Here is a 129,927-nt window from a genome sequence, read left to right as displayed (position 1 = left end):
AGCAACAGCACTCAAAAACACATTTTAATACGGACATTCACCACAGTGACTCCTACACATTCCTCACTGTGATGGAAGGCGAAATAAAGTTCAAGTCCCTTCCTTTTGTTCTTCCTCGGTCGGGGGCCTCAAGCCCCCCGTTCAAACTCCGTTCAATGGTGAACTCCTCTTGGTCTCCAGGCCTATAATGCTGCACAAATCACTGCACCACATGCATCTATTTATTCCCTTTTCACATGGTTCATGCAGCTGGATATTAACTTGCCGACATGGAAAGTGATGCAGTGAGCATTCAATAGATCTGCTATAAGATCTTTGGTCAAAAGCCCTTAACTTTCTTCAAAATTAAGAGAACTGAAAGAAAGTTTCAGTTATTATAGATTGAAGCATTCTGAAACAAATATGAAACAATCTTACTTGGATGACCTAAAATTAAAGCATATAATTAGTTAGTTACCCAATTGTAGCTAATTACATAATTCAATTACTAGATCTAAACATCTATCCATTTCTTAAGAAAAGATCAACATTTGTAAATAGCCTAAGTGTCCAAATAACATACACAAGAATTCACAATATAACATGATTTTAAAATCTCATTGTCATGGATTTATAGGCCAAATGGAAGGGATTTAGTGTTTAATACCTGCAAATTAATGGCCATTTAAATCATCTTGCGAGTGGATTTTTCTGGAACGCGATCATTTGGAACGTTGCGGTTGCGGTGAATTTAAACCCCATATCGGCATGAAAAATACTGCCGGTTCGTATGGGGAAAAAATCACCGTTTCGTAACGTAAAATGTGAATTAAAGGCATCTTAAGGAGCACTTTTATACATAAAATAAATGGCTTTTCTTTACCTGTCCCGTACGTGAAATCCATCCCTGTTGTCGGCGTTGACGGCTTTAGAAACTAATTTTTAAATTACTCCAGCGCTGAACTTGTAGGGCGATTAAAAAAAAAATTTCACAGAATGCCCGTCAGAACAATTCTTCAGCAAAAGCTTGCACTCCGAGGAAATATAATCCAGGACAGGTAGGTGAAAACAGCATTTTAACCCCGCCCCCCCCAAAATCGTGCACACGGCCAGTTGCAGAACTGCAGCGCCACTGAAGGTAAGTTTTGTAACATACCTACATGGATATGCCATTGATTCAATATTTCCAACTGTACTAACCTAAACATTATGGCTAGCATCAACAATGGTAAAACTAATCAGTTGCAATGAAACTTGCAACCTTCATTTATTTCTTGGATGATAAATTGTGTTTCAGGCTCAATTGAATTTCAATGATATCTCAGCAAAGAAGAGGGGAATCAATACCTTATCCATCTGCTATGTGATATTATTTCAAAGACTCTTCCATTCGGCAACCTGGCAACTCCCATTCCCACAGTTCAGTCTCAAGTTAATCAACACCATGGTCTTCTCAAGGTATCCCACAAGAACTGAAACATTATCTTCCATCCCCCAACCTCACAGTGGCTTTGCAATGGTATCTAGTCATCGTATCAAACATATTTCTGAAGTATCTCACTCTCCATACATTTCTCCAGATATATTTGCAAATTGCTACATCTTCTTCTCAGACTATCCCTCAGAACTGAGGATGATGCTTCCATTCTGGTTGTGTGAGTTATAAGATGGTTAAGGGAGCCAATGTGGGAATGACAAGACTCTTCCACAAATGGGGCAGGAGGGTGGGTAGTTTGTGAGGTGATGCACTCCTTCTGACAGATATTCAGGGCTTTTGTGTCCTCCAGATGCATGGCCTTAGGTTTTTAATACCACGCCATATACTCCCTCTCCACTTTGGTCATGAGCCAGAGACTACTAGGAAGCAGCAGAGATGTTGTACTTTTTTCAGCTTTGGGCATAATGCTGTATACCATTCCTTTTAATTTATATTGTGCAGTTCTTTTATGCACTTGATGTTTTCACATTCATTTTCCATCCATTTGATGTTTTTCAATCAATAACTAGATCCAAGGTGTTTTCCCACGAGGCATGAGCATCAGAAAAATAAGATTTAAAGATCTGTAAGCATCATCTGTTAAATAGCAACTTTCGGTTAATTAGAGATGCTGATCACTCGGAGGTATTGATACCACAAAGTACTTGTCTGTTTTACAGGGGTGACATAATAGAAAATTTGAACATTCTTGTGTTTTTTATTAGAATTAGCAAACATTCCGCAGTGGCTGCTAATTGAACATTTCCATTACTGCATAATTAAAGACATACAGTGCCCTCCATAATGTTTGGGAGAGGAGAGGAGAAGGGTGGGGAGGAGAAAGAGGGGAGAAGAGGGAAGGAGAGGGTAGGAGAGGCGAGGAAAGGGGAGGAGTGGATGAGTGGAGGGGAGGAGAGGAACTGCCCAAGATCCAAAGCATACCACCTCATCTGTGAAACACGGTGGTGGGCGGGGCATGTATGTCTGCTGAAGGTACTGGCTCACATCTTCATTGATGATACAACTGCTGATGGTAGCGGCATAATGAATTCTGTATAGACACATCCTATCTGCTCGTGAATGCATGAAAACGCATTGGACGGCGGGTCATTCTACAACAAGACAATGACCCCAAACATACTGTTAAGGCAACAAAGGAGTTTTTCAAAGCTAAAAAATGGTAATTTCTTGAGTGGCCAAGTCAATCACCCGATCTGAACCCAATTGAGCATGCCTTTTATATGCTGAAGAGAAAACTGAAGGGGACTAGCCCCCAAAACAAGCATAAGCAAAAGATGGCCTGGCAGAGCATCACCAGAGAAGACCCCCAGCAACGGGTGATGCTCATAAATCGCAGACTTCAAGCAGTCATTGCATGCAAAGGGTATGCAACAAAATACTAAACATGACAACCTTCATTTACATAATGTAGAGAAAGCGGGGACTCTGCAGAAGGACTTGGACAGGTTCACATGACCTTTGATATATCCGAGGACACTGTGGGAAGCTGGAGAGGAAATTGCAGGTGCCCTGACAGAGATTTAAGAGTCGTCATTAAATACGGGTGAGGTGCCGGAAGACTGGAGAGTGGCAAATCTTGTGCCTATATTTAAGAAGGGCTGCAGGGAATAGCTTGAGAACTACAGGCCAGTGAGCCTGACATCTGTGGTCGGAACTTTAGTAGAGAGTAAGGCATTTCACAAGGTTCCACATGGTAGGCTGCTCTGAAATGTTAGATTGCATAAGATCTAAGTAGAGATAGATGAATGGACAGGAAATTGGGTTTTTGGAAGGAAACAGAGGGTGGAAGGTTAATTCTCAGAATGGAGGCCTGTGACTTGTGGTGTAACCCAGGATTCGGTGCTGGTCCCATTGCTGTTTGCCACCTGTATCAATGATTTGGACAAGAACCAACAAGGCATAATTAGCATGTCTGCAGATGACACCAAAGTAGGTGGTATTGTAGATAGTGAAGATAGTTGTCAAAATTTGCAGCAGGATCTTGATTGTTATACAGAGAAACGTGAGTTGCTGCATTTTGGGAAGTCTACCAAGGGCAAGACCTACACAGTGAATGGTAAGGCTCTTGGGAGTGTTGTAGAGCAGAGAGATTTAGGAGGGCAGGAACTTTGAAAGTAGCATCGCAGGTAGATGGGCTGGTCAAAAAGGCATTTGACACATTGGCTTTCATCAGTAAGAGCATTGAGCATAGTAGTTAGAAGATCATGTTGCCGTTATATAAAGACACTAGTGATGACACATTTAGAGTATTGTGTTCAGATGGAGTCAAACTGGAAAGGGCTCAGAGAAGATGTATGAGGATGCTGCCAAGACTCAAGGGCCTGAGCTACAGGGAGAGGTTGGGCAGGCTAGGACTTTATTCGTTGGAGTGCATAAGCTAAGGGGTGATCTTTCAGATGTGTACAAAATCATGAGAGGAATAGATTGGGTAAATGCAGTTTTTTGTCCAGAGTAGGGCAACCGAGAGCCAGAGGACATAGGTTTAAGATGATGGGGCAAAGGGATAAGATGAGCAGCTTGATCCATAAACCTAGCACCCTTTGTGTAAAAAAAGTTTTAAATAGGAACCTGAGGGGTAACTTTTTTTACACAAAGGGTGGCAGGTTTACGGATCAAGCTGCAGGAGGAGGTAGTTGAAGCAGGTATTACTGCAACATTTAAGAAACATTTAGACAGGTATATGGATAGGATAGATTTAGATAGATAAGGGCCAAACACAGGCAGGTTGGACTAGTGTAGATGGGGCATGTTGGTCGGCATAGGCTAGTTGGACCAAAAGGCCTATTTCCACGCAGTATGACTATAACCCTATGAACTTGATGCCCATATTTTATTCTATGTTATGACTGCAAGGCATGAAATTTCGTTCAGACTGAAAAGTCTGAATGACAATAAAAGATACTTTACTTTACTTCCAGTTTTCTTCCCTCTACTATAATCGGTCTAAAAAAAGATCTTTATCCAAAACATCGCCTATCCATGTTCTCCTGAGATGCTGCTTGACCCGCTAAGTTACTCCATCACTTGGTGTATTTATAAGTATATTTGACTGACTCAGATTTATTTGCAGTCAGGATATCCAGGCCACTATTTTTAAAGTTCAGGACACTGGGAAAACATCCCAATGATAATGAAGGTAAATCAAACATCGGAATAAGTATAAAACTGATATGGTCGAACAAATATACTCAAATATACTAACAGTAGGATATACTGTTGGAGGCTGTTCTTTTGGTGCACTGGTATTACTACACCTAGAGGCTGAAGTAGTATTGTGCAAATACTTTTTATAATTTATTGTTGTAAAAAGCATATCCTATGCAAGCTTCCCTATCAACGATATATTGTTACTCAGGTCTTGGGCATCACTGGTCTGGTCACCACTGCTGGTTTCTTCGTTCTTAATTTTCCCCTAACTTGCTAAGTAATTTCAGGGGGCAATTAAGTGGTACTGTGGGTCTGGGGTCATTTATGGGTTAAATTATATAAGAATAATTGGACATTAGTTTAAACTGAGAAGTAAGTGGATTTTAACATCAGTGTGTCGTCATGCATTTTGATAATAGGAATAATGCATTTTCTAAATGGGGAGGATTCAGAAATCGGAGGTGCAGAGGGACTTGGGAGTGCTGGTGCAGGATTAACTAAAGGTTTACATGTTGCATCGGTAATAAGGAAGGCAAATGCAATTAGCATTTATTTCAAGAGGACTAGAATATAAAAACAGGGATGTAATGCTGAGGCTTTATAAGGCCACACAATACTCTGAAATCGGAAGGCCTCACAATACTCTGGATCCGAAACATCACCTATTCCTTCGCTCCATAGATGCTGCCTCACCCGCTGAGTTTCTCCAGCATTTTTGTCTACCTTTATATGGCACTTTTGCTGTATGGTAAGCATTTTTGGGCCCTATATCTGAGGAAGGATGTGCTGGTATTGAAGAGGGTCCTGAGGAGATTTATGAGAATGACCCTGCGGATGATAGGGTTAACATATGATGAGCATTTTATGGCTCTGGGCCTGTGCTAGTTTGAGTTTAGAAGGATGAAGGGGAACTTCATTGACATTTACCAGATAGTGAAAGGCCTGGATAGAGTGGATGTGGAGCGAATGTGTCCACTAGAGGGAGAGTCTCGAACCAAAGGGCATAGGCTCAGAATGAAAGAAAGTATCTTGAGAAAGGAGATTGCGGAATTTCTTTCGTCAGAAGGTGGTGAATCTGTGAAATTTATTGCCACAGATTGCTGTTAAGGCCAAGTCATTGGGTAATAGCATGACGTATGAACTTATGAAGTTGTATTCAGTTCAATGGGCCAAACTACTGGATAGTAAGCAAGAAACTGAACCACAAATGCAGGGCAGCTAGGAATTTGCTTTCACACTGAATCCAGAAGATAGCATTCCCTCTCACACTGTCGAGTCTTGGCCTAGATTTTTATGCTGGCTCAGGACTCATGTGCTGCAACTTATACCTCGGTCTGACCAATAGGATTCCTTCCATCTGTGATTTTCCTGCCGCTCTATTATTTTACTGACTTCCAACTGAAATTAGAATCCCATTTGTTGAATACATAAGATATAATAATTGACCAATTTCAAAATTTGAAGTATAGATGGAGGATCTTGGTTAGCATGGGCTAGTTGTGTTGAAGGGCCTGTTTCCATGTCGTTTGACTCAACTTGAATTATGTTTGCACAATTCTGAGTTCAAACATGTTGCTGAGAATTTATAATATCACAAAACGTATATCGTTTGTTGATATTACCACCCTGCACTATAACCACACTTCTAGAACTATCATATTTCTGTTCACACCCATGCAATTTCACCACACCTTGGCTTTATATCAATCAATTATTTGCAATAGATTATTTGCAATCAACCTATGCACATGATGTCTCTTGACTACTTGGGAGGTTCCACATGCTGATTGCCTCACCTATTAGCTCCGGCTTCACATTACCCATCAAATGAATGATCATGAATTCATGCACTACATTGCTACCCATACTGATCACTACATCAACTTCAATGGATAGAGCTACCAACAAAACAGCATTTAATTAAGATAGTCAAGCTGCTGCCTCATAGCACTAAAGATCTGGGTTCGATCCTGACTACGTGTGCTGTCTGTGTGGAGTTTGTCCATTCTTCCAGTGACTGTGCGTGTTTCTCCAGGTGCTCCGGTTTCATCCCGCATTTCAAACACATAGGTTTGTAGGTTAATTGGATTATGTAAATTACTAGTGTGTAGGATGCAAAAGTGGAATAACAGAACTATATGGGCGATCCATGGTCAGCGTGGACTCGGTGGGCCGAATGGCCTGTTTCAACGCTGTATCTCCAAACTAAACTAAACTCATGTCCTTAAAGGTACACTCACATCCGTACAGTTTTTGCAATGGATTTATAAATTGTTGACCTTTCCCACAAGAGGAAAATAGAAATCCACAACCATTATGCATGTACTTTCTAAAATATACCATAGCTAGTCCCATTATTCATCACAACCTTCAAATTAAAATTCAACTTGTGAAGCAACAGATATTGCATTTAACATAATACAGGAATATAAACAGTACAAAGCTATGCTTTTGCAATGATTTCCAAATAGTCAATACGAAGAATGCTTTTCATTTAAAGCAACCTTTCCTCTGATAATTGCTGTTAATTGTTTTGAATTGTGAAACACTATCAGGAATTCAAAGCAGCACATACCTTTGTGCATTATGAAACATCATCAAACACAAACATTTTTACTGGTTTATAGATTTAATTTTGAGGTGAGTGCATTCTCAAAAATATGATTAATGTCTGACAGCGTTCATACTTAGAAACATAGAAACATAGAAATTAGGTGCAGGAATAGGCCATTCGGCCCTTCGAGCCTGCACCGCCATTCAATATGATCATGGCTGATCATCCAACTCAGTATCCCGTACCTGCCTTCTCTCCATACTTATAATGATATTTTCAGTATCAATGTTCAAATGTATCTTATTCTAATTTTTGAGGAAGTCCAGAAATTGTCAATTAATGGAAGCTGCATTTCACCTCTGGAGGCTATTAGGATTCTTCATCATACATGTTAGTTGTCCATACTTGAAAATAGTTAACTTAACTTAATAGTTTTCTCTGCCACATGGCATCCAACCACATACTCAGGCAGGAATCACATCATGCAAAACAAGTGTTGTGTAATTATGCTTGTCTCTGCATGGCCATCTGGTCGTCTATTTTTTACACCATATAATAAATTATTTCAAACTTGCAACAAGCTGCCAATAATAATGAATCTTAACCTGTTCCTACAGTGTTTTTTTATAGGAAATCTGGAAAACAAAGTATATTTTTAAATTCCTTCCACTGTTCTACATGTCTGAACATTTCAAGAACTTTCATGTGCAATGGCTTGTTTTAGGAAGTCGGAGGAGATTCTTAAAGCAATCATACATTTCTAACAGAGTTTGTTTACAGGTAATTCATCTTAAAATATGTGAACATTTTTGGTTTCCACCAAACCCATTGTATAGCAAAACATGTTCTTGCAAGTGAAATTGGCCAGAGCTCCAAAACATAATATTTGATTATTGTGTTCTATTAAATGATTTAAATGGTGTATAATTAATGGAGCAACTGGTAATTTGCATTAGTTACATTACTTGGTATTAATTGGTGCAAGGTTAGAAAAACTGTTAAAATGAGAAAAGCTTTTCACTGTACCTCGTACATGTGACATAAGTTAAACTGAACTGAGGATTAAAAAGATTATCTGTAAATTCTGAAACTCACACCGTAAACACACAGAGGAACTAAAGGAACAGTTAAAGTAAGCAAAAACTCCTCAACCTATACAGCATCTCCATTCCACGGACACAGAGTGCTGGAGTAATTCAGCAGGTCAGAATTTCCCGGTTGCCAAACACTTTACCTCCCCTTCGCATTCCCGCACAGGCCTTTCTATTCTGGGCCTTCTCCATTGTCAGAGTGAGGCCAAAAGTAAATTAGAGGAAAAGCATCTTGTATTTCGCTTGGGCAGCTTACAACCTGGCGGTGTGAATATTGATTTCTCTAACTTCAAGTAACCCTTGCATCCCCTCTCTCTCCATCCCTCCCCCCACCCTGGTCATCCTACTAGTTTTACTGTCATGCAGTTGAGTTCCTGTCAGTGTGCTCTTTGTCACATATCCCAAGGCCAACAATGGCCTATTGTGTGCACCACATTTCCTTGATTACCGTGTGTTTGCATATCTATTATGCAAACATAACGATAATGAACGGGGAGGGAAGCTGGCTTCATTCTGAGCCTTTCTAGTTTTTCTTCTGCCCTTTGAAATTATCCATTACAACCAGACCAGCTTCACTGTGGACACCCCTTGACAGCCATCTATGAACCTTTTTATCTCTAACTGCTGGTGACATCAATCGTCTTGACTGTTCCACTCCATTACCTACTCTAATCTCACCCCCTCCTAATTTCAAGCCCGTTCACTTTGCAAGAATCCCGATTTTGACATCAAACACACCGACAAGGGAATGTGGCGGGCTGACCTCTACCGTGCTGAGATCAGACGCCAGATCTCGGACACTTCCTCATATCCACCCCTCGACCATGACCCCACAGATGAGGCCAAGTCATTAGCTCCGGGACTCTTTGATTTCATCACCTCCTGTGATTATCCCTGTTGTGTTTTCACCATCCCTGTGACCTCCCCCTTTCCGATACAGAATGGCCAGTCCTCAAAAGAGGCCTTAACTTAGTTTTCCACTGCCCACACATCAACGAGTTACGCATTCGCCATGACTTAGAGGTTTTCTTCCGTCGCCTCCACCTCCATGCTTTCTTCTATGGGAAGGAGTCCTCACCGACCAGTGGTGACCCCTTCTCCCATCTCCAACGTTCCACCTCCTCTTGGACTCCCCAGGAAGGCCATATATCCTCTCTAAACCTTATCATCTCTAACTGCTGGTGAGACAGCAACTAGATTGACTGTTCTCTTCCCCTACCTACTCTAATCTCACCCCCTTCGAACCTTCCAGACCAGCCTACCATGCAAAAACTTGTCAAATCCTAGCTTTGCCTTTGTCAGCTTGATCTCCATGTCACCCACTTTGGATATTTTTCTGTGATTTGTCTAGTTGTTGTTATTGAATGCGCAGACATAAGGATTTGGCTACATGACGTAATCCATATTATGCATATGCACTTGTATGGTCAAGCCTTTGGTGGGTTGATCTTATTCTATTGTAACCACAGTTAAAGTTACTCCCACTGCGGTGATGTCAGTTTGCTAAACCAGAATTACCAAAAATGTCTTCTTCACTGTTGAATACAATTTCCTCTATAATTAACATGCTATATCTATATGTGATCAAACATATAATTGTATTGATATCCTCAACTCCTGATTTACTTAAATGTACAACACAGACACATTGAGACATGAGAATGCAGATGCTGGAAATGTCTGCACATTCAATAACAAGTAGACAATTCACAGAGAAATATCCAAAGTGGGTGAAATGGAGATTAAGCTGACAAAGGCAAAGTTAGGCATTTGACAAACTGCTGGATGAACTCAGCAGGTCAGGCGGCATCTGTGAGGGAAATTGACACAGGACGTTTCAGGTTGGGACCCTTCAAGGAACTGTTCCTTCATGTGAAGTGCAAGCACATGTCATTTTTCAAAGTTAAATAAAGTCTCCACCTACATTTTTGTCCTATATATGTATCCAGTTAGATCTTTGATGATGCTGTAGCGGTGCCTGCTGGCGCACGCAGGTATCGAACCTGGCGTTTGGAAGCCGTGGTCACGTGACTCGGGAGGGGCTGCTGTTTTCGTGCGGTTTCGCTTTCGCGCCACAGTTGTGTAGCTGACCATCGTTGTGGTCAGACGTGTTTGTGAGGACCTGTAAACCAAAGAGTTATTTCTGGAATAAATAAGTTCACAAAAACTTGGTTGCCGTTGTTACATCTGCCAAATTGGTGACCCCGACCTGTCTAGCCATCGTTAGACAAAGAAGGTCATGCAGGAGGACTACGTTCCCGCAGAAGAGGCCAGCACGAGGCAGGGCTCACCGGGCTTCAAATTACCTTCATTTTGGCCAGACCAACCTCGGGTGTGGTTCGCCCATGTTGAGGCACTGTTCCATCTGCACCGCATTATTGCAGATGACACGATGTACTTTCATGTGGTAGGAGCTCTGCCACAGGACTGTGCCTCGAGGCTGTAGCCGTACATCAGAGACCCGCTGACGATCGCAAAATACGAAGGTTTGAAGGCCCTGCTGCTGCATACCTTCGGTCTCAGCCGTAGAGACAGGGTGGCGAAGATCCTGCACATGGACAGTGTCGGCGACCAGCGGCCATCCACCATCATGGCAAAGATGCTGGCCCTGGTGGACGGGCACCGCCCATGTCTGCTCTTCGAACAGACGTTCTTAGAGCAGATGCCAGACGAAGTCCGTCTGATGCTTCGCCGGGGCTGATTTCAGCGACTCCCAGCACCTCGCAGAGAGAGCTGATGAGTTGTGGACCCACAGACGACGGGACGTTTGTGCTTTCACCCGCTCCACCGCCACGGCGTGGGTGCAACCGAGACGACATCGGGAGGAAGAGCAGGACCAGCCCAGCGCTGAAGAAGCATCGCCGCTGCCGGAGGTGTATAGCCAACGACGTTGGTGCTACTACCATCTCCGCTACGGCGTGGAAGCCCGAAGATGCCGAAGCCCCTGTTTGTTTCAGGGAAATGCCTTGGCCGATCGCCCATAGAGGCGAACACGATCGGCCCAAACGAACGCCTCTACGTCCGTGATAGCCACTCCGGCCACCGTTTCCTGGTCGACTCTTGTGCCATAGCCAGCATCCTGCCACCGACTGCCCGAGATACCCGTGTCGGTAAGGTAGGACCCATCCTCTCGGCCATCAACTGGAGCGACATTCGCACTTACGGTACGCGGACCTTGGACTTAAATCCTAACCCCCACCTATATAGATGGAACTTCACCGTTGCTGACGTCGCCCAGCCGATATTGGGGGCCAATTTCTTGCGCGCGTTCTCCATGCTAGTCGATGTGCGAGGCGGGCGAATGGTTCCAGTGTCGGACCTGTGCCCTGCCAAGCCGCGCAACCCGTTCACACCCCAACAGCAACTCGACGAGGTAGCTGGGATCCCGCAACCTTTCACAGCCCTTCTCACTGAATTCTCAGGGTTGCTCACGCCCCGGTTTGACGGGGCCATGCCCCGTCATGGCGTGGTCCACCACATTCCCACCAAGGGCCCACCGGTTCACGCCCGCGTGCGCCGCCTCCCGCCCGATAAACTGCACATCGCACGAGACGAGTTCCAGCTTACGGAGGACATGGGGAATGTCCGGCGGTCGGTTAGCCCTTGGGCTTCCCCGCTGCACATGGTGCCCAAAGCGTCCGGGGGTTGTAGACCTTGCAGTGATTACAGGCGTCTCAACGCCGTATCCACGGCAGATCGGTACCCAGTCCCGAACATCCAAGATTTCTCGGCTCATTTGGAGGGAGCCTCCTTCTTCTCGAAGGTCGACCTTGTCCGCGGGTATAATCGGATTCCGGTCCATCCCGACGACGTCCCCAAGACAGCCATCATCACCCTTTTCGGCTTTCGAATGGCTAAGAATGCCTTTTGGCCTGAAGAACGCTGCTTCTGGTTTGCCATTCATATTCATCTATCTCGATGATAACCAAGGCCAGCAGCTCGTAGGCTGAACACATTAGACACCTCCGCCTGCTCTTCGAACGGCTGCGTAGGCACGGGTTGGTGATCAACCCTGCGAAGTGCCAGTTCGGATTGCGCTCCGTCTCCTTTTTAGGTCACAGCATTACCTGCCGTGGCACGCAACCGCTGCCTGAGAAGGCCGACGCAATCCGTCGCTTCCCAAGGTCACTATCCGTTAAGGGCCTGCAAGAATTCATCGGAATGGTCAATTTCTACCACCGATTCGTCCCGTCAGCAGCTGCCATCATGCGGCCGTTGTTCCAGTGTCTAGCAGGCAAGCCTAAGGACCTGGTTTGGTCCAAGGAGGCTGAGATGGCTTTCGAGGGGGCTAAGACTGCGTTAGGGTTAGGGTAAGGGCCGGGAAACGGACTACGCGGCCCCGCGACCTCGGACTACGCGTTCGGTCGAACCGTCTGGTTACCCGTGCGTTTCCGTACCGCGGATTCTGGGGGGGGGAGGGCATGTAGCGGCACCTGCTGGCGCACGCAGGCGTCGAACCCGGCGTTCGGAAGCCACGGTCACTTGACTTGGGAGGGGCTGCTGTTTTTTAGCGGTTTCGCTTTCGCACCACAGTTGTGTAGCTGACCACCGTTGTGGTCAGACGTGTTTGTGTGGACCTGTAAACCAAGGAGTTATTTCTGGAATAAATAAGTTCACAAAAACTTGGTTGCCGTTCTTGCATCCGCCAAAATGCTTTAATACGTTGATGTTTTGGATTCTATACCTCTATACTATTCAACACAAGTGAAGCTTTTCCAAGCTTTGTATCCAGTTGTATACATGCAGCTGTTGATGTGCCAGAGCTTTTCACGACCATATCATCAAGGCTATAATTGTACGATGATGTAGTGTAGTGAATGAGAGCTGCAGTAGTACTACTATACTAATGGCATGAATTAGTACATTCAAATAATGTGGGTATAAATCAACATTCGTACACACGTATGTTGCAAAACTTACCTTCAGCGGCGCTGCAGTTCTGTCGCTGCCCGTGTGCGCGACTTTGGCGCCTTTGAGAGGGGGGCGGGTTTAAAACGCGATTTTCTCTAGGCTATTGAAATCGATGTAGTTCAGCCTGCTTAGTTGCTGACGAAAAATCGCTGCGACATTCGTTCGCTGCAGCTATTTTTAAACTAAATTGGGTTATTTAATTGTTATAGTAGATTAAAAATCATCCTCTAAAGCCGTGAACGCTGACAACGGGACGGATCTTATGTAGGGGACAAGGCAAGGTAGGTTGTTTATTTTTACATTAAAAAGTGCTTCTTAAGATCCCTTTATTCAAAATTTTAAGTTGCGAGTACGTGACTTGGTGGCCCATTCAAACCCGCAGTATCTTTCATGTCGACATGGGCTTCAAATCCACCGCAATGGCAACGTTCCAAACCATCGCGTTCCAGAAAAACCCACTCGCAAGCTGATTTAAATGGCCATTAATTTACAGCAATTGAACACTAAACTCCTTCCAGTTGGCCTATAAATTAATATCAATGAGATTTAAAAATCATGTTCTATTGTGAATTTTTGTGTGAATGTTCTTTGGACACTTAGGCTATTTAAAAATGTTAATCTTTTCTTAAGAAATGGATAGATGCTTAGATCTTATGGGTGATCTTGAATGGGTGGGCAGCGCGACCGACGTCGCAGCGGCCTCTGCAGTCCATCTGTCTTTTTTTATTTTATTGTCCTGTTGAGGGTATAGTTTGTGGTGGGTTTTTGACTGTGTATGTGTGGGGGAAACTTTTAGATCTCTTCCCTGTACGGGGACCCGACCTTTTCCCTGTCGGGTCTCCGTTGCTGTTGGGGCCTAGTGCCGTGGAGCGGCCTCCAACCAGAACAACAGCTCAAGTCACGGAGCCGGCAGAGCAGCGGACCTACCATCGTGGAGCTGGCCGGCTTCAGAGCGTGGAGAGCTGCGGTGGCGCGCTGCTGCGACCCGACTCCGGTGGATGGTGACACCAGGAGCTCGCGGGTCCCCGGTGGGAGACCGCTTTGCGGGGCACCGGCAACGGCGACTTCTCTCGCCCGAATTGCGAGGTTGAAGGTGACCTGGAGCGGGGCCTTACATCGTCCGGCGCGGCGTAGACAGCCGCGGGACTTGCTAGCGCCCGCCGGGGGCTCCAGCATCAAGACCCGGAGCAGGGCCTTACATCGCCCGGTGCGGCTTTAAGTGGCCGTGGGACTTGCTAGCGCCCGCCGGGGGCTTTGACTTAGACTTTGGGAGAGGAATGGAGAGCAGAGGAGAGACAAGACCTTGCCTTCCATCACAGTGAGGAGGAGATTCACTGTGATGGATGTTTGTGTAAATTGTGTTGGTGTCTTGGTTCTTTTCTTGTATGATTGCAGAAACCAAATTTCATTTGAACTTCAAGAAAGAACTGCAGATGCTGGAAGATCGAAGGTACACAAAATTGCTGGAGAAACTCAGCGGGTGCAGCAGCATCTATGGAGCGAAGGAAATAGGCGACGTTTCGGGCCGAAACCCTTCTTCAGACTGATGGGGGGGGAAGAAGGAAGGAAAAGGGGAGGAGGAGGAGCCCGAGGGCGGGCGGATGGGAGGGTGGGAGGAGACAGCTAGAGGGTTAAGGAAGGGGAGGAGACAGCAAGGGCTAGCAAAATTGGGAGAATTCAATGTTAATGCCATCCGGACGCAAGGTCCCCAGACGGAATATGAGGTGCTGTTCCTCCAATTTCCGCTGTTGCTCACTCTGGCAATGGAGGAGACCCAGGACAGAGAGGTCGGATTGGGAATGGGAGGGGGAGTTGAAGTGCTGAGCCACCGGGAGTTCAGGTAGGTTATTGCGGACTGAGCGGAGGTGTTCGGCGAAACGATCGCCCAACCTACGCTTAGTCCGCAATAACCTACCTGACCTCCCGGTGGCTCAGCACTTCAACTCCCCCTCCCATTCCCAATCCGACCTCTCTGTCCTGGGTCTCCTCCATTGCCAGAGTGAGCAACAGTGGAAATTGGAGGAACAGCACCTCATATTCCGTCTGGGGACCTTGCGTCCGGATGGCATTAACATTGAATTCTCCCAATTTTGCTAGCCCTTGCTGTCTCCTCCCCTTCCTTAACCCTCTAGGTGTCTCCTCCCACCCTCCCATCCGCCCGCCCTCGGGCTCCTCCTCCTCCTCCCCTTTTCCTTCCTTCTTTCCCCCCATCAGTCTGAAGAAGGGTTTCGGCCCGAAACGTCGCCTATTTCCTTCGCTCCATAGATGCTGCTGCACCCGCTGAGTTTCTCCAGCAATTTTGTGTACTTTCATTTGAACTTCATGTGAGGTTCAAATGACAAATAAGCGGTATTGTATTGTATTGTATTATTGTAGATCTAGTAATTGAATTTTGGAATTAGCTACAATTGGGTAACTAACTAATTATATGCTTTAATTTCAGGTCATCCAAGTAAGATTGTTTAATATTTGTTTCAGAATGCTTCAATCTATAATAACTGAAAATTTCTTTCAGTTCTCCTAATTTTTAATAAATGTTATGGCCATTTGACTGCTTGATCACAATGTTTGTGTGAAGTCAATGGAAAATCAATAGGGAACAAGATGCCAATTTCCTAGTATGAAAATGGCCATAACTTTTTTAATACTGAAGAAATGAAAGTGAATTAGGTGTCAAATTAAACTTATTTTTATGCTTTATCTGATGGGATAAATTGCAGACTTTTGAATTTTTAAATCTCAAAATTTTGTAACGTTGTTAATACACGAAGGGTCTGAAGAAGGGTTCCGACCCGAATCGTCACCTATTCCTTTTCTCCAGAGATGCTGCCTGACCCACTCCAGCATTTTATGTCTAATTGCAGTATAAACCAACATCTGGAGTTCCTTCCTATTTTATAGATCTCTATTTGAAAATGTTATGGTCATTTGCTGAAGATAACACAAAAGAGTAAATGTATGTTTGTATCTCCGTACATAAAAATATACGAACCTGCAGAGCGTTTTTTTTCTGGCGGAACGTTTGTGTCGCCGACGGGAGTTTCCCCACCGGATGGTGAAAGAGGTGGCACCAGTCGCCAGCGTGTAGGAACTTTCCCCATCGCGGCTCCGGGGCCGGATCCTCGCATCTGCCGGCGGCCCGGGACTCGGCCTCGTACCCCAGCCCCAGCCCCCTGCCCGCCCGCCCGCCCGCTTCGGAACTCCTGGCCCCAGGCCTCGGCCCTCCCGCCCGGGCACTCAACACGATTTGGATCCCCATTCGGACCTGCCCCGGGGGGTCGGAGCCCTCTCATCCGCCGCCAGAGACGTGGGCCTGGGGAGGGGGGAGAGAGGAGGAGCCGGGTCCGGGAATGGCGGTGAGCTGCCCGGCCCCGTAATCGAAGAGACAAACCGGGACCCTGCCCGCGGTTTCGGGAGAGGGGTTGTGAGAGATCCCGCGGTCTGTCTCCGGGCGCTGTGGGGTCTGGAAGAACTTCTTGTCCTATTGTGGGAAGGAGAGGCGGCGAGTTCCGCTGGGTCTGCAAGCATCCACTCCCTGCAGGAGTTGGGGTTGTAGGTATCTCCTCACTGGGTCTCAGGATATCTGAAGCATTGAAGTCATTGATCGCTGCAGGATTTTTGGTTGCCTCTCCAAATTGGCAATGCTCTGAAGAACTCCGCTGCTGGATCTCTATTGACAAGGATCTGTGAGAAAGTCATTTCCAGCGACAGTACATGTTTCAAAGTAACGTCTTACCTTTAACAAGGCTACTGTGGACTCCGAATGTATGTCATCTTTGACAGGACTGTTGAAAACAGTCGGTTTGTCTACATATCCGCCACATCGTTTGTCAAGAGACTATGTACAATGCTGGAGACGGATTAATTGAGAGCTAAGCAGTGAAAGAAGATGATGTACTCGTCCAGACGAAAACCCGTTCTCTATTTCACCAAGGAAGATAACAGGTAAACTGAGATAAAGGCATCATGTTAAAAAGGAGAAAATGTGAATTTCATTGTGTATCTTTCAATAGTGTGTGTTTTAAAAAGAACTATGTATAATTACTGCAATAATGCTGTACCTTTCTGCACCTTAGTTGAAAAATAATTCAGCACTACAATTTATTGTGGAGACCACTAAGATGATTTAACTAACAATGAATTTCTTATACTGGGTCAATTCCTGACCTTCCAATCTACCTCGTTGAGGCCCTTACACTTTTTTATCTACACTTCCTCTGCAGTGTAACATATTCTGCACATGGTTTATTTTTTCGGTTTACACTCCCTGATGTACTCCAGTATAGTATGATTTACCTGGATAGCAAATATTTTTTGCAGTGTAATGCAGAGACCCTGCCTTTATATCACAATATTACACAATGAAATAAGGAGGAACATCTGCATTAATAGAAATCCTTCGGCAAATAAGAAAGAAGCCAAGAGACATTTTATGCATTATAATTGGATTTCTGACTAAAACTATACGCTGAACAGCTGCCTTCCATATTTCACATGCATATCTGGTGCAGACTGTACTTCATTAGGAATCGACAACGTGCTGCTATTGCTTTTAAAATTGGATATACGCTCTCCTCTTTGCTGAAAGAACATGAAGTCAACCATTTTTTTCATGTGCGGCCTGCAGTGGTGGCACAGTGATTAAATTCTGGTTCCAGCACATAGATGCAATCACAAAGAAGGCATGCCAGTGCTACTACTTTCTTAGAAGTTTAAAGTGATTTGCTATATCTCCCATAAACATTCACAGATGTACTGCTGAAAGTATCCTGACTGGTTGCCTCATGGGTAGACAAAAGTACTGGAGAAACTCAGCGGGTGCGGCAGCATCTATGGAGTGAAGGAAATAGGCAACGTTTCGGGCCGAAACCCTTCTTCAGACTGATGCTGGTGTCGGCCCGAAACATTGCCTATTTCCTTCGCTCCATAGATGCTGCTGCACCCGCCGAGTTTCTCCAGCACTTTTGTCTACATTCGATTTTCCAGCATCTGCAGTTCCTTCTTGAACACTGGTTGCCTCGTGGCCTGGTATGACAATTCCAATACACTGGAATGCATGATGCTGTAGAGAGTGTGTAGGAAGGAACTGCAGATGCTGGTTTACACCAAAGATAAATGCTGGAATAACTCAGTGGGACAGGCAGCATCTCTTTAGAGAAGGAATGGGTGATGTTTTCAGTCATAATTCTTCAGTCTGAAGAAGGGTCTTGACCCGAAACGTCACCTATTCCTTTTCTCCAGATAGGATATGGATAGGTGACATTTCAGGTTGGGACCATTCTTCAGACTGATTGTGTGGGAGGGAGAAAGCTGGAAGAGAGGAGGGGCAGGATTAGGCCATTCAGCCCCCATCAAGTGTACTCCGCCATTCAATCATGGCTGATCTATCTCCCTCTTAACCCCATTCTCCTGCCCTCCCCATAACCTCTCACACCCATACTAATCAAGAATTTATCTATTTCTGCCTTAAATATATCCAATGACTTGACCTCCACAGCCTTCTGTCGCAAAGAATTCCACAGGTTCACCACCCTCTGACTAAAGCAATTCCTCCTCATCTCCTTCCTAAAAGAACGTCCTTTAATTCTGAGGCTATGACTTCTAGTGCTAGACTCTCCCACTAGTGGAAACATTCCACATCTACTCTATCCAAACCTTTCACTACTCTGTACATTTTAATGAGGTCCCCCCTCATTCTTCTAAACGTTTTGGGAAGCACAGTGGCGCAACGGTAGAGTTGCTTCCTTACAGCATCACAGACAGTCCAGGTGTGTTTAAAAATGTAATACTCTTTTCAAACTCCTCTTAAGCTGGTCCTGAACATGATCTGTGTTAGAGTGTAATCAGGGTAATTTGAGATAGCGATTTGATTCAATTGATCTATACCCCAATTATTTTGTTTTGTCTGGCAGGGTTCCTGCTCTGGTTGGTCACTCCCCAGAGCAGTCAGATTTGTAAGTGTTTTATGTTTCTTTTCTGCTGTATGCCTATGTGTTTGTGTTTGTATTTGTTTATTTTTATAATATGGATATTATTTGCAGTGTGCATGACTATTGAAATATGCTAAATGTGCAAGCCAGTTTATTAGTTATTTCCCACATGCTGGTTTATGAATGTACTGAAGAGTAACACATCTAAACTGTTGAACATCCACTGTATTCACCTTAAATGCATAATCTATGAATTCTCAAATGCTTATTGTAATGATCATATTTGTAAGCAGCGCAATGTAATAATGTTTGGTGTGTGTGCCAATGCTATTGAGACCAATATTTACAGCAGTAGCTAGTATGCATGCCTTTATTTCATTCTAAGACATTCTTTGGACATTTGCGACTTCTTGTCACAAAATCATCAAAGCCAGTTCACTTAATTTAAAAAAAAAATCACAAAATATTTACTGAAAATTTATTTTTAATGACCATCGATTTCAAGATTTGAACTGCCTAATAATAATTTTAGGGGAAGAAAGGTTATTTGACAGGAAGATCTAAATTTAGAAACAGTTCTATGGGTTTTTTAATATCCTGAAGAAAAGACTGCTTGGAATGGTTTTTGTATTTAGGATGGCAGGTGACCAAAGGCGCAGTGTTTTTGTTTTTGTTGCTCTGGAAATTATTAATTTTGAAGGTAAATATTCTCTGAATGACAGGGATTTGTTTGATGCTTGATTGTTCTAACTAAGGTCTGGTATTGTTAGACAGGTAAGCTCTTCAGAAAATAAGATATCTGTGCTTTGGTCTTTTTCAGGTCAGGCCTGCTACTAAGGATGTTGCCTCGAAGCTGTTCCATCTTTAAACTGTTTTGTACATTTATAGTCTTCGGATTCTTCTCTCTAATGTGGCTGCAATATAATTGCAGAGTAACCAGCAGCCAAAGCAGCAATGATGATGGTTCAGTGCATAAGTCCTGTCGGGAGGAGACTGATGATCCTACCTGGGGCCCTCACAAAATAGCAATCATTGTTCCTTTCAGGGAACGTTTTGAAGAACTTTTGAATTTTGTCCCACACATGCATGCATTTTTAAAGAAGAAGAAAATAAGACACAAGATCCTTGTAATCAACCAAGTTGATCACTACAGGTACTGGGCTTTAAAAGGTATAATACATACACAATCTTGCTGTAGGTTTTCTTATCACGTAGTAAGAATCAAACTTGTATAGTACCTAATAATACCATATATAATATTTAAGGAAAGTCAAAACAAACTGCTTGTTTTTAATCAGAGCTACCTAATATGACTGGGAATATTTCAATATTATGTTTCAAACTGCTTTTATGTTATTTTCTGATATCAGTAATATTATGGTGATTTCTTTTTCGATATCTTGAATTGAGTGTTTCTGTGCTTCCCTTGCCCATTATTTAAAAAAAAAAGCTAAATTTAATCTTTACGCAGGTCTACTGAAACCCAGAACTTTTGTTTAAGCCTATACAGTTACAAACTGTTTTACATGAAGTAGCAGGGCGGGGTGAGTGATATGAATTAAAAATACGTGGCCAACAGGAAAACAAAGTAGCAGGAGGAAAAGAAAGGTATCTGGAGTTATGATATTATGATTATTATGATATCATTATGATAATCATTATGATTATCATGATGTTAGTGCTGGTATTTAATTTGTGGAATGCCTACGAGTTGGCTTCTTGGAGCAGCTTGTGGTCTAGCCCGCTAAGGTGAAGGAACCGCTCAGCAACAGTAATCATAATATGATAGAATTCAACCTGCAGCTTGAGAGGGAGAGGCTGAAATCGTATTACTGTCGTTAACTAGAGGCATGAAAGAGGAGCTGAATGAAGTTGATTGGAAGTGGACCTTAGCAAGAATGACGATGGAGCCGCAATGGCTGGAGTTTCTGGGAATAATTTGGTAGACGCAGAATCTTTTCATTATAAAGAGGAAAACTCATATCAAGGGGAGAACGGGGCCTTTGTGGCCGAAGTCAAAGATAGCATAAAAGCAAAAGGAAATGCATATAACATGGCAAAGATCAGTGAGAATCTGGAGGATTGGGAAGTATTTAAAAAAACAAAAGGCAGCAAAAAAAACTATAAGGGGAGAAAAGATGAAACTGGCCAATAATATAAAATAGGATATTAATTTTTTTTCCAGATATCTAGGGAATAAAAGGGAGGCAAGAGTGGACATTGGATCCCTAGAAAATTTCATTGGCGAAGTAGTAATGTGGAACAAAGAAATGATGGATTAACAGAATAGTTTTTTTTGCGTTCGTCTTCACAGTGGAAGACAGTAGTCAGAAATTCAAAAGAGTAAGGGGGCAGAAGAGACTGCAGTCTCTATTACAGTGGAGAAGATGTTTGGCAACGTGACTGGTGTAAAGGTGGATTAGTCACTTGGATTTGATGGATTACACCCAAGCGTTCTGAAAGAGGCAGCTGTAGAGATTGTGGAGACATTAGTCGTGATCTTTCAAGAATCATTTGAATCGGGAATGGTTCCAGAGGACTGGAAAATTATAAATGTGACCCCACTGTTTAAGAAGGGGGTGAGGTAAAAAAAAAATTTATGGGCCAGTTAATTCGTTTTTTGTGGTGGGCAAAATTTTACAGTCCATTATTAAGGATGAGGTTTTGGGTGCCTTAATGCACATGATCAAATAGGCCAAAAGCAGAATAAGTTCACATTATAGCAGAAGTAGACCATTTGGCCCGTCAAAATCAGCTATGATTAAATGACGGAGTAGACTCGATGGGCTGACAGGCCTATTTCTGCTCTTACGATGTCTTATGGTCTAACTTTTCCAAACAAATGTAAAACTTTTCCAAACAAATGTGATAACTCCGGGGAGGAATGCATGGTTTATACGTGTATGTTGACCTGATATTAGCCCTTATTTGTGTAATTTTCAACCCACATAATTTGGCTGATTTTAGAATAACTGCATTTAATTCATCCCATATCCTCAAAGAAAATGTCCACAGTCATTTTCATGCTCCATTTAATTGTACCTACTGTGGCTTAAAATAAGGATCGCCATAGAATTCAACGTCAGGGAAGCCTGGGAATGTAGAGGGACATGCCAAGATCAGCACCAGGTGGCTAGTCAAAAAAGAAATCGGAGCTTCAAGAGGATTCCGTTCTCCAGTGCTTTGGGAAAAGACTATGTAATTGCAACAGACAATGACAACGTAAACGAGGGTGCTTCAGAGGAACATTATTTGATAAAATGTAACAACGCCCTCATAAGAAGAAATTGTGTCAGGAGAGGTATTCACCACAGTATTAGATAAGGAAAGAGATAAAATTAGGTTTTAGGGAAGGAACTACAGAATTTGTAACGCCAACGGTTAAAATTATGTCTGCTGTTGGTGGGGTGGTTTTAGTTCGACATGCTCAGAAAGACAATTGGAGGAACACATACCTCAAGAATACTGAAGTCGTGCACAAGACCGAAGAGAGATTGGGGTCAAATTAAGTTTATTGCCTTATGCATAGGTACGGTGTGGAAAAGGTATAATAATCTTGCTTGCAGCAGCATCATGGGCACATGGACTCAGACAACAACACATTGAAAATAAATTATAAAGTTATGCAGCACAAAAACAGGCTCTGACCAAGATGCCCCATCTAAGGGGCGGCACAGTGACACTGCGGTAGAGTTGCTGCCTTACAGCACCATGGTTTGATCCTGACTACATGTGCTGTCTGCAAGGAGTTTGAATGTTCTCCCTGTGATTGTGTGGGTTTTCTCCGCTGGCTTAGGTTTCCTCCCATATTCCAAAGATGTGCAGGTTTGTAGGTTAATTGGCTTCTGTAAATAGTCCCTAGTGAATAGGATAGATCTGGTATACGGGTGATGGCTGGTCAGCACCAACTTGGTAAGCTGAAGGGCCTGTTTGCATGCTGTATCTCTAAATTAAACTATCGAAGCTAGTCCCATTTGCTCAAGACCTTTCCTATCCATGTACCTATCCAAATAATGTTGAAATGTTGTTATTGTACCTGCCTCCACCCTCCTCCCAACTGATCATTCCCTATTCCCACTACCCTTTGAGTGAAAGAGTTTCCCCTCGGATTCCTAGTAAATCTTTCAGCTATGGGTGGCGGATGTCTTTGAGGAATTAAAAAACGAGGCTGAGAACGTTGAAGTGCCTGCACATGCCATCAATGAGAAAGTTTAAATAGTATAATTGATTTCAGATTTATTTAATTACACGTGATGTATAAATAGTAGATGAATGCACTACAAAATCTGAGGTCCCTAAACGCATTCCACTTTAGTGCTGAAAACCGCATGCCACAATGAGCCACAGAACTAATCAAGTTATTGTAGTGCAGTGGGCATCTTTGAGATAATTTGGGAAATTACCCATTTGTACAAATGTATCAATGCACAAAGCACTGGGCAGATTAAACTGACCTCCAATTATCGGCAAGGAAGAAATGATCAATATTTGCCGCAGCATTCACCAGGGCATGGACAAGAAGGGAGAGGTCCATGGGGACTCTCAAACCCATCATCCCAAAGATTATATCTCCCTGCGGGGTAAGATTACAAACTTCGTATTTTGGCTGTACTCTGCATCCTTTTAACTATGCTCCATGGCTAATTGTTTAATTAATTATCCCTCAAAATACATCCCAGCCTGAGAACTGAGATATAACATTGAGGCTTTATGAGGTGCTAGTCAGACTGCATTTGGAGTATTGTGAGCAATTGTGTGCCCCATATCTGAGGAAGGATATGCTGGTGCTGGAGGAGGTCCAGAGGAGGTTTACGAGAATAATCCCAGGAATGATGAGCATTTGATAGCTCTGGGCCTCTACTCACTGGAGTTTATAAGGATGAGGGGGTACCTCATTGAAATTTGCCAAATAATGAAAAGCCTGGATAGAGTGGATGTGGAGAAGATATTTCCACTAGTGGGAGATTCTAGCCACAGAATTAAAGGACGTTCATTTAGGAAGGAAATGAGAGGTAATTTCTTTAGTCAGAGGGTGATGAATCTGTGGAATTAATTGCCACAGCAGTCTGTGGAGGCCGTCAATTTATATTTTTAACGCAGACATAGATAGATTATTGATTAGTCCAGGTGTCGGGGGTTATGGGGAGAAGGCAGGAGAATGGGGTAAAGAGCGAAAGATAGATCAGCCATGATTAAATGGCAGAGTAGACGATAGGCCAAATGGTCTAATTCTGCACCTATCACTTATGAACTACTTATGAATCTAATTTACTAACCATTGCATTGAACAGAGTGGTTTCTGGCATTTTAGGAAATGCACTCCATTTGTTTTGTTTTTATAATAATGAAAACTAAGAATTGGAACAAACCAAAGGATCCTATTTTTCATATTGGAATCCTGTATGTGTCTTCATGTTCAAAATTTTGTGCCCAGATTTAATCGTGCCTCTTTGATAAACGTTGGTTTCTTGGAGAGTGGGAATGATACAGACTACCTTGCAATGCATGATGTGGACTTGCTACCGCAGAATGAAGAGCTGGACTATGGGTATCCAGGAAAAGGACCTTTTCACGTGGCATCTCCAGAACTTCATCCTCTTTATCATTACAAGAGTTACGTGGGAGGGATCCTTCTCCTCACCAAGCAGCACTTTGAACTGGTAAGTAACAATACTACATGAAGGGGATGAGATAAAGTAGTTAAATTAGTAATGCCATCATGGTGTTTAATGTTTATTGCCACTTTAACTGTGGTGCATAGAAATTAAGGCTGAATATAGAATATAGACATAGAACAGTGCAGCACTAGAACAGGCCTTTTAACCCACAATATCTCTGCTGGAACATCTCTTATCCACCTCTCCGTAGCTAATACACAATAATCGAGGCAACATTCTGGTAATTGCACCCTTCGCATGCTTCCTGTACCCTTCACATGCTTCCTGTAATGGGGCGATCAGAATGGCATGCAAAATTCCAAATGTGGCCTAACCAAGGTCCCATACAACAGCATCATTCATCCTAACTCTTATGCCCAATCTCCCTAGCATAAAGGTAAGCAGACCATATACCTTCTTTACCACATTCTACATGTGTTGTCACTTTCAGGGAGCTATGGACTTGGACCCCAAGATCCCCCTGTGCATCAATGCTCTTGAGGATCATGCCATTAATTGTCTATTTTCTCCTTGCATTTGAACTCTCAAAGTGAAACACATCGCACAGCCTCTGTGGGATGGGTCCTTCCCCCACAACGGCATTCAAAGGAACATACCTGTTGTGGAGGGGAAAGGCCCCAGGAGATTACTGCAATTTCTGCCTACCCCCTTTCCTGGCAGTCACCCATCTTCTTGCCTGCTCCTTAGGTGTGACCACCTTGGTGGAACTCCTATTCATGACACTCTCACTCCCCCAGATAATCCCGAGGTCATCCAGCTGCAGCTCCAGTTCCTTAATTCAGTCCTTAAGGAGCTGCAGAAGAAGCTACGGCCCGGGACTCTTGCACTGAGGCTGCTCCATGGCCGGAGCTGCAGCGAGCGACTCGCCAGCCCGGCAAACACTCGCCAGCCCCGGCTTCCCGTCAGCATCTTCCGCTGCTTCTGCTTCCATCCCTCCCTCCGCCCGGCTCTCCAACACCCACGACCAGGTTGCTCAGACCACAGCAGCGCCTCGTCCAAAGCCGGTGATATCGAAACATGTCTAGCCAAAAAAGTAGGGAGGGGCTGCAACCCCCCCCACCCCGTTCCGCGACCCATGTACCTCTCTCCTGCCGCTCGCCGGCCTCGCTCATGTCAGCTGCTTCCTGCAAATCCTTAAATTCCGACTGCCGCCGGAAGCAGGACATGGCCTTTCTTGCTGCGCTGGGTGATACTCATTCACTGCCTGGTCCATGTCTTTCAATGTAAATTTGCATGGGGACATGGTTTGGAGGTGTGTGACGGTTCGGTCAAGTGAGAATAACAGAGAATAAGAATGCTGCTGTCTTGTCAAGACGCGCACACAAGCAGTTGATATTAGTTTTGACAGAGTCTGAGAAATTCTGTGAAAACAGCATGAGAATTGGGCCAAATGCGTGAGTCTCACGCTCAATGCATGAGAGTTGGCAGCTCTGTAGCATGTCATCAAACATAAAATTGGGCAAAGTGACAAAATAGTACAATTGACACACAAATGTGGCGATTCTAGTTGGATCCAGTGCTGTTTGTGTGGAATGTATATGTTCTCCATTTAACCATACGGCTTTTCCCTAGATGCTCTGGCTTCCTCCTGTAGCACAGAAACAGGCTGTTCAGCCCACAATGTCCGTACTGAACATGATGCCAAGATAAACTAATCTCATCTGCCTGCATATGATCTATATCCCTCCATTCCATGCATATCCATGTGCCTATCTAAAAGCCTCTTAAATGCCACTGTCGTATCTGCCTCCAAAGTGTTCCTACCACTTTGTCGATTTAAAAAAACTTGCCCACGCATCTCCTTTCAACATCTTTCAGCATTAAGGTGAGCCCCTCTCACCTTAAGCTATACACTATTGTCTTTTGACATTTCCATTCTATGAAAAGAGATTCTGACTGTACCTCATCTATACCTCTCAAAATGTTATATACTTCTATCAGTTCTCGTCTTAACCACCGGCTAGTTAATTGGCTATGGTAAATTATTATTGGAGGAGGTGTCTGGCAGGCAAATCAGGGAGAGTTCTTGGGCATGTGAGATAGTATAAGTTGCAGGAATATTAGCGAGGGAATAGACATTAATAAGGCATCATAGACATAGCTGAAACACAGTTTATGTTAAAAAAAAGTGAACATTTAATTTAAAATAATTCCAAATTACTTTGATAACTGGTTCTGTACAGTTTCTAATTTAAATAAAAAAAAACAAAGTAAAGAATGGAGTGGTATTTTATTGGGGATGTGCTCTAGTTTGTCGTTTATGCTAAATGTTCTGTTTCTTCAAACACAACATATTTCCATTTTGTTTTCTAGTGCAATGGAATGTCAAATCGGTTTTGGGGATGGGGCCGGGAGGATGACGAATTTTATCGTAGAATAACAGCAGCAGGACTGCAGGTAATAATTTTGCATAACTGCACATGAATTTTTACGGGATACATAACGTGCTCAGGATGAGCATCACGCAACTGGAATTCTGTTGTGAAATGGATTGATCAGTTTTCTGTAACTTCTCAGCTGTGACTCTGACATACCTGAGTAGCTTAGTGATCTCATTCAGTAAGTTAGGGTGTAGCTGAATTAGCACTTGAGAATTGCTGACATGAACTATTTCATAAAATAGTCCCATTGTGCTTGGGTAACTGATGTGGCAGCAAATAATAAGGAACATTGTATTTGTACTTTGTGTTCCTTCAAAATCAGCTTTTCTCCTTTTATTATGATATTGACACTTTCAGAGAGGAACATAAAAGCAGGAGTAAGATTAATCCATAATATCTTTTGTGCCTATTCTGCCATTCAATAGAACAGTCCCAGAACTTTCTCCCTTAGCTCCACTTCCCCCTTATTCTCTTTGTAATCACATATTTATGGAATGCACGACATCTGAGCATCCACTGGACTTTGATCTAAAGAATTCAAAGATTCAACGTCCTGAATGAAAAATGTCTCCTCACTCCGAAATGGCTGACTCTTTATCCTGAAGCTACGATCACCCATAGTCGTAGCTGCTCAGAATCTATCCTGTGAATTCATTTTATAACTTTATGCATTTGTTTGAGACCCCCTTCCCCTTATAATCTCTGGTAAAGATAGGTCTACTCTGCTCAGTGTCTTGCCATTGGAAGACATTTCAACAAACATAATCTATCACAATACAGTTCAACGAAGTAGCATCTTACAAATTCTTCAATTAATATCCCTGAAAATGAGATTATACAAGATGATGTGAATACCTTAATTTTAAATTATTCATATTATTTCTGAGTTAAGCGCTCTTTGATAGCATAGTGCCGCAGCTGGTAGAGCTGCTGCCTCAAAATGCCTGAGATCCGGGTTCTATTCTGACCTCGGGTGCTGCCTGTGTGGAGTTTTCAGGTTCTTCCTGGGACTGCACGGGTTTCCTTCAGGTGCTCCGGTTTCCTCCCACATCCCAAAGACGCGACAGTTAGTAGGCCTCTGTAAAATTGTCCCTAATATGGAGGAAGTGAGCTAACATGGAACTAGTATGAACGGGTGATTGTTGGTCGGCGAGGGTTCGGTGGGCCCAAGGGCCTCTTTCCCTGCTGTATCTCTAACCTAAGAACACTAAAACGTTGTTAAATGTGTCCATTCGTGCCTAAAAATAGTTAATTTTAAAAGCCGCCTTGTAGTGCTGAAAATGGGAACAAGTAATGGAAATTACCAGAGTGATAAATCTGAACCAGCTTTATGAGCAGGGCCAGCTTCCAAACCAGTGTTTAAACGAGCACAAAATATGTGCTGAATGCGACTTGTGCGATAAATTCTTCAAAGATTTGCATAGTTTTGGTTCATTTCTGGTAAACTGCTGAATAAATCAGCACAACCTATCTGAAGCACCAGGCTGTCCTGCTTAAAGTGATAACTAAACTGGTTTCAAATTTTCATTTTGACATTTAAGTAAGTATCATTAGATCACTGTTTAGCACTTTCTTCAGTCTGGATATTTTATTCATACTTGTTTGTTTCTGACATTTGCTAATAAGATTGGAATTTTGATCCTTTTTGGTATCAATATTTTAGTTAAAATTTTCATGTAAGAATTAAATGCAGAAAGTGAAATTTCAAGATAGAATCTTTTACAACTTTCTTGAAGTTGGATTCTGGGGTCAGATGACAGTTTATATTCAGCAGCCTCACCCCATTGCATTGTAACAGTGGAGGAAATTCACAAAATAATCACCTCGTCAGAAAGCATCTGTAGAGAGGGAAACAAAGGTAATGTTTCAGGGCATAGATAGACTGTTTCGTAAAGTACCATCTTGCAGCCCACAAGTGATACTCCACAGCTTGTAGTTAGCTATTATTTTAAGCAGTGAGTTACTCTAACATTTTGTGTCTTTTTCTGTAAACCAGCATCTGCAATGCCTTGTGTCTCCATCTCTATTGTTGATTTAACCTTCCCTTGCCCCCATTCCTACCAAAATCTTCCTTTCTGGTCTCTCCATCCTTTCTCCCTTTCTGTTGTAAAAACCTTGTTTTACTTCAAACATTCCAGCCCCACCCCCCTCCCACAGTTCTGATGAAAAGTCATCAGCCTGTAACATTAATTCTGTTTCTCTCTGAACCCTTGCTGCCTAATTTGGTGAATAGTTTTGATTTTATTTTCAGTATTTGTGGTATTTTGTATAATGTGTGTTTAGCACCATGTTTGTCCTGTACAAATTGTACTGCTTACACACTATCAATACTTTTGCCATAAATATTGAGACATGTATTTGCCAAGAACTTAGCAGAGCTGCATGAGGGAGGGAATGTTTAATGTTTTTTTTTAAATTTTACCATAGTTTTCTGTAATTGCAAAAAGAGTGCAATCATTAATTGTTACATTTTGAAGGATTTCTTGCCCATAGCTTACATAGTTATCAAAATCCTTACAGGATTCAACCTATACAACTCATTCTAATTGTACTTGGATTGTTTTTTCTGGAATATTGGAGGTCGAGGGGAGACCTGATAAAAGTATATAAAATTACGAGAGGGATAGATAGGGTAGAAAGTCAGGAATTTTCTCCCGGTGTGGAAATGTCAATGACTAGAGGGACATCAAGGTGAGAAGGGCAAAGTTTAAAGGAGATTTTTTAACATAGCGTGGTGGGTGCCTGGAACGCACTGCAAGGAGAGGTAATTGAGGCAGGTATGATAATGGCATTTAAGATAGACACATCGCTATACAGAGAATGAAGGGATATGGACCACATGCAGGCAAAGAAGATTAGTTTAATTTGGCATCATGGTGGCCATGGATATCGTGGGCCGAAGGGTCTGTTCCTGTGCTGTTCTATACTCTATGTTAGACAAACACATCAGGAAGGCTAGCTCTGTTCTGGGGCAGAGTTGGATTCATGGGAGGTGGTCTTGGCGGGGAGGATGCTCCTCAAACTGCGGAGTATCCTGGACAACACAGCTCACCCCCTCCATGATACGATGGTCAACCTGAGGAGTACCTTCAGCAACAGACTGGTTCCACCAAGATGATGGACAGAATCCACAGGAAAACCTATTCCCTGTGGCTATCAAACTTTACAACTCCCCCCCCCCCCCCCCCCCCCTTCTGTTGTGGGGTAGACTGAGGCTGATTCCCCCCTCCTCCCCAATTTTCACAAGCCTTTCCACTCGTAATTTTAATTTCATGTTTCGTGTATTTTGTGTTTTATGACTGTTGGCAGATCAATTTCCCTCCTGGGATAAATAAAGTTATATTGTATCGTACACAAATTGCAAAGCATATTCTTCTACCGTTGAATGGAATTTGATCTTGTTCTATGTTTCCTTAAACTAAACTGGAGGAATTATTGTAGTATATAGAACTTCTGATTTGTCAACTTACCATGTTATCCCAACTCTCCCTTGAAAGATTAATGCGATGGTTCAGATCTGTTTGAGGAGCATATCTTATGTCCTATCCTGAACATTGAAATGGATGGCAAGAACTTGCTGCACTTTGGAAAGGGAAGCAGTTACCATTTCAGGTTGAAGACACCCCCTCACCAGAATTCAAAGGGGCTTTGACTTGAAATGTTAACTGTCATCTCCCATGACCTGACCTGTTGTGTGTTTCCAACATTTTATGTTTTTATTGCAGATTTTCAGCATGTAAATATTTTTGTTCATCTTTAAAAATGGAAAATATATTTTATTTTGAATTTGTAGCTTTACCGTCCTACTGGAATTCAAACCGGTTATAATACCTTCAAACATTTCCATGATCCAGCGTGGAGGCGCCGAGACCAGAAAAGAGTGTCAGGACAGAAGCAGGTAAAGAAATATATTTCCATTGTTGCAAGAGGTGCAAAAAGGAAGTAGTTGAGTTCCAATCAGTGCTATAAAGCCGAAGCAGTCGCAACACATCATATTATGTGACCAACCTGAACCTTTAACTCTTTTTTCTCCACAGATCCTGCCTCACCTGCTGAGCATTTCCTGCATTTTCTGTTTCTTTTTAATTTAGAAATATGGTGCTGTTATCAGTACTGGAGAAAAAAAAAACACTAAGTGCTGGAGTAATTCAGAGGGTCAGGCAGCATCTCCGGAGGACATGAATAGGTGACGTTTTTGATCAGGCCTGAGAAGGAAAAAACCAGTTCTCATCAGTAGTCTTGATTTGAATGGGAAAGCATTTGTCAGTAAATATAGAAAAATGCTGGAAGTAGTCAGTGAAGGTTGAAATAGATGATGTTTTGCAACAAATAAAGGTAGTTGTTTCAAATGAATCGTCATGCCTGAAATGTTAGCCAGGTCTCCCAACATTGGGTGAGATTTAGGAGTGAGAAATTGCGAGAGACCAAGCCTGAGGGAGCGTAGACACCGAGGGGGGAGGGGGGTGGGCGGGAGGTTAGTGGGTGGGGGGTGTCCTCCCTCCCATTGGTATGGAGCTTTTGCATTTTTCAGCTTGAAATTGTGCAATCTGGTGTATACTGTAGCGAGTCTTTTAACTTACTCTTGAATGCAATATTTATGCTTTAAATTGGATTAGCTATGAATAAGGTTAGGCTAAATTACATCCTTAATTACATTCCACCGTAGAGCCAGATAAACAGTAGATTAAAAAACATAAGGTTTTGTCAACTAATTACAAATCAGGCTAATTACAAATCAATAATATTAGCCAACTCCGAAATACGAAGCACTGAGCATTGGGATCCAGACATCACGGACAACTGGCCTCAGTTCCCCGCTCACATCTGGCAGTGCTCTCTGTCTGAACCAGGGGCCACGGAGCGTTTTTGAAAGTGGGGAGGCTGAGCGATCACTGATCACTGGCCTTGGGGGTACCAGGCGAGGCAGTGGGAGGGGGGTGTTCCAACCTTGGGAACATTTTTCCTGCAGTTACAGTAAGTGAAAATCTAGCAGGCAAGCAGGATGCTTTCTCCAAACACCCACATTTGAAGGCCGCTATCTTCCACTGTTTCTACCCAGTGCTTGGTACTTACTTCCAGCAGCCACTGATTGTCCTCCAGGATGCACCGAGCTGCAGCCTGATCCATGCCGATCACCTGGGCGAATTCAGCACGGAGACTCTCACGGCAGCGTTGCAACGCTTCGGACGCCTCCGACGGCCCGGGACTCTTGCACTGAGGCTGCTCCATGGCCAGAGCTGCAACAAGCGACTCATCAGCCCCGCAAACACTCACCAGCCCCGGCTCCCCGTCCGCATCTGCGCCCTGAGGCTGCTTCTGCTTCCATCCCTCCCTCAGCCCCGGCTCTCCAACACCCGAGGCCCATGCAGTTGATATGAGTTTTGAATTTTTCGTTGATCACAGAATTTTTCACGACAAAGCGTGAGAAATTTGTGATCAGCGTGAGAATTTGGCGAAATGTGTGATTCTCACGCTCAATGCGTGAGAGTTGGCAGCCCTGTGTTAGCTCTGATTCTCCACAGAAATGTTTCCAGCATTTAATTCATTTTTCACAAATTTTATTCTTTACTTTGTTTTTCCTTCTATGTGGGTAGGTGGCTAAGTAGGTAATTGCATTCATCACTGCTGTTTGACCACACTGGGCATTTACGGCATACAGTATTATCAACTTCAATTACAGGAAGTATGTAGCCATCATTAGGAAGTAGAACTATAGTATGAAAAGGAAAATGGCATGATCATTAATAGCTGAAGGTCTGGGATATCTGACTTGACAGTTAATTCCAAGGGAACTGTACAAAGTTAATATCAAAGAGTGGGATAGCTTTGTTTCAGTGTGTGTCAATCCAGGTGTATTAGTTTTTTCAGTGAGAATGTAATTTATTTGCTGAAATTTAAACAAAGAACATCATAAAGCTATGGATTGCTCATAGTTCATGCTTTTGTTGCATTTTTACTTCTCTCTCAGTTCCTTCTGGTTGATAGATCAGGGAACCAGCTTGTGGCTATCCCTCACCGAAAGCTAATAATGACAGAGATGTGTTAGAGATAACTACTGTGTTTTCTGTTTTCTCTGACTGTGAGGAGACTAACATACAGTTCAAATCAATAAGCTGCCATTTGAGAAAATGTTGCTGCTTGTTTCCAATTTGATCCCAAGGATCCCAACAAGAAAAAAATGCCGATTATTAACATTTCCTGATGAATTCCTATCTTTAAAAGAAACCACAAAAGTTGACTTCTTGAATGAATGATGCTAAACGGTGCAGACTAAAAGGTAATTTGCCATTGTTGTCCCTATGGCAAACCACAACTGTAAAGGGCAAGTAAATTGGACTAAGAGGAGGAAACAAAATCTTATGACCACTGACCATTACCAAACACTTGAGCTTGAGTCAGAATGTTGTTATGATGTCCTCCACAGATGAATACCAGAGATATGCTCAGTCTGGTCTAATAAATAATCACCTGACCAGAGTGCTGCTGAAACCAATTTGGATCGTATTTAGCAATCCTTCAAAGGAATGAATACTTTTGGTTGAGGGATTATGTAGTCATTGAGCAATTGAAAGCACGTCCAGGCGGTTCTGCTATTGTTTGAAGCAGCAGAAGACAGTAATGATTATGTGGGTTGGATTTATTATGACTTCAGTAAAATAATGGGAACTAGTTAGACTCGTTGATCCAAAGGCTCAGACACATCCTGCTTATAGAATCTCCTGGTTCACTGTTCCAGCAAGCAGGGTTCAATCCTAACCTCTTGGTATTTTTCTGAATGGACCTTATACATTCTCCCTATGACTATGGGTTTTCTCTGAGTGCCTCAGTTTTCTTCCACATCTCAAAGGTGTCTGAGTTAGTTGGTCAATTGAGTGGTGGAATCTGGGGAGAGTTGTTGGGAATATGGGTGATTAGTTTAGTGAAAATTAATGGAGAATAGGATTATTTTTCTCCAAAGACTTGATGGGCTAAAATTATTGATTCGTGTCTATTTCCACCCACCTCCCACCCCTCTTAACAGGAACAGTTTAAGGTTGACAAAGAAGGTGGATTAAAGAACTTGAAGTACAATGTTGGGTCCAGAACAGAGCTGACAATCGCAGAGGTGCACTGCACCATCATCAACATCTTACTGGATTGTGACCTGAATGAAACACCGTGGTGTAATATAAACTGATTGGAAGTAACCCAGAAATAATTGCATCTCTTCGAGCTGTTACAGAACTGCCAACAAAATGGATAAACCTATCACTCTGTGCTTTGGCTTCTATTTCTACTGGTGATGAGGCTGTGAATACACAATGTCGTACCGTCCTGGAGTAGAGACTGAGCAGCGATGGAATCCTTTTCTGTTGGGTGATGGACTGATCATTGTAACAATTTTTTGCAGTATTAACAAGTTGGTTGCAAGAAACCTTTAGATTCAGTCGTTAGTGATGTAAAGGCTGTTAAGGGAAGCTGCTCATAAACCTGCAAAATCTTCAGTTTTTATTTTATTTTTATTGTTAAGGTCGCAGCCTGTAACCTATTTCAGGTGGTCTCCTGGTGGACTATAGTATGTAATTCACTGAGGAAGCAGGCACCTTCTACCATTATTATAAAACAATATCATCTATTACCTTTCTGTAAAAAGAACCTTTTAGCACAGTGCGTCCACTTCATAAAAGATGCCAACTTTGATATTGCAATGGATTCTCCTTTCGGTTCATGGAATGATGGAACAAAAGTTTACAAAGAAACGAGTATTTAAACCCATAGTGCCCTCCATAATGTTTGGGACAAAGACCCATCATTTATTCATTTGCCTCTGTACTCCACAATTTGAGATTTGTAATAAAGAAAATCACATGTGGTTAAAGTGCACATTGTCAGATTTTATTAAAGGGTTTTTTAATACATTTTGGTTTCATGTATAAATTACAGCTGCGTTTATACATAGTCTCCCCCCCCCCAAAGCATACCACATCATCTGTGAAACAAGGTGGTGGGGTGTTATGGCCTGGGCATATATGGCTGCTGAAGGTACTGGCTCACTTATCTTCATTGATGATAGAACTGCTGATGGTAGTAGCATAATGAATTCTGAAGTGTATAGACACATCCTATCTGCTCAAGTTCAAACAAATGCCTCTAAACTCATTGGCCGGCAGTTCATTCTACAGCAAGACAATGATCCCAAACATACTGCTGAAGCAACAAAGTAGTTTTTCAAAGCAAAAAAATGATCAATCCAAGTCAATCACCTGATCTGAACCCAATTGAGTATGCTGAAGAGAAAACTGAAGGGGACTAGCCCCCAAAACAAGCATAAGCTAAAGATGGCTGCAGTAATGCCTGGCAGAGCATCACCAGAGAAGACACCCAACAACTGGTGATGCCCATGAATCACAAACTTCAAGCAGCCATTGCATGCAAAGGATATGCAATAAAATATTAAACATGACTACTTTCATTTACATGACATTGCTGTGTCCCAAACATTATGGTGCCCGGAAATGAGTTTGTATAAACACTGCTGTAATTTCTACATGGTGAAACCAAAATGTATAAAAATGACCTTAATTAAAATCTGACAATGCATTTTAACCATATTTGATTTTTTTCTATTACAAATCTCAAATTGTGGAGTACAGAGGCAAATAAATAAATGATGGGTCGTTGTCCCAAACATTATGGAGGGCACTGTGTATCAATGTATATGCATTTATCAATGAATATGGTTGTGACATTGCGATAAATATTATGTTTAGTGCAGTCGAGGTGGATTCACCGTACTGATTTTGAAACTCAGCCAGTGCAAATGTTCTCGAGTTACTGTCTCTGCTGTTAGAAAAAAGCTGCAATCCAAACTGAGTCTAGTTTTACATTTTTACTGATGATTCACATCAATTAAAGACTGTCTTTGTACACCTCCTATTTATATGGACTTCATGAATCCACAGCTCTTTTTTTATCCTTCTCGTCTGGATTTGGAGCGCCGCAGAGCCAGGGATCGAGTTCACCAGGGTCGGAGCTCCAACCGGCGCGGACTGAGGACTACGAGTGCCCTGGTCTCCAGGGAGGAGGCAGCCGCTCCAGACTTTTCCAACCCGACGCCGAAGTTCCATCTTCACGGCAAGAGGGCCCTGAAAATCATCGGACTGGCCTCAAGGCCACAAATGGGCCCCGACCTCGGATGTTTCACAGAGGAAGAGGACTTAACTTTCTGGTGCCTTTCCCCACAGTGGAAAGTTTTGATTCTGCTGTGGGGGGACGTTTGTGTTGAGGTCTATAATGTGTTGTGTCCATTTTATTCTTTTTTTTTTAACCTTTTTCTATGGTTTGTAATGGAACTTATTATTTAATTTATGTAAAGCGCTTTGGTGTCAATGCGAGTTGACTTAAAACGTGCTATATAAATAAAACTTACTTACTATAATCTTTGCAATATGAGGGAGCAATGCACAATGTATTTGCCTTGAATTTACTGCCATCTGGTGGAGGATTTGCAGTACTACATCGGAGACACACCACGCAAGTGGATGAACACTTTCTGGACGAGATGACTGCTCACATTTGTAGAGGAGGACTGAAGAAATCTTCATCTCTGATTATTATTTTTTCTTCTTTTTTGAAAATATATTCTAAATCAGGATTTACAATTCTTACTTCCAAGACATGGAGATGACAAAATGAACTGAAATAGATTCAACAGAAGAGGAAAAGAAAGCCATGAAATACTGACTGATGAACTTCATTAAGCATTTGGTTTCATTGAAGTATCCAGAATTTTTATGGCACAAAGTTCGTTCTTTTTAAAGTACATTATGAGTGCATTAAATACTTTTTCTGATCTACAGCAATGCCAATGGCAGTGTCTCCCATCATTTGGTATTTGTGAATGAGGTGCAAGGAAGATCTCAAAATGAAACTACATTTAGAATGTCTTTATTTTAAACTTATGGTTTGTTGTAGTGTTTACTATGTTTTGCAATATAGCTCCATCAAACATAGATGGTGAATCATCAGTATTAGAGAGTGGAAACTGCCATTTCAGTGCATTTCTAAATTGTATTTATTTCTTAACTTTTCAGATTATAATAGTAGAAATAAATTAACTTTATCAAATAGTGTTGTGCCTTCTTTAACAATGCAGAAAGTTTGCTATGAGAACACGAGGTTTACTTGACGAGAGAAATGAAGAATTTGTTGGACAAATAATGATGCACGATTCCAGCTGCTGATACCTGACCATGCCTCTTTTTTCCTGATGAGAACATCAATATTTTCTCATCATCTAGGGTTCCACCTGCTTTTCCCTTCACTAGCAGGAACATGCAAACCTTGAACTCCCACTACAACACCTTTGAAAAGCATCCCATGTTTTCTATGTCCCTTTGCCCACAAACAACCTACTCCAATCAACTTTTGCAAGTTCCTGTCTAATATCATCAAAGTTGGCATTGCCCCAATTTAGAACTTTCACTTTTGGATCAACCCTTTCAAAAGTGGTACAACCTTGAACAATGTCATCCCTATATATATTTTTAATCACATGTGACTCCTCTATCCCATAGTTCTGCTCTTGCTCCCCCTCCCCCAGTCATAACAGGGACAGAGTACCCCTAGTCCTCATCTTTGACCCCATCAGCCATCACACACAACACACCATCCTCTGACATTTTAGCCACTTCCAACGGGATCCCACCACTAGTCTCATCTTCCCATCTCCACCCCTTTCTGCTTTCCGCAGAGAATGTTCCCTCTGCAACTCCTTGGTTCATTCATCCTTTCCCACCCAGACCACCCCCTCCCCAGGGACTTTTGCCTGCAACTGAAGGAGATGCAACACGTGTCCTTATACCTCCTCCCTCGACATCATCCAGGGAACCCGACAGTCCTATCAGGTGAGGCAGAGGTTTACTTGCACCCCCTCCTTACTTAGATTTTCAGAAATCCTTTGATAAGGTGGCACAGGCTGCTTAGGAAGATGAGAGCCCACGGCATCAAAGGACAGATACTAACATGGATAGCAGGTTGACTGGATGGTAGAAGACAAAGAGTGGGAATAAAGGGAGATTTTTCTGGTTGCTGCCAATGATGAGTGGAGTTCCGCAAGGACCGGTGCTGGGGTTGCTACTCTTCACGTTTAATGATTTGGACGAGGGATTGAAGGCTTTGTGGCAAAGTTTGCGGGTGATACGAAAGTAGGTGATGTGGCAGGTAGTGTAGAGAAAGCAGGGACTCTGCAGAAGGACTTGGACAGGTTGGGAGAGTGGGCAGAGGAGTGGCAGATGGAATAAAGTGTAGCAAAGAATGGAGTCATGCATTTGGTAGGAATAAAAGCGTAGATTATTTTCTAAATGGGATGAGAATCCAGAAATCGGATGTGCAAGGGGATTTGGGAGTGCTGGTGCAGGATTCCCAAAAAAGTGGCTCTGAATGTCGAATCGGTAGTAAAGAAAGCAAACTCAATGCTAGCATTTATTTCAAGAGGACTTGTATACAAAAACAGGGACGTAATGTTGAGGCAATTCTGGGCACCATATCTGAGGAAGGATGTCCTGGCTCTGGAGAGGGTCCAGAGGAGGTTTACAAGAATGATCCCAGTAATGAGTAGGTTAACCTATGATGATCGTTTGTCTGCGTTGGGCCTACACTCGCTGGAGTTTAGAAGAATGAGGGGGAACCCCATTGAAACATACAGAATAGTGAAAGGCTTGGTTAGAATGGATGTGGAGAGGATGTTTCCATTAGTGGGAGAGTAGAACTAGAGGTCATAGCATCAAATTTAAAGCACGTTTTTTTGGGAAGGAGATGAGGAGAAATGTATTTAGTCAGAGGGTGGTAAATCTGGAATTATTTGCCACAGAAGGCTGTAGAGGCCAAGTCAGTGAATATTTTTAAGGCAGAGCTAGATATATTCTTGATTAGTATATGTGTCAGAGGTTATGGGGAGAAGGCAGGAGAATGGGGTTAGGAGGGAGAGATAGATCAGCCATGATTGAATGGCGGAGTAAACTTGATGGGCCGAATGGCCTAATTCTACTATTCCTTATGACGTCCCCTAATCTCATCTGTATCGAGTGCTCCCAGTGTGGTCGTCTATGCATCGACAAGACCAAGCGTAAACTTGGCAATCATTTTGCTGAACATTTACGCCTAGTCCGCCTTGGCATACACGATCTCCCGGTTGCCAAATAATTTAACTCCCCTTCCATACCCATACTGACCAGCCCTGGGGCTTCTCCACTGTCAGAGTAAGACTAATACAAATTGGAGCAACAGCACCTCATATTACGCTTGGGCAGCTTACAACCCAGCAGTACAAACATTGATTTATCTAATTTAATGTAACTCCTGCATTCCTTCTCCCCAATACTCCAGTTGTCCTACTCGTTCCACTGTTTTGCATCCTTGTATCCTTGCCGTTAACTCATCATCCCCAGCCAGCAATGGTCCATTATGGACTTCACCCTTCCTGAGGTCCTCTGTTGCCGCTCTGTTTTTGTTCTGGCCTTTTCTCGCCTCCTGTTCTCCCCACCCTCACCGCCAACTCTTCCTTTCTGTCTGAAGAAATGTTAAGTCACAAAAAGTCACCTATTCCTTTTCTCCAGCGATGCTGCCTGACCCGCTGAATTACTCCTGCATTTTGTGTTTATCTTCGGTATAAACCAGCATTTGCAGTTCCTTGCGATACACCTTTTTTGGTTGTTTCACAAATCCTACCCTTCTCAAACGTTCACCTTTCATTTCTTTTCCTAAAATCCTACTCTTCTACCAAGCTGCCACAACTGATAATTATACTATTCATTTACACTGTTCTTGTCCTTCCCTTAACTTTCTCCAAATTTTAAGAATGGGTGCAGGAAATCTTAAATGAAAGCAAACAAAATGTCTACTATTTTAATGTCTACATGTTATTTTTGAAGGTGGCTTTAATTTACATGATATATACATCATAAAGAACAGTGTAGTATAGAAACTGCCCCTTCAGCCCACAATGTTTGTCCTGAAACATGATGCCAAGTTAAGCTTACCTCATTTGCCTGTTCATGATCCATATCCCTCCATTTCCTGCTCTTCCATGTGGCTATCTAAAAGCATCTTTAAGCCTTTCATATTTGCCTCCACCACAAACTCGGTATTGTGTGTAGATTGATGATAAAAAAAAATTAAATGGCTGTAACATAACAAAATGTGGAAAAAATGAAGGGGTCTGAATACTTCTGAATGCACTGTATACTCAAAATATGGCGGGTTCGAAGAGGTGCATGTGAACCTCTGTCTCTCCTAGAAGGGCTGCTGGGCTACTTGAATGGAGGTGTTACATCTCCTGTTGTTGCAGGGCATATTATCTTGGGAGGAATCAAGGAGTTGCAGGAAGTGATCTCAGCAGAAAGCTGTGGGGCTATGAAGATATGACTTGTGGTGGATCATGTTAAAGCTGGTGCAAATATCAGAAAATGATGTTGGGTGTGGAGATTGGTGAGGTGAAAGATGAGGACCAGGGGAACTCTGTCCTTATTCTGTCGGGAGGGAGGGGGAATGAGAGCAAAATTGCGGGGTATGGAGGAGGCAATGGTGTGGATCCATCCACAACTGCAAGGGGAACCATATTTACTGAAAAAAGAGGACATCTTAGCTGTCGAGTACAGATAGCCTCATCTTGGGTGCTGACACAGTGGAGGCAGAGAATTTGAAAGTAAAGGATGACCTCCTTGCACGAGGCTGGGTGGGAGGATGTGTAGTCAACGTAACTGAGAGTCAATGTGCTTGTTGTAGATGTCAATTAATAATTTGTCCAGTTTGATTGGATCAGAGAGATTAAGAAAGGTGACAGAAATATCAAAATCCAAGTAAATTTGAAGCCAGGGTGGTTTGTGGTAAAACTGATGAAGTTGACAAGATCTGCACAGGTGCAGATGGCAGAGAAAGAGTTGGAGAATGGGGCCAGGGTACATTTGGAACATGGTGTATTCAATGTAGTCAACAAAAAGACAGGCATAGCTGGGGCCCATGCGAGTGCCCATGAGAACTTTGACTGAAAAAAAGTGAGAGGCGTCAAATGAGAAGTTGTTACAGGCGAGGACAAGTTCTGTCAGGTGGAAGAGAGTGTTGGTAGAGTGGAACTGATTGGGTCTCTGTCCAATGAAGAACCAAAGGCTGAGGTCTTCCTGGTGGGGATTGGAGGTATAAAGGGACTGGATGTCCATGGTAAAGATGAGATGATGGGGGTCAAGGAATTGAAAGCTATTGAGTATTGAAGAGCATGTGACTGGATAAGGGCGGGGGTGGGGGGGGGGGGGGGACAAGATGGAACCAGATGGAGAGAGCCCGGTTTGCTCATCCGAAGAAACCTGAAATCCAGCGGTGAAGTGGTTGCAGGGCTTTCATTAACACAACAGAGTAGAACAGTACAGCCCTTGTGTCAAACATGATGCCATGTTACTGATCTCATCTGCCTGCACAGAATCCATATCCCTCTATTCCCTGCCCTTCCACATGCCTATCCAAAAAATACACTTAACCACTATCATATCTGCCTCCAGCACCATCATTGCTGTGCATTCCTGGCCCCCACCACTCTCTTATGAAAAAACCTGTCCTGCACATCTCCCTTAAACTTTCCCCCTCTCACCTTATAGCTTTTCTTTTTAGTGTTGGGACATTTTCACCCTGGGAGAAAGGTTCTGACTACCCTATCTCTGCCTCTCAATTTTATATGCTCCTAGAAAGTCTCCACTCAATCTGCAACATGCCGGGAAAACAATCCAAGTCTGACCGACCTCTCCCTGTAAATGAAAACCTCTAATCCAGACTGCATTCTGGTAAATCTCCTCTGCACTCTCTTCAAAGTCTCCACATCTTCCCTACAATGGGGTGAGCAGAACAGTATTTAATACTCCAAATGTGGCCTAACCAATGTCCTTCATGACTTCCTGACTCTTCAATGTCCCAAGCAGTGAATGGAAACATACCATATGCCTTCTTAACCACCCTATCTATTTGTACTGCCACCTCCAGTGAGCTATGAACTTGGACTCCAGGATCCCTCTGCACATCAATGCAGATTCTTGACAGCTTTAACACCTGGCAAATTTCTGCTGCAGCGATTGATTTTGAGCAAAGTTATTGAAGTCTCCACTTCACAGCCAACAACAGAGCAGCCTAATATTTGGTGCTCCAACACTCATGGCAACTATTTCCGTGTTCCACATAGCCTTGACATTAGCATTTGGCAAACACCAAGACCTCTTCTGCGCACGATAACTTATTTCTCACAAAAATACTATCCACACATTTATTACCTGAAGGTTTTATTTCTAACTAGACCAAGTGGGACCTGTTGGGTCCCTGTCACATGGGAGAGCTGGTCCCCGAACGTAATATTCCACCACTCACCCATAGCCCCCAATTGCGCAGGCGTGGCTGAAGGTTTCCTGTTGTGATGCCAGGGATCCACATTGTGACGTGTCACGGCAACCCTCCCAAAGTGGGCCTCGCCATCCTTCTTCCTACCCCTATCCCCCTTTTCCCCTCATCCCCAGCACTTCCACCCCCTCCTCTTCACCCTCCCTCTTCTTTCCCCTCTCCTCCTCCCCTACCCCACTCCCTCCCTCACCTCCCTCTCCCTCTCCTTTCCCCTACCCTCTTTCACTCCCTCCCTCCTTCCATAACCTCTATCCCCTTTGACGTCATTGTGAGGTGGAAGCTGCTGGGTGTTAGAAAACTTTTATTTATGTAATTGAGATGCCATTGTGATGTCATTGTGGGGTGGAACACTGCTGACGGGCAGTTTATGTAAATGAGATCCCATTGTGACATCATATGATGCTAACTGCCAGTGCAGATGGAAGAGATTTTGCTCATAGTGAGGTTTTGTAAAGTTTAAAATGTGAATAACTTGCAAAATATACCATCAATCTGAACTAAACCTGATACAACACACCACAGGACAATGATGAGTAAGGTGAGCCAAAAATTGTAGCGCTATTCACTGGAGTTTAGAAGGAATTCACTGTAGTTTAGAGGGATGAGGGGCGATCTTATAGAAACATATAAAATTATAAAAGGACTGGTCAAACTGGATGCAGGAAAAATGTTCCCAATGTTGGACGAGTCCAGAACCAGGGGCCACAGTCTTAGAATAAAGGGGAGGTCATTTAAGACTGAGGTGAGAAAAAACATTTTCACCCAGAGAGTTGTGAATTTATGGAATTCCCTGCCACAGAGGGCAGTGGAGGCCACGACACTGGATGGATTTAAGAGAGCATTAGATAGAGCTCTAGAGGCTAGTGGAGTCAAGGGATATGGGGAGAAGGCAGGCATGGGTTATTGATAGGGGACGATCAGCCGTGATCACAATGAATGGCGGTGCTGGCTCAAAGGGCCGAATGGCCTCCTCCTGCACCTATTTTCTATGTTTCTATGCTATCGTGTACTGTTTTGGCGTAGTTTCAGGATCAGATTACAGGCACACAGACAGACTCACGGACATACTAACAAACAAGTTGAGAGTTTTAGTAATATAATAATAATAATATGGATGGATATTGCTGTTAACTTACCCACCCCTAAGCATTTTTGCTTGCAACCCCATCATACACTGCCAATCTGCACCATGGTCATTGGCAATGTCCACAAACTTTCCTGCTCTAGATTCGTATTTAAAATCTTAGTCCTAACCTATCTAACCTCAGTGACCTCCTCAGTCATATTCCAATTACACTTTTAATCTGCTGATGCTTGTTTCTCGTTACAGATGTTTCGCTACTCATCGTTGCTTGTTCAGAAAGTTATTCCAAGCATTATTGCCTTGCCACAATCCATTATTGGGTTAAAAAGTCCTTGAAACTTATTTGGTACCAAATGTTATTACATTAGTTTAAGAATTTTGTTTTAAACCACATGGTTGCATAAAATTAATTGCTCTATGTCTGGAATGCAGCTAAAAATAGGCACTGGATATTAAATATGTGTATTAATATCTTATGGAATGTCACAATGGCATCCAAATCATGTTATTCTGCAGTGCATGAGATTTATAGCTGTATAGCGAGCACCAGAGCAAAATGAAAATTTTAACTAAACAATACAGGGAATTGATCTGATTGATGTATTTGTAAATGTAGAATGTAAAGGATCTTTTAGAAATGGTTTATGTTCTCCTGGCACAAGCTTATGGAATGTCACAATACTGTTTTACTGTTGTTGCTGTGGAACATATTCCAATTTGTCGTGCTTTTCTGGTAATACTGGGATTTTCTGCATACTGGATTTTACAAGCATAGCCGATTTAACTTTGAAAGTTAGTTCTCTAGATCATCAATTCATTTATTTTCTTACTTTTATATGAATTATTTCAATGAAGTATTGAGCTCCCGATTCCCCAGCTGAAAAATACATGTACTTTTCTAACACTCCATTGTATTTACAATTAGGGTGCCATAACAATTTGCATTTATAAAACATTTTCATCTATTAAAAGGTCCTATAAGTTTGGTGAATGGTTAATTAAATAAAAAGGAGGAACGACAAACACCCCTCTTCTAAAGATGTAGGGAGCTCAGCATTTGCAAGTAAAAGATAAACCAGCTGCAAAGTTGTCTTGTTCAGTCACATTGTCTGTACTTGTTCTCACTAACAATGGCCTGTTTCCTTTATCATCCTTACTTTTTTTGTATATCTTTCATTCATTTGTTATATATCCTTATACATCACCCTCTATATCTCTCGTTTCCTTTTTCCTTGACTCTCAGTCTGAAGAAGGGTCTCGACCCAAAACGTCACCTATTCCTTTTCTCCAGAGATGCTGTCTGCCCCGCTGAGTTACTACAGCTTTTTGTGAGTATCCTCTGATGTATTTTTAAATGACAAAAATCACTGGATTCAGCTAGGGTTGCAGGCCTTAACAAATTCTACCTGAAAGTTCTTCTTCAGTGCTTGTTATGTGTCTAGTCAAGCTCTTTTAGCAGAATTCCAATACCTGCATTTATCCAACAAAGTAGAAAATTACCCAGGTATATATTATTTACAAAAATCAGAACTCATTCAACATCACCAACTACCCTCAATCATCTAATTGACAAACATCATCACTAACAGTGTTATCACAGAAACTTGCACATTACCTGATGTATGTGTAAGGGTTGGGTTTGGAACACCAAGAGCACTATCATGAATCACCATTCTGCGGGGCTAGAACAAAGTAGGGTAGAAGTGCCTTTTGTAACCTTGCTTAATGTTTCCGGATGTTGCTTAAAATGGGCTATATTGTGCAAGTTGTAATTCCTGCATACTTTGTGATGCATTGGATGATATTCGTTTCTGTCAATAAATTAGTAGGAGAGACTGGCGAATGTTCACAGTTTATAAAGATTTTGGAGCAAAGATACTGCCAGAAAAGCACTTAGCTCCTTTGATGTTGATAAATTATATTCAGCACAAGTCAAATTACACAAGGTGTAAGGCAGTTTAATAATGCAGCTATAATTTCAGCGCATCTCCCAATCATATTTTTCCTGAACATCAGGGATCATACCTGTTGCGAAATCCTCACCTCCTACAAAAAAAAATGTTAACATATTATTCAGTCTTTCGTCTAATAGATGAGTGAGATGGGATGAGAGTGTAATTATCAGAGAAGGTTTATTAAAAACAAAACTATCAAATCAACAATCATCTACTGCTGAACATTCAATACAACATAATAACATTTGACTAAATCTTTAAAGAAATATTGACCCTGCATCAAAATGCCTCCCGCGAATTTGAACATGAGGATTTGTATCTCTGGGGTCTCTCAACCAAGATCTCCTGCCTTCTCCCTGTTACCTTTGTCGTCTTTACTAATCAAGCACCTGTTAATCTCCTCTTTAAAAATACCCAATGACATGGGCTCCACCGCGGTCTGTGGCAATGAATTCCACAGATCCATCACCATCCTACGAAATAAATTCATCCTCATCTTCATTCTAAATGTACGTCAATTTATTCCCTGCATATCCATCTGAAATCTGTTAAACACCACTATTGTAACTGCCTCCACCACCACCCCTGGCAGAGTGTTTCAGATAACGATAGTCAGCGCGGACTCGGTGGGCCGAATGGTCTGTTTCCAGGCTGTGTCTCTAAACTAAGCTAAACTAAACACTCATCCATTTACAGCATTCAGCCCATCGTGGGCAGGTGGGCTTCAGGTTCAGCCTATCTCTGAAGGTTCAACGGCTCCTCGAGGAGATTTTGGGTAGCTTGGTGGACAGGGTAAGTGAGGCAGTGGGTTCTGGAGATTTTACCCAGAGGAGGGAAATCATGAACCAGAGGGCATAGGTGTAAGATGAGAGGGGAAAGATTTAATAGGAACCTGAGGGGCAACATTTTCACACATAGGGTGGTGGGTATGTGAAACGACCTGCCAGAAGGGGTAAGTGATATAGGTGCAATATTGTGGATATAGTCTTAAGATGGAAAGAGTGCACTGAAGATTTACGAGGACATTGCCAGGACTTGGGGTCCTAGGCTATATATAGGGAGAGGTTAGGCAGGCTAGGACTTTATTCCTTGGAGCACAGGAGGCTGAGGGGTGAACTGAAAGAAGTGCATAAAATCATGAAAAGAATAGATAGGGAGGATGTAGAGTTTTTAACCCAGAGTAGGGGATTCAAGAACCAGAGGACATAGTCCCATGTTGAGAAGAGAAAAATCCAATAGAAATCTGAGAGGCAACTTTTTCACTCAGGTGGACAAGTGGAATGCCACTATTGATCAATTTGTTGGCTTCTTAGATTTCTATTCAAAGTCCTATTATGCCCAATCCATTGTTTAATGTCTCCTCCTGTTCTGCCCTACTTATCCCAGATTTCCCATCAAAAACCATACTCACAATCCCAACTGCTTGGTAACTGTATTGGCAGAGTTCCAATCTCCAATCCCCTGGTATACATTTATCTTTAATGACTTTATTCATGAATATGATATCCCTGTTCAAAAATCCTCTCCTTTACATTCTACTGAGACAGTAGAACTCTATTATAAACCCTGTCACGGGAAGATATTACAAAAGTAACAAAGGAAAATATTCCAAGATATGTTCAAAGTTTCCATGTAAAACATGGAAAATCCCTTGTGGCCCTTGGGTCACGTCCTGCTCAAGGTGGAGAAGGAGCATTAGGGATGATGTTGGCAACCTCAAGTCCATGCTGGTTCTGGTTCTGGTTGATTACTGCACAAACTCATAAGTGGTTATTTCGCGCAGGTCAAGTGAGTAGAGTAGTGATTAAATTTTGAAGTGGACCTTTTAGACCATGTTGAGGAGATCTAGTTGCTCAATGTGACTTAACATGACTTAAAATGACTTAACATCGGGAGCAGCACGTGTGTTGGGTGGTAACATATTCAATTCCCTTATCGTCCTTGGGTAAAGGGAATATTGGTAGCAAAGCTTATTGAAATTTAGCGAGTTGATGATGTAGGGACCATTATTTTGTCTTGTTTCATGGCAGTTGGTGCTCTGGGATGACGGAAGATTTAATGGCGCGATTTCGTGAATCTCCTTGTAAATTGCAATGTCTTAGCGTGATTGTGCGGAGCTCTAGGGTATCCCATCCGAGAGAAGTCAGCATATTATTCACGCTTGATTTGCGTTTGTAGTCATTACATGCACAAGGAAGCCCCCAGTAAACAGTGGACCACCTCTCTAACTACTCCCCTCCCCAATCACCGACCTCCTGCCCTGCCTTTGGGAAACTGATGGTCCCACATTAGTCTCATGGGAACATGTAAAAACAGAGTGGAAGCAAGTTACCCTCCATCCGGAGAGGTTGATTGAGAAGATGATGGGAATTCTGGGCGTCAGCAATGCCAGTTTTCCAACATTTCTATGTGTAGAGACCGTGTACTGAATATGACATTTCCAGGAATCTCCTCAGTAGCTCTCCTTTCTAGCTGGGACTAGCAATTCCCTCGGAACGAACAATCCCATGAAGATGATATAACCGCAACATTCCCACATTGTATCTGCTTGGTTTGCAGATCTCTAGTTGTCCTCCACGCCACTGATAAAATCACTGACGGATCCAAGTGGCAACACTTTCTTTGCAGGGAATCCTTTCCCAATCCCAGGTTGCCCGCTGGAAACTCCTTCCCACTCAATCATCCCAGTGACGTCAAACCTTCCATCCTTGCAGCTGGGTAAAAAAAATTAAAAGTTTAGTTTTGGAATGTAAAACAACAGCAACAACTCAGTTTAAGTTTTGGCAGTGGAAATTAAAAGCTGTATGGGAATTCCATACGTGCAAATGTATGGAGGGGGTGGGGGGGAATTGGTAGAGTATTTAATCATAATCAGTTATTATTTATGCATTGGGATGGACGGATTTGCTGAGTTTGAAAATCAAGAGACTGTTTCCGCGTTGGCTCGTTATCCTTTGCTCTTTGTTTCCCTTTGTCCGCCACCATAAAGTTGCTGGCCGGTTTTTCTTTGATACTTTCCCCTTTTATTTCTTCCCTCGCTTTATTGTTTTTTCTAAACAAAATCGCGAGGTGCGCAGCTGCCAGGACCTAGCTGCTCAGCCGACTGCTGGAGGAGATATGGAGCCGCTGAAAATCGAGGTAAAACAAAAAAAATCACACACAGAAAGATTAAAAGTTATTTTTTTATCGGTTTGCTTGAGGGAGAGAAAGTTTGAGCAAAAACAGAGGGAGCTGTGTGGCGGGCTGAGAGAAGCTGGCCTGGAAGGTTGCTAGGGGCGCTTGGCTGCTCGTTCAGAGGGGAAAGCGGTGAAGTTTGATACAGTGTTTTGTTTCAGGAATACTTTGTAATTAATGGCTTTGCCTCTTTGTCTCTCTCGCTCTTACCTCGACTCCAGTGGATCGGCTCTCCCTGCGGTTCCCACGGACCGTACACTTTCTACAGGGCTTTCAGCGTACTGGTGTCGGGCTCCTCCGGCCAGGACAAGGCGCCGAGGACGCTGACGGCCAAGCTCGGCCAGTTCCTCTTTGTCAGATGCCAGCCCCATGAGCCCGAGTGCATCGCCGAGCTCCAGCTCTTGTGGGAGGACCGCAGCCGCCAGCAAATGCTGGCCAGCACCAGGCTCTACTTCAGCCCGGAAGATACCCCGCAAGGACGCGACCTGCACCACGGCCAGGTAAGGGGGCAAAAGGGCAGCTGCTTCCTTCCCGTTTCACCAGTGTTTGCGGGATTGTTAAATTAATGGGACGCGGGGGACGGGGATGGACACTGAACATTAAATATTCCGGTCACTCTTGGAATCCCCCCACATTGCTTCAACGTTGGCTAATCTCTGCTCAAACATGATTAGATTCAGGCAAATATTGGGAAGCCGTCCTGTCCAAGCTACACAGAAACAGCCTCACACCAGATTAGGGAAAGCGTCTGATTTTGAACAAAAATACCAAAAACACCGCGGTAAATATCTTATTGAGTTGGTTGTCAAAATAATGTATTAATAAAATATTTTTAAATTCTTCGGAAACTTTACATATGACCCGTTTCCTTTGGGTGGCGAAATTATCATTATCTCCAGGAAATAGCAAACTGAAATTTGATATGCTTTGATTATGGAATCTTGCAGTCCGCATTATAATGTTATCGGCGGACATTTAAAATTGTAAACTTCTTTGAACGATTGGTCTGTTTAACCGTGATTTAAAATAATAACATGACTAAGGTTTCGTTGTAGTTTGATCTCTGTTTCAAAGGGCGTGGGTGCTGCTCCGTTTCCTCATTGTGAGCTAAATTCAGAAATGATGGTGGGTAATAATCATCAAAATGAGAGTCTGTCTCTCTTGAAATAATTGGCAGCCCGTCGGGGTCGGCGATTGCCCAAATTTGACGTCTTCTGCGTGAATTTCCAGAATTGGCCTGATCTACTGTGAATTTGCATTGGTGGCGTTCTGTTATATTTCGGAATAGAGTTGTTGAAAGAGGCGGGAGTCTCTCTTCTCTTTCATGGTCAGCGAAATAATGACCTAAATATAGACCTAAAAATCAGTGCTGATAGGGGTTTATTTAAAATGGAATATAAATAAATAACGCGAAGAAAGCATTTGATAAGGTTCCTCGTGGTACCCAGCTCTGGAAGGTTAGATCGCATGCGATCAAAGGAGAGCTAGCTGACTGGATATAAAATTGGCTTCACGGAAGGAAGCAGAGGGTGGAAGGTTGCTTTTTGGATTGGAAGCCGGTGACTATTGGGATTCCTCAGGAATTGGTGCTGGGCCCACTGCAGTCTGTGGGTTATATCAACAATGTAGATGAAAATGTACAAGGTAGGATTAGTCCCTTTGCAGATGACACTAAAGTGGGTGGTAGCAAAACCTTGATCAGTTGGCAAGTGGACTGAGGAATGGTTAACGGTGTTTAATGCAGATAAGTGTGAGATGTTGCATTTTGGGAAACCAAACAAGGGCAGGACCTTCACTGTAAATGGCAGGGCTCTGTGGAGCAGAGTAATCTGGTAGTTCAGGAACATTGTTTCTTGAAAGTGGAGTCACAGGTAGATAGGTTGTCAAGGAGGCTTCTGCACACTGGCCTTTATCAGTCAGTTGGGATGTTATGTTACAGTTGTACAAGTCATTGTTGAGGCCACATTTGGTGTATTGTGTTCAGCTTTGGTCACCCTGCTGTAGTGAAGATGTTAAGCTGGGAAGAGTGCAGAAAAGGTTTATGAGGATGTTGTCAGGACTTGAGGACCTGGGCTATAGGGAGAGATTAAGCAAGCTAGGACCTTATTCCTTATACCTAGGCAGTGTTGTGGACATCATTGGAGGGGCAGAGGCAGCCATAAAACATAGAATCAATAACGCTAGGGTGGTGTTTAACATGCTCAGGAAGATCTGGAGCTCAAAACACATCTCAATCAACATCAAAATATGCATCTTTAACCCAAATGTGAAACAGGTGATGCTGTATGGATAAGAGACATGGAAAACAACAAAACACAACACAAACAGGCTGCAAACATTCAGTAACACCCGCCTTAGGAGAATACTTAACATCTGGTGGAGAGACAAAGTAAGCAATGTAGACTCGGCTTGTACTCGCTAGAATTTAGAAGATTGAGGGGGGATCTTATAGAAACTTTCAAAATTCTTAAGGGGTTGGACAGGCTAGATGCAGGAAAATTGTTCCCGATGTTGGGGAAGTCCAGAACAAGGGGTCACAGTTTAAGGATAAGGGGGAAATATTTTAGGACCGAGATGAGAAAAACATTTTTCACACAGAGAGTGATGAATCTCTGGAATTCGCTGCCACAGAAGGTAGTTGAGGCCAGTTCATTGGCTATATTTAAGAGGGAGTTAGATGTGGCCCTTGTGGCTAAAGGGATCAGGGGGTATGGAGAGAAGGCAGGTACAGGATACTGAGTTGGATGATCAGCCATGATCATATTGAATGGCGGTGCAGGCTCGAAGGGCCGAATGGCCTACTCCTGCACCTATTTTCTATGTTTCTATGACCTGTGGAAAAGAACAAGCCAGGAGCCCATTGACTTACAAATTCGAAGGAGAGGATGGAGTTGGATTGGACACACCCTCCTCAGGAAAACTGCCACAAACATCACCCGGCAAGCCCTGAAATGGAACCCCCAAGGAAAAAGGAAAAGGGGTCGCCCCAGGAAAAACTGGAGAAGAGGTGTCCAGACAGAAATGTCTGAGAGTGGGCTCAACTGGGGAGATCTGGAAAGAACTGCCAACAACCGAGTGAGGTGGAGGACATTTGTCAATGGCCTATGCTCCCTAGAGGAGCAATGGGCTTAAGAAGAAGAAGAAGCGCAGGAGGATGAAATATATAAGATCATAGGGAATAGATGGGTAGATGCACAGAGTTTTTTTACCCAGAGTAGGGGAATCAAGAGCCAGAGGACACAGGTTTAAGGTGACAGGGGAAAGATTTAAAAGGAGTCTGAGGGACTAGTGTAGATGGATCACTTTGGTCGGCATGGGCAAGTTGGGCTGAAGGGCATGTTTCGGTGCTGTATGCACCGATCAGGAAATCCATTTTTATTTGCTTATTTGTTGTTCCCCGTAATTTGAGATGTGGAATACAACCAGCTATCTCTGAGACATGCATTTACTGACAAATGAGTTTGACATTTTTCTTGGCTTATTAAGAAACTGCCTCTTTTATTTTAAAAAGTAGCAATTATAAATCTACAACATTAGCAATTGGTTGTGTTTATATCATACTGAAACACCACTACATTATATACCCATCTTTATGTCTGTAGCATCCAAAATGTCTGTGGTTTCACAAGATTCCTGTATTTTTCAAAGCATCTTTGTGCACTTGGTGAGAGGATGGTTTGTTGTCAAAGGGCCTTCTCTGGTTCAGAAGAAACATTCTTGTTATTGTCAAACCAATTTTTAGTTAGAATGTGACAACAGAGATAAAAACAATTGCTTTAACCTGAATATAGTTTGCTGTTCTGAATTTAATTTTGCACTGTTTCTATTCTGTTGAGTATTTGTTTTGTGTTTATCCTATCAATCCTATCTCCACCCACACTTCTACTCTACTCACCCATACCCATATTACAAGCCACTTGTTGAAACTTCTAATTGTTCTGTTTCCACTTCCAGACTTGACATATTCCAATGTTCTCCTGCCTGCTTTTCAACTTCTTACCTTGTATAATCCCTCTACACTCTCTTTTCCTGTGCATGTATCATTCTTCCAGTTGTTAACCTGTGTCGGCCTTGGTTACCAAATATAATAAGTCAAATTTTGCACCATGATGAAAAATCAAATCCTGATCACCCCAATCCATCACCATAACCACCAACAGCTGAGGAATCATTTCCATCCCATCCCCCACCAATCCCCAGAAATCTAAACTAGTACATTCACTGTCATGGACTATAGTTTATGTTCATTATTGTCATGTTTACTGATGTACAGTAAAAAGCTTGTGTTGTATGCTCTCCAGTCAAATCGGATAATACCATACATACAGTAAATAAACTCAGGCCAAACTCAAATACCAAAGGTCAGATTTAGTTGCTCATCTTATATGGTTTGCAATTCACCTGCTTTAATTTTGTGCCAATTTCTTCTCTCCTTTAAGACCCTCTGTTAAAGCTCTGAGTTTTTTTTAATCACTTTTTAGTCTCATTATCATTAGTTCCTTTCTTGATATAGCACCTTTGTTGTCAGATGTTTCTGTAAAGCTCCTTGAAAAATCATTGTCAATGGAAACTTCACCACACTGTATATGGGAAGCCAAGAGAAGGGAATAAACTTGGTAGGAGTGATGTATGGGCTTCCATTGTTTTTTAGAAAAGTGTAGAAATGATGAACTGCAGATGCTGGTTTACGAAAAACAACATAAAGTGCTGGAGCAACTCAGTTGGTCAGTCGGCATCTCTGAAGAACGTGAATAGGTGATGTTTCAGGTCAGGAGAACTTCTTAAGACTAATTGTGGGGAGGGGAGGGGGGAGAAAGCTGAAAGGCCAGGACAAAGTCTGGCAGGTAATAGGTGCATACAGATGAGGTGTAAGGGTTTGACATACAGATGTTTGAACAAAGGCCAGAGATGAAAATTCAGAAGATTTGAGACAAAAGGGATGCAGAGTTGTAAATAGTGAAGCTAGGGGAAGGAATGTAGGTGGAAGGGGATGGGAGAAATAGGTGCATTACCCTTGGTTTAAACCAGCATCTGCTGTTCCTTCCTACATCTAATATTTTGTAATGTGTTTCTTATTAAGAAGGTAATCGAGCAAAGGTGGCGAAAGAGCAAGACTGAGGCGAGATCTAATTGAAACATATACGATTCTAAAGGGGCACGACAGGCTAAATGTTAAGATATATCCAATAATAGGAGAAGCTCAAATGAGTAGACATAGTTACAAGATGAGGGAATGATTCTATAAAACTAAGGTGCATAAATCTTTTTGCAGAACATCGTGAAAATCTGGAATTTTTTGCCCTAGAATATTGTGGCAGTTTACTGGAGGTCTTTAAGGAGGAGAGATACATTTTTTAGAGAATTGAGATCTATGTGAAATTGGCACAGAAAAGGAATTGTGGCTTGGGGCAGACTAGCCATGATCATATTTGAAGGCAGGGCAGGCCTGAGGGGCCTGGTCATTTATTCCTGCTCATATTTTCACATGTTCTTGAATGATGATTGCTATAATTAGATTTTATTAGAAAAGGGCCTTTGACGTTATTGCCAACATTTACCTCTTCTGTCTGGATATTGTACCGAAAGCAGGAGAAATTTGAGCATTGCCATTTGGACTCTGACCCCCATTAATGTGCTGATATCTGTGATCTAATCCTGCTCTCATTGCACAATTGGCAGTGAGTGGCTCCACAAGTGTTAAGCACATTCCAGAAGGATTAAAGGTTTTATGATTACCTGAGATGAATAAAAAAACACAGTGATGTGCTCGCAAATGGAGGGCATATTAAACTAAAAGACTATGGTAAACTTTAATAAATTCTTCACTAGATTATGTTAATGACTCTGCCTCAATAATCACTGTGTTCTCATTAACCTTTTGTATGATTAAAGGTTGTTGAAACCTTTCCAGACTTCTGTGTCTTTGAATTCCTGTTATTAATTTACCAATTTCAGTGAAAACAGTTGTTCACTATGCAGCCTGTTAAGTGGTATTAAAATTGAAGGTTTTATGAGATTCTCCCAGCTCTCCATTAAGTTTACATGGTCTATTGTGAAACTCCATTTTGAGCATTTTTTAGACCACAGCAATTTTAATTCTTCGTATCATTCTACTTGTACTTTTTTATGGTTCCACTGCTATTCCAGTAATGTGCTGTTTAAAGGCTGTGCATGATATTCTCAGAACCATCCAACTAATTACACTGTGTCTTTGCTTTATACTGTTAGTCAGTATAAATAATTCCAAATGTCTATATTTTACATGCCTTTTCTATCCATACTTTCACAATTATGCTCTCGACCCAGCAAACCTAAGGAAACTTTGCTCTATTAGTGTCTATTATTTAGGATATACTTCCATCCACTTTTCTTTCCCAAGGTGAATAACGTCATATATTTGCATTGAGTTACAGCTGCCAACTATTTGTTTCGCTGTATTATTCTCTGTAATTTGATCCCATCAGCAAAACTTCAGCATTATTCCACCTGGTTTTGTGCTTCACTCCATTAATGAAAATTAAAAGTGACTTCCGAACAAATCTTTGAAGTATTGTTCTCAAATCCAATTTCTTTCTTTTCAAATAATTTGGACGTCTTTTATAAGCTGATGTTAATTGTCTGTAATTATTTAATGTTTCTATGAATTTATGAACTTTTTTAACATTACGAATTGCAACTAAGATGTAAATAATTTGTGTATAATTTTCTGCATTATTGTAGACTATTGTTATTTTGAGGAAGTCTTCCATGAGAAAGACTTGATATTGTCTTTTACACAGTAAAACATTCCAAAGCACTCAAGCTTCATCAAGCAAGGGCATTAGCAAAGTACTGTTTCTGAAAATGTTTGGAAATTATAGTTATTACCTGTGCTCTTTTAAATAGTCCTCTGCTCCCTTTCATTTGTTAAGGCTAATGCACTATTTGAATATGTATGTTCTTCCTTTTATTGCTGTCATACCGCCAAGCTTTCCTTTTCCTACTTCTTCTGGTGGTATAATTTTTTCATCATCTCAACTGGACCCTGTGATCTTTGTTCAGCTTTGTTTCTTGCACTTTTACCTCTGGCATAGTTTTCACCCGTAATGACCTTCTTCTGTAATTCATTAATTTTTTTTAATCTTTTTGCTTATTTTGGGGTTTCTGCCACCGATTTAAACCTTAATAAATACCCAACCTGTAATTTATCCGTTTTTATTTTCACCCGTGATTGCGTGTCCACTATTTTTTTCCTTTTCTACAAAATTAATTTAAGCTATTCCATTTGTCTTCCAATTGAAATTGTCTGCTTTTCATCCGGACAATTGTTATCTTGGGCTCAGGTTTTGCATTTACCATTTTGAACAGATCTTAGATCAGTGACTGCCAAGATATATTCATCTGCTGCTCATTTCTTGCTTCCTCAGCCAAGATCAAATCTAGTGTTTTTTTCTTTGTTGGATTAACAACAAATTGATCAAGCATACAAAGTGTTTCGTCTCTGCTGCGTGTGGGTAATTCAAAGAAGTCTCTTATTTCACTATTTATCACAAACTTTAAACTACCGACATATTTATTTATTTTATTGATTAATCGTCCTTTCAATCTGAAACTGTTGTTCTCTGACATTCAAGCACTTCAATTTTGTACTTAATTAATAAAATGAACTACTTTCTCTTCATCCCTTATGAAAATGTTATAGGGTAACCTCAATCTGGCTAAAGTCATGTTTTATAACGTCACCTACATCCTTTCCAATTAGGGCCTCTAGTTTCCAGATTTTATTTCTGTTCACCGATTGTTTTCAATTGTTGATCAATTTTACTAACGTGCTGCCCTTTCAGTTTTCTTTCAACTGATAACTTTTCTGCCATCTCTGTTTGTCTTTGTTTCTTGGATCCACACTTTCTTTCCCATTCTCTTCCTCTATACTCTAGGTCAGTTTTCAAGAATTTTATCTTTCACTGTACGCTCATGGCCTTTTTTTGGTTACATTTTTACAAAACCCTGTTAAGTTCTCTGAAAGCGGCAACACAATTAAGACAATGTTTAATGCATATGCTATCATCGATCAGAGCAATGAGTACAGGAATTGGGACGTTATATTACCATATAAGTCATTGGCGAGACCACATTGTGCAGAGTTCTACTCACCCAACAATATGGAGGATGTTATTAAGCTGAAAAAGGTGCAGAAAAAACTCAGGTGGATAATAATAATAATAATATCTTTTATTGTCATTGCACATCAGTGCAACGAGATTTAGTATGCAGCTTCCAACCGATGTAAAAGAAAAGTAAAATAAATAAATAAGCTGTGTGACGTGACTATCCGAGGGAGACAGTCCAGGGGGGGGTGGGGGGCACTCAGCAGGGCCGGTTCAGAGCCGCTATAGCTCTGGGGATAAAGCTGCTTCTGAGTCTGGAGGTTCGGGCGTAGAAGGCCTTGTAACATCTGCCAGAGGGAAGTAGTTCAAACAGTCCATTACAGGGGTGTGAGGAGTCTTTATGGATGCTGACGGCCTTCCTGAGGCATCGTGTGTGGTAGATGCCCTCCTAGGCTGGTAGCTGTGTCCCAATGATCCTCTGCGCTCTGTGGACGACGCGCTGAAGAGCTCTCCTCTCCGCCTCCGTGCAGCTGAGATACCACACAGAGATGCCATACGTTAATATGCTCTCTGTGGTGCAGCGGTAGAACGTTGTCAGCAGCTGTTGGGGCAGACCAGTCTTTTTTAATGTCCTCAGGAAGAACAGTCGTTGCTGTGCCTTCTTGACCAGCGCAGCAGTGTTGGTGGACCATGTGAGGTCCTCTGAAATGTGAGTGCCCAGAAACTTAAAGCTGGACACTCTCTCCACACTTTCCCCGTGAATGGAGATTGGGGCGTATTCTCCATTATGGGACCTCCTGAAGTCAATAATCAGCTCCTTGGTCTTGGAGGTGTTTAGTGACAAGTTGTTACGTGCGCACCAGTCTGCCAGGTTCTGCACCTCCGCTTTGTATTTTGTTTCATCACCGTTGGTGATCAGCCCAATCACTGTTGTGTCATCTGCAAACTTCACGATGGTGTTGGTGTCGAATGCAGGAACACAGTCGTGAGTGAAGAGGGAGTAGAGCATAGGGCTTAGTACAGCCCTGTGGTGTGCCGGTGCTCAGGGTGATAGTGGAGGACAGGTGCGGGCCCAGTCTCACTGCCTGCGGTCGCTCCGTCAGAAAGTTGAGGATCCAATCGCATATCGGCGAGCTGATGGAGTTTCGTGGTGAGCTTGGTGGGGATGACCGTATTGAATGCAGAGCTATAGTCAATGAAGAGCATCCTCACTTACGTATCCTGTCTGTCCAGGTGAGTCAGGACAGTGTGAAGAGCCAGAGAGATGGCATCCTCTGTTGATCTATTTGCCCTGTATGCAAATTGATGAGAGTCCAGTGAGGCAGGGATGCTGGATTTGATGTGGGAGAGGACCAGCCTTTCGAAGCACTTCATTGGTATTGGAGTTAGGGCAACCGGGCGGTAGTCGTTCAGGTTGGTGACTTTAGACTTTTTCGGCACCGGCACTATGGTGGCTGTTTTCAAGCACTTGGGGACCGTTGCCAGATTCTCGTGAATACCTCCGCCAGCTGTACAGCACAGTCCTTTAGTACCCTTCCTGTACTCCATCCGGGCCTGCAGCCTTGCGTGGATTGATCCTACGCAGAGCGAACTGTACCTCCTGAGTGCTCAGTGTTAAGGCCTGTCCCTCCGCCATGGCTGGGGTTATTCCACTCCTGGTGGTGTTGCCAGTTTCGAAGCGGGCAAAGAAGGTGTTTAGTTCGTTGGCCAGTGTGATATCACCGTGGGGGCAGGCGGGGCTGCTCTTGTAGTCAGTGATGTCCCTGACACCCTGCCACATGCTTCTGGTGTCCGCAGTATTGAAGTGGTCTTCCACCCTTTGCCTGTGGGTGTCTTTGGCCTTTTTTATGCCTTTGTTCAGGTTCGACCTGGCCGCACTGTAGGCAGAAATGTCCCTGGATTTAAAGGCATTGTTGCGTGCCCTTAGCAGATCCTGAACCTCCTTGTTCATCCAGGGTTTCCGATTTGGGAACATCTTTATTTGCTTGTCCACTGTGACAGTCTCCACACAGCAGTTGATGTAGGAGAGTACAGTGGATGTGTACTCCTCCAAGTCTACCTCAGTACCACTGATGTTACCAGGATTGGATGGGCTCGTGTTATAAGGAAATGCTGGATAGATTGGGATGTTTTTTCCTCTGGATTATTTGTAACTGAAGCGAGTACAATGCAATGTTTAAAAGACATTTGGACAGGTACATGATAGGAAAGGTTAAAATGGAAGGAGCCGAGCACAGGGAAATGGGACTAGATCAGATACATCTGGGTCAATATTGACGTTGTGCTGAAGGTCCTGTTTCCATACTGTATAACTCAATGACAGACCAATATACTCCACTTTTGTGCAGCTTAAACCACTAGCTGTGGAGGCTATTCTGCCAGCTACCTAGGTTCTAAACATTGCTGTTTGTCATCTATATCAATAATTTGGTTGTGAACGCACAAGGCATGATTAGCAAGTTTGCAGATGACACTAAAGTGGGTTGTATTGTAGATAGTGGAAATGGATACCCAAAATTGTAACATGATCTTAATCGGTTGGGCAGGTGGGCTGAGGAATGGTTGATGGAATTTAATACAGAGAAATGTGAGGTGCTTTTGGGGCATCTGTGAATGGGGAGTGTTGTAGAGCAGTGGAGCTACATAGTCCCTTGAAAATTAGGAGTGCAGGTACATGATTCCTTGAAAATTGCATCACAAGTAGATAGGGTGGTAAAAAAAGCTTTCCGCACATTAGTCTTCATTAAAGTATTGAGGTTGAGAGGTCATGTTACAGCAGTATAAGACATTGGTGAGGCCACATTTAGAGTATTGTGTTCAGTTATGGTCACCATGTTTCAGGAAATATGTTGTTAATTTGGAAAGGGTTATGAGAAGATTTACGAGGATGTTGCCAGGACTTGAGAGTCTGAGCTGTAGGGTTGAGCAAGCTGTAGGGTTGAGCAAGCTTGGACTGCAAGAGGGTAAGGGATGATATTGTAGAGGTGTACAAAATCATGAAAGGAGTAGATCGAGTAAATGCACCATCTTTTGCCCAGAGTAGTGGAATCGAGAACAAGAGGACATAGGTTTAAGGTGAGAGGGAAAGATTGAATAGGAACCTGAGGGGTAACTTTTTTACATAGGTGGTGGGTATGTGCAATGAGCAGTGGGAGGAGATATTTGAATCAGGTAATTTGGTTAAATGTTAAAGGCTAATTTGCAGGTTGAATTGGTAGTAGGGAAAGCACATGCAATGTTAGCATTCATTTCAAGAGAACTAGAATATAAAAGCAGGGTTGTAATGCTGAGGCTTCATATGGCACTGTTCATACCGCATTTGTGAGCAGTTTCGGGACTCGTATCTGAGGAGGGATGTGCTGGCATTGGAGACGGTCCAGAGGAGGTTTATAAGAATGATCCCGCAGATGATTAGGTTAATGTATGATGAACGTTTGATGACTCTGGCCTGCACTCGCTGAGGAGGGATCTCATAGAAACGTATCTTATAATATAAGGCCTGGATAGAGTGGATGTGAAGAGGATATTTCCACTTGTGCGGGAGTCTAGGACTAGAGGGCACAGCCTCAGAATAGGACGTACCTTTAGAAAGGAAATGAGGAGGAATTTATTTTGCCAGAGTGTTGTGAATCTGTGGAATTCATTGCCACAGATGGCTGTGGAGGCCATGTATTTTAGTATTTCTACTCCTATGACATAAACTGTTAAAATCTAAAACTTCACTTCCATGATTTTTCATCCTGAATCCTTTTATCAGTAAATATCTCAATTCTGTGGCGGTACCTGGGGAGTAGTCCACTCCCTGGTTCATCCCCCTCGGCCCTTCATGGACAGGTCCGGGGGTGGCTCCCAGCTGCGAAGATAAGAGCAGAGATTTTTAGCTCGAGACCAGTCTTTAGTGTCTCACTGAAGCGGAGAGTAGTGTGCTGTGCTCATTAAAGCCTCTACAGATTTTGCCTGGCTCCTCACCTACATTCCGGGCTCTCTCACACACCTGCAACACTGGTGACCCTCGACATTTCCTCGCAAGTCGCGATGGACCCGAATGTTCTACAGGACGCACATCCCGGGCAACCACCCTTGGACCATGTCGGTCAACCGTCCTTGGGCTAAAGCTGCCTACCCTGTGGACCGACGAGCCCGAGATCTGGTTTAACCAGACCGAGGCGCAGTTTGCACTGTGGGACGTGACGGCAGATGCAACAAAATACTATTATATTATCAGCGCACTCGACTAGGCTTCTGCACGACGGGTTAAGCCTTTTCTCCGCGCCCTCCGGTGGCTAATAAGTATGAGGTCCTTAAGGCCCTTCTCTTACGTAGGTTTGGTCTCAGCAAGGCCGAGCGGGCGACCCAAATCTTGCGGATGACTGGCCTGGGTGACCGTCAGCCGTCGGCCCTGCTGGGCGATATGCTGGCCCTGTTTTCTTTTTAAACATGCCTACCTGCAGCAGCTCCCGTCGGACATCTGCCTGCAGCTTAGGCCTCTACAGAATTTGCCTGGCTCCTCGCCTTCATTCCGGGCTCTCTCACGCACCCGCTACAATTCGATCTATAAATAATCTTCCAGTTTCTTTAGACTATAGATATATAGCGCTGAAACAGGCCTTCGACCTACTGAGTCCACGTCGACCAACGTTTACTCCATACACTAGCACTATCTTACACACTGGGGACAATTTTCAATTTTTACTGAAGCCAATTAACAAACCTAAAAACCTGTACTTCTTTGTAGTGGGGGAGGAAACCGGAGCACCCCGAGAAAACGCACAGGGAGAACATACAAACCCTGTACAAACAGCACCCATAGTCAGGATTGAACCCAGGTCTCTGGTGCTGTAAGGCAATAACTCTACTGCTGTGCCACTGTGCCGCCCATTGGGAATATGCTGCAAGATGATGCAAGCTGCCCACATATTCTGAAGTTCAGTAAAATTACACTGTGCCACCTCCAGGACCACCTTGATCCAAAACGTCACCCATTCCTTCTCTCCAGAGATGCTGCCTGTCCTGCTGAGTTACACCAGCTTTTTGTGTATATCCATCATATCTTGTGCTCCAGCTGGATTAAACCAATTGTTCATTGTTCCTTTTGTTCGTGTATCATGACTTAAAGGATTATTGCCTTTTCGATTATTTTCTTTTGGGTTTGTTTTTGCACTGATATTCCATCTGAAGAAGGGTCCTGACTCAAAACATCACTTGGAGTCCGAAGAAGGGTTTCGGCCCGAAACGTCGCCTATTTCCTTCGCTCCATAGATGCTGCTGCACCCGCTGAGTTTCCCCAGCAATTTTGTGTACCTTCAAAACATCACTTGTCCATTTTCTTCACAGCTGCTGCCTGATCTGGAGTTCTTACAGCACTTTGTGCTTTGAATGAAATTAATGCTGGAATGAAATAAAATTTGGAAATGCATTGCAGTGCAGTCACTGCCAGAATAGCATTTGCAGTGACTAGCTTTCTTGAGTGGACATGTTTCATTGTAACAGTGACAAAAACGGGGCAGATTCCGAACCCCTGCACTCATGAAGATGAAGAGTGTGCACTGGTATATCTGATCTGTACCATTTGAGGTGACCGTTTCACTGGAACACAGAACTAGAATCGTCACCTGAAATGCTTCTCTTTTCATTCCAGATGTTAACAGACACCGCACATATTCTAAATGTATTTAAACTTATTGATGACAGTACCCTGGATCAATCATAGCACATTGAGCCTGTCGGGTTTATACAGACTCCAAGTAGATTAGCTCTTTGTTCTTACAGAAAGCTACAATGCAGGTCTCTCAATTCTTTCATCTTTAATCCTAGAATGGAGGATCTAAAGAAATGTCTTTCTTCTGCCAGGGTTTAATGAAGAGCGTCAGCCTCTTGTTCTTTTATTCTCCTATAAGTCCTATGTTATTCTCCCTTAAGTATTTAACCAATTCCAGTTCAAAGATATGCTTGATGCTGTACACCCTGCCCCTTCAGGCATTAAAATGCAGATTATACATTTAAAAAGGGTTACCTTGCATCCCTGTAGTATTGTTTGAGCAATCTTTGAGGGAGAGGGAGAGTTACAGAAGATAAGTGGTACAGTGCGATATTGAATGTGTGCTGCAGAGATGGATGGGGTGAGTACTGGAGAGGAAGATGGATAAACTGTATAGCTTCTTTTAGAGTGAGTCAAAAGTTTACTTCAGGCTCCTCCATTATTAAAATGCAGGTAATGACTGGTGTGTTGGAAGCAATGTCCTTTTTCTGGCGTGCAATAATGTAAAAGAAACATGAAAAACAGAAGCAAAAGTTGGCCAGTTGCTCCACCAATTAATTAAATCATGGCAGCTCAGTACTCTTCTACACCTAAACAGTATCATTTTATTGTGTTGATGTACGATAGCGATGTTTAACAAACAGTATTAAACACATCCTGAATTTGACTATCGTACTCTGGCATATTCTGGAAATTCTTATTGAGACTTTAAACCAATAATCTTGTCTGAAATATTACCAGACACTGCAAATTGAGCTGATTGACATAGGCCTCTTCATTACTGTGAAACTTGCAATATTTTGTCGTATTACAATGAAGGCAGCATGTAATTTTACATATTGTGGGATCAAAGCTGTCCAGTCCCATTTGTTAAACGTGAGCATTCAAGGATTGAATCGATCGCTGCTCTCTCGCATATTACTGAATATACCTGCCCAAATCTCTTGCTGTAAGTTATGTGGCATACTTCTCATTCCTAAAATATCTGTTTCCTCCTTGTTCAACAGGCATGTTTAGAGCCACATATATTCCAAAAAAAAAAATAATTATGGGAAGGGAAGGAGAAAGATAAAAAGAAATCTGAACAATTGCTTGACCCCCTGAATGCAAAACACTAGGTCCCTGTCTGGAGAATAACAGAAAGCTTTCTGTTTAATGTTAAATGTCCAGCTCGAACACTGATGAAATTTAACATGGATGTTTTAAATGAACTGCTGCTATCTGAGAATTATTTGGTCTAAAATAATATGGGACATTTTTCACATTTTTCTTTGTAAATCAGCATTTGCAGTTCCTTGTTTCTACATTTTAATAAAACTGTACTTGGCAAAGTCCTGACATTTAAATCAGGAATTGCTTTCCTAAAGTCCCTGAGTGTTGTGATCACTTTTATTCACAACATTACTTCGGCCTTAAAATTCAAATATGGGAATTTGTTTGTTCAAAGGATTCATATTTTATTTTGTGTGTGATTAGCTAGCACTTGAATTGCATTATCGCCCACATGTATTGTAGCTCAGGTATGAGGTTACATAAGGCAAAGTTGCTAGAATCTGTCTTGTTCACCATTGTTCACTTATTCAGCAATGTTCACATGTAAATGTGTTTTCAGTGCTGGAGGTAAGATTTCCATCCAGGACTCCATTGGAAAAGGAATCAACAATGACTGGCAGTAACTTGGATTGCTCACAACTTGGGTGTAAATTGAAGCCTGTGGACATAATTCCGTAGCATAAACTTGTATGCTTGATCAGGTTGATACTGGTTTGATGCAGACAGCAATTAGCCAAGAGGGAGACAAGAGCCTACTGAAAGGTTGCATCTTGCTCTACCATGGGCAGCATTCCTGAAGTCAGGTTCTTTGCTTTTATTTTTTTGTAGGGGAAAGGTTTATGAAAAGGATTGAAATAAATCAAAAATGTTGCATCTGATGCAGAATGACCTATGACTGTTTAACCTTTTCAGGAGGTTTATTATCTGTGAATATTTGGAGAGTTTTTGAAAGTACATTAGAATGTAACATTTTCTATATTTTTCTGGTGAAAATGTTATTTGATAACCGGTATCCTATTAAGATAATGATGAGATTTCCGGTGCTTGCTTTCTGCTCTGACCTGTTTCATGATGAAAGTGACTTCTTCTGGCAGAGACTGGACACTTCTCCTCCACCCACTCCTCCCCAAGCACCACTTCACACCTAAAAGCAAGACTCCAGTCTGAAAAGACTGGACCCTTTCCCACCCACCCCTCTCCAATCACCACTTAACACCCAATTACAGCCTGACTGCAAAAGATTGTGGCCGTGTCCACTACCCACCCCCTCCGTGCTGCACAACATCACTTCTCCATCATCAACAATAAAAACAGAGGAGGTGGAGAGGCTGTTCAGAAGACAGAAAAGCCAGAAATCTCCAGGACCGGACAATGTTCCCCTCTCTACTCTTAAGCACTGTGCTGAACAACTGGCACCGGTCTACACATACATTTTCAACCAGTCCCTGCAAACCTGTACTGTCCCTGCCTGCTTCAAAGTCTCCACTATTATCCCTGTACCCAAAAAGGCAAGGATTACTGGTCTTAATGACTACAGGCTTGTCGCACTGACCTCTGTAGTCATGAAGACCATTGAAAGGCTTGTGCTGGCCAAGCTGAAAAATATCACAATCCCTGCTGGACCCTCTGCAGTTTGCATATCGGGCCAATAGATCTGCGGATGATGCAGTCAACCTGGGCCTGCACCATCTTCCAGCACCTATACCACCAGGGGGCCTAGCGAGGATTTTGTTTGTTGATTTTAGCTCTGCATTCAACACCATTGTGCCAGAGCTACTAAACTCCAAACTTTCCGAGTTGACTGTGCCTGAACCCCTCTGTCGGTGGATCACCAGCTTCCTGACAGACAGGAAGCAGCATGTGAGGGGGCAAAGCACATCTCGGCCCCGCGAACCCTCAGTATAGGAGCACCGCAAGGCTGTGTACTCTCCCCTCTCCTCTACTCTCCCTACACCAATGACTGCACCTCCATAGACTCCTCTGTCAAGCTTCTCAAGTTTGCAGACAACCAGGATAGGGAGGAATCTGCCTACAGACAGGAAGTGACAGCTGGCGTCCAGGTGCCATCACAACAACCTGGAACTCAATGCTCTTAAGACAGTGGAATTGATTGTAGACTTTAGGAGAGCTCCCCCTTCCCTCACCTCACTCACCATCAACAACACCACAGTCACATCTGTGGAGTCTTTTAAGTTCCTGGGAACCATCATCTCCAAGGACCTTAAATGGGGGGCCACCATCGACTCCACAGTCAAAAAGGCACAACAGAGGATATACTTCCTGCAGCAGCTGAGGAAGCACAATCTGCTACAGGCAATGAGGGTCAAATGTTATAAGGCCATCCTAGAGCCTTTCTGATCCTGCACGCAATTGGAGCTGGTGCAAGATCTGACACTCAATAATTTCAATAGGGATACCTTCTTCTTAGGCCTCCTTCGGTCATGGCTGACCATGGGTGTCTCCAGAGTGCTATTCCCTATATGGAGGACGCCTGTGCATAACTTTGTTTAACGTGGGGAGACTGGTGCACAGCCAGCCACCCCATGGTCCTTGGCAGATCTGGGTCAGGATCCAGTTGCATGGTGTCCAAGATGACTGGAGACCATTTTCTGCTGCAGCCTTCATCCGCCTTCCCAGCCGTTGTGACGCTCCACTAGCGTCAGCCATCATCCTCCGCCTGGTCCACCGTTGAGGTCTTGGTTGGATTGCTCTTTGTCAGAGACCTCCCCCTCGACCTTACTGCCATGGGTGGCCTACCAGGAGCATAGCTCCAGGCAGCATCGCTCTCAGGATCTCAGGTCCACACAAGCTTTTCCACCACAACAAGGTGACAATCCATGGAGAAGCATACCAGGCCTGGGAATTAGTATCAAGATGGGATTTTTTTTGTTCTGATCTTATTTTGGTTTAATATTTTGAATCATTTCTTATTGGTTAATTGTAATTTCAATTAATGTTTGCATTTTTTTTAAATGTTTTATGAATTTTGTCTTTTTGCTACAATTTGAAATTGCGATTAATAAAGTGATACATTTATTACTGTCTAATTAAAACGTTTTGATATGATTAATTAAATTTAGCGGTAGAGTTGCTGCCTTTATGGTGTTAAGCATAACAGTGCTTGCAACACCAGAGACCCGGGCTCGATCCCGACTAAGGGTGTTATCTGTATGGGGTTTGTGCGTTCTCCCCGTGACCTCGTGGATTTTCTCCGAGATCTTCGGTTCCTTCCCATAATCCTAAAAAGTGCAGGTTTGTAGGTTAATTGGCTTGGGTTTATATACTTAGTACAAGTGTAAATTGTCCCTAGTGTGTGTCGGCTTGTGTTGATGTGCGGGGATTGCTGATCGGTACCAACTCAGTGGGCCTGGTTCCGTGCTGTATCTCTGAATCTAAATCCCAAAAAAATCTGTTAGTCAAAATACGTGATGATAAACGTACTTGTTTTTTTACAGCAAATGATTAAATTGCAACAGATGATTGATAACTTTGCCTATTTCCTTCGCTCCATAGATGCTGCCTCACCTGCTGAGTTTCTCCAGCATTTTTGTCTACCTTCGATTTTCCAGCATCTGCAGTTCCTTCTTAAACAAATTGCAACAGATGATTGATAACAGTGATTGACAACAGTAATTATGTTGAGCTGTTGGGAGTGAGGTGGGTTGTTTGGAAGGAATTCATGCAGTCTTACTTTGGACTGTTGCCAAGCAGGGAAATCTAATAATAAGATAAAGGGAACACCTATGATTAAAACGACTATATAGTCAGAAGATTATTGTTAATTTTGTTTTAGTCTCTCATTTTCACTTCAATAATTAGAAATCTGAAGCCTAAATTAAAATTTATGGATAACAATTTACCAGAATGAAAAATTAGGCTTTCTTGTATTTTGTATCTGTTTACATTTAAATGTAGAAAGAGGCCATTTTACCTCTTGTCTATACACCAGCTCTTAGTAAATGCAATCCTGTTTGTCTTACTCCCTCCCCAGTGGTGCAAATTATTATTTCTTAAATGCTTATTATCTGAACTTCACAGCCTCCTCTGTTTCAGGACGAAACCCATTCTCCTCCAGTGTAACCACATAAATGATGACACTCTTCCCTGGAATCATTTTGGTAAATCTCTTCTGTACCCTCCCCAAAATGTTCACATTCCCTAAAGTGCAACATCCAGAACTGGACATTATACTCCAATCGTGGACTAACTAGTGCTTTATAAATGTTCACTATGACTCCCTTGCTCCTATACTCCATGCCCCCTCCCCATTTACAAAGTTGAGGATCCTGAAAGTATACAGTTAATGGCACGACCCTTAACAGCATTGATGTGCAAAGAGATCTTGGAGTCCAAGTTTATAGCTGACTAAAGCAGGTAGTGCAAGTAGCTAGGGTGCTAAAGGTGGTGTATGGTGTGCTTGCCTTCATTGCTATGGGCGCTGAATATTATGAAGTCATGATGCAGCTCTATAGGACTTTGGTTAGGCAGCATTTGGAGTATTGCTTGCAGTTCTGATTGCCCCATTACAGAAAGGATGTATGTGTTCAAGAAGGAACTGCAGATGCTGGAGGATCGAAGGTACACAAAAATGCTGGAGAAACTCAGCGGGTGCAGCAGCATCTATGGAGCGAAGGAAATAGGCGACGTTTCGGGCCGAAACCCTTCTTCAGACTGATGGGGGGTGGGGGGGAGAAGGAAGGAAAAAGGGAGGAGGAGGAGCCCGAGGGTGGGGGAATGGGAGGAGACAGCTCGAGGGTTAAGGAAGGGGAGGAGACAGCAAGGGCTAGCAAAATTGGGAGAATTCAACGTTCATGCCATCCGGACGCAAGCAACCCAGGCGGAATATGAGGTGCTGTTCCTCCAATTTCCGGTGTTGCTCACTCTGGCAATGGAGGAGACCCAGGACAGAGAGGTCGGATTGGGAATGGGAGGGGGAGTTGAAGTGCTGAGCCACCGGGAGTTCAGGTAGGTTATTGCGGACTGAGCGGAGGTGTTCGGCGAAACGATCGCCCAACCTCCGCTTAATCTCACCGATGTAAATCAGCTGACATCTAGAGCAGCGGATGCAGTAGATGAGGTTGGATGAGATACAGGTGAACCTTTGTTGCACCTGGAACGACTGCTTGGGTCCTTGAATGGAGTCGAGGGGGGAGGTGAAGGGACAGGTGTTGCATTTCTTGCGGTTGCAACGGAAAGTGCCCGGGGAGGGGGTGGTACGGGAGGGAAGGGAAGAATTGACAAGGGAGTTGCGGAGGTAGCGGTCTTTGCGGAAGGCAGACATGGGGGGAGATGGGAAGATGTGGCGAGTGGTGGGGTCACGTTGGAGGTGGTGGAAATGGTGGAGGGTTATTTGTTGTATTTGCCGGCTGGTGGGGTGAAAGGTGAGGACTAGGGGGACTCTGCACTTGTTGCGAGTGTGGGGATGGGGAGAGAGAGCAGTGTTGCGGGGTATGGAAGAGACCCTGGTGCGAGCCTCATTTGAATTTGAATACCTTTATTGTCATTCAGACCTTACGGTCTGAACAAAATTTCGTTCTATGGTGGAGGAGGGGAATCCTCGTTCCCTGAAGAGCAAGGACATTTCCGATGCCCTGGTGTGGAACGTCTCATCCTGGGAACAGATGCGGCGTAGGCGGAGGAATTGGGAGTAGGGGATGGAGTCTTTACAGGGAGCAGGGTGGGAAGACGTGTAGTCCAGATAGTCATGTGAGTCAGTGAGTTTGTAGTGTATGTCGGTCAGAAGTCTGTCCCCTGCGATGGAGATGGTGAGGTCAAGGAATGGTAGGGAAGTGTCGGAAATCGTCCAGGTGTATTGGAGTGCCGGATGGAAGTTGGTGGTGAAGTGGATGAAGTCAGTCAGTTGTGTGTGGGTGCAGGAGGTGGCCCCAAAGCAGTCGTCAATGTAACGGAGGTAGAGGTCGGGGATGGGGCCCTGGTACGTATTGAACAAGGATTGTTCAACGTACCCGACAAAGAGGCAGGCGTAGCTGGGGCCCATGCGTGTGCCCATAGCTACGCCTTGTGTTTGGAGGAAATGGGAGGAGTCAAACGTAAAGTTGTTGAGGGTGAGGACCAACTCCGCTAGGCGGAGGAGAGTGTCAGTGGCTGGGTATAGGTTGCTCCTCTGGTCGAGGAAGAACCGGAGGGCTCCGAGGCCATCCTGGTGGGGGATGGAGGTGTAGAGTGACTGGACATCCATGGTGAAGATGAGGGGGTGAGGGCCTAGAGAGTGGATGTAGATGTTTTGGAGAGGGTGCAGGGGAGGTTTACCAGAATGCTGCCTGGATTAGAGGGTCTTAACCACGGGGAGAGGTTGGATAGACTTGGACTGTTTTCTCTGAAACGTCAGAGGTTAAGTGGAGACTTAATAGAAATATATAAAATTATGAGAGGCATAGATAAGGTCAATAATCAGAACTTTTTCCCCTGGGTGCATATGTCGAACACTAAAGGGCATAGCTATAAGGTGAGAGGGGGAAAGTGTGATGGAGATGTGTGGAGCAAGTCTTTTTACACAGAGAGTGGTGGGAGCCTGGATCACATTGCCTGGGGTGGTGGTGGGGGAAGATATGATAGCGGCTTTTAAGAGTTCAGATAGGCCTTATAGCCCTTAGTATGTGTAAGGTGTGAAACTGGGACAATATAGAATTATTGTATGGGTGATTGTTGGTTGGTGTGGACTCGGTGGGCAGAAGGGGTGTTTCCATGCTGTATCTATTATCTAAAACTAATTCCATAAGTCTATCACTGTCTTGAGCAGCATTTTATATCCTTAGTGGGAATGAAATGTGAACAGCCTTGGAAGTACAGTTATCATTGTTGATTTTGGGAAAGGAAGGAGCTATAATATTTCTCTTATATAATACTTCTCACTTTTTTAAATGAGAGCAATGCTAAGGTAACCGAAAAAGCCATAGGAAATTGGGAGTGGTGTAATTCACTTAGTTCACAAATTCATTTTTCGTATACACTGTTGGTGTCTTATTACAATGAAAATAAACCCATGAAACGTTGCCAAAACTGCATTCTGGTCCAATTAGACGGCGTTTGTGTGCAAACTAATAGCTGGTAATGGGGAGGAATGTCTGCAGATTTTCAAGTATGGTTAGTGATGTTTTCTCTGATTAATAACTCAGCAAAGGCCAATTTGGATAATCCAAATGTAATAATGAGGGAAGAAGATGGCAGAAAGTGCTTGTAAAGAATGTTCCGAATGCTGCTTGTATGTCAGAAAGGTAGTGCATTGTAGAAATTACTAAATCCCACAAATAGATTAGTGCTTATCTCATGCATAGAACTGACATTGCATAGTTGCCCCAGTTTCAATGTTAAGACTGGAGTGTTTCCATGGCAGCGTGAGCTCTTAACAATAGCTGTAATCCACTGATCTGACAGGAGTTGCCCAGTGGGAACATTTCTAAAGATATTGAGTACAAACTTATTTGCATGAGGAGCTGGGCTTAATAATACAATTCATTTCTTCTGTATAGAGTTCCTCACAAATTAATAGAACTATTTAGAATAGATTTAAGTAAAAGCTATTGTTGAAATTGGTCTTATATAGTCACCTCATAAAACTTTGCACTTGAAGACTCCTGTTTTTATATGCAATGCACATTCTGAGAGAAACCCTTGATGTTGGATTTTAGAAGAACTTGCTGGCGCCTGAAGGGTAGTTCTGTTTTTTTCCTGTAGGTATGTTTATTTCATGGTTCACTAATGGTGATGCTAGAAAAAAACTGGATTGAAATGGCTTCTGTGAGTGAATTGAATTAACCAATTCATTGCCATAGGTAGACATGCATTGATGGCTGTATCAATTCAGCTTCTTTTTTTTTGAGCGTCTAATTTCAAGGGAATTTTTTTTTACCCAGTGTATTTTCAGATCTTGCTGAGGTTTGAGAATTTCACATTCATTCCTGGAGTTCTAGTAGTATGTTTTTTTTCTGAACCTGTAAGGTGTGTGAAAGTAGCCCAGTAATGATAACTGACTGTGTCACCAACCACTCGGATTCTATATATACAGTGGATTCATTAGTATTGTAACTGAGAGCAGCAAGGTAGTTTTGTGACAGTGGGAGAGAACTTTCCCAAACAAATGGTCTGTGTTTTGTCCACCTCTGTCTCCAGTTAATGAGGTATTTGCAGCAGACTTGAATCCACAGTCTTCCAACTCAGTGCAATGTTAATTCTGATCAGGAATAGATAGATGTGAAGTTGTTTGATGGAATACGTTCGGAGTGATATCCAAATGTGAGGCATTCAGAACCAGGTGGTTTTAAATATAAGAAATTTACTAAAATTCAAAAAAAGAATATATTGAAGAAAGTGGCGAGTATATAGAACTGATTGTCATAGGTGAAAACAACATGCCTGCCTTTAGGTGCCAGTTCTCATACACCTCCTCATGCCCTTGAACATGACCTCACAGACAAATACCAGGCCATCGTCTCCCAAACTGTTTTTGATCTCATCACCTCTGGCCATCTCCCCTCCACTACCTAAAAACTTATAATTCCCCAGCCCCGCACTGCCCAAATACCATGATTACATCCTATCCCTCTTGCCCATTCTTTCTGACCTACGTCCAAGATACCTCACATGCCCTACAACTGTTCAATATCTTTCAATATCCAGCCCACATTGCCTCAGTCCTTTTACACCTTCATCACCCACCACGAAGGTTTCAAGGCCCTCCAGTTCTTCCTTGAACAGAGACCCAATCAATTTCCCTCTTAACACTCTCCTCCGCCTGGCAGAACTTGTCCTCACACTCAACAACGTCTCATTTGACTGCTCTCACTTTTGCCAAGATAAAAATATAGCCATGGGCACTCACATTGACCCCAGCTTTGTCATCCTTTTTGCTGGTTGCAATGAACAGTCCTTACTCCATAATGTACACTGGCACCATCCCCTAACTCTTTCTCCCCTACATTGACGACTGCATCATGGCTGCCTCCTGACATGTGCAGAACTCATTAATTTTATTAACTTTACCACTAACTTCTACCCTGCTCTCAAATTCTCTTAGACCATCTCTGACATCTTACTCCCAGAAGCAAAGATTATTTTTTTTTGATTAAAAACAGCATCTATTTTAATCTCAGTGTTAATCAGAAGGGCAATTTTACTCTCAACTTCTGTCAGATATATCAGAGGCATCCCTTGGGGAACAAGCTATTTTAAGAATAAGGATATCCTCTGTGGCTGAAAGTTGCTATTTCTTTCTTTCTAAATTAAAAACATTATAATTTTACTGGCTAGCACAGGATTGTCAGGCTGAGAAATCCATCTCTCATCTGCATAGTGCTTCCTCAAGGGAAGTGTTAAGGACTTGTTAAGGATGTGTTTGCGTTGATTCCCCTACCCTGGGTAAAAGACTCTGAGCATTTACCCTATCTATTTCCCTCATAATCTTATATACCTCTATAAGGTCACCCCTCAACCTCCTGCGCTCCAAGGAATAAGGTCGTAGCCTGTCAATGAGCCGAAAGCCTTCTTGACAATCCTATCTACCTGTGACATCACTTTCAAGGAACTATGTACCGGCACTCCTAGATCCCTCTGCCCTGCAACGCTCTCCACAATCCTGTCATTCATTGTGTAGGTCCTGCCTTGCTTTGATTTCCCAAAATGCAACATCTCACACTTATTTATCTGTCTTAAACTTCATTAACCATTTCTCAGCCCATCCACCCAACTGATCAAGATCCTCTACAATTTTTGATAACCATCTTCGCCATCTATAATGCCACCCACTTTTGTGTCCTCTGCAAACTTGCTAATCATGCCTTGTACATTCTCATCTAAATCGTTGACATAAACTACAAATGGCAAAGGACCCAGCACTGATCCCTGAGGCACACCACTAGTCACAGGTTTGCAGTCTGAAAAACAGCCTTCCACCATCACCCTCTGATATGAAGCCAATTCTCTATCCAATCAGCTATCTCTCCCTGGATCCTATGCAATCTAACCTTCCATAGTAGCTTGCTATGCAGAACCTCAACTTTAACTTGCTGATGTCCATATAGACAACATCTGCAGCTTTGCCCTCATCAGCCTTTTTAGTTACTTCCTCAAAGAACACAATCAGATTTGTGAGACGTGATCTCCCAAACCGCGCCCACTATCCCTTATCAACCTCAGTCTATCTAAATGCACATATGTATCTTATCCCTCAGTTACTTGCCTACCACAGATGTTAGGCTCACTGATCTATAGTTCCCAACTTTTCCTTGCAACCTTTCTTAAATAGACGACTGTGGAGGCCGTCAATGGATATTTTTAAGGCAGAGATTGACAGATTTTTGATTAGTAAGTGTGTCAGGGGTATGGGGCGAAGGCAGGTGAGAGAGAAAGATAGATCAGCCATGATTGAATGGAGGAGTAGACTTGATGGGCCGAATGGCCTTAATCTGCTCCGAGAACTTATGAAATAGAGGCATAACATTAGCCACCCTCCAGTCTTCCCGCACCTCACCCATACCTAATGATGATTTGTATAGCTCAGCCAGGTTACCTTCAATTTCTTCTCTAGCTTCCCATGGTATCCTTGGAGATATCTGATATGGACTGGGGGATTTATCTGTCTTCAGGCACCTTAAGATGTTCAGCACCTCCTTGACTGTAATACTTACTGTTCTCAAGACAATTCCATTAACTTTCTCAAGTTCCCCAGTTTCCACATCTTTCTCCACGATAAACACAGAGGAGAAATACTCATTAAGGATCTTGCCCATCTCCTTTGGCTTCAGTTCGGGTGGAACCCATCCCTCTTGTACACATCTGCCCCAGAAGAGATCCCAATGGTCCAAAAATCTGAATCCCTACCCCGTGCACCAACTTCTCAGCAGTGCATTCATTTGTACTATCTACTTGTAGCTACTTTCACTAGCATGCGGCAAAGAGAGCAATCTGGAAGTCACTAACCTGGATGTCCTGTTTTTTAACCTTTTGCCTAACTTCCTATAATCTGCAGGACTCCCCCCCCCCCCCCCCCCCCCCCCCCCCCCCCATCCCCCCCCATCCCCCCCCCCCCCATAAGGCATCCTGGACCCTGGGACTGGCACCAGGGAGGCACACACCATCCTAGAGTCTTAATTCTCGCCACTGGATCTTCTGCCCCCACTAACTGAAGAATCACCTACCACTATGGCTCTGCCTGAAATCACCTTTCCCTGTAGTGCTTCAGCGCCAGGCTCAGTGCCACAGCCCTGTCTGACACTGCGGTTCAATCCTCATGGGTCATCCCCCCTAACAATATCCAAAACTGTATATCTGTTTTGAAGGGGAATGGCCACAGGGATTACCTGCACTCGCTGCCTATTACCCTTCCTACTGGCCACCTGCCTACTCTCTTCCTGGACCTTAGGCATAACCACCTCATTTTAAGACTCAGCCAAGAAGCTCTCACTCTCTCTGATGATCTTGAGGTCCTCCAGCTGTAGCTCCAGTTCCCTAACACAGTCAATAAGGAGCTCCACCTGGCCACAATTAAAATAAGTGTAATTATCCGTGACACCAGCAGCTTTCCTGACTTCCCACATGCTGCTGGAGGAGCGTTGCACCATTCTACCTGTCATCACCTCAAACAAACAAGAAACAAAAAGCACAACAATCCCTCACAATAGGCTACACAAAAGATACAACAGGCTGTACCTTTGCCTCCTGTCCTCCTCTCCTTAGATTGCTCACCCAAATCTCACATTTGCCTCAAAAACAGACTCTTTCCCAACACGGCCGCTCCGCTACGTCTTGCCTTCTTTTTTATTAGCTGTTCGATTAGCCAATTTGGATGCTCCAACCTATCAACGTTATTGCTTTGCAAAGTTACTGCTCCAATCTGAAATCGACTTGCTTGAATCTTATTGCAGGTGTGTTGGTGTGTTGCCTCCCTGGTCCATCAGATGATGGCTTATCTCAGTATATATCCGGCAATTTTATTCCTCTAACCAAACTCTGGCTTTTTATTTTGCTGCTTGTATAATTTTGTTGTGTACAAAGTTTAGCCAAACAATATCACACACTTCAGAAATTGTTTGTTGTATGTCAGTGTGAAGTCAGGATGAGGAATTCTGCAGGTCCTATTACTTTTTAATAAATATCTGGTTGAAGATCAGTAAAGATTGAGAGTGTTTTACTTTTTCTTGTAATAGGATGAGGTCATTGCAGTCTCCAAAAAGGTAATTATCCGACTGCCTGATCTGGCGAAATGGGCCTGTATTAAGACTTCACAGTGGGCTATAAATGCTCTGGAATCCAAACCCAACACTATGAACTTGGACATTAGCGAACACAAAGAGGAATCTGAACTGAACATCAGTCCACCATCAGACTGCCACCTCACCTCAAATAATGTGGGAAGTGAATGTGAACATTCAGGTAAGGAGTCTTCTAGTTAGTACGTGAGCTGAATATATATATATATATATCGAAGTGCTGAGTGCTTGGTTAACCGGAATCCTTTCTTCCTCATCCCTGTCGGAATCCTGTGAACCTTCCATTGCAGTTTATCTGGTGTCAGTTACTATTCATCCACTTCTGACCGAGCAGAATCCAGTTTCTATAGCATGTAGGAAGGAACTGCAGATGCTGGTTTACACCGAAGATAGACACAAAATGCTGGAGTAACTTAGCGGGACAGGCAGCATCTCTGGGGAGAAGGAATGGGAGAGAAGAGATGCTGCCTGTCTCGCTGAATTACTCCAGCATTTTGTGTCTATCTCCAGTTTCTATAGCATCAGGATAGTGGACTAGGAATGCTGTTTTTTACCTAATAAGGCTGTTGGTCAAAATGTGACCAATACGAAAGGATTATTAATCTTCTGAGTGGATGTCTCCATTGAACTTATCTCTGATTCATCCAGTCTGATTAATTTGCCCAGCAATAGATCACCTTGCAAACTGATGCCATAGGATCTTTCTTTTTTATATATTTAGAATTTAGTGTTCAGAAGCTCACTTTCTTGCACTAATTCCATATCCCTTGATTCTCTTAATCCCTAAATATCTGTTGAATGTGTTTAGTCTTTGATTCCACACAGACTTACTGGTAGATACTCTGACTGGAAGTCTGTGACCAGTAAAGTTCCTCAGGGACTAGTATGAGATCTCTGGTGATCACCAAGACATAAATGTAGATGGATTGGTGAGTAAGTTTGCTGACAACACCAAAATTGGAGGATTTGCAGACAGTAAGGAAGGCTGTCAGAGGATACATCAGTATATAGATCAGCTGCAGAAATGGGTGGAGAAATGGCAGATGGAGTTTAACCAGTGCAAGTGCGAGGTGTTGCACTTTGGGGGCTTCACTGTAAGGAGAGAGTATACAGTTAATGGCAAGACCCTTAATAGCATTGATATGCAGTGGGATTGTGTTTTGCATCGGGACAGGTTTGGATGTTGGGGGAAGGTACTTAATTGGGGCTAGGCAGATGAAAACAGCATTAGGCTGTCTGAATTAGAGGGTTTCAGCTACAGGGAGAGGGTGGATAGTGTTGAATTGTTTACTCTGGAACATCAGAGTTTGAGAGGAGACTTGACAGAAGTATATACAAATCTGAGACATATATAGGGTAGACAGTCAGAACCATTTTCCCAGGGTGGAAATATCCAAAATGAGAGGGCATAGATGTAAGGTGAGAGGGTGAAAGTTTAATGGAGCTGTACGGGGCAAGATTTTTACTGAGGATGGTGGGGGCCTGGACCGCATTGCCTGCTATGGTGGTGGAGGCAGATACAATAGTGGCATTTGAGAAGTTTTTAGATAGGCATTTGGTAGTGCAGGGAATATAGGGATGTGAATCATGTGCAGGCAGATGAGATCAGTTCAGCTAGGCATCATGTTGGGCACTAACATTGTGGGCTGAAGGGCCTATTCCTGTGCTGTACTGTTCTATGTTCTATGTAGGAGGTAGTTGAGACGGGTACTATAACATCATAAAAACGACAATTGGACAGGTAAAAGACTAGGAAAAGGTTGAGAGGGATATGGGCTAAACATGGGCAAATAGAAATGGATTTTATGGGGCAACTTGGTCAGCATGGATGAGTTGAGTTGGACGGTTGGTTTCTGTGCTGTATTATCCCATGATTCAATGAAAGAAAAGAGAAGTGAGCGGAATGATTTTGATGCCTCTGTTGATGCTCCGCATTAGCTCGTATGCTTTTAAATTACAGAGCCACACTTAGAACATTCTTATTTGTTTTTGCAAGGAAAATATGCCAGATGAACATTTATGTGTGGATGACTAATTTTATAAAGGCAATAAAACAATGGTTTTAACATGGAATTTTTCCACAATCAGTTTCGCTGAATAAAATTAGCAGTTATCCAGGATAATATTCTTTCTTTGAATAGGTGTAATTAATTGTATGTGGTAGCCAAATTCCATTGAGGAAAAGAAGGAAACGATTTATTTTCATTATCTTATTTTTTTCCAGTTCAAATCTCTAATATAATCAGAGAAATAAATCAAAGAGTGGTGTGAAAATAAATGTGGTTACAATGATGGATATTCTATCTAAAGAGTTGTCAAACTACTTTTCAAATAGATTTAAATTGTTATGTGAATAAAATAAATATTAAAGAGGGAGGTAAGGTAGCGAGGTATTTTTTCCACATGGGGGAGTGTTAGATCTTAGAATTCTCTACCAGTTCCAGTAGTGGACCAAAATTCTAAAGCAACAACACAGATGGAAAAAATAATTGTAAATCAAAAATCAAAAAAGGGCAGGGATTGAGAGTTGAGAGCAAATGTATTTGCTTTGCAGGACACAAATGGACCAAATGAGCTACATCTGTACAGTCAAACTATTTGATTCTATATAATCAGAGACTACGCACATGAGCAAAATTAGACCAGATAGCCTAATTTGGAAAAAAGGTTTGCTCCCGATAGGCTGAATGATTTGTTTCCAAGCAATGTCAAATTCCTTTCTTTCAGCCCCATTTTCACCATAGAATAATCAGTGCCAAAAACACATAATTTCTACTCCACATGGCCAAATAATTGTGGATTAGCATTCTCCTCTTAACCATATTAAGCAGTGACTCATTTTATGAAATTGCTTTTTCCTGATTCAGTAATTGTGGGATAGAAAATGTCTGTGATAATCCTGAAGCCTTTTACTTGCACAAATAACCACTTAACTGTGCATCTTGAGCAAGCAGTCAAATACTGACAGATATTACTTTAGGGCTTTGTTATTTAAAGCTTGCCATTACTGTTTCAGTTTTTCTCTCCTCGTTCGTTTGAAATGCTCCCTTAACGATATCACACCTGTGTCTAATTTAAATCTGGAACAAACCATCCCTGTTAGCACCATCTCATGTTTAATTTAAGATTGCAGCTGTCAATTTTCAAATAGAGACAAAGTGCTGGAGGAACTCAGCTTCAAGAAAGGTCCTAATCTGAAACGTCATCTGTCCATTCCGCAGACACTCCTGACCCGCTGAGTTTCTCCAGCACCTTCTGTTCTGTTCAAGTCCAAAATCTATAGTTTCGTGTGTCTCCATTTTGCAGCTGTCTTTTTATTGCTTTGTTCTCACTCAAGCTCTTATCAGTTCAATCTTTACATTGCTGCCTGCTTTAAAGAAGGCTAGCATTACACCGATCTGATGTAACTTTATCACAGGAACATTAACTTTATTCATTTAAACCCATTGCTGCTCCCTCTTTTTATTTTTCCAAATTATTATTTTTTATTTGCTTGCTTTTAGAATGGCAATAAAGTCTTGCTCACATGGCCTTATTAGTTGTGCACTTTCAGCTTATGAGTGTTGGGAAATTATATGGGCCAAGAATATCTCAGGTAGAGCCTAATTCTGTCTAACTTCAAATAGCTTCACATTTGTACTTCCAGCCTAGCATGCCAGATAATTATCAAGTTTGGTATCTAGCATTTCTATCCACTAATACCGGGGTTTAAAAATTTGACTTGATCCATACACTGGCACCATCCCACAACTCTTTCTCTTGATGACTGCATCGGGACTGCCTTCTACACCAGTGCAGAATGCATTGATTACATTAACTTTACCATTGACTTCCACTCTGCCTTCAAATTCACTTGGACTATCTTTGACATCTCTAGTGGGCGGCACGGTGGCGCAGCAGTAGAGTTGCTGCCTTACAACGTTTACAGCGCCAGAGACCAGGGTTCGATCCTGGCTACGGGTGCTTGTCTGTACAGAGTTTGTACGTTCTCCCCGTGGGTTTTCTCCAAAGATTATGTTTCCTTCCCATACTCCAAAGACGTACAGGTTTGTAGGTTAATTAGCCTGGTATAAATGTTAAAATTGTCCTTGCTGTTGGAAAGTATTAATGTGTGTGGATCGCTGGTCGGTGGGCCGAAGGGCCTGTTTCAGCGCTGTATCTCTAAACTAAACTAAGCTAAACTCTCCTCTTGATAGGGACAGATTATTAACTGACATCCACTACAGATCGATCAACTCCTACAGTTATCTTGACTGCACGCCCTCCAACCCTGCATCTTGCAAAGACGCTATTCCTGACTCTCAGTCTCTCTGTCTCTGCCATATCTGTTCCCAAGATGAGGCTTTTCGTCTTAGGACATCCAAGATGTTCTCTTTATTAAGTAAATGTGGCTTCCCCCCCTACTGTCTTAGATGGATCCCGCGCTCACATCACTGTGTCCTGTAGTTCTGCTCATTAAGTCCTCCCAGATGGAACAAGGGTTGAATCCCCCTTGTCATTACCTTTTACCCCACCAGCCTCTGCATCTAACACAGCATTCTATAACATTTCTGCCACCTTCAACAAAATCCCACCAGTAGTCTCATCTTCCCATCCCCAACCCTTTTTGCTTTACATAGCACTGGTCCTTCTGATTATCGGTGGCCCAAAAGTAAAACACACTCATGGTGAAATCCAACTTTATTCCATTAAGTACACAGGAACATTCCAACAGCCAGCTGCTTGCGTCTGGCTTTACTGACTAGTGTGCCCGAGTGAGAGAGAGAGAGAGAGAGAGAGAGAGAGAGAGGGAGAGTCTTTGTGTAGTACCATAATACCGTGTAAAGGGTGGCATACACATATGTGTGGTGAAGGTTATTAATGGCATGAATTAATAAGGATTAATCTACATCCTTCCTCTTAAAGAAGTGAAGCATATATAGTGGTAGTGGAGCAAATATAAAACACCAGTATAAGGTGCGGCATTTATTATTTTACTGCATATGAGAGCACATAAAACTAGACAGGTCATGCACAGTTCAGGTAGAGCCAGTAAATTTTCCAATTAGCGGGTTTGGTTTGCAGACACGACCTGCACGTGTACGATAATAACCTCCAGCACACACCTCATCCTTCGCTGGGGAAGCAAGTCCCTTATCGGGTGAACGCAGAGGAGAAGGCACTGGTGGAGATTGAGGCACTGGGGAAGGCAGGGATGGCACTGGCAGAGGAACTGCTGAAGCGGCATTCGCAGAGCGTGAGTGAAGACTGGCGTGCAGGTCCGGGTAAGGACGTGGAGGTGCTGGTTCATTAACCGGAAGGATGTGTTGGCGGGTTTGCCGATAAATGCCGTTGTCAATACTGACCAAGTATGAGCGTGGTTCCGTGGTGTAATTGATCGCAAACTAACAACCTGTCCCTTATTGAGCAGTTGAAGCAGATCCTTATTTCGTCTTTGTTCCTCTTGACTGCTGCAACCATGGTGGAGACCCAGGAGAAAGGGGTCAGTGACAGGGGCTATTACACCCAGTGATTCCATTCTGTCTAATTCAGCTTTGACGCAGTCCTTCATTGCATGCAGGATTTTGTGAGGAAAACGAACGTCAGGTATAACTTCCTTGTCGGTTACAATGCTGTGTTCTGTGGGAAGCTTGCCCAGCTGATTGTCAAAAAGGTCTTTGTATTGTTCGAGTAGTTGTTGGGTAGGACTTTGAGAGGTCGACAGCTGATACACAGTTTTGCTGAAGAAAACTAGGTTCATATTATGGCATGCATCATTGCCCAGAAGGAGGGGCACTTCCCCTTTTACAATAAAAATTCCAAGTTGTAAACTTGAGATGCCAGATGGCATTGTAGTGTAACCGTACCAACTAGTTGCAATTCTCCCCCTCCAAATGGATGTAACTTCGAGATTGTTTTCAGAACAGTTTCGTTTGTGAATTCTTTGGAAATCTGCCAATGAGATCACATTAGATCTCGCTCCGGTATCTATCTTAGCAGCAACCTTGGTGTTGATAATCAGCGTTGTCATGGGATCACTGTCTGTAGCCACAGAATCGGGAATACAAGAATGTATGTTTTGGCTGACTTCTTGCAGGTGCTGCGGTTGTGGTTCTGCTGCTTGGCACGGGCACGGCAGCACCGGATAAAGTGGCCTTTCTTTTTACAATAGTGACAAGATTTGCCATAAGCGGGGCATTGCTCACAAAATTTTGGGTGTGAGCCACCGCAATTACCACAGTTATTGACTAGATAATCAGTTACCCTCCCTGAAGGTTTAGGCGATTGTTGAGGGGATAATGATTGTTGTGCGGACCTATAGAAGGCATGGACGTCATAGGCAAAGTGTGGCCCCTGCCTCAAGGCTTTGGTATGGGTATCAATGTATTCTGCAACCCGGCAGGCACGTTCAACCTTGTCAAGTGGAAGCTCCTCATCCCGGAATAATTGATTTCTCACCTTATAGTTCAGGATGCCATATACGAGACTGCCGCGGATGAGCACATCGCGGTCTTGGAAGTGGCATCTGGATGCAATGCTCTTAAGGGCACCAATGTAGGATTCAACCGTTTCGTCCTCTTGTTGGCAGCGGGGAAAAAACTTGCGGTGCTCCATGATAACGTTGGTGCGAAGTTGGCACAGGTCACGGAACTTACGGAGGAGGCAGACCGGGTCTCTGATGGATTCTGCTGGGATCACAACATGTGTTACCAGATCGGTATGTCCTGGGGCCTAGTGGAAATCCTGTGCCCGCAGGGCAGCCTCTGTGCCCGCCACATTGAGGAGAATTGACGCAACGGTGTGGGTGCAGCTGCAGGGTGGGCAGCATCAATGAAAATCCAGAATTCCGCCTTGAAGATGCGCCACCATTCAGCAAGCTCACTGTCAAACACCAAAGGATCTGGTCTCCATAAGGAACTATCCATTATTTGATGTAAAAAATTAAACAAAAATAAATTCAGGCAAAATAGTTAGATGTGATTCAAGACTCTGACACCATGTTTATCGGCGGCCCATAAGTAAAACACACTCATGGTGAAATCCAACTTTACTCCATTAAGTACACAGGAAAATTCCAACAGCCAGCTGCTTGGGTCTGGCTTTACTGACTAGTGTGCCCGAGCGAGAGAGAGAGAGAGAGTCTTTGTGTAGTACCGTAATACCATGTAAAGGGTGGCATGCATATATGTGTGGTGAAGGTTATAAATGGCATGAATTAATAAAGGTTAATCTACACCTTCTGCAACTCCTTGGTTCACTTATTCCTTCGCACCCAAACTAGCTTCTCCCTGGGGACTTCCCCCTGCAACCGCAGGAGAAGTTATCACCTGTCCCTCTGTCTCCTCCTTCAAATCCATCCATGGACCCCAGAAATCTTTCCAGGTGAGACAGAATTTCACATGGAACTCATTTGACCTTGCCTACTACATTTTGTGTTCTTGATGTGGCCTGTTTTATATTGGCAAGACAAAGCCTAGACTTGGCGACCATTTCCTTCAAATTTTTTTTACCATATTTTGTTGTTCAACAACTAATCAGGTATTTCTATTAATTTAAAAATGTCTGGTTCTACCCAATTTTTTTTGTTTAATTTTGAACTTGTTTTTGCATTAATATAACATCTTTCATGAACTAATTTGCACCCACTGAAGTTTTGTTTTGAAGAAGAGATATTGTTAAAACATTAACATAACCATTAGTTTGTACACAACAAGCTCTCGCAATAGCATTGAGATGTTTATATCATCTATTTGGTCTATAAAATAATATTGTAATTTCTTTATACAATTTATACCAGGTATAGCCACTAGAGGAGTTTAAATTAAAATGTAATTTTAACGATCAGAATGAATTCAATAAGTTAGATTTTTTTCCCTATTCCGAATGACATTCTTAATTCCAGATCACTCGATCCAGTCCATTTACTGTTCAGTTTTATGCTATGTACTAGTGTGCGATTTGTTCTATTTCTCAATGGGTGTTTGTTGTTTATTCCAACACCAGGCTGGTAGATAATGCAACAAATAACAGTGAGAAAATAAACCATTTATAAAGGGGAGATAAATTTCCCTGCTGTTCAACCAATAAGCATATTGGATTCAATTTTCTGCTCCTTAAATAAAAGCAGGACCATTTAGGGCAATCAGCCATTGGTAAGAGACCCAATATACATGACATATTTCACCCAAAATGCTCAGGTGAAACCTTTTATGTTAATGGCACCTGTCTTCATGAAACTCGATTGGCATTTCAGGTAAAAACCTGTTCTTCATGTTTAGGCTAATTTAAAAACTGCATAACAATATTATTACTATAGCTTCTCAAGAATATCAGTTTATTGTAGATAGATACGTACATGTTGGGAGTGATGTATTTGGTGAGAGATAGGTGGAGCTTCCAGAGCAGAGAACTTCTGCGTATGTCTCTCTCCTGTGGAAACATTTGGAATGTGTGAGCAAGGGGGAAATTCAGCATAAAGATAGCAATCCCTTGTGTTTACTTCTTAGAGCCTTCCTGGTGTTGAAAGTGCCTGACTTTCATCCCTTAACATCACTCTCTCCTCTGTTTTTAACTATGGAGAAAGGCTGGATGAATGGGGAACTTGGGGCAGTCAATGGATGTGTCTTGATGCCAGCCAGTATTACAGTTGAGAAGGTTTTGAATGAAGTTATGAAGGTGGACGAGCCTCCCGGCCCGATCAGATATATCCAAGGACACTGTGGGAAGCTGGAGAAGAAATTGCATGTGCCCTGTCTGAGCTAAGTCATCATTAAATACGGGTGAGGTGCCAGAAAACTGGAGGGTAGCAAATGTACTTTTATTTAAGAAGATCTACAGGAAAAAAACTGGGAACTATAAGCCAGTTAGTCTAACATCTGTGATGAGAAAGCTACTAGAATATACTGAGGGATAAGATATACATACATTTAGATGGACAGGAGCTGATTAGGGATAGTCAGCATGGTTTTTTTAGGTGGGTGATCGAGCCTCACAAATCTGATTGAGATTTTTGAAGATGTGATCAAATAGGTTGATGAGGGCAGAGGTGTAGATGATGTATAAATGGATATTGGCAAGGCCTTTTGACAAGTTTCCGCATGGTAGGCTGCTCTGGAAGGTTATATCACGTGGGGTCCAAGGAGTTCTAGCTGATTGAATAGAAAATTGGCTTCATGATAGGAAGCAGAGGATGATGGTGGAAGGTTGTTTTTCAGACTGGAGACCTGTGACTAGTGGCGTGTCTCAGGGTTCAGTGCTGTTTGTCATCTATATCAAAGAGTTGGGTGTGAACGTACAGGGCATGAATATTTTAAGGGATAAGATATATATGCATTTAGAAAGACAAGGGATGTTTAAGGATAGTCAGCACAGTTTTGTACATGGGAGATCGTTTCTCACAAATCTGATTGAGATTTTTGCTGATGTAACCAAAATGGTTGAAGAGGACAGCGCAGTTGATGTTGTCATAGATTTCAGAAAGGCATTTGACAAGGTTCCACATGCAGGCAGCTCTGGAAGGTTAGATCACATGTTATCCAGGGAGAGCTAACCGACAGGATAGAGAATTGGCTTCATGGAAGGAAACAGAGGGTGATGGTTGGATCCTGGGTGGATGATAGTTTTTCAGAATTAAGGTCTGTGATTAGTGATGTACCTCCGGGATCAACTTTGGGCCCATTGTTGTTTGTGGTTTATATATCAACGATATGGATGATAACATAATAAAGCATGATTAGTAAGTTTGCAGTTGACGCTTGTTGTCAGTGGTATTGCAGATAGCAAAGATGCTTATCAAAGGTTATAGCAGGATCTCGATCGGTGGGGCAAATGACATAGGAATGGTTAATGGAGTTTATTGCGGATAAATGTGAAGTGTTGCTTTTTTGGATGCCTATCCAGGGCAATATCTTCACAGTAAATGGCTGGGGTCTGATGAGTATTATAGAACAGAGTGATTTAGGTGTGCAATACATAGTTCCTTGGAAGTGCCTTTACAGGTAGCTAAAATAATCAAGAAAGCTTTCGGCACATTGGCCTCATCGGTCATGGTATTGAGTATAGGAGTCAGTGTGTTATATTACCACTGTACAAGGTGCTGGTGAGGCCACAGTTAAGGTATTGTGTTCAGTTTGGAACATAAGGGGATAAGGGGAATAGATCGGGTAGATGCACAGAATCTTTTACCCAGAATAGCAGAATCAAGAACCAGAGGACATCGGTTTAAGCTGAGAGAAGAATGTTTTCATAGGAATCAGTGGCAACGTTTTTACAGGGAACGTGGTGGGCATATGGAATGAGCTGCCGGAGGAGGTAGTTGAGGCAGAAACTATAACAACAGATAAAAGACATTTGGAAAGGTACATCGATAAAAAAGATTCAGAGGGATATGGACCAACCACGCAAGTGGGACTAGTATATATCGGTCATCTTGGGCGGCATGTATAAGCTGGGCCAAAGGGTCTGTTTCTGTGCTGCATGAATCTGTGACTCTCTGGATGGGTTCTATTTTAGTCTAATAGAAACATAGAAAATAGGTCCAGGAGTAGGCCATTCGGCCCTTCGAGCCTGCACCGCCATTCAATATGATCATGGCTGATCATCCAACTCAGTATCCTGTACCTGCTTTCTCTCCATACCCCCTGATCCCTTTAGCCACAAGGGCCACATCTAACTCCCTCTTAAATATAGCCAATGAACTGGCCTCAACTAACTTCTGTGGCAGAGAGTTCCAGAGATTCACCACTCTCTGTGTGAAAAATGTTTTTCTCATCTCGGTCCTAAAGGATTTCCCCTTTATGCTTAAACTGTGACCCCTTGTCCTGGACTTCCCCAACATCGGGAACAATCTTCCTGCATCTAGCCTGTCCAACCCCTTAAGAATTTTGTAAGTTTCTATAAGATCCCCCCTCAATCTTCTAAATTCTAGCGAGTACAAGCCGAGTCTATCCAATCTTTCTTCATATGAAAGTCCTGACATCCCAGGAATCAGTTTGGTGAACCTTCTCTGTACTCCCTCTATGGCAAAGATCTAATGATCTGGTCGTTAGTGCACATGTTGTGGTCATTTTCACCACGCATTTTCAAACTGGGGTATAATTCAGTGACGTGCGGTGAGGTCAATGGCTGGGAGGCACTAGCTAGTATCAGTGGCCCGGCCCTCCCTGTATTGATCACCACGTCTCCCCGAGGAGAGAGTGGGGTGGAGACGAGGCTGGGAGGGAGTGAGAGAGGAGAGAAGGGAGGGAGAGAGAGAGAATGGAGGGGAAGGGAGGGAGAAATAGAGAAGGGAGAGAGAGAGAGAATGGGGAGAGAGAGAAGGGGAGAGAGAGAGAAATGTAATATATTTATATGTGAAATAAGTTACCTGGACTATGGAAGGTGAGGACATGTAATGAAGGGGTTTACAAACTACATTGGTGACATGCATAGAGATAGTAACAGGCACATGCTTGTTGCCCGCGCTCCATGCAGTTTCTGAGGGGTTGCACAATCAGAGGGGAGGCTCAGCTCGTCGCTGCCTCACCTCTCATCTCTCCCTGTATTTGCAGCAGAGCTGCACAAATTTGGCGATTTTTACTATATAAAATGATTATTCATATAGAAATTACATTTATAGATCACTTGGAAAATCGTTAATTTTTTAAATTATTATTTTTCTGTACTTTTCTTAACAGCTATTTTCATTGGGAGTATGACAGGTGAGGCTCTGCTTCCCCTGCCTCCCCTGACCGTACGTCCCTGGTATAAGTACATGAAAATGTAAGGGAACTAATGGTTAAAATAATTTAATATGTTATCAAGGATTTGTTGTGTGCTTCAGTCCATGTGCTTCATGGATCTAACTACATGATATTCAGTGTGCTGGCAGATATTCTTATGGGTGTTTTATGTCTGTTAAGAAGCATTGCTTTACTACTTTAGCTTAAGTGATACCAAGGTGCAGCTATTCCAGTTATTCAAAAGCTGAGAAATTTATTGTCTATATTTAATCGGGCTGAATTTGGCATAAATTACTGATGAACTGGGACTATCCAGTATTTCACCATTAACCCATCCCTTTATCTTTAAGGTTTCCAAGGTAATCAATCACAAGTTAAAGTATTAAGCTATCCCCAGTATTGCCGCTATCGGGCAATTCGAAAAAGAATTCAGAAGGCATCAGCCGAGTGCGTTGATGAAGCACAGTTGCTGGCTCTTGGAGGGATCCTTATGATGGATCTGAACACCACGATTCTTTATTGTCGAGAAACATTTGAACATCCAACGCTGGGGAATAACAAGTCTATTTGTGATGAGTTTGGTGAGTGCTGGAAGTTTAATATTTTATTCCTCTATGAATATGATTTCTGTGCTTTTATTCCAGGACTGGAATTGAATTTCTCTGCACAATCATCAAACTGTCCATTTTGAAATGCCCTTGAATGGGTGGGCTCCGTATTTTATTTACCTTAGCTGGGTCTCTCTAAGAAGGTGGAGGAAGTACTAAAGGAACCAGTTGATCAAGATTGTTCTAGTATGTCCGATTGACAATTCCTCTTTCTAGCTCTCCACTTCCCATTCAATTCTTGTGCTCAGAACGCAAAGGTGCCTCTTGTGAGATTGTTGTGAATGGACAACCAATAAGAAATATATTTCAGTGCATGTTTCTGTCAGTTGTGTGCAACAAGCATGACCGTTGCAAATTTGGTAGACATATTGTATGTCTAACATTGCTCCAAACGAGGCTAGGCATGATGCACCAAATGTTTTTTCTGTGTTCTTTCAACCTTAAGAGAAAGTGCTCAATGGAATGAATTATGGACGTTTTTAGATTTTCAAAATCACATTTGTAATGTAAACTTTAAGGTGTGGAATTTCCAAGGAGCCTCTTGTATTGATCCATGGCAAATTCCGTGGAAGAGTCAAATAAATACTTTTGAGTTTCCAGTTATTTAATTGAACTGGTTAAAGGCTTCATAAATCTGTCCTAGCATATTAAACAAACCCAATGTAACAGTGAAAAAAAGCCATAGTCTAACTGTAATCCTCCTGTAGGTATGCATGTGAGAAACCTATTTTGTGTGTCCTTTCCAGCACCTCATGTCTTGACACGGACTTCAGCCAGGAGAGTGGTGCGGACGAGGCTACATATTACTGCACGACCACAGTCATTCACATTGCTCCATTATCAACTGACAGGAGGTAAGGTTGCCACCTTGCTTCACATGAGATTTTGCCTTGTAATAGAAACTAGAAATCAGTGAATTAATATAAATTATGTCCAGCATACCTAAGACACTTTAACTAGTAATGGAATACAAGCTTAAGTCACTCATGTCCTACTGTGACCCAGGAAGCAAATATGTTCTATTTTCCTTTCCTCGGTGACTCTTGACAGAACTTTGACTATGCTTTGGACACCGAAAACACTATGCGATATAACTCTATCCAGACTTTCTGTCTCTTGCTCTCCGTTGAGGGGAGGAAAATGGTCTATTAAATTGAAATAAACTACAAAATTTTAGCAACGTTTATGTAACATCTCTGTTACATCATGCCCAGCATGGCAGCTCACATGAGCAATCGTCAAACAAAATTTGTCATGGAGTTTGGGACAGATGGTAGATTTTATGGAATAACTTAAAGGAAATGGAGGGGATGTTTGAGCCGAGTTTCAGCATTTTGAGAGCTACGCAACTAAAAGCATAATTGCTTAATAGTGGAGGAAAAAAAACCTGAGGTTGAATGAGAAGCCAGAACCTGATCTCTGCAGGTTGGTTTAAAATCAGGAGATCATGTGTGCAGAGTTAAATACTAGGACATTAACATGTGATATGTCTCTGCAAGCATAGACTGACTTAACAATAACAACCACTGAAGGACATGCTGCTCAATACGGTGAAATCATAGATCTTCCAGTTCCTGTAATTCGTTCAGTCACAATGTATCCTGAAATTGTAAAAGAGTCTGACAAAGGGTCTCAACCTGAAACGTCACCCATTCCATCTCTCCAGAGATGCTGCATGTACCACTGAGTTACTCCAGCATTTAGTGTCTATCTACAAAGTATCCTAATTAGCAGTAGAAGTGGAGCAATAGTTGTATCTTTGAGATGAACTCTGTGGAAGTCTATTTGCAGTTGGTCTCATTGAATTGTTGCAGCATAGAGACCATATGGCCGATCATGTCCACAGTCCTTTCAACACTTGTATATTTATTTCATGGTTACCATCTGTGGAATCCACATTATTCCTATGGAGATGCCAAATAGCCCTCAAATCCGGAGCAAGAACAATGGTGGCACTCCTGTTTACCAGAACACAGTGTATGCTGCAGTTCCAGAATGTACAGATGCTTACTTGATTTTGATGCTCTCATGGCTGTTGTCCACTGGCATAGTTGATTCTTATTTGTTCACAGCATACTTGACCAACAAATCATCATGTTTGTTGTCAAATGCTAATTTGTGCAGAGTGGTGTTTTGTTTTAATTTCTTTTGAGATTGCGATCTGTCAGCAAATTCAGAATGTAATCTGTAGGAAGGAACTGCAGATGCTGGTTTAAACCGAAGATTGACACAAAATGCTGGAGTAATTCAGCGGGACAGGTAGCATCTCTGGAGAGAAAGAATGGGTGACATTTCAGTCCGAGAGCCGCCTTCAGACTAGTCAGGGGGAAAGGGAAACGAGAGATATAGACAGTGATGTAGAGTGATATAGAACAAATGAATGAAAGATATGCAAAAAAGTAATGATGATAAAGGAAACAGGCCATTGTTAGCTGTTAGAACAGCTGAGAACAGGAACCTGGTGCAAACTTGGGTGGGGGAAGGATGGAGAGAGAGAGAGGGAATGCAGGGTTTAATTGCCTGCTTTTGAGAGCTAAGCAACTAAAAACATAATTGCTTAATAGTGGAGGAAAAAAAAACCTGAGGTTGAACAAGAAGCCAGAACCTGATCTCTGCAGGTTGGAATCAGGAGTAGATGCAGAGTTAAATCCTCAGACACTTTACTTTTGACTCCGGATTATAGGATTGTTTCTTTTGTCACTATCAACAACTGACTTCCAGAATTACTAGGTTTAGATGAAACCTCTCTTCAAGGCAATGGAAGTTGCTCCATGGAGAACAACCTGTTCATTGTTCTTAGAAGGACAACGCTCATGCAGTAACATTGTAGCTCCAACCCTGCTGATACCTCCCAGCCAGCCCAACTCTCAATTGCCTCGGCCTGGATGGTTTAGTCTACATTCAGCCCTTCCAGGCACAGTCTTGCTTGAGAAAGCCTTCTACTGCCAACTACCTCTGGCCTTCAGCACTGAAAGGATGTCGCACTGGGGTAAAAATGCATTGGAGAACTAGGACTGACGAAGGCTCACAAAAGACAAGTATGAAGGGAATGCATTGAGTGATTAAGTTCATGTTTATCTGCAATGTGGCATGGTTTGATTTGATTCATAACTTTGATATTTATTTTATGCTGGTATTTATTTTTGCATTATTGGCAAGTGGATAACAAGGTGAATAGTTACAACGCAAAGAGAAGCAGAAGTTGGTGACTGAGTTATTGAGGAATTGGGGAATTGCCACCCCTCCCATTGTGCAGACCACTTCCATGCTGTTCAAAACTCTTGAGCAGTGTGGGGTGCAGAAGCATTGGTTTTACAAACCAGTAGTTTGCTCTGCCACTTAGAGTGCAGACCATAGGCATGTAGAAATAACCCTTCTGCAGCTTGCCACAAATAGATAGCCTTTGCATTTTAGTAGTCGCATTATAATTAGGTTTGCTGCTGCAGATGCAAGTGGCATGATGGAACGCTGCCAGGATACTGTGACCTTAAACCGTACATGGCCTTTGGGTTGTATTCGACCCATGGTACTTTTTTGGCTTAGGCTATTGAAAGGAGCACAGCTTATAAGGAGACTGTGATGTTTTGTTGAGCACAAAACCCAAAGCATTATGTTCTAGAATAGGTATTTTCTGGAAAGCTGAGATTACCGTGGGTGGAGCATGACAGTGGAGTGATGCAGTCAGCAGGAGTAATTCTGGGATTTTATCAATGGAGAGGATCAGGACAAGTGAAAGGATTGGCAAAAGTTTGGGGTCACAGAGAGGATAAGATCAAATGGTCAGGGGGGTGGTGGGATGAAGATCAGGAAGAGCTACGGGATACAATTGGATAGATGACCGAAATGAATGTGGGAATTGGGGAGAATGTTAGGGAGATGTTTTGGGCAGATGATCAAGATGATCATGGAGAGGGTGGATTCATTGGTTGTTTAAGAAGAATGGTGGGACAAGTGAAGTTTACGAATGCTGGGAGCAATTGGTAATGATGAATATGTAATGAAGACACCTACCTAGATGAAGACAGTTGGTTTGTACTGCGCAAGTTATGGCCATTTTCATACTCGGCAATTAGCATCTTGTTCCCTCTTGCTTTTCCATTGACTTAACAAAAAAGCTGTGATCAAGGACAGTCAAAAGCCCACAACTTTCTTAAAAATTAAGAGAACTGAATGACATTTTCAGTTATTATAGATTGAAGCATTCTGAAATATGAAACATCTTACTTGGATTACCTGAAATTAAAGCAAATAATTAGTTAGTTACCTAATTGTAGCTAATTACGAAATTGACTGTTGTGACGGAAATAGTAATAAACACCCAGACTGCCTTGAAAATTCAAAAATGTGATATTCTCAAGATCAGAACTTTAATATTATTGTATTATATGCTGTAAGTTCGTAACAGATAGGTAAATAAATTACAATTTCTAGCAATAGACCAAGTCTTTATGGAGAAGATCAGTTGCTAGCTGGTACATTGGCATATCATAATCAGTAGCATCATCATACTCCTTAGATTGTAACCAATAAGCAACTCTGTACACCTTGTTTTTCCTCGACTTTTCAATTTTGGCATTGTAAACTGCAAGTTTTTGCTCTTTAAACCACCCATGACATGCCTTTCTGCCCACTACTTTCCCATTAAGAATGTCCTGTAGATCATCACATTTGGAGTAGACAGAATTCGGATAATCTCTGCGAATGCTGTCTAAATCAGTCTCTTTTGCTGGGCATTTGGATTGACAATTTTGCATTTCTTCTTTGGAGACATCTGTTTAAAATGTAAAGGAAAAAAAACCCACTGAAAACACAAAAAAACACAAAAAAACACTGAACAGCATTAACAGAAACCTACCTATTTCCTTCGCTCCATAGATGCTGCTGCACCCGCTGAGTTTCCCCAGCAATTTTGTGTACCTTTAACAGAAACAAGTTATTATTTGCATTTTTAGAAAAAAGGTAGAAATGATAAAGTTAAATGCTAAAACAAATAGTAAATGCCCAACAAAAATTTCATATTCATCAGTTTCATCAAATCATCTAATCAATCAAATCAAATTCATCTAAATTCAATTACTAGATCTAAACATCTATCCATTTCTTAAGAAAAGGCTATTTTTTTGAAATAGCCTAAGTATCCAATATCCAAATAACAAACTAATCCCATTCACACAAGAATTCACAATATAACATGATTTTTAAATCTCACTGTCATGAACTTCTATGCCAAATGGAAGTAATTTAATGTTTAATTCCCATAAATTAATCTAGAAACATCCACTCTCAATATAACCAAATTATTATTTTTTGCACAATACATGTGACTAAAACTTTTGTGGATATTTAGTATAAAAATATTGATTATGGATAGACAATTACACAAAATATAGACGATTTAGATGCTCACAACATGATTGTCCAAAAAAAAGAGAATTTTAATCATCTTGCGAGTGGGTGTTTCTGGAATGCGATCGATTGGAACGTTGCCGTTGCCGTGAATTTTAACCCCATATCGGGAGGCAAGACATGGCCGAATCGTTTGGGGACTAAATAACATTTTCACATCGTAAAATTAGACTCAAACCACCCCAAGAAGCAAGATTATATGTGAAATAAACGACTTACCCTTTGTTTTATGCTGATATTACGATCCATCATGTTGAAGGCGTTGAGGGTGTTTGAAGCCGCTTTTTACTTTAATCCAACTATTAAATTGTCCAGCGTTTTAAAAACATAAAATAAAATAAAAATAAAATAAAAAAAACAGGAACGGAAGTCCGATCGATTTTTCTTCATCGACTAGCAGCCCGAGGAAATCCCTCTCTGACAAGCGATACAAACCTGAATTTTAATCCCCCCCCCCCCCCCCTCAAAGGCGCCAGAGTCGCACACACAGCCGGTGGCAGATCTGCAGCGCCGCTGAAGGTAAGTTTTGTAACATCGCTAGAATAAGCTGGAAAAATGAGCAGGCAGCATCTATGGAAAGATAAATATTCAACATTTCTGGATGATGCCCCTTCATGAACTGGGAAAATTAGAAAGTGTTTCAAATATTATCATCCAGTGTGGCAGTCAGGGTGCACTATGATAGATGCAGCAGGAGATCCATCTCTTGCTAATGAGCCTGAGGCCCTCAGTTGTAGCATGTCCCTGGAAAATGTGTGCCGTACAGAGCTTTCTCATGGTCAGGTTTAGGAGGTCAACCATGGACCATGATAGGCCTCTGCCTTGGAATGAGGATGGAGGTAGAAGATGGCCATCAGAACCCAGTATTTGGATAGGCTGTTGCACACAACTTGTGCTGGCTAAGCTGAAAAATATCACAACACCCCTGCTGGACCCTCTGTAGTTTGCATATCGGACCAATAGATATGTGGATGACACAGTCAACCTGGGCCTGCACTTCATCCTCCAACACCTAGACTGCCAGAGGACCCATGCGAGGATTTTGTTTGTTGATTTTGCCTTTGCATTCAACACCAACGTGCCAGAGCTACAACACTCCGAGTTGACTGTGCCTGAACCCCTTTTCCTGACAAACAGGAAGCAGCATGTGAGGCTGGGAAAGCACATCTCGGACCCGCAAACACTCAACATAGGAGCACCGCAAGGCTGCGTACTCTCCCCTCTCCTCTACTCTCTCTACACCAATGACTACGCCTCCACTGACTACTCTGTCAAGCTTCTCAAGTTTGCGGATGACACAACCCTGATTGGACAGATCCAGGATGGGGAGGAATCTGCCTACAGACAGGAAGTGTCACAGCTGGCGTCCTGATGCCATCGCAACAACCTGGAGCTCAATGCTCTTAAGACAGTGGAATTGATTGTAAACGTTTGGAGAGCTCCCCCCAACCTCCCACCCCCCTCACCATCAACAACACCACAGTCACATTTGTGGAGTCGTTTAAGTTCCTGGGAACCATCAAACCATCATCTCCAAGGACCTTAAATGGGGGGCCACCATCGACTCCACAGTCAAAAAGGCACAACAGAGGATATACTTCCTGTGGCAGCTGAGTCAGCACAATCTGCCACAGGCAATGATGGTCCAATTGTATACTGCTATCATAGAGTCCGTCCTCACCTTCTCCATCATGGTCTGGCTTGGCTCAGCCACCAAGCACGACATCCGGAGGCTGCAGCGAATCGTCCAATCAGCTGAGAAGGTTATTGGCTGCAACCTTTCCTCCATTGACGAACTGTACACTGCAAGGGCCAGGAAGCGAGTGGGTAAGATCATCTCTGACCCCTCTCACCCTGGCCACAAACTCTTTGAATCACTTCCCTCTGGAAGGCGACTCCGGACTGTCAAAGCTGCCACAGCCAGACATAAAAACAGCTTTTTTTCCACGAGTAGTAGCTCTACTCAATAACCAAAAATCTGTAGCCTCCTTTTGCTATGGTATTTTATTTAATTCACATGTTTAATCAAAAATGTTTTATTATTATTGTTTAATGTTTTATGTGTCATTCCTAACTGTCACTGTATGTCATGTTGTCACTTGCGGGCAGAGCACCAGGCAAGTTCCTTGTATGTGAATACCTGGCCAATAAACATATTCATTCATTCAGGGGGAATGTTGTGCAGGCCCACAATTCCAAGAACTGATTTTAATTCCGAACTCTGTTCACTGTGTGGACTTTGCACACTCTTCCTGTGATCATTTGGGTTCCTCCTTGTGCTCCAGTTTAACATCCTGAAGACCCGTTAGTTTAATTGACTAACGTAAATAACCCTCTGCATGGCTGGGCAGCAGCAGCAGAATTGGGGAATCAAGTGTTAATGGGTATTTGTGAGAGAATAGGAAATTATACAGGGAATGGAAAAACAAGGAACTGCAGATGCTGGTTTACACAAATGGACCAAAGTGATGGAGTAACTCCCGTCTGGAGTCTGAAGAAGGGTCCCCAACCCAAAGCACCACCTATCCATGTTTTCCAGAGATGCTGCTTGACCAGCTGGCGTATTCCAGCAATTTGTGTCTTATTGTCAATCTGGGAAACGGATTGCTCTGAAGGACACCATAGACTCAATGGGCTGAATGTCCCTATAAAAAACATTCGACCTTATTCCATATGACTCCTGTCTTAAAAAATATATAATTTATTCGGATTAGTAACAAATTGTGCCTGAATTGGTGGTGTGGAGTTGGTTGGACCTTGTTAGCTCAGTTTATTAAAGTATAACGCTAACAATGCCAAGTTCATGCGCTTGTCCTCATTCAGTCCACCAATCTTTTGCCAACCAGGTAAATTTTGCAGTGTTGTTAGTCAGTCAAACATTCCCGAAATGCCCTTCTTCCCGAAGATATATGGTTAATGCACATTCTTGGACAAGAAGCCAAAAAAAAAGTCGCAATTGTTTTCATTGGTCGTGGTATGTGCGGGAAGCTACTGATTCGATGTGTTGAGTAAATGGCTTGTTTTGTTCGACATGTCGCTGTTTCAGACGTGATTTGAATTGTCTGATTTAATGTGTGTATTTATCTCGGGAGAGTTTAAGTCATCCCGTCCAAGGGCTTTAAAAAACAGAGAACCAGGAACTTTCAGGAGCCGAGTTTATTTAACCTTATTGATATGAATGTCCTGCAGTACCGATCGCTGTGAGGAATGCATTCTCGAGGTCCGAGTGGAATTTGCACTTTTGATCCGCCATTCGGTGGACTCTGAACCAAAGATCCTATAGGATCTTTGCTCTGAACCAGCGTTGGCCGAGAAAATGTAAAAATGTGCGTATCAAAGATTTTACCAGAACTTAATTTAAACAAAAACAAATCAAATTTCCAAAAGATTAAATAAATAAATGACGTAGGAGATGTTTTTACAGATGCCTATACAATGGAATTTAACGAAGCAATTATACTAGAAAATAAAAGAGGGAAGTTAACCGATAAACCACAAAAATCCATACAATGTTATTGTAAATAGTCAGGAAACTAATTATAAGTTTACATTACAGGAAGGATTGTGCATTTAGTTGGGAGCCAATCGGCCTAAGAGTTCGTTCTAATGAATTTGGGATGGGAGATGGCTGGATAATTAGATGGAAATAGATTGATGTATGTAACATTTGTTAGAAGTGCAGATGGATGGGAGGGGGAGGGTAGCATCAATGTTAAGGTATCGATACAGATTATTTCGTTTACTTTTTGCGCCGCTTTATTTTAAGTGATGTGATTCGGTGTTTGCGACTGTTTTGGCGGACTTGTCATTTGCATCGAAATAGTTGTGCACAAACGACCCAACTTGGTAAATGTACTGCGTGCAGTCCGTCAGTGTGGAACAAAGCGAGTTGGGGGTTGGTCGCAGGCATGTGTCGACAAGCTCATGTTGACGGCAGTGCAGATAAGGACCAGCGTTCGTTCGCTTGTAGTTGTTTTTACATTTCAGCGTCGTAATCCAAATCAATGAGAGAAATAGGAAAGGCTCACCGATCCGGACAGCAACACTTTTGTTCATTTGGTAAAGTTAATTCGTTTACAGACGTAGTTCGGAGAGTAGCGTTGAACTCTGCGACCGGGTGCTGCAAATGTAGCAATGTCAGCACGTGGGCTGAATCTTAAACCGGGGTTTAATATAAAGCATGGATTGGGGAGCGGCGTGGCTGCCTGCAATGTTTACATTATGTACTGCGGTTGCACTATATTACAGGATAGCCGGTAAATTACCCAAGAGCATTTGGTTAAAATGTACTTCTCAATGGCTGTGATATGTCCCTATTGAAACTCCCCTTCGCGCCGGAGGCAATTCACGACAGGCAGAGAAAGAAAACATTTCAAGACGAGTTTCAGCGGTTGTGGGCAATATTGTGTCTAAAGTCGAGCCCAAGGTTTTGTTTTGGGGAAAAAAAAGTGTTGGGGCGGAAAGGAACAGAAAATGAACTACTCCTTGAGGCAGGTACAGCGACTTGCCCACCCACTGACACTTTTCCTGGCTTTATCTTTTCAGCAACCGACATCAAAGGACGATCCCGCATGAAGAAGCCTAAGATTACAATGGGCGACAAGAGTCCCTCGCTGGAGCGTCCGCAGTCCAGCCAGTCGGATGCCAAGGAGAAAAAGGTTTGTAACGCTGGGTCTTTGCATTGAGCACTGGGGGATTTAACCGCCGCTCTGAACACTTTGTCCGGTACTACCCCGACTCCACGAACTGGCAACAGGAAGCTCCAATAACATCATTTAGGGAATTCAGTTCGCAGGTTAGTTTCCTGGACGTATCATTTAATATTTACATGGTTCAATTAAGTGCTTACTTTTATGCTGTCCGATTTCAGTTACATTTAACAAGACCTGCAAAAGATGATTCTGAGTCGCGGCAGTCAGTTTGAAATTCGGGGGACTCGCACATTGAAGAGAAACTCTAAAGCACTTTGAATATACACTCGCTGTCAATTTGGGTATCAAGCAGTTTATGCAAAGCAAGGAAGCGTCATTTCACATTCAGCAAATGTATGCTAGAAATATTCAGTAGGTCAATCAGTATATGTGGACAAATAAATGGTTAAAGTTTCAGGTTAGAGACACCAAATTAGATTTTTGGTTATTTCAGATTCTTAACATTTACAGATTTTTTGGTTCGTAGTTTAATATTACCTGGCTGCGCCTTTTGAAAGTTTTGATTTATTCAGGTTTTAGGCCATCCATCTCTTAAGGGGATGACAGAAAAGGTGCTACGTCTGGCAGTGTAGTGCACTGAACTCATGTAGGTAGACAAAATGCTGGAGAAACTCAGCGGGTGAGGCAGCATCTATGGAGCAAAGGAATAGGTGACGTTTCAGGTCGAGATCTCTACCCGAAACGTCACCTCTTCCTTCGCTCCATAGATGCTGCCTCAACCGCTGAGTTTCTCCAGCATTTTTGTCTACCTTTGATTTTTCCAGCATCTGCAGTTCTTCCTTAAACTGAACTCATGTACAATGTTTAGTGGCTGGTCAATTGTGGGACAAGTCAAAAGGCAATAATGTTGCCACCAAACTTCAGATGGTATGTTTCAGTTCAAGCAAACAAAAACAGGCATTTGTCAAATTTCTCTGTTTAGTTTAGAGATCTAGCCCACTGAGCTCACACCACCGATCGATTATCTGTATACTTGTTCTATGTCCCACACAGTAACAATTTATACAAGCCAATTAACCTACAAACCTGCATGTCTTTGGAATGTGGGAGGAAACGAGAGCACTGGAGAAAACCCCTGTGATCATAGGGAGGGCATGCAAGCCCAACATACAGTACCCATGGTCTGGATCGCACCCTGGTCCGTAGCGCTGTGAGGCATCAGCTCGACCGCTGCCCTACTATGTTACCCTAGTCTAGGCAATAGTAAGTCGCAGTGCCCTCCATAATGTTTGGGACAAAGACCCATCATTTATTTATTTGCCTCTGTACTACACAATTTAAGATTTGTAATAGAAAAAAATCACATGTGGTTAAAGTGCACATTGTCAGATTTTAATAAAGGCCATTTTTATACATTTTGGTTTCACTGTGTAGAAATTACAGCTTTGTTTATACATAGTCCCCTCATTTCAGGGCACCATAATGTTTGGGATTCAGCAATGTCATGTAAATGAAAGTAGTCATGTTTAGTATTTTGTTGCATATCCGTTGCATGCAATGACTGCTTGAAGTCATGAACATCACCAGTTGCTGGGTGTCTTCTCTGGTGATGATCTGCCAGGCCTGTATTGCAGCCATCTTTAGCTTGTGCTTGTTTCAGTTTTCTCTTCAGCATATGAAAAGCATGCACAATTAGGTACAGATCGGGTGATTGACTTGGCCACTCAAGAATTTACCATTTTTTAGCGTTGAAAAAGTCCTTTGTTGCTTTAGCAACATGTTTAAGATCATTGTCTTGCTGTAGAATGAACTGCCAGCCAATGAATTGTGAGGCATTTGTTTGAACTCGAGCAGATAGGATGTGTCTATACACTTTAGAATTCATTATGCTACTACCATCAGCAGTTGTATCATCAATGAAGATAGGTGAGCCAGTACCTTCAGCAGCATCCATGCCCAGGCCATAACACCCCCACCACTGTGTTTCACAGATGAGGTGATATGCTTTGGATCTAGGGCAGTTCCTTCCCTCTTCCAAACTTTGCTCTTGCCATCAATCTGATATGTTAATCTTCATCTCATCTGTCCACTACAGTTTTCCAGAACTGTGGTTGCTCTTTTAAGTACTTCTTGGCAAACTATAACCTGGCCATCCTATTTTTACGGCTAACCAGTGGTTTGCATCTTGCAGTGTAGCCTCTGTATTTCTGTTCATGAAGTCTTCTGCAGACAGTGGTCATTGACAAATCCACACCTGACTCCTGAAGAGTGTTTCTGATCTGGCGGACAGGTGTTTGGGGATTTTTCTTTATTATAGAGAGAATTCTTCTTTCATCAGCTGTGGAGGATCTTCCTTGGCCTGCCAGTCCCTTTGTGATTAGTAAGCTCACCAGTGCTCTCTTTCTTCTCAATTATGTTCCAAACAGTTGATTTTGGTCAGCCTAAGGGTTGGCTGATGTCTCTAACAGTTTTATCCTTGCTTCTCAGTCTCATAATGGCTTCTTTGACTTTCATTGGCACAACTTGGTCCTCATGTTGATAAACAGCAATAAAAGTTTCCAAAGGTGATGGAAAGACTGGAGGAAAGACTAGGTGCTGAGAGCTCTCTTCTACCTGCATTAAGGAGGCAATTAAACACACCTGAGCAATTACAAATACACGTGAAGCCGTGTGTCCCAAACATTATGGTGCCCTGAAATGGGGGGACTATGTATAAACACTGCTGTAATTTCTACATTTAAACCAAAATGTATAAGAATGGCTTTTAATAACATCTGACAATGTACACTTTAACCATTTATTTCTATTACCATTCTCAAATTGTGGAGTACAGAGGCAAATAAATAAATGATGGGTCTTTGTCCTATCTGCATTGTAATTTTCATCACGTAGGAACATGTCTTGCCAAGTAACATACTGAGAGCTGGGCATGGATGCACTAGACCTGCCGAAGATCTGCAGGTGTTTACTTAAACTGCAGATTATATCATGGTGGAAGCTAAAATCTGGAGACAGATCACTTTACATAATGATGCTGGTAAATGTCATTCATTGAAAAGCAAGAGCTTTAGTGGCATTGACCAATTGTTGGGGAAGTGTCTTCCAGAGTTTTCTGTTAAAAGTAGAAAGTAGTTCCTAGAAACTCAGGTGGCGCTGCGGTAGAGTTGCTGCTTTACAGCGCCGGAGACATCGGTTTGATCCTGGCTATGGGTGCTGTCTGTGCGGAGTTTGTACATTCTTCCTGTGACTGCGTGAGTTTTCTCTGGGTGTTTCGGTTTTCTCCCACGCTCCAAAGACATGCAGGTTTATAGGTTAATTGGCTTGTGTAAATTGTGAATTGTCCCTAGTGTGTGGGATAATGTTAGTGTATGAGGTGATCTCTGGTCGGCATGGACTCGGTGGGCCAAAGATTATCTCTGAAATCTGGTCTACCTCCTTTGATCTAATAATGTAGACTTTGATCTCTTTTATCATCAAGATGGCGCGTTTATGTAGTCGTTCACATAGTAATAATCAAGAAGGTTACCACTAACTTTGGATGGGGGGGGGGGGGGGGGGGGGGTGGAAGTCTGACAGAGCTGCAGGAGGAAGTTGTATTTGATAGCTCATTCTTGCCAATAAGATTTAAGAAGAAAGGCGTAGGTTTAGTGAGCAAATTCCAAATGCCATGCCTGAAATAGCTAAATGCATTTGGGTGCCAATGGTCAAAGTGATGTAAATCATCAAACCTTCAGCAGGTGCAGTTGGAGGAACTGATAAATTGAATAAACATTGAGCTGGAGAAGGTCGGCGGAATAGGCAGAGAACGAAAAACATAGATGAAGATTTCACTCAGTGGACGATCAGAATAGGGGTGATGTTATTGAGCAAGGTGGCTGGAAGGGATTTGGTACCCGTTTCAAACCTTGGTACTGGATTAAGCAAATGGTCGGGAATTAATTGTAGTTAAACTGTGGGAGTTAGGGCAGCACAGTGACGCAGCGGTAGAGTTGCTGCCTTACAACGGCAGAGACCTGGGTGCGATCCTGAGTACGGATGCCACCTGTATAGAGTTTGTACGTTCTCCCTGTGACTGCGTGGGTTTTCTCTGGTGCTCCAGTTTCCTCCTACACTCCAAAGACGGACAGGTTTGTAGGTTAATTGGCTTCTATAAATTGTCCCTGGTGTGTAGGATAGTGCTAGTGTATGGGTGATAATTTGTCAGCACGGACTCAGTGGGCCGAAGGGCCTGTTTCCATGCTTTATGTCTAAATCCTAAAGTGTGAAGTGGGGGTTCAAAAGGGCAATGTTTTGTTCAGCTGTTAATGGAAAGAGGGGTTATCTTGCATATTGTGAAGAATTTATTGGTAGATTTCCTCCCTGGAGGTCAGCCTGATTGACACGCTAAGTTCCCAGATAGTTGGGAACCACACCGGCACAGAGCACAAGATCAAGCAAATCCAATCCATGCCCCGGGAGTGGTAGGGGAGTTGTTTGATCGATTATCCCAGTAGTATAGTATTGAGCACAGCTTTTTGGTCGACCATCCCAGGAGTGATGGGGATTGAATCCTGGCAACATTATGAAGGGTGGGTGGGGGCAGCACTTCTGTTTTATCAGGATGTGTGGAGCTTGATATATTCGCAATTGGCATCCCCAAGAAACAGCACGTGGGCAAGAAATAGATGGGGGGAGGAAATATCAAGGGGGACTCCATTCTCTATGCCATGAAGACCTCCATTCTAACAAAAGCATCAGGGCAGTAAATTAAACAGGCTTAAACACAGTTATTAACCTTTACTTTCCCAGCTAACTTTTAAAAAATTGCCGTATCATGATAATAATTGGAATATTGAGTTTGTTTTGAAATTAATTTCAGTTTTGATTCTGTTTCCTATTTTGGCAGATGGAGCTGTCTTGAATTTAAAGGATGTAGTGACCTAGATTTTAATTCCTTTTTTCACCACTTCCTGCTCACCGATTGCATCCACACTCTAAAGTCCCATTGAGGATCATTCGTGTTATTGCCAAATCACGCTTGTGCCTGCTCAAATCAATTCTTCAGCCAATACAGGGTGAAAAGTAGATTATGCTTGTAATTATCCCGCGGCCTTTTCTGGATTTGGTATCTAACAATATCACAATCGGGTCTCCACTTACCCAACGGAATAAATGAGCACCTGTTTGTAAATGGGCCACTTCAGGAAGTTAAATAATTATTTTTGTGCATACACCTTAATATTTGTGGTGGACCAATCTTTGTGCATCAATTTAATGAATTTGAAACCATCAGGGAAGGAAAAACTGGTTTGACCAGCTGACTTTTACAGGTAATACAAAAGCAAAATTGTGTGATTGTTAAAACAAATTTAAATAAATAGTGCTGGAAATATTCCATAACAGCCATGGATCAAGCAGCAACTGACAATCTGGACCACCTGATTAAAGGGGCATTGAGTTGAAACATTATCTTTGCTTTTCCTCCCCACAGATGCTACCTGACTTGGCTATTTCCAGCTCACTTTTTATTACTCATTTCCATCATCTGCAATATTTTTATTAGGTAGAATGATATCGAGCCCTGAGGGATAAATGGATGTTTTCGATTGTATGGTTTTCACACCCTGTTGTTCCACATTGCTTAGTTAAGTGCTTCTTATTCATAAGAAAATGAGCCATTAATGTTTTTTAATAGTCATTCGTTGTTCTACGATCTCTCCTGGCCAGATTTGACTGTTTATAATTACTTTAATCTGATTTGGCTCAACATGTACTTGGTATCCCTTTCTTTACTAGTTGTACTGTGGAGGAACTTGGTACCTCCGCAACCCTATCTGTTAAGAGTAGGACATCTTTCCACTTTGCTCTGGTGCTGGTGTTCTTCTTTCTGCAGCTTTATATCTTTGTCTTGCATCATTCTTTCCTTTTAATTTGAAATTAAAGACTTTAGCTGGGAAATGTAGGTTAGTGAACAATTGCTAAATAGGTTCCATTTACCACCATTGGTACATTTCATTAGGGTAGAACATCGATTCATACACCGGAAAATAATACTGAGGGAAATAATTAAGAAAGAACTGCAGATGCTGGAAAAAACGAAGCTAATAATGGATGGGATTTATATAGCGCCTTTCTAGAATACTCAAGGCGCTTTACATCGCATTATTCATACACTCCTCAGTCACACTCGGTGGTGGTGAGCTACTTCTGTAGCCACAGCTGCCCTGGGGCAGACTGACGGAAGCGTGGCTGCTAATCTGCGCCCACGGCCCCTCCGACCACCACCAATCATTCACACACAGGCAAAGGTGGGTGAAGTGTCTTGCCCAAGGACACAACGACAGTATGCACTCCAAGCGGGATTCGAACCGGCTACCTTCCGGTCGCCAGCCGAACACTTAGCCCATTGTGCCATCTGTCGTGCTCGCGAAGGTAGACAAAAATGATGGAGAATCTCAGCGGGTGAGGCAGCATCTATGGAGCAAAGGAATAGGTTAGTTTGAGTTGCCCCTGAACTCTCATCAGCCTCTGCAAGACATGAATTACCCTTGCATTCTTGACGAAAGTTCTGTTACAGGGGCACGTCAGATGATATTACTCTTTGCGTGGGGCACCTTTAGAGTATCGTAGGGAATTTTGACCAGGTTGTCCTCGGGGAACACAATGGTTGGGAACTGCTGTGCCATCAGTCTTCTTAGTGAGTACTAGACTGGGATGTCGGCCAGATAAATTGAGACCTTTTGACTTTTGGACTTGCTTCAATGCACTGACTGTTAGCCACCCCTCCCTCGTCTCCTTTACCTGCTAACCAATCCAGGCCTAGGCAATGATCAATATTCCTCCCACTATCCCCAATAATGCACAACCTGTCGTCCGTCCCCCCCCCCCCCCCCCCCCAACTGCTGGTGTCATCCCCACAGACATGTTCCAAACTTCAACGAGCTTGTCATTTTGGCTTTCTAGTTACATAATGGTTCTGCTTTTTTATTATTTATTTCAATGGAACTTTATTTTCAGGACAAAGTTGACTCAGAAAATATGGCATCCGGAAATGCACAAGCAGATCACGCAGACAATCCAAGTGAGCTGCTTTCTGCAGAACAACGCTTCCTAAAGGCCTTGCACAGCTTCATGTGTGATCGCAATACCCCCATTGCCAGAATACCTCACCTGGGCTTCAAGAAAAGTAAGACACATTGCTGTGAAACCAGTCTTAAGTTATTTGATACTCGAGCCAGAAATCAGTTGATGGGTTCGCATTTCATGAATGGGAATATTGTTTGGTGTGTGAATGTTGCTCTTCACCATTAAATTGTTCCCAAACTCCATTTTGTTCCTTGCATCATTATATGCCGCATGTGAAGTTGGATCTGTTCTGCCCCTTGTAGATACCTATGCTGATCTGGTCTTTGGGTGCTGTTCAAAACAAATTCTATTGAATTTTATTGCTTTTTTTCCTGCGGAATTGCCTGCACTCTTATGAATAGCAACGTGATTAGGTGTGATGAAATTCAGGAAGATGGTTAACACTTCAGATGGTTGCAAGAAATATTTTTTTAGATATCACTTTTTAGATATCACTGTCAAATTTAATCTATCACATGCTTAAATACAAGGATGTTCTTCTCAACACACAGAAGAGTGAAGTAATTTTCCAAGTGATAAACATAACAAAATGGTAGCTATTCACTTGTATTTATCGGTAATGCTTAAAATTATGTCTTAATATGTTTTGACAGTAGTTCCTGCTGGTCACTGTAAAAACTGTTTGTACAGTCAGTACATATGTCCATTGACTCTTGCTTGTTTCTAAGTAGGATGAATGAAAGAGATTGTTGTATTAATGTAATCAAATAGAAATGGCCATTGTTCTTGGTAGACACTGCCCCTTCAAAGCAATAAATATCCAGGTGAATAAAGAGGTTGAAAGGGAACATTTGCGCTCCTTAGTAGTAAATTGCAGAATATTGATCATGGCAGAATAATTGTGCTTGTGATTCATTTGAAAATTTGAAAAAAAAGCTTCCTGAAGAGTCTAAAGAAGATTATTATATTGAAATATTTATTTGCATTTGATTCTTTTTATGGACCAAGGGTGTGGGAACCCTGTCACAAACAGCCTTGCTACTTTTCCTGGTTGATAAGTTGGTCTTCTTCAAAAATCTGTCATCTTCTACCTTTCAATGCGAGATTGAATGTACAAAGGAAATGATATGATGTGGCAGCTGCCCAGTGCCGCTTTGTGGTGAAGATAGTCCACAAGAAACGGTCACCTGATCATAATCCAGAACATGACCAACCCACGTGGTGATACTGAAAGCAAAAGAAAACACTGGAAGAACTTAACAGTTCAAGAAGCATCTCTGGAGACTTGCACCTTCTGTCTCTGTAGATGCTGAATGACCAGTAGGTTCTTCTAACATTCCATTGCAGGAAGGAATTGCAGTTGCAGGTTTATACCAAAGATAGACACAAAATGCTGGAGTAACTTAGCGGGTCAGGCAGCATCTCTGGAGAAAAAGAATAGGTAATGTTTTGGGTCGGAACCCTTCTTCAGACGGAAAGTAGTGGGGGGGGGGGGGGGAATAAACTGAAAGTGAGTAAAGGCCAAATCAGGGCTGGCAACAGATGACTTCAGGAAGGGTGGTGCACATAATGGCGCATTGTTGGCTTGGGAAGGTGTGATAACGAGAGAGATGCAAGGATGCGAACAGTAGAACAGGTAGGACAACTAGGGTTTGGGAGGGGGGGAGGGAATGGAGAAGGTACTTGAAATTGGGGAAATCAGTGTTCATACCGCAGGGTTGTGAGCTGCCGAAGCAAAATATGAGGAGTTATGAACCATTACTCCTGCCACAAGATCAGGATTTTTCTACAATGCTCAAAATATAGTTTCCTACCACATGACCAAGCGTGTATCCATTTTGTTATATTATCAACAAACACCAATATTGATCTCCAATCTTTCTTGATCCTGACTAATCAATATTAAAGAATCAAAAAAATTTATCCTGCAGGAAATTGTAAAATAAAACAGAAAATGCTGAAAAATTTAGCAGATCAGGCAGCATCTTAGGGAAGAGAACACTTGAGACTGACCATATAATTATACAGCATATAATCATGATGAGCTTACTGGAATGCAGTTACAACAGACATCATCCTAATTGAACATAATTTCAGCTGGATATAAAAAGGAAAAAATAAATAATTGCTGTTAATTTGCTGAGTAATATTTTCTCAACGTTTTGCTGTGCACTTGACTCTCTGAAAAGGGATAGATACAATGCTGGAGTAACTCAGCGGGACAGGTAGCATCTCTGGAGAGAAGGAGTGGGTGACGTTTCAGGTCAGGTCTAAAGAAGGGTCTCGACCCGAAACGTCTCCCATTCCTTCTCTCCAGTGGTGCTACCTGTCCCGTTGAATTACTCCGGCATTTTGTGTCTACCTTTGATTTAAACCAGCATTTACAGTTCTTTCTAACACATCTCTTATAGGGGAGATGGGTTTAACCATTATCTAAGCAACTGACACGATACTTTTTCTTGTTTTCTTGTTTTGTTAATGGACATATTTTGTTGATGATACTTCTCTCCAGAGGGTGATCAGAAGAGCTGCCAGTTAAAGTGGAAGTCCCAAGCTTGTATTAGTAAAGTTGTTTAATGATTCTTCAAAAAGACATATTGCCAAGGTTTGTTGTTACTGATGAACCACACCGCTGGGATTCGTTAGACATTTTAGACATCTGTGCTGCAGGTAGTAATATTAAACATGTTCAAACGTGAACATAGACATCCCAACAAAATTCCTGTGAGGCATCTAAAGCCTTGCATCCTTTGACCAGCAGACTGCATACTAATCTGTCTGGCTTTAATATTTATGTCTTATGCCGCATGTTACTGTGTATTTATATACTTGTGGCTAGTGACTGGGAGCCAATGCTTTTTTTTCCCTTTGTCTCTTATCCAAAGACACAGAGCATGGAAAGGCAGAGTTCACTGGAAGGAAAATTCAGGGAGGCTGTACAATGAGTGGGCAAATTTTTGTCCACTCCTGAACTGAAAATACTTTTTCAATGTGCAGTTGCTGTGCAATTAGGCCCGAAGTGTACTACAAGCTTGCATGGATAATGTGTCGATTTTTGTTGAGATTTAGTTAACTGCAAAGTGGGCAATGACTATAAAACAAGAGGTTTCAAGTAATCAAAATTTGCAGGTGCTTCCTGCTGATGGGATGCACAATTTGTTTCCCATGTCTTGGATTTTGCGGGTTTCATCTGCTTATTACTGAACACAGAGTCTTTGACCTAATGCATGTTTATTTAGTTTAATAGTTAAGCCTTATTGTAACCTTTGGAACGTTTGAACATAAATGCTTCTGATATAATTTTCGGAAAGCCTCACAGATAGTAATACATTGCCCCAAAAGTGATGTGGTTCAAGAATAGGAACGTTACTACCACAAGCTATGGGATAATGTGTTTATGTCCCCCTGGGCATTCTGAAAACAAAATTGTGCAGTTCATTCTGTAGCTGAAAAATAAAAGTTTTGTAATTCACCTCAGAAATATACAGAGAATAAAGGACATTTCTAGAGTGATAAAGGCCAACTAAATATAGAGACACATTTCTTTCATTAGTCATCCTTGCACTAAGATAGATGGTCATGAATCTGAACCAGTGTTTTCGCCTTAACTAACCAGATTAAGAAATGTCATCTGTAAGTTGGATCCATAAAGCCAATGGAATGGGACGTTTCTTCATTGTTTTGACGCTGTTAGAACGTAGAACCGTGCAGCACAGGAGCAGGCCCTTTGACCTTCCATGTCTGTACCAACCATAATGCAAATCTAACAAGGCCCATTTGTCTAGATATGGTCTGTATCACTCTATTCTGTGCCTATTCATGTGAAATGTTACTGTAAAATTCTTTCTTTTCTCATATTTCTCATTTATTCACACACACTCACACTCACACACACTCTTTGCCCTGGCACAATACTGAAATTACTCTCATTAAATTAATCCTGTCAGCTTGTGACAGAAGCAGTCCATCGCTCCTTGGTTTTCTTCACGTTATTTGCAACCTTTAACGTGATCCACCATGGAATACATCTTCAACACCTCTCCACTGTCAACCAGCTGGGTGGGTCTAGACTGCTTGAACTATATTCCTATCCATGCATCCAAGGTCAGAGAGTTAACAGCAATGGTTTCTTTTCCTGCACCTGCCCCCTTATTTTGGAGTTCGGTCCCTTTATTTATGACTCTCACACTAGCTCAATAACTCAAGGTTATCCATAACTTAATTGTCCTGATCCAAATTTACACTGTGTGATGTTTGTGTCTCGCACCTGAAGTTACTGACCTACAATGCTTCTAAGTTGAGCAACATTTCAAATTTAAAATGGTCTTGAATCCCTCCCTCCCCATTTACTTAGTTTCCTCCAGCTGCGAACTTCCAAGTTAACTGCATTCTAATTCTGACATCTATGACCTTGAATAGCTTAGCCAGTGGTGGTCATGCCCCAAGATTCTTTGGAGTATTTTCGATTCATTTTTGCTACTTTACAAAGTCAAGTGTTTGATTATATGCATTGGGAATGGAGCAATGAAATACAGTGCCGTCCATAATGTTTGGGACATGTAAAATGGATAATCATTTCGGTCTATTTACTTTTTCATACAGAAGTGCAATCTGTGTGCAGTGATGCACTATGTTTAACAGGTTGAGGTATATTTAGCCTACTGTTATGTCACTGACTGTGGCCTTTACTTCAGCCAGTGATACTGAAAGCTGACAGCCACCTTCAATCGTCCCAGTAATAATTCCAAATATTCCAATTATAATGATAGCTGCATCCAACCATGAGATTGAAGAACTGCAGTGATTGTGTCAGATGATGAGCTGCAAGGCTAGTTTGCTGGACCACCTGCCAGATAAAAGATCACACATTTTTGCTAAGAGGAAAACAATCAGAATTCGAATCATAAGGCAGAAATTGTGATATCAGAAATGAAAGTTATTCTTTGGTTAAGAAACACCCAAAGATAGTAAAAATGTTCTGCCAACAGACCCAAATATCTCCAAGAGTATCACCTGTTGCCCATCTCTACTCTGTGTTGGCAGGAGATCAGCAAGGAAACCGCCTTGGTGCATAATTACGTATGCAATGATTTTTCAAAACTATTGCTTTGGGAATCGTGTAGATAGATTACGTGAATTGTGGGACCTCTTACAATTGATTGCAGTAGAGAGGGGAAAACTAGAATAGAGCGATGGGAAAGGGACAAAACCAAGCAAGTGATAGGTGGATACAGCTTACTGGGATGCATTAAGCGATAGGTGGACTAAGTGACCAAGGGGACAAAAGGATGACATATAAGGAGAAGAGGGGTGAAATGTAAAGCAAGAGGGAGGAATGCAGGTGGAAGGGTACAGGAGGAGGTGAGGGAGAGGTAATAAAAGGGAAATAAGGGATGGGGATGGGAAATTAATGAGTGTACGAAGAAAGGAAAGGATCAAGGTAACTGGGGGTGGGAGATTGTGGGTGAAATGGTTGTGCAATGGGGTACAAGTGTTGGCGAGCTTTTATTGACCATATTGCTGATGAGGCTGGACCAGGGTAAATTATTGGTGATATTTACACACAGGAAATTGAACCTCAACCACCTCCACATCACCATCATTGATGCAGACTGAGACATATATTCTACCATTTCCAGACGTTGATGACTGGCTCCTTCATTTTGCTGACATTGAGGCAAAGGTTGTTGTCACTAAGATCTCTTCATATTCTCTGTCTTGTCATTGCTCGAGATCCAGCCCACTACTGGTGGTATCATCTGCAAACCTGTAAATTGAGTTAGACCAGAATTTGGCAATATGATCGCAAGTATAAATGGAGTATAGTAAGGTACTGAGAATGCAGCCTCGCAGGGCATCGGTGTTGAGAATTGTAGTGGAGGATGATTTGGCACTTATCATTACTGATGGACGGCTATGAATCAGGAAGTCCCGTTGCAGAGGATGTTGCATGAGTCCTAGGTCTGGGAGTTTGGTTTAAATTGTGTTGATGGCAGAACGACAGTCGATAAATAGGTGTCTGACACAGGTCCATGTTAGAGATTAGTATAAGGCCAGGAGATGACATCTGTCATGAACCTATTCTGTGGTAGAGAATTCCATATTCGCCATTCTTTAGATGAAGAAATCTTTGGTGAAATTTATGCATATTAATCTGCATTTGCATTTTCCCCATTCACTCATCTTGTTCAAATCACATTGGAGCCTTTTTGTACCCTTTTATAAGCATGATTTCATTTTAATAAACCCATGCTGACTTTGCCCAATCCTGTTAATGCTTTTGGTGTCTTATTTTTGCTGTAATTGGCTTTAATTCTGTTTTTTTGCCTCCTTTTTTATATAATGTGGCTGCATTTGTTGTCCTCCAGACTCTAAAGAACTTTGAAGGGTAAACACCAAAGTATCCACTAATTCCAGGACTATTTCCTTCGATACACTAGGATGTGGATTATTAAACCTTGGAGATTTATAACCTTTAGACCTATTACATTCCCCAATATTTTTTTTACTAGTAATGATTTCTGATTTTCTCCTTTGCATTAAATCCCTTGGATCTTTCACGTATCTGCCGATATCTGATGTCCACCTTTGTGAAGGTAGAACCATGGTATGTGTTTAATTGCTCAGCCATTTCATCGTTTCCAATTATAATGTCCTGTTTCTGATTGTAGGTGACCTATATTTGTTTTCACTATCCCCTCTCTCTCCACATATTTGTATAACAATTATAATGTTTTTATGCTCCCTGTAATCTCACTCTAGTATTCTATTGTCTACATATTTTTAATGCATAATTGCTGATTTTTAAATGTCCCAATTCTCTAGCCATTTTAAATGATCCAATGACATCCCTAAGTTCCTTCATCAAACATAGTTAAGCTCTCATTCTGGACTTTTATTTCAGCCAATAATGAATAATTTAGAAATGTATTTTTATTAATTTGGAATGGTCATCAAACGCAAGTGAGTACTATTGTATTGCATTGGCTATTAAGCATTTGCCATGAAGCTCCCTCATTAGGACAAGACAGGTCTACACAGATTACGTTTATCTCTCACCAAATAAGACACTGCAAAATGGAAGGGAGAACTCTTGAATATTAACTTAACAATCACGACAGGACAGAACTGGCAAATCATTTACATGCAAGCAGGTTCAGAAAAGTAGTTTAGACAATAGGTGCAGGAGTAGGCTATTTGGTCCTTCGAGCCAGCACCGCCATTCACGGTGATCATGGCTGACCATCCACAATCCCTGTTCTTGCCTCCTCCCCATATCCCCTGACTCTGCTATATTTAAGAGCATATCTAACTCTCTCTTGAAAGCATCTAGAGAATTGGCCTCCACTGCCTTCTGAGGCAGAGAATTCCACAGATTCACAACCCTGTGAAAATGTTTTTCGTCATCTCTGTTCTAAATGACTTACCCCTTATTCTTAAAATGTGGCCCCTGGTCTTGGACTTCCCCAACATCAGGAACATGTTTCCTGCCTCTAGCGTGCCCAAAGCCTTAATAATCTTGTATGTCTCAATAAGATCTCCTCTCATCCTTCAAAATTCCAGAGTACAAGCCCAGCCGCTCCATTCTATCAACATATGACAGTCCCGCCATCCCAGGAATCAACCTTGTGAACCTACGCTGCACTCCCTCAATAGCAAGAATGTCCTTCCTCAAATTTGGAGACCTAAACTGCACATATGATACGTTGTACATTGAAACTTGGCTCACATGCCAATGTTATGATATTATAATCCATTAATTGTTTTACCAACTAAATAGAAAATAAATGTACCATTTTTTAACCGGTGACAATAAAAGATACTGTATTGTGTAATCACAAGAATTAACTGTGTTACTTGTTTGAAGAATATTTCTGGAATGCTAATGAATTGGATGCTTACAATAATCATTATTACTGGAGATTTTAAACAAATTAATCCATATTAAGCCCCTGATTTTGCCACAAAAGTCAGTGACATCATTGCAGTGCTGTATTCTGCACCCTGCCCGTATGTATACTATTGTACAATGCCCTGCATAATGCTTGGGACAAAGACCCATCATTTATTTATGACACTGGTCTCGAGGCAAATAAATAAATGATGGGACTTTGCCCGAAACATTATGGAGGGCACTGTGCTTATTTGTCCCAGCTTTACAGGCACATAAATGCAACAACACAACATATAAATATACAATAAACTAAAATACAATAAATTATCCGTAATACTGGTTACCAGACTATAATCGTAAAAATCGAAGTACATAATGCCACTGAAACAAATTTGTTGTAGTAGATTGTTGTTGAGGTAGGTTTGTGCTGTTATTCAAAAGCCTGATGTTTGATGGGAAGAAGCTGTTCTTGAGACCAGTTTCATTGTTTGCAGGCATCTGCATCTTCTTCCCAGTGATAGCAGCAAGATTAGAACATAACAAGTGTGGTGTGAGTCTTCGATGATATTAGCTGGTTTTTTTAACGCAGTGCTTCTTGTAGGTCCCTTTCATAGTGAGGAGGTTAATACCCACAATGGACTGGGGCAATGTCCACAACTTTCTGTAAATTCCTTCTTTCCTAGGTGCTTAAATCTCCAAACCAGGCCATGGTGTTACCAGTCCGTATGCTCTCCCTGGAGATGCATGATAAATTGAAGTTGTTATTTGAAAATGTTCTGATGGAATGCCGCATGTCTGTGCATTAATAAATGTCTCATAGTTTTCGAAAATGACTGGCTTTATTCAGAATCCGTGGCGCAGCTGGTAAAGCTGCTGCCTCACCGCGCCAGAGACCCAGGTCTGATCCTGACGTCTGTGCTGTCTGTGTGGAGTTTGCATGTTCTCCCTGCGACCACATGGGCTTCCTCCGGGTGCTCAAGTTTTGTCTCACATCGCAAAGAAGTGCTTGTTTGTAGGTTAATTGGCTGCTGTAAATTGCCTCTTGTGTGTAGGGAGTTCATGGGAAAGTGGGATAACAGAAATAGTGTGGATAAGTGATAGATGGTTGGCATGGCCTCAGTGGCCCAAAGGGCCTGTTTCCATGCTGTATCTCTAAAATCTAAACTCTAAAGTTAAACACATTTGCAATATTCCATTGATAAATCTCAGAACTCCTAACATTCCACTTCTATTGTAACATTATTGTCATAATTCCTGGAATAACACGAGTTAATGATGTGATGTGTCACAGGAGCGAATTGGAAGCTATGAAATACTATTGAACATTTCTGCTCATTTAGTGGTGGCGTTTGAATGAATTTTTTTCTTTGGATTTAAAAATAGATCGAGAAAAATTAATATAGGGTGAAAATATTTCCCCTTGGAAACTACAGCATGTAAAAGGGCCATTTGACACCATTTACCAACCATGTGTCTCACTTGTACACTAATCCCATGTTAATCCCAATTTTTCATTATCCCCATTAACTTCAATTCCCCCCAAGCCTATGTTTATATAAGGGGTGATTTACAGGGTCCAATTAACCTAGCGACCTGCTTATCTTTGGATGTGTGGGAGGAGACCAGAGCAACCAGAGCAGTCTTGAACTGCCTGTTCAAGTTCTTTTAATTATATGGCTTTGCTCAGGAAATAACTACAACAAAATGAATTCTCTAATATGATCTAATATTAAATCTTACCATCGCCCCTCTCAAGTTGATAATTCTGTAAGTAAATATGGGTGACTCCATATTAGCCTACGTATCATGAGAGAAGGGGGGAGGGGCAGAGTTACATTTAATGTACACCGTGTATTTGTACTACTTGACTGTGGTCAATATGCCTGCTTGATGAACATTGGGTCTGGATGTTTTTCAAATGATCCTTGAACCAGTTTCCAAAAAAAAAAATTCTCTCCACTCTGAATTATTGTGGTGATTGTATAAAATAGCACTGAATAATCGGGAATTGAGTTCGTTCGTAAGTAAAAATAGCCAGTAGCTTCTCGAACTGGTAGAATCATAGCGATGGAAGCAGATCCTTCATCCCACCTTGTCCATGCTGTCCAAGTTGTCATTCTGTGCTATCATTTGCCCCATATCCTTCCAATCCACCTTATTCATATCATATTCATATATCACCTATCCAGATTCCTTTGGCTGATGTTTGCTCCTGTGCCCTGGGTCAAGCAAGTTGTCCAAGAGTTGTAATAATTTTTTTTCTTGCTTTTTTTCTGAGGATCCATTACTTATTTATCTTGAATTGAATTAAAATGCCAATTTGTAATTTTCAGAATTCAGTTCAACTTAATATACAGACAACATATCTCAGATTAAATATCTTCATCTATCTTGTAATTATTAAAAACATATTATTTTCTTTTGGACAAAGCTAGTGCTTATTGCATCCAGCATGGGTCATAAGGTGACTTCTTAAATCCCTGCATCTTGTCCAAGAAGCCTAACAGGCAGTGCTGTTAGGGAGCAAGATCCAAGGTCAAGACTCTGGTGATGCATTTCAAAATCAAAATGGTGTGCAGTTTGAGGTGATGGTGTTCTCATGTGCCTGTAGTGCATTCATTGTTGCCACTGTGTGCTGGTGGTGGAGGGAATAAGGTTCAGGGTCGCAGACAGCTTGTGACAGCTCACAAAACAAGTGAGTTGTTTCGTCCTAGATGGTGCTGAGTTGATCAAATGTTGTTAGAGTCCGGCATGTCTTTGTTTATTGCAGCGCCAGAGACCCAGGTTTGATCCTGACCTCGGGTGTTGTTTTTGTGGAGTATGTACGTGCTCCCTGTGACTTTGTGGGTTTTCTCTGGGTGCTCTGGTTTCCTCCTACATCCCAAAGACATTTGACGGGTTTGTAGGTTAATTGGCTTCTGTAAATTGCCTCTAATGTGTGGGATAGAACTAATGTATGAGCCGACATGGACTCGGTGGGCCTAGTGGGCCTGTTTCCATGCTGTATCTCTAAACTAAACTTTACATGGAACATAGAATAGCACAGCACTGTAGGCCCACAAAGTCTGTGCCATACAAAGTTTGTCCAACCTCTCTATGGCTAATTCTCTTCAATCCAGGGGACATCCTAATGAACAATTACTACACCCTCACCAAAGTCTCCACATTATTCCTATTATGTGGAGATCAGAACGGCACCCAGTTCTCCAAATATGGCTAAACTTAAGATTTAAACAGTTGCAACATGGCATCCCAACGTTTGATGCATTGACTGAAGAAGGCAAGCATGATGTACAACTTCATTTCCACCCCATTTACCTTTGTTGCCACTTTAAAGAAGCTATGGACTTGCACCGTAAGATTCTTCTGTGCATCTGTACTCCTTGGGAACCTGCCATTTACTGTATACTTCCCATTTGCATTTAACATCCCAAAATGCACCAACTCTCACTTGTCTGGGTTCAACTCTGTCTGCCATATCTCCACCCAAATGTTTTGAAGAAAACAAATGATCCCATTGTGGAGAAAAGAAAAGCTGTTATTTTTCACTACAAATTATGCTCTCTTGAAAAGGATGAATTGTTAATTGGCCCATTTTGGAATCTTTCACAAGAATTGCACACCAATGTTATCATCATGACCCTAAAGGAAGAATACCAAAATACTATTAGTTCAGATTACGTGAAGATGAGAGCAGATTTCATTGAGAGATGTTTTTCGTGGAGATGAGAAAACATATATTCTCTTCACTCACAATTTCTTATTTTTGGTGCACTCCATCAATGAATAACTTTGCTTCATGCCTGGCGAAGAGACTTTGATCTGAAATGTTAACTTTGTCTCTTGTCATTATTTTCCAGAGATGCTGCCTGACCAGCATATTCTATTATTATTTTCGATTCCCAACATCTGCAGTTAGTAGAGAGTACAGAGCAGATTTTGATAGTCAGTTATCAAAGAGGGAGACAGAGGTGGGTGAGTAATGGGTGTTTGATTTTGAATCTTTCTTGAGCAGCTGGCAACATATCAGTTTCTACAAAAACATGGTCATCACCTCAGTGTACAGCTATAAACTGTCTTTATCTGACATCAAATAAAATATGTCTGGAACCACGTATCAGTTCAAAAGATCAGCTTTTCACAGATCCACCAGGATCTTTGAGACAGTTTGTTATCTTTGCATTTGATAACAGTGTTTTGGTTATTCAATAAACATTGAATGCAACATGTGAGCTTGCTATTTCTGTTTACTGACAGCCTGCTTTGCTAGCACTGGTGAAAGGTGCTGTCCTTGTAGTTCATTCAAGTTACAGCCAATGTTGCTCAATTCCAAATCAGCTTAGTTTTGAAGTTAATGGGGGTTTATTGGTGTCAATTGGGAGAGCCATTGTTTCCAAGCGCAGTCCAGAAGAATTGCCAAGGGTTTATTTGCCCTTTTGAAAAATTAATATTCATCATTGCAATATTTTTCTACTGAATTATAAAGTCCAGTCAGGTCTGGTATAATTTAATGTACGGCAAAACTTTTCTTCCTCTAACCTTCCCCAGGCAGGTTACTATTAACTGATGTTTTATCCAACAAACACTGATGCTACATTGCTCCCACAAAGCGAGACAACCTCCGTTGTTGTCCTTTTGGAGTTCTTCAGTTCCATTAATGCTCATTTTGTCAAACCTGGGTTTGATTTTCGTGCTACGATCTTTGCAAATGTAGCTGTAGGCAAATCTCTCCTTGGCAGCAAAATGTCAGTTTTCAAATTCAAGTGCCTACATTACCTAGAAATTGGATTCATTTGCTCTTTTAAAAAAAAATGTGTGGACTGTTTCTAAATGTTTGCACCCATTTCCAGTAGATTCCCCACCCATTGAAAAACTAGAGCGCATGCTTCCTGTTACGTTTTCATTTGCCTGTCATATTTTTCTGCCTGTGACAATAAACTCTACTTGACTTGGTGCTGTCAATGTTCATAGCTTTTAATGACCAAATGACAGACATTGGATCGAAAGGATCAAATCGAACCTACAACTTCTATAATTTACTCCCAGTAAAACAATGCAAACGTCTGGCCAGATGTATTTTAAACTGCATGATTTATAGGAATAAAGAAAAAAAATGCTGGAAATATTCAGCAGGTTAGGCACCATCGATGAAAGAGAAACATAGTTAATGTTTGAGTCTGAGATCGTTTATTATAACTTTTCATTTCTGTTTTTTGTTTTAACATTTCAGTTTTATAATTTGATTTAGAGGGACATTGCTATAAATCAATGCCTTTATTGATGCCCACAATGCCTTTATCGATTCTATTGTATTAAAAGCATCTGATACCCAACGTGTGGGAAATGATTGTTTTCCTCAACTCATTCTCTAGCCCATCGCAGCAATTGTCCCTTGGCTCATCCTACATTTATATAGCTCAAAACACACCAACTGTTGTGGAGAATCTTCTTTAACAGTGCTGATCCATGTCCAGAAGCCAACAACTAATTATTATTGTGTGTGAGTGTACCAGTACCCATGAAAATAAAGGTTTTAATACCTTCATAGGGAGTGAAGCAAACAATGAGTTCTAAAGGCATGGATGTCACATGTTTACAATTTTTTTTAATGACTTTCTACGGGGCTTTAACCTGTATTCGCAGCATGAAATAGGTTGCAAGTCCAACTTTTAGGTAAAGGATTCTGTTTGGTGGGAAGTGCATTCTGAACATGGTGAATATTCAGTTATGTTCATACACTAATATGCTTGTTTCCTTTTCCACCAGTTGATCTGTTTGTAATGTTCACTGTAACACAACGCCTTGGAGGATATGAGGCAGTAAGTTTCCTTATTTTCACTGAAGTGTTAACCTTTACCTTTAACTGGTCTTGAACAGTTCTTGAAATATTGGTTGGTTTGTGTGATGATCTGGGCTGTGTCCACAATTCGCTATAATTTCTTGCAGTCTCTTTGCTGCTACATTATCTCCTGACTGCCCCCCCTAACTAATGAGTCTTGTATCACTACCGCTATGTCTGACTTCACCTTACCTTGCTATGCCACAGCGCCAGGCTCAATGCCACAAACCTGAATGCTGCTGATCCAACTGCCCTAGCTGCCATCTCTGCTGTTCATGACCATGGAAGATTTATGGGGGAAAAAGACACAGACCGTACCTTATCCTGCTGTCACCCTCTACACTGAAACCTCTTGAGCAAAAGTCTTACACTTGCCTTCCACAATGCACTCCACCTGAACACAGCAACTCCAAGCTGTGGAATAAAAATCCATTCGCGAGGCGGAATACAATGGAAAAAAATGCAATATGAGGGGGGTAAAACATCAAATTTTGTCATGGGGTTACTTTACGGAAAATCATGATATGGACAATTTTCTAGGAATACATGCCTCTATAATGTGTACTGTTGCGTGTGATAAAAATAATGCTCTGATTGTTGACTTTGGAGAACTGCCAGTCTTTGGTCTTTATTTTTTAAGGCTTCTTTCCTTGACAATTATGTCTAAATTGTCTGTTCATCAAAGTACAAAATCATTCTGAATCCCCATTTTTCATCCCCTTCCTTCTTCCCGGTGGTGTTTTCCAAAATAAACTGTATCTTTGCTTTATTTAGTCTCCCTTGACTTTAAGCCTTCAATCTTACAGACCGCTTTTTATATATTCTGTTTTTATTTATTCCATTTACCATATTTGCATTATTCATTGGAGACACCAAGAAACAATCTTCTTCTGAATCCCCTTTGTTGACTGAGTAACCATTAACAATGGGAACAGTTATTCTCATCCTGTTCAGAAGCTCTAAGTCTCCTAAATACCAGTGCAAATACTGGTTCCCATGGTGAACTTTCTAAAATATATACCAGGATGGCACTGAGCCACAGTTTAAACATCTTTGGCCTTTTGTCAAAACATTCATTAGAAATGCTGAATAACATCAAATTTAAATCTGAAAGAGGTGTTATCCATCATTTGCTGCAACTCTTATTAAATATTTCAATTTCCTGTTGCAGGTAACTGCCCGCAGGTTGTGGAAACACATTTATGATGAACTTGGTGGTAATCCAGGGAGCACCAGTGCTGCCACTTGCACAAGGAGACACTACGAGAGGTAGAGCACATTTTGCCTCATTGGCAGCCTACACCCCTAAACTCCAACCAGCAATAAAACCTGCAACTACAACAATAGACAAAATCCAATACGATTTCTGAATGTGAGGTGCTTTTGTGGGGTTGGTGGAAGGAATTGCATTCACTGAGCAATGACACAGTGAGGAGACCTGAGAAAATTACATGCTATGAGAAGCACGTATCGGGTAGACATTCAGAACCTTTTTCTCCCCCCATGGTGGAAATATCGAAGACTAGGGTACAAAGTGTAAAGGAGATGTGCAGGCAAGACATTTACACAGGTGGTGGCTGCCTGAAACACGCTGCCACACATAGTGGTGGAGGAGGCAGACACAATAGTGGCTGGAGTAACCAGGCAGCATCTCTCAATAGAAACAAGAGTCAAGTGTGTTTTATAGTCGGATGGGACAATGAAATTCTTACACGGCCATTGTAGAGTCTGTTCTCACCTTCTCCATCATGGTCTGGTTTGGCTCAGCCACCAAGCACAACACCTGGAGGCTGCAGCGAATCATCCGATCAGCAGATAAGATTATTGGCTGCAACCTTCCCTCCATTGATGAACTGTATACTGCAAGGGCCAGGAAGCGAGCAGGCAAGATCATCTCTGACCCCTCTCACCCTGGCCACAAACTCTTTGAATCACTTCCCTCTGGAAGGCGACTCCGGACTGTCAAAGCTGCCTCAGCCAGACATAAAAACAGTTTTTATCCACGATTAGTTGCTCTACTCAACAGCCAAAAATCTGTAGTCTCCCTTTGATCTGGTATTTTATTGGTTCACATGCTTGATCAATGGTGATTTATCATTAATGTTTTATTATTATTAATGTTTAGTGTTTTCTGAGTCATTCGTAACTGTCACTGTATGTCATGTGGGCGGAGCACCAAGGCAAATTCCTTGTATGTGAATACTTGGCCAATAAACTTACTTACTTGCTGCAGCACAACAGAATATATGTAAACATAATACATAACGGGGGAAGAGAGAGTTTAAAAAAAAAAAGTTCAACAAATAACAAATTTAGTGCAATAATCATAGTCTTTTGCAGTTCAGAGCTCAGAGCTTATTCGTTGTGTTTAATAGCCTGATGGCTGTAGGGAAGAAGCTGTTCCTTAACCTGGACGTTACAGTTTTCAGGCACCTGTACCTTCTTCCCAATGGCAATGGTGAAATGAGTGTGTGGCCAGGATGGTGTGGGTCTTTGATGATTTTGGCTGCTTTTTGAGGCAGCGACTACAATTGATCCCTTCAATGGTGGGGAGGTCAAAGCCGGTGATGGACTGGGCAGTGGTCCAACTTTTTGTAGTCTTTTTCGCTCCTGGACGTTCAAGATGCTGAACCAGGCCACGATGCAACCAGTCAGAATGCTCTCTACCGTGCACCTGTAGATGTTTAGGAGAATGCTCTTCGACATGCCGAATCTCCATAATTTTCTCAGGGAGTAGAGTCGCTGATGTTCCTTCTTTATACTTGCATCGGTGTGCTGGGTCTAGGAAAGATCTTCGGAGATATGCATGCCCAGGAATTTGAAGTTATTGACTCCACCAACGTCCCATTGATGTGAACAGGATTGTGAGTCCTCATTCTTCCCCTACCAAATTTCTCAATCAGTTCCTTGGTCTTACTATTGTTGAGAGCCAGGTTGTTGTACTGGCACCATTTGGTCAGTCGGTCGATCTCACTTTTATACTCTGACTCACCCCATCTGTGATTCACAACAACAATTGGTGATATTTCGGGTTGAGACCCTTCTTCAGACCGAGCCATGATCCCAGGCTGCCGACTCTCTCCGCCCAACATCGCTGTCGCCCTCCTCGGTCCTCCACAAGCGACTCAGTCGACCCTCGCCTCTCCACCGCCCACCAGTGGGCTGGAGTTGTCACCTCACCCAAGTTCCAGGCTCACCCCCAGGCCCACAGCCTCCACGCTGCAGGCTTCAACACCACATGGTCTGACTCTCCTGGGTCCAACTGCTCTCCCCCCCCCCCCTCCTACAGGGAACCTCAGTGGTGGTTCCACTGGGTCTTCCCCTTCCCCCTCTTTTAACCAGGTTTACCCCCCCCCCCCCCCCCATACAATAGTCCTTCCTCTCTGAACACCCACCACCCCTCCCCCACAGGACATCGCCTTAAGCTCCATCCACTCTCCGGCCTGCTCTGACCCCAACCCCCACCCTTGTCGTGTCTTTACTATCCCCCCTGATCTCCCCATATCCGATAGGGAATGGTCTGTCCTCAACAGAGGCCCCCCTGCCCCCACCTTGACGAATTCCTGGTCCGCCACGATGTAGAACTGTTCTTCCGTCACCTCTGCCTCCGTGCCTTTTCCTAAGTGAAGGAGTTCTCGCCACCCGGTGATGATCCCGTCTCCACCTGTTCCCAGATGGCCTTCTACCCTCTTTAGTCCTTTTCATTTCTATCTGCCGGTGTGACATCACCTGTCTCAACTTTTCCACTCCCCTTACCTACTCTAACCGCTCTGTACCTCTGAACGTACAGTCCTCCGCTCACTCTGCTGCAACCCTGACATCAGGCACAGTCTGAAGAAGGGTCTTGACCCGAAATGTCACCCATTCCTTCCATCCAGAGTTAGGGTTCCTGAAGCATTTTGAGTCTATCTTTGAAGTATAGCAAATAATGGGTAGAGCTAACGCTAAGCGGTGTGGTTAGGTGACGCTCGCTTCTGTTTCCCTGCAGGTTGATCCTACCTTATGAACGATACCTCAAAGGGGAGGAGCACAAACCACTGCCGCCAGCCAAGCCGCGCAAGCACGCAACAAGCACGTCCGAGGACTCGGAGAAAGATGTTAAAACTATAAGTGAGGAGCAAGACGTGAAAATGAAGAAAGGTCAGGACACGAGTCGGATATTTGAGAAGGAGGTGAGATTCTTTTCATTCATGTTGATTTATGCTCTGGACTTGCCTATATTCTGAAAAATGTTGATTCCGATTTACTTCTTTGTCCTAATTTAACGTGTCACCAAACCGTTATTAAAATCAACCTTCATATTTGCTTACCCCTGCTATTCAGTTAATCTAAGGTGGAAAACTCAAAGCTGTGAAACAACTTACTGCAGCAGCATTGAGAACATCTCTATAGCCGGGCATGATGTGGACAATTTGGGTACCTGGCTTGTGGGGCAATCAAATGAGGATCTGTGCATTTATGTTGTATTATCAAACTAGAGCAAGTGAAATAGAACCAATAAATGAATCGATTGTGTCTTCCAGGATCAACAACCAAGAGGTGAAAGATGCCAAGAGAATAGACCAAGGACTATCTCTGCTCAACACTCAAGTACTCAGGGCAACTCCCAAGATAAACACATGCAAATACTAAAATGTAAAAGCCAAGATAATGCTGCATCAATTGCAGTGGAATGTTCCAGAAGCAAGGCTTGCCCACCCACAGGACTGGGCACAAGTGAGAAAGTGGAGTCTAAAGTATTTCGACAGCATGAGCACAAAATAAGAAACCAGGAAAATCAAGTGTGCCCAAATACAGGACATAAACAGAAGTCACCACATCACCCTCAGGACTTGTCCAGTGGCCCCAGGGTTAAACAAAGCCTGGGCACAGAGAGTAGTAAGCACATCTTTCCAAATGCAATGTTCCAGCATCTTCACTCCGGAATTCTAAACTTCCAGTTGCCTGAAGGCATTTCACCTCTTGATGTTCTCAAAAGCAGGCTTGGACTGGCTACATCCAAGGATCTATCCAGACCCACTTTGCAACGAGCCCTCATCGTGGAGCGGCCACAGAACATCACGTTGGATAGTCAGAAGATCAAAGTATGCAGCAAACCTCTGGGAGAGCCTGGAACGCACAATGTGGCAGGACTAAAGAGGAAAGAATCAAAAGGGGTCCCTCAAACATCGAAGAGGCTTGGTTTTGGACAAGTAAATGGATTTCGACTGGTGAAAGGAAATGCATCTACACTGCCCTTGTTCAATAATTTGAGTTCCGTCAAACATGTTGCAATTTCCAAGGAAGAGCATGAATCTAAACCGAGACCAATGGGACGACTTGTAGGTAATGGCAGTGGAACTCCACAAGGCTACTCAATGAAGGATGGTTTGGTGGAGGTAGGTTTGAACTTGAGCAAGACCAACGATAGCAGCTATATTTATGACCATAAAGGACAACTGTATGAGATTTTACCTCAGAATTTATCTAATAAGCAGTTACCACCAAAAAATGAGCCTTCTACACGATACAGGGAACAGTCCTCACCACTAAATCTCAGTAAGTCAAGTAGGAGTTTGTCAGGAAAGAGAATAGCAGAGTTCATGGATGCATCAGTCTGTGTATCACAGAAGGGTGTCCCTATTTATCTGTTTCCTCAATCTCTGCAAAACCTTTGTGAGAACAAGGAAAGCCATAAGAAAAATGAGCAACCGATCAAGAAGCTGCGCCTGGATTCCTGTTGCACAGAGGTGATTGATCAGAGAAGAGAATCTATTCATTCGGATCATAGCTCTGGTGCAGAGTCACTTAGTTCATCACCCCTGAGCCTAGGTTCTGGAGTTGTGTCTGAAGATGTGCCCACAGACTTGAGTTTACCAAAATATCCTAAGACTCAAAAGCTAGATCATTCTGCAACCAATAATGAGAGTCCGCCGGCCAAAAATACTAGATTGAACTCTGAGCCAGCAGGTAAGCAACCAACAGATTTATCCACGTTGTCATCCTTTCCTGCTGTATTAGAAACCACCACTACATCAGATGGTAGCCAGAGAGCACCAGCAAAAAGCAGTCTTCGTTTACCGTCTGGGACATCCCTAAATTTGGGTCAATCAAAGGGCTGTCAAGAGGAGCTTCCCAAAAGCTCCGAGAGGAGACAGTTCCCAATACGCAGTGAGCAAAGACTTCCTCCACCTCATGTTGAAGAGTCGAGGAAAGAGGGCGTAGAACCAACTGGAAAGGAGTCACTTCTGTCCGGCTTGACCAAAGCCAGCCAAGAGAGAAAGCCTCAAAGGGACCAAGAATCAAACCCATCCAATAGTCAGGATTTGTCCTCGGGGGATGAACAGGACAACAAGAAAGGAGCACTCTCGAGCTCGTATCTGCATGGAACCCATTGCCCTGAGTTTCAGAACGTGACGGAAACATTTGGAGCCCACTTTCAGCTGGTTGATTTGAATAAAAATACAGTGGAGGAAGGAAAGTCTGATTCAGTTGTGGTGCCAGTATTGGCATCTGGCCTTCCCGTTTCACCCGCTGTGGTTCCTGGCTCTGTGCAACGTCAACAACCGCTGGCTTCCCATTCACAACAAATGTACAGCCAACTTCTGCGGACCTCGGTGCTGCCCAGCTTGGCTTACGATGAGGTGGTAATACGTAGACTATCGTCCAGCTCATCAGCACTATCTCCCTCACACCTCTCCACTGTGCTCCCCGAAAAGCGAATGTGATTGGCTTTGTTGTATGTCTGAATCTCATCCAGCCCGCACAAGATTTCACCTGCGCTCGGTAATCTCGTCTTTTGTGTGATGAAACAAAAGTGCTGTTAAAATAATTTCCTGCCCCAGCTCACCAAATAGTTTCAAGCAGCAAATTGCCAATCTGAGAGGAAGGATATTAAGCCACCTGTGTCCTGGGTGCTCTGAACTAAATACGATAAACCATGTGAACAATCTGGTGATATTCTGACTTCTTTACTTGACATCTGAAGAGGGGTGAGACCCACCTTGCAGCTCCATTGGCAGCATGGAATGGTTGTGGTGTTGCATTGAAGCTTGTGAGGGATGGCAGCTGGGCAGCTGAAACCGATCGAGCATCAATTTGCCAAATTTGTCAAGACTTTAGACTTTGCGCAAGAAAGTGCTACCGCTAAAGAAGAAAATAAAACAATCAAATGTAATGATACTACTGTTATTACACATTTCTCACAGAAAAATGGGAATTATACTCAGGGAGGGATTTGTATAATGAACTGCTCTTACAGACCGATCACAAACTTCAATATCCTATGGTCTCAAGTGCCATGATGTTGGAAGTGTAAAAGGTTGTGATATGTTACCGCTGAGATGGAGGTGTTGCCTATCTGTGAAGAATGGACACAACTTCTTACAGATACTGTGAAGTAACAAATATTGTGGTCCAAGGTGTTGCTCAAGCATTTGAGAGGAAGAGACTCACAGCTCAATAAGAGGAATCTCCTTACAAGGGCCAGCCTCCTCCAATACTTGAGTGCCTCTGTTTCTGTCCTCGTTGCAGAAAGTCAGGGTATGGGTTTTCTGTTCGGTTGGCATGCACATGACTACTAAATACCGTGGAAATCTGTTGAGGTTAATTTAGGTTTGCCAAAGAAGATAACAACCTTAACCAGAGACTGATTTTATCAGGGATACTTGTTCTATATGTCCTTTGCCTCATCTAATCTCCTTGCCTATTGATTGTAAGTAAGTGGTTATCATCCAGAAATTTCATCTAAGGAAAACTGCCGTTCCAGTGGCTTGTCCAGGGCATTTTTCCCCCCCAAAGTTTTAAAGATGTACTTGCCCTTTGGAGAAGAATACGGTTTCCACAATATATGTATAGATGGTATGCAAATTACATTGATCGTTTTTGAAACAGAAATTGCACTGGGTGAGTTTGAACAAAGAGACACAAGCCATTTGGAGCCTTGTCAGCATTAATGCCTTTTCCAGACATGGTTATTACACCTCTTCAAGCTATTGGAAACCCGAAATTTGAGCTTAGATTTAATATTGAACTATTAGATACCACCTTCTGGATTCTCAACTGGTCTTGCGAAGTTTCTATTTTGACAGATGTGCTTCCTAAGTCAATGCAACCAATTTAAACAACTAATTTTGAACAGTTCCTCAAGAGTTGTACTTCAAAGTGGTATTGGTGATCTAAGATGAAAGAGTGGCAGACACCCATGATATAATTGTTTTATAGGACTAAGTATGTTTTTAAGTTACAAGTACTGTATGCATAGCTGAAAATAGTGAGCTATCTTGCATGGACCTTGTTTACCCTCTGTAAGATCAAAGATAATAATATAAAATATAGACTTTTACACTTGTATGTATAAATGACACTAGGATTTCCTTGCAGATTGTATTGAACCTCCTTTTCTGTAGGTTGCTCTTTCAAATGATTTAAGTGTATGTAATTACAAACATTCCTAATGGTTCATTATGCAAGTTATCAGTTACAAACTTTGGCTGAGATCTGAAAAAGAAATGGCTGTTAACATTTTTTCATTATTTATTTTACAATAACATTTTCCAAAGTTCTATTTTAAAAAGTTAACTCTTATTTGTTAGGTGGTTACATTTTTTCCATCATCTTTGCTATTTAGAAATCACTGATTTTATGTTAAAGAAACTATTTTAGAATTGTCAAAGTTTTGGCTGTCACAGTTGTTCCTTCACCGCCCTCTTCTTTCAATCCCAAATAAGATTTAAAATAACAGAAGTAATTTATATCCCTATGCAAAAATAGGCTAAGCACTATAATCCTTGTAAACCAGGTTGATCAAATTACACAGCTGGAAACAAAAGGTGATTTTGTTGCTGACACCCACTGGAACAGTCAGCCAATCAGTCCCAATGTCTGCAGTTACATGATGGAAGTTGTTCTACTCCATGTTGAAATAATTTCCTTTACATTTTTAAAAATAAATTCCCAATTATTCCTGACTGCTTTGGTTAGGTTAGGACTTTATCCTTGTATTCTCAGGAGTAGATCTCAGACAGGAATTGGCAAAATAGTAGCAGAAAAGGACTTTGTGATACCATGTGTCTTGTGGCCTTTCCGTAAATACTGTCACACAGTTAGATGTTACTAAAATGAATGCAAGACAACAATTGGCCTGTTTTTGTACAGTGCACCAGGTGGCTTAAAATATACGATTGCACATTTTTCACATATATGTCAGCAGTCTGCAGATTTCCAAAACCTCTCTGAACCTTTCATGGATAATCAAGGAATGGGCCCAAAGCTAACCCTTTACACATTTAGTCCTGATCCTTTTCCCGATTTAAATGGATCTCTACGCTTTGAGGGCTATCTTATAATTCATATTTCCCAACATCTAGCAATATGGTACATATGATATGGCAGCTGATGAGTCAGCATTACATTGAGCAAGCTGCCAAGTGCTATGTCGGGGTTACACTGAAACAAAACTGGTGGTTGTGGCATAAGCACCTTGCTGAGAGAGTTGTTGGAATCAATTCCAACCCTTGTTATGAATTATATGGCGATTCCGTTGCAGTGTCATAAAGTGTTAGAGGATGGAAATGGACTCTTTGGCCCAATTTGCCATACAAACCAAGATGCCCCATCTACACGTCCCACCTGTCTGCACTTGGCACATATATACCTCTAAACCTTTCTTATCCATATACCTATCCAAATGGTCTTTTAAATGTTGGTATAGCACCTGCCTCAGCTACCTGAAGGGTTTCGGCCCGAAACTTCGCCTATTTCCTTCGCTCCATAGATGCTGCTGCACCCGCTGAGTTTCCCCAGCAATTTTGTGTACCTTCGATATTCCAGCATCTGCAGTTCCCTTTTGAACACCTTTTCTGGAAGTTTGTTCCATATACCCACCACCCTCTGTGTGGAAAAAGTTGCCCCTTGGGTTTCTATTAAATCTTTCCTCCCTTACCTTAAACCTATGTCCTCTGGTTATTGATTCCCCTACTCTGGGTAAAAGACTGTGCTTTCACCCTATTTGTTTTCCTCGTGATCATACACTTCTATAAGCCTGCCCAACCTCACCCTGGAGTTCAGGTTCTCGTGTCCTGGAAATATACTCATAAATCTTCTGCACCCTTTTTCTAGCTTATCACCATCTTTCCTGTAGTGGGTGATCAAAACAATGATAATATTCCAAATGCAGCCTCAAATACATCTACAACTGCAACGTAACATGCCAACTTCTATACTCAATACCCTGAATGATGAATGCCAACGTACTGAAAGCTCACTTGATCACCCTACCTAACTGTAACATCACTTTCAAGGAACTATGTACCTGCACTCCTAGATCCCTCTGTTCTACAACACTATCCAGGCTCCTATCATTCACTGTGAAGGTCCTGCCCTGGTTTGACCTCCCAAAATGCAACACCTTACATTTATATGTATTAAACTTAATTAACCATTCCTCAGCCCTTTTGCCTTGCTGATCAAGAAAATATCCTGCTGTCATTTTCTTTTACCATCTTCACTGATTACGATACCACCCACTTTAGTGTTATTTAGTATTATCTAAAATAATTGTAACAAAATAATATATTGTACTGGATGACAGCATATTTCACTGCCCATTTAGCAGGTTGTTTTGGCCATATCGTGTGAGAATATCCTGGGAGACATGTTGAACTCTTTTGCACAAATACAGTCTATTGGATTCAAGTCATCTGCAATTCTGTTGGTGTCTTTCCAACTCAGCATTCACAGTGAAATGGAAAACTAGGGGGCTAGCTTTAGGGGAGTGAGTATGTTATGGACTGCCAGGTACTAAAGACACAATAAATGCTTCCATGTTTGTCCATTAGTGCCCTGGTGTGTGCTGTTAATGGGGAAA

At 42.3% G+C, this 129,927-nt stretch overlaps 2 protein-coding genes across 2 annotated transcripts; both read left to right on the top strand.

Moving 5' to 3' along the window:
- The first annotated feature begins 16,249 nt into the window (after window positions 1-16,249).
- On the top strand, window positions 16,250-35,044 carry b4galt7 (beta-1,4-galactosyltransferase 7). Its single transcript, XM_033029685.1, has 6 exons — window positions 16,250-17,125; window positions 19,931-20,263; window positions 24,545-24,770; window positions 27,102-27,185; window positions 30,963-31,067; window positions 34,191-35,044. The coding sequence occupies exons 1-6, from the start codon at window positions 17,070-17,072 to the stop codon at window positions 34,344-34,346; spliced, it is 960 nt and encodes a 319-aa protein (XP_032885576.1). The 5' UTR covers window positions 16,250-17,069; the 3' UTR covers window positions 34,347-35,044.
- A 13,626-nt stretch (window positions 35,045-48,670) lies between these two features.
- LOC116978505 lies at window positions 48,671-127,791 on the top strand. The gene is made up of 11 exons (XM_033029684.1): window positions 48,671-48,760; window positions 49,018-49,296; window positions 75,856-76,081; window positions 87,968-88,198; window positions 88,972-89,079; window positions 98,177-98,289; window positions 105,280-105,448; window positions 119,009-119,061; window positions 120,253-120,350; window positions 123,070-123,253; window positions 123,605-127,791. Exons 1-11 carry the CDS (start codon window positions 48,740-48,742, stop codon window positions 125,786-125,788), a joined length of 3,666 nt encoding a protein of 1,221 aa, XP_032885575.1. The 5' UTR covers window positions 48,671-48,739; the 3' UTR covers window positions 125,789-127,791.
- Window positions 127,792-129,927: the final 2,136 nt, after the last annotated feature.

The sequence above is a fragment of the Amblyraja radiata genome, chromosome 11 (assembly GCF_010909765.2).
Source record: "Amblyraja radiata isolate CabotCenter1 chromosome 11, sAmbRad1.1.pri, whole genome shotgun sequence".
Lineage (NCBI taxonomy): Eukaryota > Metazoa > Chordata > Chondrichthyes > Rajiformes > Rajidae > Amblyraja > Amblyraja radiata.
The sequence above is the reverse complement of the archived record's forward strand: the minus strand, read 5'-3'. Positions and strand labels throughout refer to the sequence as shown.

Excerpts from the sequence above, each read along its gene's own strand:
- b4galt7 (XM_033029685.1), top strand. The coding sequence starts at position 17,070 with ATGATGTACTCGTCCAGACGAAAACCCGTTCTCTATTTCACCAAGGAA. Across the intron at positions 17,126-19,930 it reads TTCACCAAGGAAGATAACAG|GTCAGGCCTGCTACTAAGGA; the intron begins GTAAACTGAGAT and ends GGTCTTTTTCAG. Across the intron at positions 31,068-34,190 it reads GAGTGTCAGGACAGAAGCAG|GAACAGTTTAAGGTTGACAA; the intron begins GTAAAGAAATAT and ends CCCTCTTAACAG.
- LOC116978505 (XM_033029684.1), top strand. The coding sequence starts at position 48,740 with ATGGAGCCGCTGAAAATCGAG. Across the intron at positions 98,290-105,279 it reads CGGATGCCAAGGAGAAAAAG|GACAAAGTTGACTCAGAAAA; the intron begins GTTTGTAACGCT and ends CTTTATTTTCAG. Across the intron at positions 119,062-120,252 it reads GCCTTGGAGGATATGAGGCA|GTAACTGCCCGCAGGTTGTG; the intron begins GTAAGTTTCCTT and ends TTCCTGTTGCAG.